The 121,896-nt window shown below is 42.6% G+C and overlaps 4 protein-coding genes across 4 annotated transcripts; 1 reads left to right on the plus strand and 3 right to left on the minus strand.

Annotated features, from left to right (window-relative positions):
* Positions 1-2,386: 2,386 nt before the first annotated feature.
* On the minus strand, positions 2,387-9,561 carry LOC131928337 (RB-associated KRAB zinc finger protein-like). The gene is made up of 3 exons (XM_059284339.1): positions 9,387-9,561; positions 5,165-5,262; positions 2,387-4,835 (listed from the first exon to the last, which is right to left on the minus strand). Exons 2-3 carry the CDS (start codon positions 5,250-5,252, stop codon positions 2,962-2,964), a joined length of 1,962 nt encoding a protein of 653 aa, XP_059140322.1. The 5' UTR covers positions 5,253-5,262; positions 9,387-9,561; the 3' UTR covers positions 2,387-2,961.
* Positions 9,562-41,775: 32,214 nt separating this feature from the next.
* LOC131928343 (uncharacterized) lies at positions 41,776-45,442 on the minus strand. The gene is made up of 3 exons (XM_059284345.1): positions 45,428-45,442; positions 44,416-44,455; positions 41,776-44,108 (listed from the first exon to the last, which is right to left on the minus strand). Exons 1-3 carry the CDS (start codon positions 45,440-45,442, stop codon positions 41,776-41,778), a joined length of 2,388 nt encoding a protein of 795 aa, XP_059140328.1.
* Positions 45,443-55,469: 10,027 nt separating this feature from the next.
* On the minus strand, positions 55,470-86,470 carry LOC131928341 (E3 ubiquitin-protein ligase Su(dx)). The gene is made up of 20 exons (XM_059284343.1): positions 86,269-86,470; positions 82,091-82,205; positions 81,111-81,258; positions 79,722-79,846; positions 77,293-77,415; positions 75,903-76,100; positions 75,097-75,202; positions 72,716-72,811; positions 66,365-66,591; positions 65,719-65,803; positions 63,806-63,934; positions 63,411-63,564; positions 62,228-62,316; positions 61,937-62,096; positions 61,235-61,368; positions 59,949-60,089; positions 59,721-59,841; positions 58,739-58,843; positions 57,631-57,727; positions 55,470-57,112 (listed from the first exon to the last, which is right to left on the minus strand). Exons 2-20 carry the CDS (start codon positions 82,158-82,160, stop codon positions 56,940-56,942), a joined length of 2,481 nt encoding a protein of 826 aa, XP_059140326.1. The 5' UTR covers positions 82,161-82,205; positions 86,269-86,470; the 3' UTR covers positions 55,470-56,939.
* Positions 86,471-93,948: 7,478 nt separating this feature from the next.
* LOC131928342 (ZP domain-containing protein) lies at positions 93,949-121,630 on the plus strand. Its single transcript, XM_059284344.1, has 6 exons — positions 93,949-94,928; positions 111,194-111,334; positions 111,440-111,535; positions 112,312-112,422; positions 113,454-113,593; positions 121,371-121,630. Exons 1-6 carry the CDS (start codon positions 94,887-94,889, stop codon positions 121,612-121,614), a joined length of 774 nt encoding a protein of 257 aa, XP_059140327.1. The 5' UTR covers positions 93,949-94,886; the 3' UTR covers positions 121,615-121,630.
* The last annotated feature ends 266 nt before the right edge of the window (positions 121,631-121,896 follow it).

Here is a 121,896-nt window from a genome sequence, read left to right on the forward strand (position 1 = left end):
TCTAGATATTCTAGATTCATCTATTCAAATAATACATTTCTATACTAAAGTATTTCAGGCCTTAATTACTTTATTGAAATCTTTGTTTATCTATGCAATTTGCTAATCTCTATAATATATAAAGCAAAGTTGTCGGGTGCCCGATAGGGCACTTCCCGGCGCCGCAGGCGCTTCAAATTTGGCAGGATCTTGCCTTGGGGCGACAGAACACGGGGGCCGGTTGGCCGTTAAAGTCTACGATGATGGGGTCAAAACTGACCTCGACTGACCGGCGCCTTATATGAGCTATAAATCGAAAAAAAAATGTCCACGGAGGAACCTCTTCATAACTCTTGAGGTCGTAGACCGACCCTCGGGCGAATTAATTAAGCATTCAAATTCTCAATGTTTTCGAAAGCCTAAGCAAAGCTGGGCAGCATGCCTAGTTTAAGAATATACGAGAAAGTTTAGGGGGGATCAATCACGCTTTATTTTTATTTGTATCATGTCTAGGCTTCTTCGTCAGATGCTTTTGATCTGCTGCTTCACATTAGAGCATTATCAAGCTTAAAATCCACAACAACTTCACCTGTCTATTCCCACTTCACCTGTCTGTCCCAACTTCACCTGTCTGAAGTGTCTGTTCCCACCTCACCTGTCTATTCCCACCTCACCTGTCTATTCTAGCCTCACCTGTCTATTCTAGCCTCACCTGTCTGTTCCCACCTCACCTGACTGTTCCCACCTCACCTGACTGTTCCCACCTCACCTGTCTATTCTAGCCTCACCTGTCTGTTCCCAACTCACCTGACTGTTCCCACCTCACCTGACTGTTCACACCTCACCTGTCTGTCCCGACTTCACCTGACTGTTCCCACCTCACCCGACTTCCCAACCACACATGTATGTTCCCACCTCACCTGTCTGTTCCCACCTCACCTGTCTATTCCCACCACACCTGTCTGTTCCATCTTCACCTGTTTGTTCCCACCTCACCTGACTGTTCCCACCTCACCTGACTGTTCCCACCTCACCTGACTGTTCCCACCTCACCTGTCTATTCCCACCTCACCTGTCTGTTCCCACCTCACCTGACTTCCCAACCAAACATGTATGTTCCCACCTCACCTGTCTATTCCCACCTCACATGTCTATTCCCACCTCACCTGTCTGTTCCCACCTCACCTGACTTCCCAACCAAACATGTATGTTCCCACCTCACCTGACTGTTCCCACCTCACCTGTCTATTCCCACTTCACCTGTCTATTCCCACCTCACCTGTCTATTCCCACTTCACCTGTCTATTCCCACCTCACCTGTCTGTTCCCACTTCACCTGTCTGTTCCCACTTCACCTGACTGTTCCCACCTCACCTGTCTATTCCCACTTCACCTGTCTATTCCCACCTCACCTGTCTATTCCCACCTCACCTGTCTATTTCCACCTCACCTTTCTGTTCCCACTTCACCTGTCTGTTCCCACTTCACCTGACTGTTCCCACCACACCTGTCTATTCCCACCACACCTGACTGTTCCCACCTCACCTGTATATTACCACACACCTGTCCCCTAAGGCAATGCTGCAGCTACTATGGTAAGAGTTATGGGAGTTGCTCCCCACGGAACTAGCAGTAACAAAACATTAGAACGGACACAACGTCCCTACATATGTATAGGGGTCCACAGTCGAACAGACGATTGGATGATCAAAACATTAGAACGGACACAACGTCCCTACATATGTATAGGGGTCCACAGTCGAATAGACGATTGGATGATCAAAACATTAGAACGGACACAACGTCCCTACATATGTATAGGGGTCCACAGTCGAATAGACCATTGGATGATCGTGCAACAAACACAATGCCTGTTCAGGGAGATGAGAAGAGACAGATGTAGCCCATGTATCAACCCCCCCCCCCCTCTCCACACATATGATGGGCCTATACAACATGGCATTAGTGTTTCTTTCAGAATTTTTTTCTCCGGGGGGGGGGGGGGGGGGGACTGATAAAAGATGATGCCTGGAAGAAACTCTGCTTGGCATACGCAGTGTCGCAGGAGCTGGTCAAAAGAAACCAGAGTTGGTACCGGAAATCCTAACGCATAAGCTGCTCCACTAATGTTTGAAATGGTATATTTCCCTCATAGATGGTTTGCTGTGCTCATGGTTTGCTGTCCTCGTGGTTTGCTGTCCTCAGCTAACAAACCTCAGCTGGTAGCTATGTATAATTTATGTTGGAAATAAAAAACATAAACACAATCATTAATGTGGTTTTACTTTTATTTACTACAAAAGTTAATATTAATATCAATAAATATTAGAAAATTAAATAAATAAATAAAAATGTCTACATGACTAGTGACGCGTATAAAAATGACCCTAGCGTCAAGATTAATATGTTTTCCTCGGGGGGGGGGGGGGGGGGGCTAGAGTCCAGCTTCCAAACTTCTTGTTATTGGGTGGACACTTTCGATTGCACAGTTGAATGTGCAGTCCGTAGGTGACATTCATGGACAACCCCACACAATATCACAACCACACCGTAACTGCAATGGCTTAAAGTGCAATAAAACAGAATGACGTCAAAACATGATTACACACTGCTTTCATTTTGTTTATCATTTGAAGCTATCGGCGTTTTCTAAGCGTTGTCGGGCAAGCATGAATTGGCTTGTCTAGTCTAGCATGGGCTTGATGTGGTTTGTCTACTCTAGCATGGGCTTGTGTGGCTTGTCTAGTCTAGCATGGGCTTGATGTGGCTTGTCTAGTCTAGCATGGGCTTGATGTGGCTTGTCTAGTCTAGCATGGGCTTGATGTGGTTTGTCTACTCTAGCATGGGCTTGATGTGGTTTGTCTACTCTAGCATGGGCTTGATGTGGCTTGTCTAGTCTAGCATGGGCTTGATGTGGTTTGTCTACTCTAGCATGGGCTTGATGTGGTTTGTCTACTCTAGCATGGGCTTGATGTGGCTTGTCTAGTCTAGCATGGGCTTGATGTGACTTGACCCTCTGCTCGCCGGACACCCGTCCTCATGTTTGGCCAGTAAAGACATGCGTGAGAAAGTTTTATTGCACGACTTACAGCTGTAGCGCTTGACGTCCGCGTGAGTTTGGAGGTGGGCGCGCAGGTTGGAGCGGTCAGCGAACGCCCGGCCACAGTGGCTACACCGGAAAGGTTTCTCCCCCGTGTGGGTGCGGATGTGTCCCTGTAGGAGCCAGGGCCGCGAGAAGGCCTTGCCGCAGACGTGACACTTGCAGGGCAGCGTGTGGGTGCGGATGTGCATCTTGAGGGCGCCGAGAGAGACGTAGGTCTTGTCGCAGTGCTTGCAGCTGAACTCCCTCTTGACGTGGCTGCTGCAGTGGAACTGTTTGTGCTTGCTCAGGCCGCTCACTGTGCTATAGCTCTTGCTGCAACACTCGCAGCTAAACCTCACCGGGCCTGAGCGCTTGAGCGGCGACAAACGTCCGCTTTGTCCGTCCATCTGTACGGTGTGGGAGTCGTTGTCGCCGTAGCTTGAGCTGCTAGTGCTAGATGGTGAGGTCAGGCAGGGCGGGGATGTGGGGGACGAGCTGCGCCCAGACAGGAGAGAGGTGTTTAAAATTGGGCATGGCTGTTTACAGCTCTGCTCACAGTCTTGTAGAACCACGTGACTTTTGATGGCGCCCAAATGCTGCAAGTGTGGAGATGCCGGGAATGGACGAAAAGCTCCAGCAAAATACAAGCCTGGCTGAGCCATTGTTTTCTGTAGCCACGCCTTTGATAAAGCCGGCTCCATGAAATGATAGGGACTCAACTGGGAGCAGCCCAGGGCCGAGTAGAAACTCGGCTGGAGGGCGGGGTGGAGGTGCTGCACTTGTTGCAGGAGTCTGACGTAATAGCCGCCTAATGCCGGGTGCATGGGAAAACAGGGCGAGCTGAGTTCTGGAATCTTCGTGGACAGTGTGGGCTTTCTAGAAATGGCCTCTGACGTTTGCATCGGTTGGTTGCACAGTGGGCGTGAATGGTCAGTGGCGTCAGTAAGTGGATTGTCTGTGGCGTCAGTAAAACCAAGTTTTAAGTTGGGAGAAAAATTTCGTGCTGACTGCCGAGTTAACTGGTGTGATTTTTCCCAAAATTGTTGATGAAGTTTTCTATCGTCATAACTCTGGTGCTGCTGTGACGTCATCTTGGCTCCTTTGTTCCAATGTGCTGCACGAATCGCTGATGAACACGTGACGTTTTCCATTGGACGGGAGACCAGCGATGTACCCTTGTCTGGGTGCTCCAACCCCGGACTGGAGCGGCTTTTAAAGATTCGAGCAGCTCCTGTGTCGCCACTGAGACTAAGAGAAAAACTGCTGTCCTCACCACCATTCTCCCCATCCACTTGCCGGGTGCCAATTTGTTTTTGTTTGTCGCTTGTGTGCTGGTTCTCCCAGATGGCTGGCGGCGTGCTCAAATTGGCGTCGTGTGTCGGAGATACAGGCCGTTGTGAGTGGTCTGTTGCGCCTCGAGATCTCGGGCTCGCATCTGGCGGTGCCTTCGTTAGACCGGCACAATCTTCCTCTCTTGATGTCTGCCCTTGACCTTTGCTCGATACAGGTCGCCAAAGAAAATCTCTGACGGGGGGTGACACGGTGGGGGTGTTGTTCTGACGTTGGTTTGCCACAGTAAACGTGCTGCCTCCATCAGGCCCCAACAGGCCTTGTGGTCTCTTCTGTGTATCGCCGGCTGGTGGGCCACGCGAAGGAGTTTGGTTGCTTGATGCCAACCGGTCGTCTGGTTCTGCTGACACGTTGGTCACTGGTTCCATGGTCTGAGGTTTGCTTCTCTCTATGAGAGTCACTGGGCTGGCGTAACGTCTGCAGCCTGGAATAAACAAGGTTAGATCTCACCATCAACATTCCCTCTAGTGGAAAAAGGCTAGTGTTCAACTTGTACTTTTTGTGTGCGGTGTTCTAAAAGTCTTATACAAGGATATATGTATTTTACAAAAGGACTGCGCGGCAGGTTCGAAACTACTGCGCGGCCGCGCAACCGCGCAGCTTAGAGGGAACACTGCTCACAACTATTGACATGTACAGTTTGCCGTAAACTAATTTTGTGTTTGATGTCAGTTAACATATGTTGTGTTTGATGTCAGTAAAGAAATGTGTTTGTGTATTTGAAATGGTTGACCTTAGAATGAACGAACTGACCTGTGGAATCGGATGCTGCCAGACCGAGCTTGTCTACGCTGAAGACATCACCTTTGGCCCTCATCTGGTCCCTTGAAAAATGTTTCATCCAGAAGTTTCTGTGGGCGACAACACATGGGTACAGGAGTTTAGTAGCTTCTAGGGTACGTGAGGGGAGAGGCAGGAATCATGTCCAGGTAACAAGGTTAAATGCAAGCGATCACTCGATATATTTCTAAATTCAATAACAGAAGAGGAGATAACTAGCTAGACGCGATCACACGACCATTCTGGGAAGGTGTGGTTTACAGTCTTAGAGCCGGTCGAATTGGTGAAGGCTATCAGGAGCAGATAATATAGTTTTTAAACGTTAGAAACTAAGGGGAGTGCAAGATTAAGAACTATCCTTCGCTGTATCAGCTTATTGTTGTCTGTAAATTGTGGTCATGGATGGCTACTTCTACGGGCCAGATAATCGTCTTTCAGATATTGCGAGCTACCGATGGTGTTTTAATTTAAGCCAGTGGCGTAGCGAGGTCGGGTGTCACCCGGTGCGGCACTTAATGGTGTCATCCCCCAGAGGCGTAGCATCCCTTCCCGGCGTCCGGGGACAAACTTTCAATTTTGGATTTGCACCCCCCCTCCCCCACCCTTGTCGGGATTTGTCAAATTTGCTCTTAAAATACTTTTTAACACTCGAATTAATCACTTAATTAACTGGAATTATTATTTTTCCCTATGTATTTTGCTATTTTTGGTGTCACCCGGTGCGGTCCGCACCCCCCTCGCTACGCCACTGATTAAAGCAAATATGTTTAGTCGTGTCAACTTCATAAATTAGGAATAACGAAAAAGTAGAAAATAAAACAAATATAAAAAAAACATTAATAGCAATAAGTTTTAAATGCACTGAAAGTAAGATAATGAAACTAATTTGCTGTCTTCAATAAAAGCTTTGGTTGCTCATGAAATTTTTTACATATTTTAACGACAAAAACTTTTATTAAAGAAAGCAAATTAGTTTTATTTTTTTATTAGCCCTCCCGGCCAGGTCCTGCTCTGGCTTCTGTTAAGGACCATTACCTGTGTGCTTAGTATCATCATATACCCGGCATTGCCCATCCTAACCACAACCAACCAAAACAAAACAAAAACCGCAAACATAACGCAAACACAATTACAAATACAAACACAAACGAAAACAAAAACCTATCAACAAACACAACCACAACCACAAACATAAATACCAAGAAATAACAAACAAAAAAAGCAAACGAAAACAAACCAATTCCAAACGCAAACCCAACCACAACACAACACAAAGACAACACAAAAATAACACAACACTACACAAACACAACACAAACACAACACAAACACAACACAAACACTACATAAACACTACATAAACACAACAACAACACAACACAAACCGGGACTGCTATTATTATATAAAACTAGAATACCCGTCATCCGTTGGATAACTGTGGGTTTCGGGGGTCATCCATCAAAAAACATCACGTCTGTCACTCAGAGGCATAGCGACCCTTCCCGGCGCCCGGTGACAAACTTTTCGATTTGAACCCCCCCCCCCCCCAAGATTTCGATTTTCAACCCCCCCCCCCTCAAACTTTTGATGTGCACCCCCCCCCTACTCAAACTTTCGATTTGAACCCCCCTCAACCTTTCAATTTATTTTTCCAAACCATTTTGGCGCCCCAACATATGTCACTTATCGTCACAAAAAAACAAACCCCACATTCAAAAATTTGTTTATTATCTTTTAAAAACACCGAAAACACCGATTTCGGACTATCCCTTCATATACTGACGTCACATGTGACCTACTCAACTCTACTTCACCTGCCCAGTGTCCCGCCAAGTCTCAGACAACATGTTTTTATCGTTTAAAAAAACGATTCCAGCCGAGCATGTCTCTGACCACACTATCCTTTCATATGCTTAGGACAAAGAAACAGATGAACTCTACTTCACCTGCCCTGTATCCTGCCAAGTTCAGATAGGCAACTTTATCATTCACATCTAAAAAAAAATTGAAAAAAAAATATCATTGACATATTGGTCTAGAACCTGTGCCACCCGCATGAGAGCCACCTACACTACCAACTTAGCTATTTACTCGTGACGTCACAAATGAGTTTTTATACTATACTTTGAGTCTCCTTATGCAACTTGATTTACGCGCATAGATCTAGATCTAAGTCTAGTAGTAGTAACTTTCAAATTAAATTTTATCTTAAATTAGCCAAACAAAGCTTTATATAAAATAATTAAGGCCTGAAATAGATTCTAGATGTATTAAGGCCTGAAATAGATTCTAGATGTAGAATTTACATTAAGTCTAGATCTAGAATTTACATTGAGTCTAGTGACCTAGATCTAGGGGTCTCCAAACTACGGCCCGCGGGCCGGATGCGGCCCGCGAGGTCCTCTCATCCGGCCCGCGGTGATCTTTTTGTCCACGGAAAAAAAACGTTTGTTGGAGTTGGCTGAGGAACTTGCTCAGAAAGAAACGACATGCCTGGAAGAAACTGGCCCCCGAACTGAAATTTGATAGTTAATGCGGCCCTCGGACTGAAAAGTTTGGAGACCCCTGATCTAGATCTAGGCTAGATTTATAACTTTCCTTCGACAGCTGATCTTTAGATCTAGAGAAATTTATTGTAAAACTAAATGAAAAAAGACAGTTGAAAATTGATATAAGTGTTGGAACGTAATAAATACAGCAAACGGACGTATTGTTAAAGTTATGATCGACAGAAAATTAGATTTAGAACGCGTTAAACTTTTGAATGGGAACACAATTTTCTTCGATAGACGCCGCCATCGTATTGTACTAAAGAGTAAACAAAAAACTGTGACGTCACGGTCCCGCCGAGTGTAGTGGTCGTTCTAAACTTTTTTTTTTAAAATAGGGTTACTCTACGTATGAATAAATCAATAAATTAATTAACGTCTTTAAATAAATGTGTGATTAACAGTCTGTCTTAAAACAAAAAATTTCTCTACCTACATACTATTTTACAGCTCTCCACGATGAGTGCAACCATGCGCAATAGTCAATCAGCCAAACAAAAAAAAAACAAACAAAAAAACAAACAAAAAAACAAATAAATATTCAAACATGTAAACAAACTTGACTTTTAGTAGTATGTAGATAGATTGTATAAATTCTTTTAGTTCGGTGCAGGTGTCTATAAAAGAGCTTTCTGGTGCGACCGACCAAAACGAATTCCCCTTCGTGCGCAAAAAAAGACAGACAAAAACGAATGCGCAAAAAAAAGCACAAATAACAACCTGCGGGAATTCCCGTTCCCGAATAAAGATGTCTTTTTTTTACGTCAAATGTCTTTGATTAAAACAATAATTAGTAAACAGTACGTTCAGTGTATGAAATAAATAAAATGCAGGATTAAAAATACCTACCATATGCACTTGATTAATCCGTACTAATTATGTAATTCTTTTTTTTTCCAACACCAAAACAAAGTAATAAAAAGTATTTTTTCCCACCAGATTTAATGCCTTTAAAGGGAAGTAATTTTGTTTTCCTAATTTATCAAAGGGAAGTAAATGCTAAAGGACTAAATATAAATAATTTTCAGACATAATTAGAATTTTTGTAAAAGATGATATTTTAAAAAAATGCTGTTTAATCACCATGCCGACAATTATTACTATCAGTTTGAAAAATTGAAAATTATTACACAACACTTTCAGTAATAATTTTTTAAACCATGAATTTAGACCATGAGCACTTTAATTATCTAACTTTTGAATCCATGGAAGTATCGTATTTTCTTATATTCCTTTGTAATCCACGACAAATATAATTACATACATACAGAATTTTCAACTTTATATATTAGATTTTTAGTGCATTTGAAGCTTGTTGCTATAAAGTCTTTTTTTTTTTTTTTAAATATTTGTTCTATTTAGTGCATCGCTTTCCAAGTTACAGAGCTGGTGTCCGCTGAGAAATCCCACCGCACCCCAAAGTGGGGTCAGAAGTCTTACGGCAAAAAACCAACTGATGCGGTGCACTAGGGTAGTGAGCTCAAATCTGGCGGAAATTCACGGGTCTATTTAAGAAATTCTAGATCTACGTACTTTTTCCTGTTCCTTTCTGTCTAGCTACTGAGCTAAGCTTGAGAATGTAGTCGGCATGCGAGAGAGAAAGAGATGTAGTGCAGGACAAAAGTAGACACATGGCATGACCTACCTGCGATTATAGTAGTCCAGTCATTTGGCAGGACAACAGGACAACTGCTGTAGGTGGCTACTTGTCACAACACATGTAGTTGATGTAGGATCCTTTCTCGTAGCGTGACTTGGGCGCTTTAACGTTCGACACAAATCAGAAGCAAATCTCCTTCGCTACCATTTAAACCAGCGGACACTCCTATTGTTGACAACCCCCTCCCTCACACACCCCCCCCCCTCCCATTGTGACCTCCTCAAAGCTGCCTTTTGTGGTCTCTGCTGTCGAGACATCTTCAACAAAACGGAGTCGTCACATTGGTCGCCGCGAGAAATCGATGAGTAGAAATAAAAGGAAGCCCCGCCCCCTGTGGCTGGGATTGGAAGATGGCCGGCAACAGGTGTGGACAAGTGGCTGAGGTGTTACACGGGGGTGTGAGGTGGGTTAGAGAAGTTACACTGGGGGTGTGAGGTGGGTTAGACAAGTCTGGGGGGGGGGGGGGGTGAGGTCGGTAAGAGATGTTACACTGGGGGTGTTAGGTGGGTTAGAGAAGTTACACTCAGTGTCAGTACTTTGACTATTTATCATAATGAAATAATGTGTTACCCATCCTCCTCTATAAGCTGGTATAGAAACAAGCTAATCTCATGACCCCATACAAGTAACAAGCTAATCTCATGACCCCATACAAGCTGGTATAGAAACAAGCTAATCTCATGACCCCATACAAGTAACAAGCTAATCTCATGACCCCATACAAGCAACAAGCTAATCTCATGACCCCATACAAGAAACAAGCTAATCTCATGACCCCATACAAGCTGGTATAGAAACAAGCTAATCTCATGACCCCATACAAGTAACAAGCTAATCTCATGACCCCATACAAGCTGGTATAGAAACAAGCTAATCTCATGACCCCATACAAGCAACAAGCTAATCTCATGACCCCATACAAGCAACAAGCTAATCTCATGACCCCATACATGAAACAAGCTAATCTCATGACCCCATACAAGCTGGTATAGAAACAAGCTAATCTCATGACCCCATACAAGCTGGTATAGAAACAAGCTAATCTCATGACCCCATACAAGCAACAAGCTAATCTCATGACCCCATACAAGCTGGTATAGAAACAAGCTAATCTCATGACCCCATACAAGCTGGTATAGAAACAAGCTAATCTCATGACCCCATACAAGCTGGTATAGAAACAAGCTAATCTCATGACCCCATACAAGCAACAAGCTAATCTCATGACCCCATACATGAAACAAGCTAATCTCATGACCCCATACAAGCTGGTATAGAAACAAGCTAATCTCATGACCCCATACAAGAAACAATCTAATCTCACGACCACATGCAAGCAACAAGCTAATCTCATGACCCCATACAAGCTGGTATAGAAACAAGCTAATCTCATGACCCCATACAAGCAACAAGCTAATCTCATGACCCCATACAAGCTGGTATAGAAACAAGCTAATCTCATGACCCCATACAAGCTGGTATAGAAACAAGCTAATCTCATGACCCCAAACAAGAAACAAGCTAATCTCATGACCCCATACAAGCTGGTATAGAAACAAGCTAATCTCATGACCCCATACAAGAAACAAGCTAATCTCATGACCCCATACAAGCAACAAGCTAATCTCATGACCCCATACAAGCTGGTATAGAAACAAGCTAATCTCATGACCCCATACAAGCTGGTATAGAAACAAGCTAATCTCATGACCCCATACAAGAAACAAGCTAATCTCATGACCCCATACAAGCTGGTATAGAAACAAGCTAATCTCATGACCCCATACAAGCTGGTATAGAAACAAGCTAATCTCATGACCCCATACAAGAAACAAGCTAATCTCATGACCCCATACAAGCAACAAGCTAATCTCATGACCCCATACAAGCTGGTATAGAAACAAGCTAATCTCATGACCCCAAACAAGAAACAAGCTAATCTCATGACCCCATACAAGCTGGTATAGAAACAAGCTAATCTCATGACCCCATACAAGCAACAAGCTAATCACATGACCCCATACAAGCAACAAGCTAATCTCATGACCCCATACATGAAAGAAGCTAATCTCATGACCCCATACAAGCTGGTATAGAAACAAGCTAATCTCATGACCCCATACAAGAAACAAGCTAATCTCATGACCCCATACAAGCAACAAGCTAATCTCATGACCCCAAACAAGCTGGTATAGAAACAAGCTAATCTCATGACCCCATACAAGCAACAAGCTAATCTCATGACCCCATACAAGCTGGTATAGAAACAAGCTAATCTCATGACCCCATACAAGCAACAAGCTAATCTCATGACCCCATACAAGCAACAAGCTAATCTCATGACCCCAAACAAGCTGGTATAGAAACAAGCTAATCTCATGACCCCATACAAGCAACAAGCTAATCTCATGACCCCATACAAGCAACAAGCTAATCTCATGACCCCATACAAGAAACAAGCTAATCTCATGACCCCATACATGAAACAAGCTAATCTCATGACCCCATACAAGCTGGTATAGAAACAAGCTAATCTCATGACCCCATACAAGCTGGTATAGAAACAAGCTAATCTCATGACCCCATACAAGCTGGTATAGAAACAAGCTAATCTCATGACCCCATACAAGCAACAAGCTAATCTCATGACCCCATACATGAAACAAGCTAATCTCATGACCCCATACAAGCTGGTATAGAAACAAGCTAATCTCATGACCCCATACAAGAAACAATCTAATCTCATGACCCCATGCAAGCAACAAGCTAATCTCATGACCCCATACAAGCTGGTATAGAAACAAGCTAATCTCATGACCCCATACAAGAAACAAGCTAATCTCATGACCCCATACAAGCAACAAGCTAATCTCATGACCCCATACAAGCTGGTATAGAAACAAGCTAATCTCATGACCCCAAACAAGAAACAAGCTAATCTCATGACCCCATACAAGCTGGTATAGAAACAAGCTAATCTCATGACCCCATACAAGCAACAAGCTAATCTCATGACCCCATACAAGCTGGTATAGAAACAAACTAATCTCATGACCCCATACAAGCTGGTATAGAAACAAGCTAATCACATGACCCCAAACAAGAAACAAGCTAATCTCATGACCCCATACAAGCTGGTATAGAAACAAGCTAATCTCATGACCCCATACAAGAAACAAGCTAATCTCATGACCCCATACAAGCAACAAGCTAATCTCATGACCCCAAACAAGCTGGTATAGAAACAAGCTAATCTCATGACCCCATACAAGCAACAAGCTAATCTCATGACCCCATACAAGCTGGTATAGAAACAAGCTAATCTCATGACCCCATACAAGCTGGTATAGAAACAAGCTAATCTCATGACCCCATACAAGAAACAATCTAATCTCATGACCCCATACAAGCAACAAGCTAATCTCATGACCCCATACAAGCTGGTATAGAAACAAGCTAATCTCATGACCCCAAACAAGAAACAAGCTAATCTCATGACCCCATACAAGCTGGTATAGAAACAAGCTAATCTCATGACCCCATACAAGAAACAAGCTAATCTCATGACCCCATACAAGCAACAAGCTAATCTCATGACCCCATACAAGCTGGTATAGAAACAAGCTAATCTCATGACCCCATACAAGCTGGTATAGAAACAAGCTAATCTCATGACCCCATACAAAAAACAAGCTAATCTTATGACCCCATACAAGCTGGTATAGAAACAAGCTAATCTCATGACCCCATACAAGAAACAAGCTAATCTCATGACCCCATACAAGCAACAAGCTAATCTCATGACCCCATACAAGCCGGTATAGAAACAAGCTAATCTCATGACCCCATACAAGCAACAAGCTAATCTCATGACCCCATACAAGCAACAAGCTAATCTCATGACCCCATACAAGCTGGTATAGAAACAAGCTAATCTCATGACCCCATACAAGAAACAAGCTAATCTCATGACCCCATACAAGAAACAAGCTAATCTCATGACCCCCATACAAGCTGGTATAGAAACAAGCTAATCTCATGACCCCATACAAGCTGGTATAGAAACAAGCTAATCTCATGACCCCATACAAGCAACAAGCTAATCTCATGACCCCATACAAGCTGGTATAGAAACAAGCTAATCTCGCGACCCCATACAAGCTGGTATAGAAACAAGCTAATCTTGCGACCCCCGAGAAACGACATGAACCAACGAGACTATCGAGTGGGACAAGTAAACAAGGATTAGAGACAGCTAGTGGAGAAAATCAATGGTAAACGTTTGCTTGAGCAATACGTTATAGTCCTTCTCACCAGCATCCAACAACTTTACGTCTGTCACCAGCATCCAACAACTTTACGTCTGTCACCACCACCAACAACTTTACGTCTGTCACAAGCATCCAACAACTTTACGTCTGTCACCACCACCAACAACTTTACGTCTGTCATTTAGAATGAATTACTAAAAATGAAAATTAAAACAACCATAAGAAAAAACCTACACAACAATAAGCTTTCAAATGGACTGAAAATAACAAACTTTACTTCGATAAACTTGCTTTCTTTTTAAAAAAAAGCGTATGTCTCTAAAAATATCTCTTACAGGTGATATTTTAACAGAGCCTCGTTTTACGATCGGTGCCGGTAAAGTGACGTCACATCTGTCTAAGACATTACTCCTCGACACACCTTTTCTGATGGTATCTACCCACTCCCTCCCTAAACGTCACACAACGTCACAAAAAGCCAGACACCCCCCCCCCCCCCAATATGCAGAGGTGTAAACTCTATAACCAGTAACTAGAGACTATAAAGAAAAGCGTGAGTCACTGCAAGATCTATTGGATACATTTAATAATATGTAGGAAAAGACGCTTTTCTCTACAGTTTTTTAAATAATAGTGAATGATTATATATTTAAAGAAAATCATATATATTTTCTTATTTTTAGTGCATTAATACATACAAGCTTGTTATTAAAACTCTACGGGGGATGGCAAAGTGGGATATAGATATGATTTTTATTCAATTTTTATATTTTTAAAATAGAATAGAGTCTCGAAGAAAAAAGAAGTGCACGTCAAGGGAACATCAAACAATGCGTTTATAATAGTGCGGAACATTAGTACTTTATAAATTCGTAAACGTTTTTTTTTTTTTTTTTTTTGAGAAATCGGAAATAACCTCAAGTACTAGACTTACTCCCGGTTGTGTTTTTCCTACACCAGGATGCGGAGATTTTTTTTATTTATCTGGATTTAGAATCTTTGCCCGATTTAAATAAATCCCCTATACTCCGTATATGATGTATAACGGTGAGAAGGGCCAAAATTTCATGTGGTTTTTGTGCACGATTACAATACTTCCTCTACACCCTGTATACGAGAAAGTAAAAAAAAAGCTACCAGCCACAGACCAACTTTCATTACAAGCTATTTTGTTTGTTTTTGTGGCTTGATTAGTTTAGAGTTAGCTTTGAGATTATATTTATTATATATTTTCTCAAACGTAAAAACTAACCTTGCTTTATAGACATTTAATTGGAATATATATATATATATATATATATATATATATATATATATATATATATATATATATATATATATATATATATATATATATATATATACGAGCCGACCCGCGGCATATCATACGCCGCTATTTAGTTGTTTTTTCTACTTTTCAGTAATTCATAATTTGTGAATTCGATAGTACCAACGCCGCCACTGAAACTATTTCTTTAAAACACTTTAAGTAGCTCGTTAAGGACGATAACCCCCCCCCCCCTCCCCCCCCCCTCCGTTAAAGTAAACTCCACATAGTTACCCCCCCTACGTTTAAAATCGTTTCTAAATAAAATTATCTGCCCCTAATAGTCGTCACTAAACCCGGCTCTGCTTGTAAACATTTAGCGTGAACCACAGCTCACCAGACCATGTAAGGGTGGGGGTAGTAGGGAGCGCGCTTACAGCTTGTTTTCTAGCGTCTCCCAGAAGAGAATTATTTATATAGATATATTTGGCGGCGCCGGGTTTGCGATGCTTTTAATAAACACACGTCACGGCCCTGTATAGATAATCTTTTCGCAAATTATTTTATGATTTATCGCTATGATATTTTGATCTATTGTTAAACGCTTTTCTTTATATTAATTTAAATCTAACTTGCAAGATGATTAGAACTTCAAGAGCTTCGTTAAAAGTATATCTAAAAAATTATATTAAATTGATTTTTGCAATAAATTTGTACAATTTAATTACGATACATAAGTTAATTAACAAAGAACTTTTTATTTAAACGAATGCTATACTTTGAAAATAGTTTTAAAATTATTAGTTTAAAAAGTTACCTCCCCTGTACATAGACCAAATGACGTAGTCTTTGTTTACTTTTTCGCAAACAATGTTTGTATAGAAACTACGGCATCTGGACAAATCTAACGACCCTAAGGGGGTTTTCCGACGAGAATAAAGTTCTTTTGTTACCCTACAGGGTCGGTCTACAACATCACAAAATATTAGTGTCAATTTATATATATATATATATATATATATATATATATATATATATATATATATATATATATATATATATATATATATATAAACACACAGTTATATATATATATATATATATATATATATATATATATATATATATATATATATATATATATATATATATATATATATATATATATGTATCGTATAAGGAGAATTTAACTCGCGGTCATTTTTTAGCACTCGTCGAGGGCTTGGAGTCGGACCAACACCTTTTTCATACTTCCTAGTCATAGAGGTGCATGCAAAAAATTAGCTAGATATACAGAAGTTAAGTACTTTAAAATTTGTGTTGAAGTTACCGTTTTCACATAAGTTACAATGATTATATAGGGAAATACGACTTGTAAGTTTTGACCTCTTTCAAGATTTTTCCGGATTTGGCGAGTTTTTCTACGACCTACAAAGTATCAAGGGGAGTCGTTCGCGAAAACTTTTTTCAATATTTAGCTCATATAAGGCGCCGGTCAGCCGAGGACAGTTTTGACCCTCTCTTCGTGGATTTTGCGGCCAAATAGCACGCCCCCCCCCCCCCCCCCCGTGTTCTATTGCCCCACGGCAGGAGCCTGCCAGTGTTTCTTCCAGACTTTTTTCTCCGAGGGGCACTTAATATTTTCGGGGGGGGGGGTCAACATTTTTCGGGGGGCGGAAACTAGTAAAAGTATATGTTTACAATATAAATTCCATCTCGTTCAGGGGTTGTGGGGGGGGGGGGGGGACAGACCCGAAGAGATGCCTGGAAGAAACTCTGCTGCCAAAGTTGTAGCGCCTGCGGCTCCGGGAAGTGCCCTATCGGGCACTCGACCACTTTGCTTTATGTATATAGATACACTACTATTAAACTATTTAAATAACGGTAATGAAAAGTGTGGGTCACTATATTATCTATTTGATACCTTTACAAATATTTAGGAAGAGACCAACACCTTTCTTTATAGTTATTTAAACTGTAGTGTATTATATATTTAAAGAAAAATAATTTATTTTCTTCTGTTTAGTGCATTACTATATAAGCTTGTTATTAAAATGTTTTTATGCATGTTCTCTAGCCGTTTAAAATTTTTATTGAGCACCAAATGAAAATGAATGTTCGCATATATTAGTGCGGAATAATAGTAGGCACTCCTAGGTTTTTTTTTAGAAAATTTTAATTAACTCATTTTAAAAATTAACCAGGCATTCAATTAAGTGAAATTTGATGTCTGATTGCATTGATATCTGGTCTTGACCCACGTGCCAAGTTTGAAACGAATCGGTCAGTTAGAATTTCTCGAAATTTTGCTCGGCAGTTTTGATCTGTGATTACACAAAGACAGACAGAGGAAGTTAAATAAAAGCTGGTTAAAAATAATAAAAGAAAACGATTTTAGTAATAAGCATTTGATCTAAATACTACTAAAAATCAAACCAATGTTTATGTTTGTATATTCGAGATCAGATAATCTGTGATATGAGTAGAATTTCGATATACGTACTTGTGTTAAAAAAAAGTTATTGTATTTAAAATGACCGTATGTTAAAAAATTTCTTTAATCAAAGTATGTCTGCTCCTGCTTTATATTTGATGGTGCATTTTAAAACTGGAAATGCTTGTGCGAACTTTCTGGCTAAATTCAGTAAAATCTCAAATAGGCCGTATAGGCGACCTCATTTCTGACAATTTTCTGTTTTCAAAATTTAAAACGTTTTTAATAACAAGCTTTTATGAAATGGTGTACTAAAATGTAGAACATAAACGATTTTCTTTAAATATATAATAACTAGCCGTCCCGGCTAGGCCTTACACTGGCCTCTATGAAAAGCAAACGAAAACACAAAAGCAAATGCAAATGCAAACGCAAAAAAAAAAAAAAAACACAAACACAAATACAAACGCAAATACAAACACAAACATAAACATAAACCTAAGTACAAACAATAACGCAGGACGAAAACACATATTTAAATGCAAACATAAACCCATAGTCTTCATATTATAGCCCGGGGCGCCAAATTGCTCTCTGCCGCGGCACCGGCAGCACCGCCTTATTTAACAAAGTAAACGACTATAGTACCCCATCTTATCCATAGTATATTTAACTCACTAAACCGACCGTAGGCGCCATAGCGTGCAAGGAAAGGCCCCAAGCGCCAAATAGCACCCTGTCGGGGCGCCGGTGGATGCCAAGATTCGATTTAGTGAAGTACTATTGTAACCCTTCTTATCCATAGTCTATTGCCCTTTTTAAAACGAACGTAGGCGCCATAGAGCTCACTAGAAAGCCCGGCGCGCCAAATGAAACCCAACCTGGGCGCCGGCGGAGGCGCCTGTTTCAATTTAGTAAACGTCTATAATACCCCAAGCTTATCCACAAGCAGAAAGATAGAAGTAAACATAGAGGGCATTTAGGAGCGGCTTTTAATCTGTTGTTGATTAAAAATAATAATTAGTAAACAGTACGTTCAATGTATAAAATAAATAAAAAGCAGCATTTAAAATACCCGAGTTTTAACTAACTATCACATTGCACTTAATCAATCCATGCTAATTATGTAATTTTTTCCACACAAAACAAAGTAATAAAAAGTATTCCCCCCCCCCCCCCATGTATTGGGGTTTTAAAGGGAATTTATTGTGTTTTTGTAATTTTGCAAGGGAAGTAGTTAGTGTTGGACCAAACGAAGTAATTTTCAGACACAATTAGAATTTTTGTGAAGGGAGATATATTTTCTTTAATTTTGTTTAATGCAAATGCCGTCAATTAACACTATAAGTTTGGAAAATGAAATTTGTTTTAGAAAACCTTTAATATTATTTTTTAAATTAATTAATTTAGATAATGAGTACTTTAGATTCTAACACTATGGCGATCAAGTCAAGTTTTCAACTGTATTCCTTTGTTACCACATGTCCGTCCGTCCAACCCCCCCCCCCCCACCCCCCGCCACATTAAGAATTGAGCGAAATTAAACACTCTTTCAATTGGTCAACATATTTTGTTTCCCTACATAGAAAATGCTTCACTGTCCCATTGACCCTCCCCCCCCCCCTCTTTTTTCCACCCCCACCTGGAGCAATGACACTTTCATTTTGACCTTCACCCTTTTTTACTGTTATCCCTTTCAATTTTTTAAATCACATACATGACATCATGAAATTTATATAATTTATATAGAAGAAAGTTTACCGCCCCCCCCCCCCCCCCCCCGAAAATTTCAAGTGCCCCCCCGGAGAAAAAAGTCTGGAAGAAACACTGAATGGGAACGATACTAAGGTTAGGTTTAAGTTACGTAAGTGCTATTAAAACAGTTGAAATGCTACTAAGGTTAGGTTTAGATTAGATTTTATTTGAAATGATTCCAATAGACCTGGATAATTCAACTCACATTAAAGGGCCTTTATAATGTAAAATACAAGTGCACATTGTATTGTGTATAAGTGTACATACTAGAAGCAGTGTTTCTTCCAGACTTTTTTCGGGGGGAGGGGGGGGGGCTTTTGAAACTTTCTGGGGGGGGGGGGGGCTGACACTAGTAAAAGTGTATGTTTACTATATAAAATCCATATCCATCTCGTTCGGGTGGGGGGGGGGGGGCTCTGACCCCCCCTCCCCCCCCCCCCCCCCCCCGAAGAGATGCCTGGAAGAAACTCTGACTGGAAGCTGTACTGTCTGCTGTTAACAAAGATTATTATCGCCTGGTATGTAAGTCCTGGGATCTTGAGAGTGTAGGTCTACACCACTACGTGTAGGTCTATACAACTACGTGTAGGTCTATACCACTACGTGTAGGTCTACACCACTACGTGTAGGTCTATACAACTACGTGTAGGTCTATACCACTAGGTGTAGGTCTATACAACTACGTGTAGGTCTATACCACTACGTGTAGGTCTATACCACTACGTGTAGGTCTATACCACTACGTGTAGATCTATACCACTACGTGTAGGTCTATACCACTACGTGTAGGTCTATACCACTACTTGTAGGTCTATACCACCACGTGTAGGTCTATACCACTACGTGTAGGTCTATACCACTACTTGTAGGTCTATACCACTAGGTGTAGGTCTATACCACTACGTGTAGGTCTATACCACTACGTGTAGGTCTATACCACTACGTGTAGGTCTATACCACTACTTGTAGGTCTATACCACTACGTGTAGGTCTATACCACTACGTGTAGGTCTATACCACTACGTGTAGGTCTATACCACTACGTGTAGGTCTATACCACTACTTGTAGGTCTATACCACTACGTGTAGGTCTATACCACTACGTGTAGGTCTATACCACTACGTGTAGGTCTATACCACTACGTGTAGGTCTATACCACTACGTGTAGGTCTATACCACTACTTGTAGGTCTATACCACTACGTGTAGGTCTATACCACTACGTGTAGGTCTATACCACTACGTGTAGGTCTATACCACTACGTGTAGGTCTATACCACTACGTGTAGGTCTATACCACTACTACTAAAGATTAACGATTGAGTTCAACCACTCTCTTGACAAACACCAATCGAGTTAATAAAACCATCGGTCGAGCGGCTGCTAATTTGATTTGTCTGATTTGTTTCCTGTTGGGCTCAGCTGGGCGACACGCATGAAAATCAATGAGGTAGATCGCGTGAACAGAGTGCGACAGATTTCAACACAGTCGTGTCGCAAGTGGCGATAACAAGTCAATCTTATGTGGGGGGGGGGGGATGTGTGGGGCCTCGAAGTGTGTCGGGGAGGGAGGTGGCTCAGTGTATGTGTGTGTGAGGGGGGGGGGGAGACTATGTGTGTGTGTGTGTGTGTGTGTGTGTGTAGACTCAGTGCTGGGGTATGGTCTTACTAAGGGGTACCAGTCATTGGGCCGTGGGTCAGTGGGTGCTTGAGGCTCACAATAATTCTTCTCCGGGCCGGGCGTGGTCAGAGAGAGAGACCAATGGCCATAAGGTTAACCACACTATCCCTTCATATGACTAGAGACAAATGTTAAGTCCTGCCCTATTGTCTGAACGCTAGGTCCTTAAATGTATCTCTTCCCCTATGTGCATCATAATGGGGGGGGGGGGGGGGGGGGATTGTCCTCTGTGCTGTTCATTTAGTTGCTGACAGGTTATACATTTTTAGTTGGATCAATCACTGCCACTAGTGTGTACGTGAATCTCTCTCTCTCTCTCTCTCTCTCTCTCTCTCTCTCTATATATATATATATATATATATATATGTATATATATATATATATATATATATATATATATATATATATATATATATATATATATATATATATATATATATATATATATGGATTCTGTATATAGTTTCATCGCCTCTCCTCGCCACGCTATCATGATGTACGGGTAAGAAGATCGTGAATTGTGTAGATTGTAACAGCTGGTTAACGTGTAAATAAAGAAATGGCCAACATACAAGAAGACTTGGCAGTCTCTCAAACAATCGAGTCATTTCATGTTTTGTTCTAATTCAAGTAGGAATTTTACACCAATGACTGTACTGCTTGATTATCTCCCATTATGAAGTTGAATTGTTTTTCTATGCTAGATAATTTCAAAACGGCGGTTTCTTCAGTCGTGATTTGCCTGGGCAGCAGTGGCGTATTCAAAAAATCTTTTTTTTTCTGGGTGTAGTTATTTTTTAATTTACGCACTATTTGACTGAACTTCGTCCTTCAAGTTTTAATGTACAGTAAAATAAGTAACATAACGACAAATACTTTTTTACAACGTTTGAAGACGCTAGATGCTCTACCTTTAAAGGGTATACTAAATTTGTAATCACATTTTTTTTAAATTTAACAAAATCCACAGCATAATAGATTCAAAATTGAAAGATCAAAATTGAAAGATCAAAATTTAAAGATCAAACTCAAAGATCCACCTAGAAAAAGTATTTAGCAGCCTAACTCCGACAATTGTTAATTCGGTTGCAAAAATCATTATTTTATTAGTAAATTATAAAATTTAGTATCAGCGTCCCCCCTCACCTTAACATATAAATTATTACCATTCTCAGCAAAACCTTTTTCCTCGGGCAAATTTGTCAACGTTTAGATGATGTAACCCAGCGATGATAGCTTTCAACTGCTCAGATAAGACTAACAATGTTATCTATAGTAGGTTATGAATACAGCTGGATGGTGCAGGTTTACATCAAGGTGTCCTTCTCAGCTGATCCTGTAATACACCTCCACCCACAAGGTCACACCTTCACTCACGCTAAACCCTGAGTTAACTCACGCTAAACCCTGAGTTAACTCGGTCAATTGACGTGCAAATACCGCAAGTTGTACGTCACTCGCTGCACATTGGACACGCTCGTGGCGCGCATCACACCGTCACAGCAACAAGCCAGGGAGGGTTGTAGTTGGCCATGAGAGGGTTGTAGTTGGCCATGAGAGGGTTGTAGTTGTGTTATTATGAAATAAAAGCAGTCAATGTAACATGAATGTAGTGTATGGGTGAAAAATGATTCCCCCCCCCCGCCCCCCGCCCCGTACTTGGTCTGCCGTAAGTCCCCCCCCCCCCCCCGCCCCGTACTGCCGTAAGTCCCACATCCCGACCAGGTGAACTCAACTCTTTGAAGTGTCCGGCGGCGGTCAGAGCGCATTAGCCCGCATTAAGGCGTTAAATCCTTAATCTGCGGCCTGAGCTTCCATTTGCCTCTCTCACGCCCAAACAACGGGGTCCTGTGTTCAAGTCCAACCAAGATGGCGCTCGACGACTAGACCGGAAAAATTCCATTGGAATAAACAAGTGCGCTTGTCGCTATCTAACGCAAGACGACTCAAACTGTACCCATGACCCAAGCAATTCTTAAAATTGTTGTATTTGGACACACAAGTTCCTCAGCTGTATGCAGGATTGTATGTCTGTGTGCAGGATTGTATGTCTGTGTGAAAGATTGTATGTCTGTGTGCAGGATTGTATGTCTGTGTGCAGGATTGTATGTCTGTGTGAAAGATTGTATGTCTGTGTGCAGGATTGTATGTCTGTGTGCAGGATTGTATGTCTGTGTGCAGGATTGTATGTCTGTGTGCAGGATTGTATGTCTGTGTGCAGGATTGTATGTCTGTGTGCAGGATTGTATGTCTGTGTGCAGGATTGTATGTCTATGTGCAGGATTGTATGTCTGTGTGCAGGATTGTATGTCTGTGTGCAGGATTGTATGTCTGTGTGCAGGATTGTATGTCTGTGTGCAGGATTGTATGTCTGTGTGCAGGATTGAATTTCTGTGTGCAGGATTGTATGTCTATGTGCAGGATTGTATGTCTGTGTGCAGGATTGTATGTCTGTGTGCAAGCAATGATCACCAACTGTGACGTCAAACAGTTTGAACCATAAATAAAAGTGAATGGTCGTCATGGTAACAGGTGGACTCACACGGTTTGCCTGGTCGTCATGGTAACAGGTGGACTCACACGGTTTGCCTAGAGCTGGGTCTGTCTTGATGGGGCGCCATGTTTAACACTTCCCCGTCTCCACATATTGGGATGGGGGGCCTTGCTATCAGCCCCCACATATTGGGGTGGGGCGCCTTGCTATCAGCCCCCACATATTGGGATGGGGCGCCTTGCTATCAGCCCCCACATATTGGGATGGGGCGCCTTGCTATCAGCCCCCACATATTGGGATGGGGCGCCTTGCTATCAGCCCCCACATATTGGGATGGGGCGCCTTGCTATCAGCCCCCACATATTGGGGTGGGGCGCCTTGCTATCAGCCCCCACATATTGGGATGGGGCGCCTTGCTATCAGCCCCCACATATTGGGATGGGGCGCCTTGCTATCAGCCCCCACATATTGGGATGGGGCGCCTTGCTATCAGCCCCCACATATTGGGATGGGGCGCCTTGCTATTAGCCCCCACATATTGGGATGGGGCGCCTTGCTATCAGCCCCCACATATTGGGATGGGGCGCCTTGCTATCAGCCCCCACATATTGGTATGGGGCGCCTTGCTATCAGTCCCCACATATTGGTATGGGGCGCCTGGCTATTAGCCCCACATATTGGGATGGGGCGCCTTGCTATTAGCCCCCACATATTGGGATGGGGCGCCTTGCTATTAGCCCCCACATATTGGGATGGGGCGCCTTGCTATTAGCCCCCACATATTGGGGTGGGGAGCCTTGCTATCAGCCCCCACATATTGGGGTGGGGTTGCTACGATCTAGTTAAGACGAGACAGAAATGTGCTGTTAGCCAAATGTTATGCATGAATCTCAAGCTGTATAAAGATTTGACAAGCGTCCGGCGGTGTCGATATTTCAAACATTCCTTACCGCTCGGTCACACCAAACTGTATAATGATTTATCGTAATGAGCGCTTTATTTGAACAGTCAGGGTTCGACCGTAACGTGCTACAGTCAAGTTTCAACCATCACGTGCTACAGTCAGGGTTCGACCATCACGTGCTATGGTCAGGGTTCGACCATCACGTGCTACAGTCAGGGTTCAACCATCACGTGCTATGGTCAGGGTTCAACCATCACGTGCTACAGTCAGGTTTCAACCATCACGTGCTATGGTCAGGGTTCAACCATCACGTGCTACAGTCAGGGTTCGACCATCACGTGCTACAGTCAGGGTTCAACCATCACGTGCTATGGTCAGGGTTCAACCATCACGTGCTATGGTCAGGGTTCAACCATCACGTGCTATGGTCAGGGTTCAACCATCACGTGCTATAGTCAGGGTTCAACCATCACATGCTACAGTCAGGGTTCGACCATCACGTGCTATGGTCACGTTTCAACCATCACGTGCTATGGTCAGGGTTCGATCGTCACGTGCTATTGTCCAGTGTTGGAGTGGGGCGGTAGACATTTTTAGGTACCCCCCCTAAGAAATGCCTCTAAGAAAGTCTGCTACAGTCGGGGTTTGACCAAGAGACTAGTCTAGCAGATGCTGGAGCCAACTTCTACTGTATTCATGTGAGCTGATTGACTTGCAAGCGTACACTCCGCATCGATTTATGCAACGGTTGTCACGTGGTGCTAGTTTACCTGCACAAGGTGTTACAATCAGGACAGTTGCCGGCAACACAAGACGTCTGTCGCCTCCAATGGCCGTCTGCTGGCGATAAAACGGAAACATCTAATACACGTCATTCATCACTTTAACTTCACACACCCAATACACGTCATTCATCACTCTAACTTCACACACCCAATACACGTCATTCATCACTCTAACTTCACACACCAAATACACGTCATTCATCACTCTAACTTCACACACCTAATACACGTCATTCATCACTCTAACTTCACACACCCAATACACGTAATTCATCACTCTAACTTCACACACCAAATACACGTCATTCATCACTCTAACTTCACACACCAAATACACGTCATTCATCACTCTAACTTCACACACCAAATACACGTCATTCATCACTCTAACTTCACACACCAAATACACGTCATTCATCTCTCTAACTTCACACACCCAATACACGTAATTCATCACTCTAACTTTACACACCAAATATACGTCATTCATCACTCTAACTTCACACACCAAATACACGTCATTCATCACTCTAACTTCACACACCAAATACACGTCATTCATCACTCTAACTTCACACACCAAATACACGTCATTCATCACTCTAACTTCACACACCAAATACACGTCATTCATCACTCTAACTTCACACACCAAATACACGTCATTCATCACTCTAACTTCACACACTTAATACACGTAATTCATCACTCTAACTTCACACACCAAATACACGTCATTCATCACTCTAACTTCACACACCTAATACACGTCATTACATCACTTTAACTTCACACACCAAATACACGTCATTCATCACTCTAACTTCACACACCAAATACACGTCATTCATCACTTTAACTTCACACACCAAATACACGTCATTCATCACTCTAACTTCACACACCAAATACACGTCATTCATCACTCTAACTTCATACATCAAATACACGTCAATCATCACTCTAACTTCACACACCAAATACACGTCATTCATCACTCTAACTTCACACATCTAATACACGTCATTCATCACTCTAACTTCACACACCAAATACACGTCATTCATCACTCTAACTTCACACACCAAATACACGTCATTCATCACTCTAACTTCACACACCAAATACACGTCATTCATCACTCTAACTTCACACACCAAATACACGTCATTCATCACTCTAACTTCACACATCAAATACACGTCATTCATCACTCTAACTTCACACATCTAATACACGTCATTACATCACTCTAACTTCACACACCAAACACGTAATTCATCACTCTAACTTCACACACCCAATACACGTCATTCATCACTCTAACTTCACACATCAAATACACGTCATTCATCACTCTAACTTCACACACCAAATACACGTCATTCATCACTCTAACTTCACACATCAAATACACGTCATTCATCACTCTAACTTCACACATCTAATACACGTCATTACATCACTCTAACTTCACACACCAAACACGTAATTCATCACTCTAACTTCACACACCCAATACACGTCATTCATCACTCTAACTTCACACATCAAATACACGTCATTCATCACTCTAACTTCACACATCTAATACACGTCATTCATCACTCTAACTTTACACATCTAATACACGTCATTCATCACTCTAACTTCACACACCTAATACACGTCATTACATCACTTTAACTTCACACATCAAATGCACGTCATTCATCACTCTAACTTCACACACCAAATACACGTTATTCATCACTCTAACTTCACACACCAAATACGTAATTCATCACTCTAACTTCACACACCCAATACACGTCATTCATCACTCTAACTTCACACATCAAATACACGTCATTCATCACTCTAACTTCACACACCAAATACACGTCATTCATCACTCTAACTTCACACATCAAATACACGTCATTCATCACTCTAACTTCACACATCTAATACACGTCATTACATCACTCTAACTTCACACACCAAACACGTAATTCATCACTCTAACTTCACACACCCAATACACGTCATTCATCACTCTAACTTCACACATCAAATACACGTCATTCATCACTCTAACTTCACACATCTAATACACGTCATTCATCACTCTAACTTTACACATCTAATACACGTCATTCATCACTCTAACTTCACACACCTAATACACGTCATTACATCACTTTAACTTCACACATCAAATGCACGTCATTCATCACTCTAACTTCACACACCAAATACACGTTATTCATCACTCTAACTTCACACACCAAATACACGTCATTCATCACTCTAACTTCACACACGAAGTCAGTTCCCAAATGTCTTCTATGTTTACTTATTTCCGTTTGCGGATAAGCTTGGGGTATTTTAATTGTTCGTTAAAGAGAGTGCAAAACACAATGAATAAGTTGGGGTACTATAGTCGTTTACTAAGCTAAAACAAGCGGTTCCGCCGGCGCCCCAGCATGTTGCAAATTGGCTCCCCGGGCTAGACAGTGAGCACTTTGCGTTTATGTTTGCGTTTGTGTTTTCTTTGTGTTTGGGTTGAATTTGCGTGTGTCGTTGGGTTTGTGTTTGGATTTTTTTTTCGTTTGCGTTTGTGTTTTCTTTGTGTTTGTGTTTGTCGTTGGGTATGTGTTTGTGTTTTTTTATGTTTGTATTTGTTTTTGCGTTTGTATTATGTTTGCGTTTTTTTGTGTTTTAGTATTGGTTTATGGTTAGGTTGGGCAATGCTGGGTATATGCTGATTACTAAACACACATGTCATGGTCCTTTACTGTTAATTTTTAACAGCAGCCAGTGTAGGGCCTGGCCGGGACGGCTAGTTTTCCATATTTAATACTCGATGATTTGGCATGAGCAAAAGTTGAGTCAAGTTTGTGCCATTATCTGGCATGAGCAAAAGTTGAGTCAAGTTTGTGCCATTATCTGGCATGAGCAAAAGTTGAGTCAAGTTTGTGCCATTATCTGGAATGAGCAAAAGTTGAGTCAAGTTTGTGCCATTATCTGGAATGAGCAAAAGTTGAGTCAAGTTTGTGCCATTATCTGGCATGCCGATTAGGCGGCGACTGGAGAAGCTATCTAATCTTTGGGGCAGCATCTGACAATGGCGTGACGTCACAAGCAGCGCGCGATAAGACGAGATGGTGCGACACTGCGCGAGCCACACGTGCCTGGCGCAGCAGACGGCAACGGCTGGGGCGACCCCGATAAGACGTGTTTCTTTCTTCACTCTCCGGTCACGTGACACTTGCCGTCTCTTTGACGATCGGTTTTTTAAAACCCTCGGTTAAGCCGGTGGTTAAGCCGGTGGTTCCGCCGTCAACTGAAAGAATCAATCTGGCGCATGTTTCGCCACCAGCAACCTGTGACCGGACTCGACTTTTAACAAACTTGTAGCCTACAACCTGCCTACATCAGCTCCACCACGGTATAAGACATTAACAATAGGTCCTTAATTAAATATATATATATATATATATATATATATATATATATATATATATATATATATATATATATATATATATATATATATATATATATGGTTCCAAGACAAATGATCTCAGGACAAAGGATCCTAAATACTATAAAATTTTTACTGTGAGATACTTTTGTCTGTCTGTCTGTCTGTCTATATATCTGTCTTTCTGTCTATCTATCTATCTATAGGTGTTCAAAACGGCTTGGTTAATATTTATTATTCTATACAGTGCAAGGGAGCTAATCTAAGCTACATTTCTTTTTTTTTATTTAACGATGGTGCCCCCTTTAAAATTGTCATCCACACTGTTCAGGATGATTTACCTAAACGTAAAGGCTTTGATAGAGTACACCCCGGTGAATCTGGGTAGTGGTGCGGACTTACCCGCGTCCCAGCAATTCAAATCCAAGAAATATAGGTCGACATTTTTTACACTTCAATCATCCAGTTCTAGGGGTAAACGGAAAAAAAGTCACAGGAAAGGAAAAAAACAGAAAAAAAGTCAGTTTTTGCTAGGAAAAAAAGTCACAGAATAGTCACAGCAATCTTTTAAGAATTTTTTTTTTAATTTAATTGTTTTATTTATTTGTTTTATACAGCAACCTCAAATTTTGTTACGTATTAAGCTAAATACGCGGTAGTAAAAAAATAATTATTAAAGACATTCAGGAAATCATTGTGTTTTGCATGTGTTTTGCATTTGTTTCTTTGCCGCAGGCCATTCCTTAATCACCCTTTCCCCCTCCTCCCACGACCCGCCCCGAAGCAAGTCCCCTTCAACGAAATACAACGTATTTAGAAAATATATACTTTTACCAGGGTCCAACGCCTCCTAGAAAATTTAGTCCACCCCACCCGAATTTTTCAAGTAACTCCCCCCCCCCTTTTCCGGGGAGGAAAAAGTCTGAAAGAAACACTGGTCGCATTTGTAGATTGTACAGACTAAAGGAAGAGCCTACTTCTATAATATAGAACTGTTTCCTACTTTTGGCCGATAAATCTCACTCACGCAGTGTTTCTTACAGATTTGTTTTCCTCAGGCGGGGCACTTGCATTTTTGCAGGGGCGAATAACATTTCCCGGAGCTGGGGAGGCCGATACTGTTAAAAGTATATATTTTCTAGAAGGGGGGAGGGGGGAGAATGGGGCGAAGTTCGCCCCTACCCGAAGAGATGCATGAAAGAAACCCTGCAAGCAAACCACTTTTAAGATTAGACACAATAATTAGGCGGTAATGTCAATTTTTATTATAGAATATCGATGACGTTATTTCTTTTGAGGGGGGGGGGGCTTAGATGTTCTTACGCAGGGGTGGGGCTTCGCCGATACCCGAAAAATTGCAGACAAATTGGCTTTTTAATTCAATGTTTACGCGAGAATCAATGACGTCATATTATTTCCTACTATATGCTCCATGTGACGTCACGTTTCGTTTTTCGAATTACTATTCATGTTTTTACTCTGCTTGTGTTTTCTCTATAGTAAAAGCGTTTCCGACAGATCCTAATATATAAAAGCCCATGTGCGCACTTCTCTCTCTCTCTCTTTCTCTCTCTGTACGCAAAATATTTTCGCAGGGTATCACATCAGAATCTTCAGCAATATATGGAGAACTTGATACGCACTTTTGTTGAAAATAATGTTAGATGTTTTAAATGTATAACCAACATTTTATTTAAAGAAGAAAAATAAAAAATAAAGGCGTATGTGAATTATGCAACAGGAAAAGTGTTTATAGTTGTGAAAAAGAACCCGTGAAACTATGACGTCACTAATGTTTATACATTAACTAATGACGCCATCTGCCGAGTTTAGAATAAAAAGAAATGAACTTTTTCATTCAAATTTGATTTAGATCTAGATCTATAGATCTACTCATCAAGACGTACGCTATGAAATATATACAATTTTACCGGTCAAACTAATACAAATTACTTAAAAACAACATAATGACCATTGAATAGCCAGATTTTTAACGGAATCATTTAAGTCACTTAATCAGTGTGTGCCTGTGTTATGTTAAATGTGTCGGATTTTTAGCTAATGAGTTATTTCTTTGCTTTGTCACTAATATCGTTCAGCGTGTAGTAAAGCACATTGCGTTTTGACCAATAACTATTTCATAAATTATTTTTCTCAAACATGTACAACATTTAAAAATATATAGGCCTATAATTCACGTGAAAAAGGTACCAGTGGCTAGTACATAGATAGATACATACACAGACAGAAAGCAAAACTATTATTATATACGAGATAAACGGCTCGTTGAGGGAGAGATACAACGGGCGCTAGGTTGATAGTGTTGTCTTTTTTCTTTAAATCGAAATCAAAAAGAAAATCACCAGCTCAGCTTCAAATTTAACCGGAAACGAAAAAAGTCATTGAAAACGGATTTTTATCCAGAATCTTCATTTTAAGCGAAATTAAGCTTGATCTACACGTAGTTACTGCACATTAATACTCAACACAGTCGAAGTCATATCCCTAAACCATGAACCTAATCTCAAACACGGATTAAGTCGCATTTGGGGGGAGGGGGGCTCTGCCCCGACCAGCCCCCTCCCCCAACACACACTCTAAAGCACCTCTACCGTCCCATCAAACGAAATATAATTTTTTATAGAAAACATATTTTTACCTGTGTCCGCCCCCTTCCAAAAAATTGAGTCCACCCTCACCCCCGAAAATTGCAAGACCCCCCCCCTCTCTCTCTGGGTAGGAATAACTCTGAGAGAAACACTGGTCGCATTTGTATCTCATACAAAATAAAGGTAGAGCCTACTTCTATAATATAGACCTGTTTCCTACTTTCGACCGATAAATTTTACTCACGCAGACAGTGTTCGTTTCAGGCTTTTTCCCGGGGGGTGGGGCACTTGCATTTTTGCAGTGGCGAATAAATTTCGACGGGTCGGGGAAGGACGAGACTGGTAAAAGTATATATTTTCCATATAAATTATATTACGGTTTTTTTGTGGGGGGGGGGGGGGGGGGAATTAGACGTTCTACCGTGTGGGGGATATGGTAGTAAAGGGGTTTCGCCCCTACCAGAAAAGAAACTGTTCACGCAAAACACTTATAACATTAGACACATAATTTAGGCCGTAATGTCAGTATTTTTATTATGGAGGAGTATCGATGACGTCATTCTTTGAGGGGGGGGGGTCAGCATAGACGTTCTACCGGGGGTAGGGCTTCGACCCTACCCGATGAGGTGCATGAAAGAAACCCTTCACGCAAAACACTTTAAAGATTAGACACATTATATGCTCCATGTGAAGTCACGTTTCGTTTTTCGAAATACTATGCATGTTTTTACTCTGCTTGTGTTTTCTGTATAGCGTTCTCGATAGATAGATACAAAGATACATAGACAGACAGCGAAACTATTATTATAGATTAAAGAAAATTTATTTTCTCCTTTTTAGTGCATTATTACATAAAAGCTTGTTATCTAAACATTTTTAAAGCACTTTCTCCACCCTGTTTGATACACTCTATGGACGAAGCCCGTGGCGTTAGCCCCACTCGCCCTCCCTAGTTGCGCCTCCGCCCCTCCCCATCCCCACTATCACACATCATCATAAAAAGCCACACCCCCACATCTAAACAAACACCGCACCAACATGCTTTTTGTTTTTTTTTAAACACCGATTTCTGCTGAGCATGGTGCTGACAACACCATCCCTTTTAATTATCTGATGAGGTCACAGAAATAGGAGAGATGCTGTAGATGTAAATGTCCAGCTGTTGGCTACTTTTAACTTTCCGTATAGAAAAAAGACGCCACTCTTCCCTCTCACACCCCTCCCTCCAGTGGCGGAACGAGACCCCCCCCCCCTTATATATATATATATATATATATATATATATATATATATATATATATATATATATATATATATATATATATATATATATAATGGTCGGCTATGGGCCCCCCAAACGGTCTTCGCCTCCCTGCACTGCGAGGTCTGGCGGCACTGTATCCCCCCCCCCCCCCGCGCCTCCCTCCCCCACTCTCCCAAATGAAAACTTCTCCAGTTTGAAGTCAACCCCCACTATCTCCTCAACTGCCCCCCCCCCCTTCCCCCCACCCCCACCCCACCTCCCCAACTTTTTCCTTTCTGTTTATCGTTTTGAAATTGAGCAGAACAATTTAGTGTGAAGACCGCGAGTCAATGACAAATGGCGGAACTCCAAGAATTCGCGCAACCAACTGAGCGGAGCGCCTGTTCCACGCCATTTTGATTTCACATGAAATGTGAAAGCGTGTGTCACTCTGTAGTCAATGTCGGCGAGGTGCATTGTGGGTAAATAATGAGAAGAACCTGTTGTTAGAGTTGTGTGAGTGCCGTGGTGAGCGGGGCGTGCACGGGACAACCTCGCCACGCTGAGCTCTCCCTCGTCTGATGGCTATCTTTACCTGCTCCAACACTTGCCTGTCGTTCACTTGCCATCAACAAATTTCTTTACGTTTCACTTCCGGTGCGGGTTGTAGCCTCGCTGTGATTTACGTGTAACTTCCCCGGGACAATTGACTCGCGTTACACGTGTATCTATCAAGAACACAGCTCGGCTCTACACTCACACCTACACACAAACCTTCGTCTAAGTCATATTATGTCAGTGGGATATTTTCTGCTTCAATATTAATAGTCAGTGGGATATTTTCTGCTTCAATATTAATAGTCAGTGGGATATTTTTTGCTTCAATATTAATAGTCAGTGGGATATTTTCTGCTTCAATATTAATAGTCAGTGGGATATTTTTTGCTTCAATATTAATAGTCAGTGGGATATTTTTTGCTTCAATATTAATAGTCAGTGGGATATTTTCTGCTTCAATATTAATAGTCAGTGGGATATTTTTTGCTTCAATATTAATAGTCAGTGGGATATTTTCTGCTTCAATATTAATAGTCAGTGGGATATTTTCTGCTTCAATATTAATATTTTCTCTTAAAATGCTTTGTAAAAGTGGCAAAGCAAGGGGGAAGGGGGGGCGTGTGGAGGCTATAACCCATCCCCTCTCCATTGGACCCCAAAGCGGGGTTATATCCGGGGGGAGGTTGGGCTATGTGTATTTGTGGTTTAGTGCTCCTTGGATAGAAGGGCGGACAATTAACGAATGGTTAGATGAGATACGTTTATTTTTCCTACTGGATGGGTGCGATGTGAACGGCAGGGGGTGGGGACGACAATGATACTCAGGAGAAGTTAACAGTGGACTAGTGTAGGTTCAGATATAGGCCTACTTGTATTGTAGGTGTTGGTGTAGGTTTCGAAGTTGGTGTAGGTTTCGCGGTTGGTGTAGGTTTCGCGGTTGGTGTAGGTTTCGCGGTTGGTGTAGGTTTCGCGGTTGGTGTAGGTTTCGCGGTTAGTGTAGGTTTCGCGGTTGGTGTAGGTTGACCCTTACAGCCAATCTAGTATGACAAGCAGCTAGCTGTATTGTTGAAACAGATTCCCACAGCTAGCTGTATTGTTGAAACAGATTCCCACAGCTAGCTGTATTGTTGAAATAGATTCCCCAGCTAGTTGTATTGTTGAAACAGATTCCCACAGCTAGCTGTATTGTTGAAATAGATTCCCACAGCTAGCTGTATTGTTGAAATAGATTCCCACAGCTATCTGTATTGTTGAAATAGATTCCCACAGCTAGTTGTATTGTTAAACAGATTCCCACAGCTAGTTGTATTGTTAAACAGATTCCCACAGCTAGTTGTAATGTTGAAATAGATTCCCACAGCTAGTTGTAATGTTGAAATAGATTCCCACAGCTTGTTGTATTGTTGAAATAGATTCCCACAGCTAGTTGTATTGTTGAAACAGATTCCCACAGCTAGTTGTATAGCTGTATTGTTGAAATAGATTCCCACAGCTATCTGTATTGTTGAAATAGATTCCCACAGCTAGCTGTATTGTTGAAACAGATTCCCACAGCTAGCTGTATTGTTGAAACAGATTCCCACAGCTAGCTGTATTGTTGAAACAGATTCCCACAGCTAGCTGTATTGTTGAAACAGATTCCCACAGCTAGCTGTATTGTTGAAACAGATTCCCACAGCTAGCTGTATTGTTGAAACAGATTCCCACAGCTAGCTGTATTGTTGAAACAGATTCCCACAGCTAGTTGTATTGTTGAAACAGATTCCCACAGCTAGTTGTATTGTTGAAACAGATTCCCACAGCTAGTTGTATTGTTGAAACAGATTCCCACAGCTAGTTGTATTGTTGAAACAGATTCCCACAGCTAGTTGTATTGTTGAAACAGATTCCCACAGCTAGTTGTATTGTTGAAACAGATTCCCACAGCTAGCTGTATTGATGAAACAGATTCCCACAGCTAGCTGTATTGTTGAAACAGATTCCCACAGCTAGCTGTATTGTTGAAATAGATTCCCCAGCCAGGGGTTCCAGTCAGTGGCAGAACTAGAAAAAAGGGGCCACCCCGCAAAAATATTGTTTGGGCCCCTATATATATATATATATATATATATATATATATATATATATATATATATATATATATATATATATATATATATATATATATATATATATATATATATGTATATATATATATATATATATATGTATATATATGTATATATATATATATATATATATATATATATGTATATATATATATATATATATATGTATATATATGTATATATATATATATATATATATATATATATATATATATATATATATATATATATATATATATATATATATATATATAAACTAATTACGAACATTGAATACTCAATACGGGTTTTTTTTCGGAAGTTGAAAGAAATTTTTTTTTTTTATTTTAAATTAAAACATGTTACAAAAACACATCATTTGTGTGAGTGCTTATTAGTCCGTTTTGAAATTCTTAGTTTCAACTTTTGGCAATATTATAGCTTCTTAATTTACAAGTCGGTCAAAAGAATATGAAGCCTGAAAGCTTTGTATTTGTAATGGTTACTCGCTTTATGTTTATTTCTAAGTTTTTTTGTATTTATATTATTAGTTTTTAATACATTTCCTTTTTATAATGTCATTCTTTATTGTGTATTTTTTATAAAAATAATAATTAAGAGAAGTAATTGCTTTTTAATTTGTTTAGTGCGAAAAAAAAAGTTTCTTAACTAAGAGCACACATATTTGACTATTTAAAAAGGAGAAATAAGTCATGGAAGTGGTTTGAACGTTTGCCTATCTTTCACACTACAACTCATGTAGCTAAATATTTTTTTTTTCCTTTACGAAACAGCGTGTGTTAGCTACTGTAGAACATCACCACTGTAGTAGATCTGTTTATTTTTTTTTACAAAAAAATAATAATTTTTTTAACTATAAAAAATTGATTATGGGCGGCTGTGGGCCCCTAAACGGCCTGCCCCCCCCCCCCCCCCCCCGCATTGCGGGGTCTGGCGGCACTGTAGTTCCGCCCCTGGTTCCAGTAAACACAGGCTAGCTCGTCTAATGAAATGGCCAAACACAGAGCTCACGTTCAGACTTCTGTCTGTTTGTTTGTCTGTCTGTCTGTTTGTTGGCGTGTGGGCACGTGGCTATAGTTTAATGGACCGGGGATAGTGGAAACAAATTGCTACTGATACTCCATCACGCCTCCCACAATGGACCGGGGATAGTGGAAACAAATTGTCACTGATACTCCATCACCCCTCCCACACCTCCCACACCTCCCACACCTCCCACACCCCAAGCACCTCTCCCTTCTACCCACGTTCTATGTCAACCTAAACCGTCAACATATCTCTAGAGTTCTGTTGTTGTCACACTACTCCCTCCTATGCCGAGGTAATTAAAACAGATGAACTCTACTTCTTCTGCCCCGTGTGTCTAGGATATAAATGTGTTGATGATAAGATAGGTATCTCACGGCCGTTGGGCTGGTTCAAATAAATAGTATAAAGTAAGAATAGTATAGCTAAATCCCTCCTACCCCGGGGTAGAATGTATAATTCCCCCCCCCCCCCCCCACAAAAAAACGAAATATAATTTATATAGAAAATATATTCTTTTATCTGTGTCAGTCTCCCCCGCCCCTGAGAATTGTTTTCGCCCCTGCAAAAGTTCAAATTCCCCCCCCCCCCCCCCCCCAAAAAAAAGGTCTGAAAGAAACACTGTCTTCGTGAGTGAGATTTGTCGGCCAAAACTAGGAAACGGGTCTATATAATAGAAGAAGGTTCTACCTTTAGTCGTTATGATCTACTAATGCGACCAGTGTTTCTTTCAGACTTAAAATTTACGAGGGTATGGTAGGGGGCGGACACCTTGTAAATTTTTTTCTATATAAATTCTATTTCATTGAATGGGACGGTAGTCCACCTTAGATACATGGGGGCCCCGTGGGTCCACCTTAGATACATGGGGGCCCGTGGGTCCACCTTAGATACATGGGGGCCCCGTGGGTCCACCTTAGATACATGGGGGCCCGTGGGTCCACCTTAGATACGTGGGGGCCCGTGGGTCCACCTTAGATACATGGGTTTCTTCCTAAAGGTATTCATCTATAAGCGAGAAGTTTGTATACTAAGACTTATTCTCTTGCTTGTTATTATTTTTTTTTTGGTCTGTCTGTTTGGTTAAATGAGAGCATCTGCACTATGCGTAGAGCTGTTAAATACGTATTTATGTTGAGAATAATTAGTTTAAAGACCTTAATTAATTTTTTGATATATTCATTGATAGAAACACCACTTTATGTATAAAAGTTCAGAACAATTACTTTATTTTTAGTGAAGTCACATGATTTATTTACTTTTTTTTACAACAAACATGGCGGCTTCCATTGAAGACCATGTTGCCCATTCAAAAGTTTAACGCATTATAAAGCTAAATTTCTGTCGGCTATAGCTTTAACGATACGTCCGCTTGCTATATTTTTTAAGGTTCCAATACTATTATCATTTTTCATTAGGATACGCTGGGCAGTTCTTCTAATTTGACTATACAATAAATTTATCTAGCCTAGATCAAGAAGCAAAAGATTCTAGAATCTAGATCTACCGGTAAGGCAAACCTAAATTAATTAGTTAGATAAAAAAAAAACAATAAATAATTAAATTTCTTTGTTAAACTATTTTAGTCCTTAAATATTTTATATAAATCTTTGCTTTTTAGCCTTACAGATAATCTAATTCAAGAATCCAAGGGATTTATCTATCTAAATTCTAGAGCTAAGGAAAAACTGAACTTAGATATTTAAGCCAGCCGTAGATTCTAGATCTAGATCTAGATTTAGCTCTTTCTAGATCTAGAATCGATGGAATAATGTTAAGTCTAATAATTAAAAAAAAATCATAAAAAACGTTTTAATAACAAGCTTTTATGTAATGATGCACTAAAAAGTAGAAAATAAATTATAGACTACTATTTAAATAACTATAAAGAAAAGCGTGGGTCACTTTAGTATCTATTGGATACCTTTACTAATGTTAAGGATGACACCCACGCTTTTCTTTATAGTTATTTAAATAGTAGTCTATAATTTATTTTCTACTTTTTAGTGCATCATTACATAAAAGCTTGTTATTAAAACGTTTTTTATGAATTTTTTTTTCAGTACTTTACATGTTTTATTTACAATAGAGTTGCATGACTAAAAACCATTGCGCGCCTACTGAACATCACGTTCAGTAGGCGCGCAATGGTTTTTGAACGCAGCCATTACGTGATGGCGCAGCTATTGAAGGTGATGACGCGTGTGGTGTGGTTGGCTAGACATGCCTACTAATTCGGTCCAAATTTTAATTAATTCATAAAAAATTAATTAGGCATCCAATTAAGTCAAATTTAGATTCAGATTGCATTGTCTTCATGTCTTGACCCACGTGCCAACTGTGAATCGTATCGGTCAAGTAGAACTGTCCGAATTTTCACTCCTGCGTTTCCGTCTAGACAGACAGACAGACAGAGGAAGTGAGTTAAATAAAAGCTTGTAAAAATAGATTTATGTTAAGATTATTTATATGCTGACGTCCATGAAAGCGCATTTTGATAAAATGTTTGCATTTGAGTTTGAGTTTACTTTTGTTTGAGTTTGCGTTTGTATTTTCTTTTGTGCTTGTATTTGTATTGTGTTTGCTTTGGGTTTGTGTTTGCATTTGCGTTTTGCATTGTGTTTGCGTTTTTGTTTGAGTTTGCATTTGCGTTTTGTGTGTGTTTGCGTTTGCGTATTGCGTTTGCGTTGTGTTTGTGTTTGCATTTGCATTTGTTTGTGACAGACAGACAGATCTATACATGTATTGTTTCTCTAATGACAGGTGTTTTAATATGCAACATAAAATTATGCAAACAATGAAGTCACAGTTAAATTACTACCGATATATTTTACAATTTTTGACAAAATATTTGACACTCAGACAGGTCCAATAAATATCCATTTGAGCACCCGTCCACTGGATCAGTTTTGACGGTGAATAGAATGTCTGACCACCCAGTCTCTTGGTCAGTGCAGACGACGAATAGAATGTCTGTCTGGACAGCTCCCTTCGCTATGTTTAGCCAACAGCGACATCCTAGAAAACGTCTTCCCGCATGTTTTACACGCGTATTTCTTGACGTCCGCGTGAGTTTGGAGGTGGGCGCGCAGGTTGGAGCGGTCAGCGAACGCCCGGCCACAGTGGCTACACCGGAAAGGTTTCTCCCCCGTGTGGGTGCGGATGTGTCCCTGTAGGAGCCAGGGCCGCGAGAAGGCCTTGCCGCAGACGTGACACTTGCAGGGCAGCGTGTGGGTGCGGATGTGCATCTTGAGGGCGCCGAGAGATGAGTACGACTTGCAACAGACCTTACAAGCGAACTCTTTCTTCACGTGCTCAGAGCAGTGGAACTGGCGGTGTTTGGAGAGGCCGCCAAATGTCGAGTAGGTCTTGTGGCACGCATCGCAATAGTAGCGGGGCGCCGCGGGCACGCGACATGTTAGGGCGTCACGGGGCTGGAGTGGGGCAGTAACAGAGTTGGATTCCTTCTGGTGCAGCCAAGTGTACCAGGCGTCTGCCGGGGGACGCCCCACTTCTGCCGGGTGGCGCCCTGTGTCTGCCGGGGGGCGCCCCATAGAACGGGTCCACAGACCGGGCTGCTGGAACACGGAGCTCCTGACCCTCAGACTGCTTATGACGTCATGTGTGGCCGTTTGACGTGTGGTATGTATGGAGTCAGTCACAGCACGAGTGGCGTCAGTGACGCAGCTTGGCTCTGGGCTGGCAGGCTGTGGACTCTGTGGGCCGGTGGGCCTGTGGGCCTGTGGACTCTGTGGGCCGGTGGGCCTGAAGGCGCTGCGGACCGCGTACAATGTTTGTATGGGTGGGAGCCTCAGGCGGGCAGACGGGACGAGATCTTCTGGAGCTGGCTCAGAGGTTGGTCTGACAGGTCCGTGATTTGGTTTGGGGGCTTCAGCCAGTGATGTCCCCTGAATGCTATAGGTAGCCTCAAGCTTACAGTCTGCCTGCAGCGTACAGTCTGCCTGCAGCGTACAGTCTGCCTGCAGTTTACAGTCTGCCTGCAGCTTACAGTCTGCCTGCAGCTTACAGTCTGCGTGCCCCTCACAGTCAACCTGCAGGTGAGCACGCTGGCCCAGCACACGTGAGTTATGGTCCCTAGTTTCAGGTTGGATTTGATAAACCCCAGCTAGGCGGGAGTCTTCGTCACTACTGCATGACGTAATATCTACGTCACTGTGGTCATCGAGTGTGCCCTCACCCTTTGTAGAAGAGTCGGGCCTGTGGTCCCCTGCCCCACCCCCGCTTGTAGTATCATCCCTCAATATGGCGGCGATGCTGTGATTGAGAATGTTCTGGTCGCTAGATTTGAGACCTTGACCGGGGTCAAGTCTTCTGTCTTTGAGCTGCTCGCTTGTGGACGTCTGCTGGCCGCGTGGCTGGCAGGATGTCCGAGATCTTCTTGGTGCCCGCATCAAGTGGACCAGAGACTGCTGCAGACTGCTCAACGTCTGCCGTCCGTCACGTGATGACCCAAACAGGGCAAATGGGGGCAAAGGGCAGTGTGTGCCCAAGATGGCGGGCGTGGGTGTGTACTGCAGGTTCGGGCAGCCGATGAAGAAGTTTTGTTTGAGCGAGCAGCAGGCCAAGAGGCTGGCGTGATGGACTGATGCTTTCAGCTGGTCAGCAGACGGTCGGCATGGCGAGACGTGCTGGGCTAGTGAGCTCTGTTGGTAGAAGGTCACGTGCTCAGCCTGTCTTCTGTCTGGCCACATCTTGGAACTGGCAGAAGATAGAAAAATGGAGGTCAGAACTGGACAAATACACCAGGAACATGTCTATTTCTGTAAATAAGTAGTAATTTATGTCTACGGTAAATTAGTAAATTGACATTTGTCACGATTTCCCAATAACTGGGCGGTTGGCAGAAGTCGGGTAATTTTACCGTCTTAACCAGTTTACATAACCAGCTTACTTAAACCAGTTAACATAACCAGCTTACTTAAACCAGTTTACATAACCAGCTTACTTAAACCAGTTAACATAACCAGTAATCATCTTACTTAACCAGGTTACATAACCAGCTTACTTAACCAGGTACTTATTCGGCATACTTCACTAGCTTACCTAACCAAATATTGCCAGGTACTGCTTGTGGGGGGGGGTCTAGAGGTAACAACATGCCACATGTCAGGCAACTATCACCTGGGAGGGGAGGGAGGGGAGGGTGGGGTTGTATTCAACAAGAACCGCCACATCGCAAATAGGAACTCTTTAAGCTCAAGATCGGCTTACAGATCCTAATCAATGCACACATAATAGCTAATAGTTTCAATAACTTTCACTTTTATAACCACAATATTCGAATCACTCCAAGAACAAGTAAAGATTTTTTTAAAATCTTGGACTATACGGTTGCTTAAGTCATCTTTCCAATGCATTCTTGATACCGGTCATGTGACCTGACTAGCGGTCATGTGACCTGACTAGCGGTCATGTGACCTGACTAGCGGTCATGTGGCCTGACTAAATGTCATGTGACCCGACTAGCGGTCATGTGACATGACTAGCGGTCATGTGACCTGACTAAATGTCATGTGACCTGACTAGCGGTCATGTGACCTGACTAGCGGTCATGTGACCTGACTAAATGTCATGTGACCTGACTAGCGGTCATGTGACCTGACTAGCGGTCATGTGACCTGACTAGCAGTCATGTGACCTGACTAGCGGTCATGTGATCTGACTAAATGTCATGTGACCTGACTAGCGGTCATGTGATCTGACTAAATGTCATGTGACCTGACTAGCGGTCATGTGATATGACTTACGATCATGCGAAGAGCAGTGTGCACAAAATCTTGTCTCTTGCCGAACAAATGGCAGCAGTGCAGCAGTTATCCCGTCTGGCCGAACAAATGGCAGCAGTGCAGCAGTTATCCCGTCTGGCCGAACAAATGGCAGCAGTGCAGCAGTTATCCCGTCTGGCCGAACAAATGGCAGCAGTGCAGCAGTTATCCCGTCTGGCCGAACAAATGGCAGCGGTGTAGCAGTTATCCCGTCTGGCCGAACAAATGGCAGCAGTGCAGCAGTTATCCCGTCTGGCCGAACAAATGGCAGCGGTGTAGCAGTTATCCCGTCTGGCCGAACAAATGGCAGCAGTGCAGCAGTTATCCCGTCTGGCCGAACAAATGGCAGCGGTGCAGCAGTTATCCCGTCTGGCCGAACAAATGGCAGCGGTGCAGCAGTTATCCCGTCTGGCCGAACAAATGGCAGCGGTGTAGCAGTTATCCCGTCTGGCCGAACAAATGGCAGCGGTGTAGCAGTTATCCCGTCTGGCCGAACAAATGGCAGCGGTGCAGCAGTTATCCCGTCTTGCCGAACAAATGGCAGCGGTGTAGCAGTTATCCCGTCTTGCCGAACAAATGGCAGCGGTGTAGCAGTTATCCCGTCTGGCCGAACAAATGGCAGCAGTGCAGCAGTTATCCCGTCTTGCCGAACAAATGGCAGCGGTGCAGCAGTTATCCCGTCTGGCCGAACAAATGGCAGCGATGTAGCAGTTATCCCGTCTGGCCGAACAAATGGCAGCGGTGTAGCAGTTATCCCGTCTTGCCGAACAAATGGCAGCGGTGTAGCAGTTATCCCGTCTGGCCGAACAAATGGCAGCAGTGCAGCAGTTATCCCGTCTTGCCGAACAAATGGCAGCGGTGCAGCAGTTATCCCGTCTGGCCGAACAAATGGCAGCGATGTAGCAGTTATCCCGTCTGGCCGAACAAATGGCAGCAGTGCAGCAGTTATCCCGTCTTGCCGAACAAATGGCAGCGGTGCAGCAGTTATCCCGTCTGGCCGAACAAATGGCAGCGGTGTAGCAGTTATCCCGTCTTGCCGAACAAATGGCAGCGGTGTAGCAGTTATCCCGTCTGGCCGAACAAATGGCAGCAGTGCAGCAGTTATCCCGTCTTGCCGAACAAATGGCAGCGGTGCAGCAGTTATCCCGTCTGGCCGAACAAATGGCAGCGGTGTAGCAGTTATCCCGTCTGGCCGAACAAATGGCAGCAGTGCAGCAGTTATCCCGTCTTGCCGAACAAATGGCAGCGGTGCAGCAGTTATCCCGTCTGGCCGAACAAATGGCAGCGGTGTAGCAGTTATCCCGTCTGGCCGAACAAATGGCAGCGGTGTAGCAGTTATCCCGTCTGGCCGAACAAATGGCAGCAGTGTAGCAGTTATCCCGTCTGGCCGAACAAATGGCAGCAGTGCAGCAGTTATCCCGTCTGGCCGAACAAATGGCAGCGGTGTAGCAGTTATCCCGTCTGGCCGAACAAATGGCAGCAGTGTAGCAGTTATCCCGTCTGGCCGAACAAATGGCAGCAGTGCAGCAGTTATCCCGTCTGGCCGAACAAATGGCAGCGGTGTAGCAGTTATCCCGTCTGGCCGAACAAATGGCAGCAGTGTAGCAGTTATCCCGTCTGGCCGAACAAATGGCAGCGGTGCAGCAGTTATCCCGTCTGGCCGAACAAATGGCAGCGGTGTAGCAGTTATCCCGTCTGGCCGAACAAATGGCAGCGGTGTAGCAGTTATCCCGTCTGGCCGAACAAATGGCAGCGGTGCAGCAGTTATCCCGTCTGGCCGAACAAATGGCAGCAGTGCAGCAGTTATCCCGTCTGGCCGAACAAATGGCAGCGGTGTAGCAGTTATCCCGTCTGGCCGAACAAATGGCAGCGGTGTAGCAGTTATCCCGTCTGGCCGAACAAATGGCAGCGGTGTAGCAGTTATCCCGTCTGGCCGAACAAATGGCAGCAGTGCAGCAGTTATCCCGTCTGGCCGAACAAATGGCAGCGGTGTAGCAGTTATCCCGTCTGGCCGAACAAATGGCAGCGGTGTAGCAGTTATCCCGTCTGGCCGAACAAATGGCAGCGGTGTAGCAGTTATCCCGTCTGGCCGAACAAATGGCAGCGGTGTAGCAGTTATCCCGTCTGGCCGAACAAATGGCAGCGGTGTAGCAGTTATCCCGTCTGGCCGAACAAATGGCAGCGGTGTAGCAGTTATCCCGTCTGGCCGAACAAATGGCAGCGGTGTAGCAGTTATCCCGTCTGGCCGAACAAATGGCAGCAGTGCAGCAGTTATCCCGTCTGGCTGAGTGATGTCTAATGCCGGTGTTCCTCTCGTCTGCTCATCAACGCGCTCTATGACCTTTGACTCTGGCACCGAGCTCACGGCAAGCCGTTAGTGGCGCATGTTCATTGGTCCGGCATGCCGCACCGCCCGTCACTCACATTCAGACTCCGCCCTCTACCGCGGGCTACATTTGTCACTGCCTCTAGCAGACACTGTCACTGTTTTAGAGAGTACCTCTAAGACCTGTCAGTGTTTTAGAGAGTACCTCTAAGACCTGTCACTGTTTTAGAGAGTACCTCTAAGACCTGTCACTGTTTTAGAGAGTACCTCTAAGACCTGTCACTGTTTTAGAGAGTACCTCTAAGACCTGTCACTGTTTTAGAGAGTACCTCTAAGACCTGTCAGTGTTTTAGAGAGTACCTCTAAGACCTGTCACTGTTTTAGAGAGTACCTCTAAGACCTGTCACTGTTTTAGAGAGTACCTCTAAGACCTGTCACTGTTTTAGAGAGTACCTCTAAGACCTGTCAGTGTTTTAGAGAGTACCTCTAAGACCTGTCACTGTTTTAGAGAGTACCTCTAAGACCTGTCACTGTTTTAGAGAGTACCTCTAAGACCTTAGCTTGAAACGCCTAGCTTTGACTTTTCCTTTGTATATTTCAAATTACAGCACAGCAGGCTAGTTCCCACCTAGTTCCCTCCCTTGTTCCCCCTAGTTCCCTCCCTTGTTCCCCCTAGTTCCCTCCCTTGTTTCCTTGACCACACTCGGCACGCGAGCAAATAAACGCGAACAGGTGTAGACTGCGCATGTCAGCGGTGGGGCGTGACACCCCCTCCTAGTTTCCGCCCTATCTTACGACGCAATTACTAAGAGCAATCATCATCATTAGCTGGCCCGCTTCATTAACTCTGGCTTCAAAGGCGCGAATCTTTTCCCGTCTGCAGCATCAGACTACGGGAGTGCTAAGGCATTAGAGCATCCCGTGAACCCTGTAAGGCATGTTGATGGATTGTACAAACGACACGGCAAACTTTTGTTTCTTGTGACGTCACTGTAAACTTTTTTTCTGGTAACGTCACGTCAAACGGACCCGTCCAATCAACCACGGCAAACGGACCTAATTAAAAGGGTTTTTGATAAAAATGTCTACAACAATACAGCTTCTGCTGTAAGGCCAACTTTCATAGGACTCTCGACATAATAGCACTAGTCAGCTGGACTCTCGACAAATGCCGACCAGCAAATGTCCACACATGTAGGCCCCCGATAAAAAGAACCCGTATTACGTATGTCAATCTGTCGTTGTCCATCAGACCCGTCTGTAGATGCCTCACAAGCCTCTGCTGGCTGTCATAGATTGTATGTACTTACCTTAATGGGAACCATATCGTCGGGAAACAATATGTCGTTGATTATGTTTAGGGCTGGAAATGTATTTTCACTATTCAGTTTATCGTTGTGGTCCCCTCTTCTCATCAGACCCCTGAATTCGTCTAGTCAGGGCCATTTTGTCCGGGCCCTTTTGTCGGGGTCCTTGATGTTTATTAATAGACCGATCTGTCAAGTACGATGAACAACAGATGGGTCAAACAATTCGAAGCAACCGGACCTGTGTTGTGTTGAAGCATCTCTCCCTATGGGTGGGGCATGGGCGTGTCTACAAGATTTGATGTGTGTGTGGGGGGGAGGGGGTAGGTGGCATGTCTACAAGCTGTGTGTGGGGGAGGGGGGTGGTGGCATGTCTACAAGTTGTGTGTGGGGGAGGGGGGTGTTAGCATGTCTACAAGCACAAGCAGTAATGTGTGTGTGTGGGGGGGGGGGGTGGCTTAATTGCTGCATGAAAAGAAATCTTGTTGTATATGATTTACATTTCTAAAAAATTATAATTGTTTAAAATGTTTATTATAGTTTTAAAAGGCTCCAAGTTTGTAGAAAATTATATTTTTGCTTTCAAAGTTTTTAAAAAGGCGCCACCTTGTAGGAAGTTACAATTGTTTACGCTACTGTAACTTGTATAGTAAAATAAGTTTCGTGAACAAGTTTTGTTTTGCATTTGTTTCTGACTTCGTGCTAGTCATCTGCAAAGTACAGATCTTGAAATTTTCGGGGGGGGGGGGGGGGGGGGGGGTGGTAGACTTTTTTTTTGGGGGGGGGGGGGCGCCCGAAGAGATGCCTGGAAGAAACTCTGGTCGAGCCTGGCGAGTAAAATGTTGACCACTTATAACGGACTAATTTCTTTCAAACTTGTCACATTGATTACGCCTCGAAGACAATGCAATGCGGCATAAATTTGACGTAAGTTGATTCTTAATGAATTTTTAAGAATTAATTAAAGTTTCATATATAAAATACTATTTTCCGCGCTGATATACGCAGGCTGTTTAAGGTCTTTTGATGTGAAATTGTTTTTAGTAATACAAATTTACTGTATTATAGTTTTCAACTTATGCCTATTAAAAAATTTAATTATTTAATTTTTTTTTTCAAATGTCTATATCCCGACTGGAGTTGCCATCAACATTAGTGTTATACCCTAAACTTTCTCGAATATTCTTAGATAACACTAATGGGGATGGCAATTCCAGTGCAGTCGGGATATAGACATTTGAAAAAAAAAACTAAGATTTTAAAATAGAACTAGACTACCGGTTATTCTTGAATAACCTTGTGTTTCGGGGTCATCCATCAATGACGTCACGTTTGTTTGACTATTTTTATCTTTCCCTTCCCACTGTCATACATCTTCACAAATAACCAGACCCCACATTCAAAAAGATGTCACAGACAGCATGTTTATGTCTTTTAAAAACGCCAATTTCGGCTGAGCATGGGTCTGACCACACTATCCCTTCATATGCTGAGGTCACAGAAAAAGGTGAACTCTGCTTCACCTGCCCCGTGTCCCGCCAAGATAGGCAACTTTAAATCTTTAAAAAATATTTTCTTTTACATTGACATAATGTGTCTCGAACCGTTCCAATCGCATAGTGACGAATACACTATCAACTCAGCTAGCTGTGCACTTCCGATTAGGTGCAAAATTAGTGATATATTTTACTTAGTCTTAGTGTCAGCCAGATTTTCTTCCCCCCCCCCCCCCCGAAGAAAGTCTACAGCCCCCTCTACAGTGTCCGCCCCCCCCTTCCAGAAATTTTAGTCCAACCCCCCCCCCCCCCCCACCCCCCCGAAAATTTTAAGTGTCCTCCCTTCCCCCCACCCCCGGAGAAAAAAGTCTGGAAGAAACACTGGTTTCAGCGTAAGGAAATTGCGTTACTCTATAATAGTTATATATAGGATATAATTAAATTATATCCCAAATTAGCCAATTCCATAGCAAAACAAACACATTAAAATAAAACTAGCCGTCCCGGCCGGACCCTGCACTGGTCTCTCTGAAAAACCTATCTGTAAAGTACCATGACTTGTTTGTTCAGTAATCAGCGTATATCTTTGATTGGGTTTAGGAATATAATATATTACTTTTTGAATGAACCCTAACCACAACCAACCAAAACCAAACACAAAAAACGCAAATATAAAACAATATAAAACAAACGCAAACACAAATACAAACAAAAACACAAATATAACACACGAACCGACCTGCGGCGTATCATACGCCGCTATTTAGTTGTTTTATTTTCTACTTTTCAGTAATTCAAAATTTTTAATTCGACAGTACCAATGCTACCACTGAAAATATTTGCTTTAAAATACTATCAGATGGTCGTTGAGAACGATACCCCCTCCTTTCCACCAACCCTATTCCCCCCCCCCCCCCTTTGAAACAAAACTCCTCTTAGTTACCTCCCCTCATTTTAAAATCGTTTCAAACTACATCATCTGCCCATAATAGCCGTCACTAAACCCGGCTCTACGATTGTAAACATTTAGCGTAAACCACAGCTCGCCAGACTTCCTAGAGAGGAAGAGAGGGGACTGCAAGGCGCGCTTACAGCTTGTTTTCTAACGTCTCCATGAAGAGAATTATATATATATATATATATATATATATATATATATATATATATATATATATATATATATATATATATATATATATATATATATATATATATATTATATATAGATACTCAAACACAAATACAAACACAAGCAAAAACACAAACTAAAACGCAAACACAAACCGAACCACAAACGCAAACAAAACACAAGCACAAACAAAAGAACTAACGAAAACAATACAAACGCAAAACACAAACCCAACAACAAACCCAAACATACAAAAGACACAAACGCAAACACAAACGCAAACAAAAAAGCAAACACAAATACAAATAGAAACATTACCGCAAACCTAAACGCAAACAATAACTCAAAATAATGCAAACAAACGCAAACATAAACACAAAATTAAATGCAAACATAAAAGCATACTGCTCATAGTCCAGCCCGGAGCGCTAAATTGCACCATGCTGGGGCGTTACTATAGCACTCCAAATTATTCATAGTCATATGCACTCACTTAAACGAACGTAGGAGCTATAGCGAACACGGAAAGCCCCCCCCCCCCCCCCCTCAAGAAACAATATAGCCAATTACACTAACAACTTCGCTATTTAACTCGTGACGTTACAGATGTATTTTTATACTATACTTTAATACTTTGAGTCTCCTTATGCAACTTGATTTACGCACATAGATCTAGATCTAAGTCTAGTAGATTCTAGTAGTAACTTTCTAATTAAATTTTATCTTAAATTAGCCAAACAAAGATTTATATAAAATAATGTAGGTCTGAAATTATCTAGATCTAGATAGAATTATCTAGATCTAGATTCTACGACTCGTTTGCTTAAGTCTTAAGTCTAGTATTTGCGTAACTCTTGCTAGATCTAGAAATTCTAGATCTAGAATCTAGAACTAATCATTAGACCTTTTCTAGCTAGATAGAACTAGATCTAGATAGATAAATCACAAAGATTTATATCAAGTATTTAAGGACTAAAAAATGTATTATGATTATAAAATGGATTGTATTTTTATCTAATTAATCTTTGGTATGTATCTAATTAATCTTTGGTTTTACCTAGATTCTAGATCTAGATCTATAAATAACTTGCTTGGCCACGTGATATTTTTAGATCTATAAATAACTTTCTTGGACAGATTGTAGAGGTAGAGAAAGTTATTGTAAAACTAAATGAAAAAGACAGTTGAAAATTTATATAGATCTAAGTGTTGGATGGAACGTAATAAAAACAGCAAACGGACGTATTGTTAAAGTCATGGCCGACAGAAAATTAGCTTTGGAACGCGTTAAACTTTTGAAAGGGCCACAAAGTCTATGATGGAAGCCGCCATGTTATATTGTACTAAAAAGTAAACAAAACTTGTGACGTCACTTTTCAGTCAAAGAAAGCCATTGTTCCAAAACTTTAAAATTAATGTGGTTAATCTACCTATGAATAAATCAATAAATTAATTAACGCCTTTACTTTAAATAAATTTGTGAATAACAGTCTGTCTGAAAAAAATAATTCTCTACCTACATACTATTTTACAGCTCTCCACATAGAGTATATCCATTTACAATAGTCAATCAGACAAAAAAAAAAAATTCAAACATGTAAACAAACTTGAGTTTTAGTAGTATACTAGACTACCCGTTATCTAGTTAGATAACTGTGGGTTTCGGGGGCCATCCATAAATGACATCACGTCTGTCACTAATCATCATAAAATAACCAGACCCCCACATTCAAAAGGCATCACATCTCAGACGTTTTTGTCTTTTAAAAACACTGACTTCGTCTGACAACATAATCTTTTCATATGCTGAGGTCACAAAAACAGGTCAACTCTACTTCACCTGCCCAGTGTCCTCCCAACTCAGACATGTTTTTGTCTGTAAAAACATAGATTTTGGCTGAGCGTGGGTCTGACCACACTATCTCTTCATATGCTGCCGTCACAGGTGAACTTTACACCTACCCAACACTACGTCACCTGCCCAGTGTTCCGCCAAGTCTCAGGCAACATGTTTTATTTTTAAAAAAAGATTCCGGCCGAGCATGGCTCTGACGACACTATCCACGTTATACACTGAGGACAAAGAAACAGGTGAACTCTACTTCACCTGCCCTGTATCCCGCTAAGTTCCAATAGGCAAAGGCAACATTATCATTCACAACAAAACAAAATAAATAAATAAATAAATAAAACCACTGGCATGTGTAGAACCCATGCCACCCGCTTAGTAACCTATTGTGCTAACCTCTTAGCTATCTAGGCTCGTACTCTAGAGACGTTAATAACTTATACATTTTACTTCTAAGCGGCGTAACAATCTACGCGAATCAGCCAATGAATTAGATCTAGAATTATTTCAAATTAAATGTATTGTATAATAAAATAAAAAGAAGTGTAAAACATTGATAATAGTGTTGAAACGCAATAAAAATAGCAAACGGACGTATTGTTAAAGTTATAGCCGACAGAAAATTAGTTTAAGAACGCGCTAAACATCTGAATCGCAACTAAATCTTGGATTGAAGTCGCCATTTATTGTACTAAAAAGTAAACACATCATATGACGTCACTATTCCCACAAAGTTTAGTCAATGTTTTAAAATGAATGTGGTTGATCTACCTATGAATAAATCAATAAATTAATTAACGTCTTTAAATAAATTTGTAATTAACAGTCTGTCTGAAAACAAAAATTGTTCTCTACCTACATACTATTTTACAGTTCTGCATATAGCGTAGATCCTCTACAGTAGTCAATCAGACAAACAAACAAATAAATAAATATTCAAACATGTAAACAAACTTGAGTTTTAGTAGTATACTAGAATACCCGTTATCTAGTTAGATGACTGTCGGTTTCGGGGGGGGGGGGGGGGGTCATCCATAAATGGCATCTCGTCATCCAGCACTTATCATCCCAAAATAACCAGACCCCACATTCAAAAAGATGTTTTTTTATATTTTAAAAACTCTACTAAACTCTACTTCACCTGCCCAGTGCCTCGCAAAGTCTCAGACATGTTTGTATTTTTTTTTAAAAAAAAAAAACGATTCCGGCCGAGCATGGCTCTGACCACACTATCCCTTCATATGCTGAGAATATAGAAACAGGTGAACTCTACTTCACCTGCCCTGTGCCCCGCGAGGTCCTGATAGTCAACCTTATCATTCACATATAGGCCTTAAGAAAAAATAATTGAAAACATTGTTGTAAAAAAAAAATCTTTTTACTATTACTAAAGTCATTATTCTAAACTTTTATAATCGATGTGGTTAATCTACCAATGAATATATCAATAAATTAATTAACGGCTTTAAATTAGTTTGTAATTAACAGTGTGTTTAAGAAAGAACAATATTTACCACCCAAAATCCTATTTTACAGCTCTACGCATAATGCAGATTCTCCCCAACAAAAAAAAAAAAAAAAGAGTTATGAAACGCCACTATTCAGTCAAAGTTAAGCCATTGTTCTAAAACTTAAAAATTAATGTGGTTAATCTACCTATGAATAAATCAATAAATTAATTAACGTCTTTAAATATATGTGTGATTAACAGCCTGTTTACAATCAAAAATTGTTCTCTACCTACATACTATTTTACACTAATTACAGCCCCCCCCCCCCCCCCATATAGAGCAGTTTCCTTAAAGTACCATATCAGACAAACAAATAAATATTCAAACATGTAAACAAACTTGAGTTTTAGTAGTATATAGATAGATAGATAGATTGGATACCTTTACTAATATTTGAGAAGAGACCCACGCTTTTCTTTAGTTATTTAAATAGTAGTGAATAATTTATTTTCTATAAAAATTTTTTTTTTAAATAACTATAAAGAAAAGCGTGGGTCTCTTCCTAAATATTAGTAAAGGTATCCAATAGATACTTAAGTGAACCACGCTTTTCTTTATAGTTATTTAAAATAATTTAAATAGTAGTGTATAATTTATACGATATTTTAGACCTTGTGAAATTCTTACTAGTAACTATTTCAAAGAGTTGTCGTGACAAAAGTTTTAATATATACTGAAATATAAGCAGTTTAAATTTAATTGCTGTAAGTGCATAAATAAAAAAGCATTAGAATTTTTAAAACAATGCGTGTATAATAACGCAGAAAATAAGTAGGCCTACACACACAGAGAAGCAAGCATGAGGAAACACGATAAATAAAAGCTTGTAATAAAACAAACTCGCTTTTCGTTGCGCATCGTTTACATATTTAGCGACCAGTGCTTAATTACAGAAAGCAAGTTTGTTCAAGTTTCTTTTATTTTCCTATTTTCAGAGCTTTTAAAAGCTTATTAAAAGATTTTTTTAAAAATTGATCTTTGAATTATTTGACTGTTGTGGAAATCGAATATTTGACATTTGATAACAAACTGTATCGGCTGGTGTCCATTCGTTATTTTTACACTCAAGTGGTCAGCTTGCCCCACACCCCCCCCTCCCCACACACACACACAACCTTAGACCTTCAAACGCCGAGAACCTTCCGTGCATTGCCCACGTCCGCACTGTACCGTCGTCATTCTCTGCTACAGCCGGCGCTACTAGTCCGCTTCACGGCTTGTACGAGTGAGCCGGGGGCCGTTGAGCCGAGGGCCGATGGACGGTGCAACATTTCGTTTATTATAAGTGTAAAAAAAATGCCTAGAGAGTAATGAGTTCGCGCTTTCAAATCTTCAAGTCTGGTCAGGCAATCGTGCTAGTTTGGTTTCTAAACATTGCTGGGGCATAGCTGGGGCATTGAGATACCAGTACCTAGTGGGTACGACAATTAGCTTTACGACTACGAGTAGATAGGACATTTAGACGACTAGTGGGTAGGACATTTAGACGACCAGTGGGTAGGACATTTAGACGACCAGTGGGTAGGGCATTTAGAAGACACCTTAAGGATGTGAAGACACCTTAAGGATGTGAAGACACCTTAAGGATGTGAAGACAAGCTTTTGATTTGAAAGTTTTTGGTGAAAGTGAAGCACTCGAGCGTTTTGATGTTTCCACCCGTTTTGTCATGTGCACAAGCCCCACGCCACACTCCGCGCCCCGCTCAGCGCGTGCTTTAGATGCTAAGTAATGTTGGCTCCCGCCCCCACAGCATGTTTGATACAAAGATGAGCCACTCACGCCGTGCAAGTGGCTCGAGCAGGGCTCACGTTTGATGCACACATCAAAGTAAGTGCCGGCCCAGTCCAACCGTCGTCAGCTGCCACCCGACCACTTCCTTCCAGGCTTCAAGAAACTTTCAAGTCAACAATTTTCTGACGTCTTGGTGGAATAGTTCATGTAATTACACCCCATTACAGATTTCTATTTTCGCTTGCAGATGTTCAAAGTGTTGGCGCTATATTTAGCATATTGGGACGTCATTGCGCTGTTCACACTCGTCTGTTGACCAGTCGGTGTATTTAGTCACTGGTTAGGGCAGACGTCGGTGTATTTAGTCACTGGTTAGGGCAGACGTCGGTGTATTTAGTCACTGGTTAGGGCAGACGTCGGTGTATTTAGTCACTGGTTAGGGCAGACGTCGGTGTATTTAGTCACTGGTTAGGGCAGGCGACGGTGTATTTAGTCACTGGTGGTGATAGACGTCTGTGTATTTAGTCACTGGTTAGGGCAGACGTCTGTGTATTTAGTCACTGGTTAGGGCAGACGTCTGTGTATTTAGTCACTGGTTAGGGCAGACGGTGTATTTAGTCACTGGTTAGTCAGACGTCGGTGTATTTAGTCACTGGTTAGTCAGACGTCAGTGTATTTAGTCACTGGTTAGTCAGCCGTCGGTGTATTTAGTCACTGGTTAGGGCAGACGTCGGTGTATTTAGTCACTGGTTAGGGCAGACGGTGTATTTAGTCACTGGTTACGGCAGGCGACGGTGTATTTAGTCACTGGTTAGGACAGACGGTGTATTTAGTCACTGGTTAGTCAGACGTCGGTGTATTTAGTCACTGGTTACGGCAGGCGACGGTGTATTTAGTCACTGGTTAGGGCAGGCGACGGTGTATTTAGTCACTGGTTAGGGCAGACGGTGTATTTAGTCACTGGTGGTGATAGACGTCTGTGTATTTAGTCACTGGTTAGGGCAGACGTCTGTGTATTTAGTCACTGGTTAGGGCAGACGTCTGTGTATTTAGTCACTGGTTAGGGCAGACGGTGTATTTAGTCACTGGTTAGTCAGACGTCGGTGTATTTAGTCACTGGTTAGTCAGACGTCAGTGTATTTAGTCACTGGTTAGTCAGCCGTCGGTGTATTTAGTCACTGGTTAGGGCAGACGTCGGTGTATTTAGTCACTGGTTAGGGCAGACGGTGTATTTAGTCACTGGTTACGGCAGCCGACGGTGTATTTAGTCACTGGTTAGGACAGACGGTGTATTTAGTCACTGGTTAGTCAGACGTCTGTATTTAGTCACTGGTTAGGACAGAGGTTTCCATCACGAGTGTAAGCAGTGACGTCATAGGTGCGGCAAGACACTTAGCCGACATGCGCAGAGCGCGAGGTGATGAGAGATTTTTGTATTGTCAAGTTCCGGTTGAACAAGATTGAACATTTCACACTTGCACCGCGGCTGGTGCGCTGATCGGGCTGGCCAAGTGCTCAAATGACGTGTGACGGGGAGAGAACTACGACCGATCTTTGAGCCGTCTAATGGAGAAGCCATCCGCCGCCGCCTCAGGTGAAACATGGCTGCTGGCTGCTAACAGGCTCGCCACGTCGCGTGCTTCAGGCTGGAGGGCAGGCTGTGAGTCCCACAACCTCTTGGATCCACCACAACTGGCAGGTTACACAGTAACCAGTTGGCACCACAGTAACCGGTTGGCGCCACAGAAAAAGGTAGTTCCAGAATCTTCAGGTTCCACAACAGGTTGTATAGACAACAACAGATGGCAGACATCCACTAGATGACATAAAAACATCCACTAGATGACATAAAAACATCCACTAGATGACATAAAAACATCCACTAGATGACACAAAAACATCCACTAGATGACACAAAAACATCCACTAGATGACACAAAAACATCCACTAGATGACATAAAAACATCCACTAGATGACATAAAAACATCCACTAGATGACATAAAAACATCCACTAGATGACATAAAAACATCCACTAGATGACATAAAAACATCCACTAGATGACATAAAAACATCCACTAGATGACATAAAAACATCCACTAGATGACATAAAAACATCCACTAGATGACATAAAAACATCCACTAGATGACATAAAAACATCCACTAGATGACATAAAAACATCCACTAGATGAAAAAACATCCACTAGATGACATAAAAACATCGACTAGATGACACAAAAACGTCAATTAGATGACATAAAAACATCCACTAGATGAAAAAAAAATCCACTAGATGACATATAGATGACACCAATACGTCAATTAGATAGTCTTCTGTTTAATCACTGGCTCCAGATACAGTAAACAAGAAATATTGCCTTCAATTAACATCATTAGCTTCCAAGCCATTAATTATGCCTAATTATATAGCATGTTTTTTTTAACGACAGTCATGACTTGACATTAAGTCAATAAATTGTTTTGTCACTCAAGTCACTCAGATAATTTATCAGTCCTCAGTTCAAGAATGTTTTGTCAGACATATGTCCCACACTGTCAGACAAATGTCACACTATGTCAGACAAATAACATACTATGTCAGATAAATGTCACTCTATGTCAGACAAATGTCACTCTATGTCAGACAATTGTCACACTATGTGAGACAAATGTCACTCTATGTCAGACAAATGTCACATGTCAGACAAATGTCACACTACGTAAGACAAATGTCACCCTATGTCAGACAAATGTCACCCTATGTCAGACAAATGTCATGCATATGTTAGATAGGTGATGGAATGCAAGAGGACATACTGCTGCTATTTTCTGATGTCAAACTAGGGTAGCCAATGTTTTGGTTTTTGTCACATCAGACTGGCATGTCACAACATTTCATCTATTTCAAGTAGATCATTACATAGTCACATTGACAACTTATTTTTGTAAAGATTGTCTTATCAACACCCTGCCCCACCCCCCGGCAATTAACTTTTGATCTTTACAGAACAAGATAAGTACATGGTATCATCACATCTTTGTACAAGTTTAGCTACAAACATACAAGCAAGCAAACATCAGTAGGAAATTATTTACACAACATTAAAAACAATCCCCAACCAGGCATCTTCTTTTTAAAAGTCCAGAAAAATGAAAAAAAAAAAAAAAAGTCATTCATTAAAAAACTTTTTACAATCATTCTAAAAGAAAGTTATCACAATAGTAGGGGCTGGATGGTAACACAGGACACCTGGGGTCACAGGACACCTGGGGTCACAGGACAGCTGGGGTCACAGGACAGCTGGGGTCAGAGGACACCTGGGGTCACAGGACACCTGCAATCAGAGGACACCTGGGGTCACAGGACACCTGCAATCAGAGGACACTTGTGGTCACAGGACACTTGCAGCCACAGTTAGACTCATCTAGTAGGTAACACACCAAGTTTATCAGCCAGTGCCAAGTTGTACCTGTATAAACTGGTCAACTTGACAAACAGAACTTTTCTGTGTACAACTTGAGTCTGGCAAAAATCTTTTCACAATGCTAGCTCGAGTGTCCTGGTGAAGTGCCCTGGTATCCTATGGATGTGTCCTGGTATACTATGGTTGTTTCCTGGCCAGAGTATCCTATGGATGTGTCCTGGTATCCTATGGATGTGTCCTGGTATCCTATGGATGTGCCCTGGTATCCTATGGATGTGTCCTGGTATCCTATGGATGTGTCCTGGTATCCTATGGATGTGCCCTGGTATCCTATGGATGTGTCCTTGTATCCTATAGTGTGTCCTTGTTACTCCTGTCCAAAGCCTTCTGTCTCCTCTATGGCGTAGTTAAGCTTCTCCACCAGTTGCTCGTAGCTGCGGTAGGGTGGCAGATCTAGACGGTTGAAGCAGGTGTGGGACCTGGGCAGCCAGGTCTCCTTGCCAACTTTCTCAATACAAAATCTCTGGGGGCCATTGCTACCTGCTCGGATCAAACACACTAGCCTTAGATCAACAACAACAGCGGAAGTCATTAAAAAGTTATTTATTCCAAAAAAATTAAAGAAACAGCAGGTTATGGGATATGTGGGAGGAGGGAGGTAGGGGTCAGCTTAACTCTATCATGACTTACCCATGAGCTCAGCAAATGGGGTGGGGGGAGGGGAGGGAGGTGGGGGTCAGCTTAACTCTATCATGACTTACCCATGAGATCAGCAAATGGGGTGGGGGGGGGTCAGCTTAACTATCATGACTTACCCATGAGCTCAGCCAATGGGGTGGGGGAGGGAGGTGGGGGTCAGCTTAACTCTATCATGACTTACCCATGAGATCAGCAAATGGGGTGGGGGGGGGGGTCAGCTTAACTCTATCATGACTTACCCATGAGCTCAGCAAATGGGGTGGGGGGGGGGGGGGTCAGCTTATCTCTATCATGACTTACCCATGAGCTCAGCAAATGGGGTGGGGGAGGGGGGTCAGCTTAACTCTATCATGACTTACCCATGAGCTCAGCAAATCCACCCACAGGCAAACGGCAGGTGCCAGTGACAAACTGCAGTAGCCTGGTCCTTTTCTCATTGTCTATCTCTCTCACCATCTGCACAAAGAAATGACCACATGTACAAACTTGACACTTTTCACACCACCAAAACAAACTTGACACTTTTCACACCACCAAAACAAACTTGACACTTTTCACACCACCAAAACAAACTTGACACTTTTCACACCACCAAAACAAACTTGACACTTTTCACACCACCAAAACAAACTTGACACTTTTCACACCACCAAAACAAACTTGACACTTTTCACACCACCAAAACCAACTTGACACTTTTCACACCACCAAAACAAACTTGACACTTTTCACACCACCAAAACAAACTTGACACTTTTCACTCCAGTGTGACCAACAGAAAAAACTAGAGCCAACCCTCTAGAAAGATCTAGAGCCAACCCTCTAGAAAAATCTAGAGCCAACCCTCTAGAAAAATCTAGAGCCAACCCTCTAGAAAGATCTAGAGCCAACCCTCTAGAAAAATCTAGAGCCAACCCTCTAGAAAGATCTAGAGCTAACCATTTAGAAAGATCTAAAATGAACGCTCTAGAAAGATCTAGAGCCAATCCTCTAGAAAGATCTAGAACCAACCCTCTAGAAAGATCTAGAACCAACCCTTTAGAAAGATCTAGAACCAACCCTCTAGAAAGATCTAGAAACAACCACCTAGAAAGATCTAGAACCTACCCTCGAGAAAGATCTAGAACCTAACATCGAGAAAGATCTAGAACCAACCCTCTATAAAGATGTAGAGCCAACCCTCTAGAAAGATCTAGAACCAACCCTCTAGAAAGGTGTAGAGCCAACCCTCCAGAAAGATCTAGAACCAACCCTCTAAAAAGATCTAGAGCCAACCCTCCAGAAAGATCTAGAACCAACCCTCTAAAAAGATCTAGAGCCAACCCTCCAGAAAGATCTAGAACCAACCCTCTAAAAAGATCTAGAGCCAACCCTCCAGAAAGATCTAGAACCAACCCTCCAGAAAGATCTAGAGCCAACCCTCTAGAAAGATTTAGAACCAACCCTCTAGAAAGATCTAGAACCTACCTTCCAGAACCAGACCACCTGTTTACTGCTGCGCTGGTAGTGTCTGTAGATGGTTGTTCTCTCCCAGTCATCCACGTCTATCTCCTGCATGCCACACAGCATCAGCTGGGGGAGGGCATTAGGTCATGTAGGTAGGGCGTTAGGTCATGTAGGTAGGGCATTAGGTCATGTAGGTGGGGCGTTAGGTCATGTAGGTAAGGCATTAGGTCATGTAAGTGTGTGGGGAGGGCATTAGGTCATGTAGGTGTGTGGGAAGGGCATTAGGTCATGTATGTAGGGCGATAGGTCATGTAGATAGGGCATTAGGTCATGTAGGTAGGGTGTTAGGTCATGTAGGTAGGGCATTAGGTCATGTAAGTGTGTGGGGAGGGCATTAGGTCATTATGTAGGGCGATAGGTCATGTAGATAGGGCATTAGGTCATGTAGGTGTCTGGGTAGGGCATTAGGTCATGTAGGTGTGTAGGTGGGGCATTAGGTCATGTAGGTGTGTAGGTAGGGCATTAGGTCATGTATGTGTGTGGGTAGGGCATTAGGTCATGTAGGTAGGGCGATAGGTCATGTAGGTAGGGCATTAGGTCATGTATGTGTGTGGGGATAAAAATCATTTTTTAAAACCCTAATCCCTTGTACCTTACCCTAACCCTGTAACTACTGTAAGATATAATACATTAAAAAAAATGATAATATTAACGCCAAGTAAAACGGTTGAAAAGTTTAAAGACAGGATGAATTCAAATACCAGTAGATAGACTATAGCAAGACTACAGCACTTACAAGACAAACTGAGTACAGGACTAAGTGTACGAATAATAAATAAAGAAGACTGTGTTGAATGGCAGCTGTTTCCATAGAGGTCAGTTCTGGTGTCTTTTCTAAATTTTTCAAACTTTGTCAAAAATTGGTAAATAAAAATTTGGCAAGAAAAATCAGATTTCCAATAATAATTGGAAATGCCTGAATATGAGGCCATTTAAGACATACCTCAAGCTCCCTCTCATCGAAGTACTGCAGCCATTGAAGAGGAACAACCTCATTGAAGCCTTCCAGGAATGCCTTGGTCTGCTCCTCCACCCCACGCGTGAAGCGCCAGTTGGTCATAAGACTGCAAGATACAAACACAGCTGACCAATGCCTAGTACTTACTAAAGGTTCACCTACTCTGTATTACATAAAACCACAGACCTAGCCTCTACTACAAGACCTACTCACTTGAGATATTCTTCTTTGTTCTCCTCTGTGACCTTGACCTCGCTACCTCCAGGCTTAAGGTCATGCTGCTCCACTTTACCAAGGATTTCAAAGTCAGCACAGAAGAAAAGTTCCAGCCCACAGTCTTCTATGTTGTTCTCTCTGTCAACATACACATTTTTTGTCAACATACACATTTTTTGTGTCAACATACACATTTTTTGTGTCAACATACACATTTTTTGTCAACATACACATTTTTTGTGTCAACATACACATTTTTTGTGTCAACATACACATTTTTTGTGTCAACATACACATTTTTTGTGTCAACATACACATTTTTTGTGTCAACATACACATTTTTTGTGTCAACATACACATTTTTGTGTCAACATACACATTTTTTGTGTCAACATACACATTTTTTGTGTCAACATACACATTTTTTGTGTCAACACACACATTTTGTGTGTCAACATACACATTTTTTTGTGTCACTATATACATTTCCTCTATCTTCTTCTTCTTCATTCTTAATTAAGTATATGTGTCAACTGGTGATGCGCCATTGAGGCCATTGACTCCAATTTCAGGCTGCTTTTCTTTTTGGATTTGCTTCCATAGCCTTTGTCCAACCAAGAACACATTTCAAGGCAGCAGTTGTTTGATTTTGGAGTTGTCTCTCCTAGAAGAGTGGCTGTCCCCAGCTAACGAGCCTCATCTGCGTGAGGGTTTGAACTCGAGACTTTTTGGTTTAGCAACCAGGAGCTTTACTGACTCGACCATTTAATATCCAATCAGATTAACCAGTAAATGTACTGACATTAAAAGCTTCTTGTACTCTCCATGCCAGATGACATTTTTAAATCATTTTCATTTGTTTTAAATTACTGCAAAACAACATAGACATGTTTAAAAATTAAACAGCAATACAGAGGAAAAAGTCTTTGGTCTACTGTTCTGAAAATTGGCAACTAAAAACTAAAATCAGCATCAAACCTTCAGAATGAAGAAAACGCTACCACCATTTAGTTATGCTACTCTACAGTCTACATTCTCCATATTTAGGCAGTACCAGAGGTTGTGTAGGGTTCAAGTTTCTTGCCTTGCCATACAAGTCCCGACTTAAGAATACAAGTTACCTGACCTCAACACTTCTATAGCATTTAGGTTATCCTTTATTGAGAAGCTCCTCAAGCAATAGATAGCCAAGATATGTAAGCATGTACTGAGCTTGTACAGCTATGAAGTTGATGCTAGTGAGGTGGTAACATGTTTAGAGAAGCTGCTACAGTTAGACTTACTTGACCCACAAAAGTGATTGATAAAACTCAGAATCTATCGTCTCCAAATCCTTGATGGTCAGCTTTTTACTCAACATGCGCTTATAGAAAGGCAGGGTAAACCCACTGTCTATAAACTTGCCGTGGTACAGGGCCTGAAATACAAGAGTTCCACAAATTAGAGTAGGTTACCATAGCAACACAGAGTAGGTCAACCTTACCATAGCAACACAGAGTAGGTCAACCTTACCATAGCAACACAAGAGTAGGTCAACCTTACCATAGCAACACAGAGTAGGTCAACCTTACCATAGCAACACAGAGTAGGTCAACCTTACCATAGCAACACAGAGTAGGTCAACCTTACCATAGCAACACAGAGTAGGTCAACCTTACCATAGCAACACAGAGTAGGTCAACCTTACCATAGCAACACAAGAGTTCTACAGGTTAGAGTAGGTTACCATAGCAACACAGAGTAGGTCAACCTTACCATAGCAACACAAGAGTTCTACAGGTTAGAGTAGGTTACCATAGCAACACAGAGTAGGTCAACCTTACCATAGCAACACAGAGTAGGTCAACCTTACCATAGCAACACAGAGTAGGTCAACCTTACCATAGCAACACAGAGTAGGTCAACCTTACCATAGCAACACAAGAGTTCTACAGGTTAGAGTTCAGATAAAGTTGGGTGTAGATAGTTCAATAGGTCAACCTTACCATAGCAATGAACCTGCCAATGAACTTGAAGTACTGTAAATGGTCAGGGTTGATGCTGGATGCTGGGTTGATCTGCAGGCTGTAGTTGCTGTTGCTGGCATACTCAAACAGGCAGTACATTGGGTTCAAGACATCATGGGACACATGGAAAAACCACTCTCTGAAAGGGAACAAAAACTGATATGTGAAACCACTCTCTGAAAGAGGACAAAAACTGTTATATAAAACCACTCTCTGCAAGAGGAAAAAACTGATATGAGATGGATGGAAAAAGCACAGAAAAAGACCCACCTAGCTAGCCCACCATAGTCCAGACCTTCTTCCCCTTTAAAGATAATGTACAGTCTTCTCCTCAAATCAAATGGCTGGAGTCTCATGATCTGAAAAACATTTGAAACAGTGCAATCAGTGATATCTTGTACACCATGATCTGAAAAACATTTGGAACACAAGAGGACTGACCTGAGCAAAAATAAAAGACTGACCTAGGCAAAAATAAAAGACTGACCTAGGCAAAAATAAAAGACTGACCTGAGCAAAAATAAAAGACTGACCTGAGCAAAAATAAAAGACTGACCTAGGCAAAAATAAAAGACTGACCTGAGCAAAAATAAAAGACTGACCTGAGCAAAAATAAAAGACTGACCTAGGCAAAAATAAAAGACTGACCTAGGCAAAAATAAAAGACTGACCTGAGCAAAAATAAAAGACTGACCTAGGCAAAAATAAAAGACTGACCTGAGCAAAAATAAAAGACTGACCTGAGCAAAAATAAAAGACTGACCTGAGCAAAAATAAAAGACTGACTTGGGCAAAAATAAAAGACTGACTTGGGCAAAAATAAAAGACTGACCTGAGCAAAAATAAAAGACTGACCTGAGCAAAAATAAAAGACTGACCTAGGCAAAAATAAAAGACTGACCTAGGCAAAAATAAAAGACTGACCTAGGCAAAAATAAAAGACTGACCTGAGCAAAAATAAAAGACTGTCTTGGGCAAAAATAAAAGACTGACCTGAGCAAAAATAAAAGACTGACTTGGGCAAAAATAAAAGACTGACCTGAGCAAAAATAAAAGACTGACCTGAGCAAAAATAAAAGACTGACCTAGGCAAAAATAAAAGACTGACCTGAGCAAAAATAAAAGACTGACTTGGGCAAAAATAAAAGACTGACCTAGGCAAAAATAAAAGACTGACATGGGCAAAAATAAAAGACTGACCTAGGCAAAAATAAAAGACTGACCTGAGCAAAAATAAAAGACTGTCTTGGGCAAAAATAAAAGACTGACCTGAGCAAAAATAAAAGACTGACTTGGGCAAAAATAAAAGACTGACCTGAGCAAAAATAAAAGACTGACCTGAGCAAAAATAAAAGACTGACCTAGGCAAAAATAAAAGACTGACCTGAGCAAAAATAAAAGACTGACCTGGGCAAAAATAAAAGACTGACTTGGGCAAAAATAAAAGACTGACCTGGGCAAACGAATCTTCAAATAGGTTATCTCTGGAGACTGTAATCTTGACATGGCCAGGTAAAGAATTGGAGTGACACAGGTAGCGGAACTGACCAAGTTTCCATCTAAAGCTCCTCTCATACTGGATGGGCACACCGTACGCCCCTTTTGGGCTGAAACATCAGGAAATTATTGTCAAATTACTTTTTTCTGTCACCACCACCTACATTTTAAACAGCTACAGTCCCCCCACCTAACCATTCTGTGCCCCCCCCCCCCCCCCCCCCGTCCCTCACCTACCCTTTCTGTGGTTTCCCCCCCCCTTCCCACCTACCCTTTCTGTGGTCCCCCCCCTTCCCACCTACCCTTTCTGTGGTCCCCCCACCTACCCTTTCTGCGGTCCCCCCCACCTACCCTTTCTGTGGTCCGCCTCTAGGGTCCTGGAATGTTGTTGTCCTTGTATTGTGGTCCACAAAGTATCTGACCCCCTCGGCTGTGTAGCGCATCTCCCAGCCCTCAGGGAGGGGGTCTTCTTGCATAATCCTGAGACACAACAAAACATTTAGACTGTGTCCTCAGACACACAACAAAACATTTAGACTGTGTCCTCAGACACACAACAAAACATTTAGACTGTGTCCTCAGACACACAACAAAACATTTAGACTGTGTCCTGAGACAACAAAACATTTAGACTGTGTCCTGAGACACACAACAAAACATTTAGACTGTGTCTTAAATATTACATATGGCCTTAACCATTAATGACCCATTCATTCTACCAAAACACCACCCTTGAATCCCACTGTAAGGAGCATAACTCTGTATGATCAAGTGAAGACTTTCACAAAATATTTGTTTTTGTCTAAATCAAATTGAAAATTAAGATAAATACTGCTGAATGTTGAAATTAAATCTGGCTTTCCAACAGTATTAAATAGAATGGAATATTTTCGGTAGAAGTGCAGTATAAAAATAAAAAATGCCAGAGACCATCCTAAATAGTTCATTTTGGGTAGTCCACTTTATTTATTTTAGTCTAAACAACTATGCATCGAATTTAACAGTTGAATATTTTTTTGGTTATGTTTAAAATATACAATTTGTAAAATACATGCCCAGATATGTATTTAAGCATGTTTTTACTTTTAATTTTAAATCAACTAAAAATAGGACAGATGATTCTAATATTTTGGGATGGAAAGAGACTAATATTATGTACGAGCCGACCTGCGACATAGCATACGCCACTGTTTAGTTGTTTGATTTTCTTATTTTTATAGTAACTCGTAATTTGTGAATTCGACATTACCAATGCTGTGACTGAAAATATTTTGCTTTAAAACACAACCAGTAGCTAGTGAAGGACAATTATCCTCACCCTCACTTTCCACTCCTCTTCTCCCACCCCAGTGAAAGCAGCCGTCCATGACGACAGTTTACAGAAGACAATGAAAAGATCAAGCAGACCTTGTTATTACCTCCCCTTAGTTTCAAATCTTTTAAAATCTAAATTATCTGCCCCTAATAGGCATCACTGATTCGACCTGGCTCTACAATTGTAAACAGCTCACCAGACTGGTGGGGGTGGTAGCGATATGGTCTGTTGACCTTACATGTCCGACATGGTCTGTCCATGAAGAGAATTAAATATAAAGATATTTCAAAATCGCCATCTATATATATAATTTTCTTCTTGGAGACCCTAGAAAACACCAAGCTGTAAGCGCGCTCCCTACCACCCCCACCCCTACATGGTCTGGTGAGCCGTGGTTCACGCTAAATGTGTACAATCGTAGAGCCGGGGTTTAGTGATGGCTATAAGGGGCAGATAATTTAGTTTGAAACGATTTTAAACTCAGGGGAGGTAACTAAGAGAAGGCTGCTTTCCCGAGGGGGGGGGGGGGTGGTGGGTAGTGGTTGGGGAAAGGAGGGGGGGGTATCGTCCTTAACGAGCTACTGATAGTGTTTTACTGCAAATATATTCAGTGGCAGCATTGGTACTGTCGAATTCACAAATTATGAATTACTGAAAAGTAGAAAATAAAACAGCTAAATAGCGGCGTATGATAAGCCGCGGGTCAGCTTGTTGTAATTAGTAAACCGGAAAAGGATGCTGAAACTACTCAGCTTCCTGTTTAGTTAAAAATTAGGATTTGTTGGCCAAATTTTTATGAAACAAATTTTTCTACGCATATTGTAAGTGGGGGGCAGCGGGTGTCATGGGTCATTAATGGTTAAGTGAATGAGCTGAGCCCTTGAGTGTTGCAACCTGGGTCATTAATGGTTAAGTGAATGAGCTGAGCCCTGGAGTGTCGCGACCTTACCCTTGAGTCCTGGGGTCCTCCCACTGAGTCGTCCTGTTTCTGTGATTGACAAAGTAAACTCTGTTGTTGGCATCTACTCTCTTCTCTAGGGACAAATCAACATCAGCAGGTCAGGAAGTGAACATGAGCAGGTCAGGAAATGAACATCAGCAGGTCAGGAAATGAACATGAGCAGGTCAGGAAGTGAACATGAGCAGGTCAGGAAATGAACATCAGCAGGTCAGGAAGTGAGCAAAGATGGTTAGGCTCAGGATGTGAGCACAACAAAGGTCATTAAACTCAGGATATCAGCACACAAAGGTCATTAAACTCAGGATATGAGCACAACAAAGGTCATTAAACTCAGGATATCAGCACAACAAAGGTCATTAAACTCAGGATATGAGCACAACAAAGGTCATTAAACTCAGGATATGAGCACAACAAAGGTCATTCAACTCAGGATATCAGCACAACAAAGGTCATTAAACTCAGGATATGAGCACAACAAAGGTCATTAAACTCAGGATATGAGCACAACAAAGGTCATTCAACTCAGGATATCAGCACAACAAAGGTCATTAAACTCAGAAAATTAGCAGAAAAAAATAAAGATCATCAGAAAAAGGAAAAAAAAATGATTAAAAAAAATGAGCAGGAAACTGACCCCATCCATCAGGTAGTGGACCTAAAGGATCATTCTCTTGTGTGGGTGCAGCCTGCTGTGGGTAGAGGAACCTCTGACCAAACTGCTCTAACGTGCGGTTGCCCCGCCACTCCTGCCAGTTGGCGTAGTTGTTCAGTGACTCTGTGTTGGGACGCTGCCACGTGGTGGTGCGAGTGTTGTGATCCACGTAGTACACACGACCACGTGCATCTGTACGCCTCTCCCATCTGAAACACACATATTCTTATTAGAATGGTAGAAGGTAAACAATAAACAATGAGCAATACATGACAAATCTACGTGCTAGTCCCAGCATACCTACATTTACTGTTGCTCAAGTTAAAAAAAAAAGATGAATACTATTGGTCAGATTGTGGAGCCTAGGATTGCTGAGTCCATCCAGCTCTGACAGGTACCTGACTTACATTGGGAAAGCAAAAATGGCTGAGCATTGGTCAATGCCATGTTAACAGAAATTGGTGAAGTCTACATTGTATGGACTGGTGTTCAACAGGGTTATTGTACTGTATGTACAATTTTTATATGGAAATATTTTTTTTTAGTTATATATTCCGGTGCACCCGCGGTCAATCTACTATGTATAGTAGGTTTATTTCCGCAGAAGTCTAGTTAATAAGAAGATTTTGAAGATAGTGGCAGAAGTGTGACATAATTTGTTTTGTTTACGTTGTTTTCTCATTGTTCTATCACTAGTGATCCATTTTAAACAAATTTTTCTAAAGTTAAGATTTTTTTTTTTCAAAATTACGGGCAATATAATTAGTGAAACTAAATCTAATTAAAATGCCTCTGACGTTAAATCGGGCTTTATTTATAATAAAACTATTGAAAAAGAAAGCACCAGTGACTACGGTGAATTTTTTTTTGAGCATTTAAATTAATTTTTTTATAGAAAAAATATTAGAAGTAGTGTTTTGCTTGAGTTTTTCTGGAATTAGTGTTATTTTTATTAATTATTAGTAAATTCTTAAGCTATTTAACCTCATGCATAATAAACTTGGACCACTTTTGTATATATAACTTTTTATTATATTTTTTTTAACGTAAGTAGTAATCCTTAAAAAATATATGTAAAAAGTGTAGTGGTTGAAAAATGTGTCATATATGGCCCGGCCGTAGAGGGAGTAAAATAGTTTTGATGCCCAGGCAAGCCAATGGTCAAGTTACTGTAATGTACCCTTTGAATCCTTACAGTCCATCGGACAGGTGAAATAGAGTTCACCTGTTTAAGTCACCTATTCATTAAGGGTTAGCACTATGCCCAGCAGTTTTTACTTTCCCTAATGTGAGTCAGGTACCCATTAAAGCTGGATGGACTCAGGGACGTAGTACAGACTCAAGCCAGGGATCTGAACTCATGGTGTTTGCTCAACAATTCAACTACACTATCTCTTGACCTGATACTACATTGTTAATGTGGTCCCATTAAGATCTGACCCATGTCATCACCAGTAAATGGTGACACTGACCCATGTCATCACCAGTGGATGGTGACACTTCTGTGTAAACCCCACTGATGGTACAGTAGGCTGTGTGAAAACTAGAGAGAAATATTTACCCTCTAGGCTGTGTGAAAACTAGAGAGAAATATTTACCCTCTAGGCTGGGTGAAAACTAGAGAGAAATATTTACCCTCTAGGCTGTGTGAAAACTAGAGAGAAATATTTACCCTCTAGGCTGTGTGAAAACTAGAGAGAAATATTTACCCTCTAGGCTGTGTGAAAACTAGAGAGAAATATTTACCCTCTAGGCTGGGTGAAAACTAGAGAGAAATATTTACCCTCTAGGCTGTGTGAAAACTAGAGAGAAATATTTACCCTCTAGGCTGGGTGAAAACTAGTGTAGAGAGAAATATTTACCCTCTAGGCTGTGTGAAAACTAGAGAGAAATATTTACCCTCTAGGCTGGGTGAAAACTAGAGAGAAATATTTACCCTCTAGGCTGTGTGAAAACTAGTGTAGAGAAAAATATTTACCCTCTAGGCTGGGTGAAAACTAGTGTAGAGAGAAATATTTACCCTCTAGGCTGGGTGAAAACTAGAGAGAAATATTTACCCTCTAGGCTGGGTGAAAACTAGAGAGAAATATTTACCCTCTAGGCTGTGTGAAAACTAGTGTAGAGAGAAATATTTACCCTCTAGGCTGTGTGAAAACTAGAGAGAAATATTTACCCTCTAGGCTGGGTGAAAACTAGTGTAGAGAGAAATATTTACCCTCTAGGCTGGGTGAAAACTAGAGAGAAATATTTACCCTCTAGGCTGTGTGAAAACTAGTGTAGAGAGAAATATTTACCCTCTAGGCTGGGTGAAAACTAGTGTAGAGAGAAATATTTACCCTCTAGGCTGTGTGAAAACTAGTGTAGAGAGAAATATTTACCCTCTAGGCTGGGTGAAAACTAGAGAGAAATATTTACCCTCTAGGCTGGGTGAAAACTAGAGAGAAATATTTACCCTCTAGGCTGTGTGAAAACTAGTGTAGAGAGAAATATTTACCCTCTAGGCTGTGTGAAAACTAGAGAGAAATATTTACCCTCTAGGCTGGGTGAAAACTAGTGTAGAGAGAAATATTTACCCTCTAGGCTGTGTGAAAACTAGTGTAGAGAGAAATATTTACCCTCTAAGCTGGGTGAAAACTAAAGAGAAATATTTACCCTCTAGGCTGGGTGAAAACTAGAGAGAAATATTTACCCTCTAGGCTGGGTGAAAACTAGAGAGAAATATTTACCCTCTAGGCTGTGTGAAAACTAGTGTAGAGAGAAATATTTACCCTCTAGGCTGGGTGAAAACTAGAGAGAAATATTTACCCTCTAGGCTGGGTGAAAACTAGTGTAGAGAGAAATATTTACCCTCTAGGCTGTGTGAAAACTAGTGTAGAGAGAAATATTTACCCTCTAGGCTGGGTGAAAACTAGTGTAGAGAGAAATATTTACCCTCTAGACTGGGTGAAAACTAGAGAGAAATATTTACCCTCTAGGCTGGGTGAAAACTAGAGAGAAATATTTACCCTCTAGGCTGGGTGAAAACTAGAGAGAAATATTTACCCTCTAGGCTGGGTGAAAACTAGTGTAGAGAGAAATATTTACCCTCTAGGCTGTGTGAAAACTAGTGTAGAGAGAAATATTTACCCTCTAGGCTGGGTGAAAACTAGAGAGAAATATTTACCCTCTAGGCTGTGTGAAAACTAGTGTAGAGAGAAATATTTACCCTCTAGGCTGGGTGAAAACTAGAGAGAAATATTTACCCTCTAGGCTGGGTGAAAACTAGTGTAGAGAGAAATATTTACCCTCTAGGCTGTGTGAAAACTAGTGTAGAGAGAAATATTTACCCTCTAGGCTGGGTGAAAACTAGTGTAGAGAGAAATATTTACCCTCTAGGCTGGGTGAAAACTAGAGAGAAATATTTACCCTCTAGGCTGGGTGAAAACTAGAGAGAAATATTTACCCTCTAGGCTGGGTGAAAACTAGTGTAGAGAGAAATATTTACCCTCTAGGCTGTGTGAAAACTAGTGTAGAGAGAAATATTTACCCTCTAGGCTGGGTGAAAACTAGAGAGAAATATTTACCCTCTAGGCTGTGTGAAAACTAGTGTAGAGAGAAATATTTACCCTCTAGGCTGGGTGAAAACTAGAGAGAAATATTTACCCTCTAGGCTGTGTGAAAACTAGTGTAGAGAGAAATATTTACCCTCTAGGCTGGGTGAAAACTAGAGAGAAATATTTACCCTCTAGGCTGTGTGAAAACTAGTGTAGAGAGAAATATTTACCCTCTAGGCTGGGTGAAAACTAGAGAGAAATATTTACCCTCTAGGCTGGGTGAAAACTAGAGAGAAATATTTACCCTCTAGGCTGTGTGAAAACTAGTGTAGAGAGAAATATTTACCCTCTAGGCTGGGTGAAAACTAGAGAGAAATATTTACCCTCTAGGCTGGGTGAAAACTAGAGAGAAATATTTACCCTCTAGGCTGTGTGAAAACTAGAGAGAAATATTTACCCTCTAGGCTGTGTGAAAACTAGTGTAGAGAAAAATATTTACCCTCTAGGCTGGGTGAAAACTAGTGTAGAGAGAAATATTTACCCTCTAGGCTGGGTGAAAACTAGAGAGAAATATTTACCCTCTAGGCTGGGTGAAAACTAGAGAGAAATATTTACCCTCTAGGCTGGGTGAAAACTAGAGAGAAATATTTACCCTCTAGGCTGTGTGAAAACTAGTGTAGAGAGAAATATTTACCCTCTAGGCTGGGTGAAAACTAGAGAGAAATATTTACCCTCTAGGCTGTGTGAAAACTAGAGAGAAATATTTACCCTCTAGGCTGGGTGAAAACTAGAGAGAAAAATTTACCCTCTAGGCTGTGTGAAAACTAGAGAGAAATATTTACCCTCTAGGCTGTGTGAAAACTAGAGAGAAATATTTACCCTCTAGGCTGGGTGAAAACTAGAGAGAAATATTTACCCTCTAGGCTGGGTGAAAACTAGAGAGAAAAATTTACCCTCTAGGCTGGGTGAAAACTAGTGTAGAGAGAAATATTTACCCTCTAGGCTGTGTGAAAACTAGAGAGAAATATTTACCCTCTAGGCTGTGTGAAAACTCGTGTAGAGAGAAATATTTACCCTCTAGGCTGTGTGAAAACTAGTGTAGAGAGAAATATTTACCCTCTAGGCTGTGTGAAAACTAGAGAGAAATATTTACCCTCTAGGCTGTGTGAAAACTAGTGTAGAGAGAAATATTTACCCTCTAGGCTGGGTGAAAACTAGAGAGAAATATTTACCCTCTAGGCTGTGTGAAAACTAGTGTAGAGAGAAATATTTACCCTCTAGGCTGTGTGAAAACTAGAGAGAAATATTTACCCTCTAGGCTGGGTGAAAACTAGAGAGAAATATTTACCCTCTAGGCTGTGTGAAAACTAGTGTAGAGAGAAATATTTACCCTCTAGGCTGTGTGAAAACTAGTGTAGAGAGAAATATTTACCCTCTAGGCTGGGTGAAAACTAGAGAGAAATATTTACCCTCTAGGCTGTGTGAAAACTAGTGTAGAGAGAAATATTTACCCTCTAGGCTGTGTGAAAACTAGTGTAGAGAGAAATATTTACCCTCTAGGCTGTGTGAAAACTAGTGTAGAGAGAAATATTTACCCTCTAGGCTGTGTGAAAACTAGTGTAGAGAGAAATATTTACCCTCTAGGCTGTGTGAAAACTAGTGTAGAGAGAAATATTTACCCTCTAGGCTGTGTGAAAACTAGTGTAGAGAGAAATATTTACCCTCTAGGCTGTGTGAAAACTAGAGAGAAATATTTACCCTCTAGGCTGTGTGAAAACTAGTGTAGAGAGAAATATTTACCCTCTAGGCTGTGTGAAAACTAGTGTAGAGAGAAATATTTACCCTCTAGGCTGTGTGAAAACTAGTGTAGAGAGAAATATTTACCCTCTAGGCTGGGTGAAAACTAGTGTAGAGAGAAATATTTACCCTCTAGGCTGGGTGAAAACTAGAGAGAAATATTTACCCTCTAGGCTGGGTGAAAACTAGAGAGAAATATTTACCCTCTAGGCTGGGTGAAAACTAGTGTAGAGAGAAATATTTACCCTCTAGGCTGTGTGAAAACTAGTGTAGAGAGAAATATTTACCCTCTAGGCTGTGTGAAAACTAGTGTAGAGAGAAATATTTACCCTCTAGGCTGGGTGAAAACTAGTGTAGAGAGAAATATTTACCCTCTAGGCTGGGTGAAAACTAGAGAGAAATATTTACCCTCTAGGCTGGGTGAAAACTAGAGAGAAATATTTACCCTCTAGGCTGGGTGAAAACTAGAGAGAAATATTTACCCTCTAGGCTGTGTGAAAACTAGTGTAGAGAGAAATATTTACCCTCTAGGCTGGGTGAAAACTAGTGTAGAGAGAAATATTTACCCTCTAGGCTGTGTGAAAACTAGTGTAGAGAGAAATATTTACCCTCTAGGCTGGGTGAAAACTAGAGAGAAATATTTACCCTCTAGGCTGTGTGAAAACTAGAGAGAAATATTTACCCTCTAGGCTGGGTGAAAACTAGTGTAGAGAGAAATATTTACCCTCTAGGCTGTGTGAAAACTAGAGAGAAATATTTACCCTCTAGGCTGGGTGAAAACTAGTGTAGAGAGAAATATTTACCCTCTAGGCTGGGTGAAAACTAGAGAGAAATATTTACCCTCTAGGCTGGGTGAAAACTAGTGTAGAGAGAAATATTTACCCTCTAGGCTGTGTGAAAACTAGAGAGAAATATTTACCCTCTAGGCTGTGTGAAAACTAGTGTAGAGAGAAATATTTACCCTCTAGGCTGGGTGAAAACTAGTGTAGAGAGAAATATTTACCCTCTAGGCAGGGGCTGTGGTCTCTCCCAAGTGGTAGATCTAGTGTTGTGGTCAACATAATATGGCCGCCCATGCTGGTCAGTCCTCATCTCCCACCTGCAATAAAACATGTCAACTTCAGACAAAACATTTTTAGCTGACCAGCCGTAGGGTCTAAACTCAGGACATTACAAGTTCGCAGCTATCATCAGTTTTCTAGAGTTACTATTCCTGCAAGCCTGTGATTTAACCTGGTACCATGGGCTCAATATAACCCCAGCCCTATATGGACCCATTAAAACTATCATTAGTCATCTCACCTACCATTTATTTTTTCGTAAGGCTTTCCTATGTTATGCAAGTTTGATCATTTCAAAGTATGACCAGTTATTTATTGCTTAGGTTTATTTTCACTGGGGGCCATTTGACCTGGTAGTTCCATCAATGTGATGAAGGTATTGTCCCTAAACAAAAGGTGCTACAGACAACCATGATCAAATGTGCAGCTTCCATCAATGTGATGAAGGTATTGTCCCTAAACTAAAGGTGCTGCAGACAGCCATGATCAAATGTGCAGCTTTTATACTACCACAACAACAACTAATGCTTGGCTAATGAAGGTCTTTTATCAACCCATTGATAGTGCTGTCTTTAACACTGTATTTTGACTGAAAATGTGACCACCTTTAGACACTGTAAGAAACCACACAACCTCATCTAGTTCAATAAGAAAACCTAACTCCTCTGTATTGTTGAGGCACCACACAACCTCATCCAGTTCAATAAGAAAACCTAACTCCTCTGTATTGAGTGCAATCAGTTTGTGGCTATCAAGCCAGGAAGTCATCAATGACAGCACTACCAGAAGAACATACCAATGAAGGACACTTTGCCTCAAGCTATTTGAAACAACCAAAGACATCAATGACAGCACTACCAGAAGAACATACCAATGAAGGACACTTTGCCTCAAGCTATTTGAAACAACCAAAGACATCAATGACAGCACTACCAGAAGAACATACCAATGAAGGACACTTTGCCTCAAGCTATTTGAAACAACCAAAGACATCAATGACAGCACTACCAGAAGAACATACCAATGAAGGACACTTTGCCTCAAGCTATTTGAAACAACCAAAGACATCAATGACAGCACTACCAGAAGAACATACCAATGAAGGACACTTTGCCTAAAGCTATTTGAAACAACCCAAGACATCAATGACACATAGTGCAATATTTATTTGGATGGATTACACATTATCATGTGATATTCTGTCAAGAAAACAAACTTATAAAAAAATGCTGTGACCTCATGGTACCAAACAAATACACAGAGCAGAATAAGCCATTTATTACTGTAGCTTGTCCATAACAAGACAATCATGAAATAGTGAAGGCAGGATAGGATAAGGTGACAAGACAGAAGACAAGACAGAAGACAATACAGAAGACAAGACAGAAGACAAGACAGAAGACAAGACAGAAGACAAGACAGAAGACAAGACAGAAGACAAGACAGAAGACAAGACAGAAGACAAGACAGAAGACAAGACAGAAGACAAGACAGAAGACAATACAGAAGACAAGACAGAAGACAAGACAGAAGACAAGACAGAAGACAAGACAGAAGACAAGACAGAAGACAAGACAAGACAGAAGACAAGACAAGACAGAAGACAAGACAGAAGACAAGACAGAAGACAAGACAGAAGACAAGACAGAAGACAAAACAAGACAGAAGACAAAACAAGACAGAAGACAAGACAGTAGACAAGACAGAAGACAAGACAGAAGACAAGACAGAAGACAAGACAGTAGACAAGACAAAAGACAAGACAGAAGACAAGACAGAAGACAAGACAGAAGACAAGACAGAAGACAAGACAGAAGACAAGACAGAAGACATAACAAGACAGAAGACATGACAGTAGACAAGACAGAAGACAAGACAAGACAGAAGACAAGACAAGACAGAAGACAAGACAGAAGACAAGACAGAAGACAAGACAGAAGACAAGACAAGACAAGTCAGAAGACAAGACAGAAGACAAGACAGAAGACAAGACAGAAGACAAGACAGAAGACAAGACAGAAGACAAGATAGAAGACAGAAGACAAGACAGAAGACAAGACAGAAGACAAGACAGAAGACAAGACAAGACAAGACAGAAGACAAGACAAAAGACAAGACAGGACAAGACAGAAGACAAGACACAAGACAAGACAGGACAAGACAGACGACAAGACAGAAGACAAGACACAAGACAAGACAGGACAAGACATAAGACAAGACAGAAGACAAGACAGTAGACAAGACACAAGACAAGACAGGACAAGACAGAAGACAAGACACAAGACAAGACAGGACAAGACAGAAGACAAGACAGAAGACTCACCCTGCAGGCAATGGCTCATTGGACACAGTTGCTGGAGCAGCTGGGGGCGTTGTGGTGGGGGGTGCTGTGGGGCTGGGTTCTGGGTTGCCTGTTGTTGTCACTGGACCTGCAACAGACACACTGACAGTTACCTGTCACATTCAGTTACCTGTCACAGTCACAGGTACATGCCACATTCAATGCTACCAGACAGACACATTTACAATAAACATGCAGTGATGGACATGACAGGCATAGATTGACATGATAGGCAGAGATGGACATGACAGACAGAGATGGACATGACAGGTAGTGATGGACATGACAGACAGAGATGGACATGACATGGACATGACAGGTAGTGATGGACATGACAGACAGAGATGGACATGACATGGACATGACAGGTAGTGATGGACATGACATGGGCATGACAGGCAGTGATGGACATGACATGCAGTGATGGACATGACAGGTAGTGATGGACATGACATGGACATGACATGCAGTGATGGACATGACATGGACATGACAGGCAGTGATGGACATGACAGGCAGTGATGGACATGACATGCAGTGGACATGACATGGACATGACAGGCAGTGATGGACATGACATGCAGTGATGGACATGACAGAGATGGACATGACATGGACATGACAGGCAGTGATGGACATGACAGACAGAGATGGACATGACAGGCAGTGATGGACATGACAGGCAGTGATGGACATGACATGGACATGACAGGTAGTGATGGACATGACAGACAGAGATGGACATGACATGCAGTGATGGACATGACAAAAAGTAAAAAATTTCTCACCCCCTGAGGTAGGAGTAGCAGCTGGGCTTGCGCTACTTGGTGGAGGGGGTACAGGGGGTGGGGTGCGCCCGTGTGAGTTTGGTGCACCAGGTGGGCGTGGAGCTGGTCGTCTGGTACCCTCTGACCTCCCTGTGGGGGTCCTGGAGGGGGCTGAGGCCGCTGCTGCTGAACCATTGGGGATACTCAGCGATCTTGGACCTGTCAACATCAGACAAACTTTAGTCAGTCAGGCGACCTTACAAACTTTAGTCAGTCAGGAGACCTTACAAACTTTAGTCAGTCAGCAGACCTTACAAACTTTAGTCAGTCAGGAGACCTTACAAACTTTAGTCAGTCAGGAGACCTTACAAACTTTAGTCAGCCAGCAGACCTTACAAACTTTAGTCAGTCAGCAGACCTTACAAACTTTAGTCAGTCAGGAGACCTTACAAACTTTAGTCAGTCAGGAGCCTGGTATAGAGTGAATCTATTACAACAGTCTGGTACAGAATGTATTTATCAATATACTTCTCAAATTCAAAGTTTTTACAATTTATACATTTTTGTTTGTTTGTTCTGATTGATCAGAGCATCTGCACTATGTGCAGCAGAATCTAAACACGTATTCATGTAGAAAAATGTTTCATTTTAAAAAATTTGTTAAACTCAAAAAAAAAATATTTAAGATTTTAATTAAATTAATGATATATTCATAAATCTTTTGTTAGCTCTAGCTGCAATGAAGTCTGTGTGTTATTTTTATTAGGTTCCAACACTATTATCAATTTTCAATAGGATACGCTTTACAATTAGATCTAGAAGCCAAACAACATTAATCAGTTAAAAACAAAAACGTATAAAAATACAATAATTGAATTTTCATATTAGTCTTGGTTTCTTAGTTTTTCATAATTATCCAAAGGATAATGGGTAGTCTAGTATTCTACTAAAAGTCACCATTGTTTACAAGTTATTATAATTTTTTGTTGTTACTTTGTTGTGAGATCAGAACATCTGAACTATGTGTAGAACTTCAAAATGCGTAATTGTGTCGAGAAAAGAATTCTTTTTTTCATAACATGTCTATATACACACATTACAATGATAAATTTGTGCACTATCTGTATGTAAAAACAAACATATAATTATGTAAAAGAAGATTTTTGAGTACCTTGCCTCAACTCTAATTTGGTTTAGTCACATTAGTTGCAGATTGAAAAGTTTTAAGCATTAAAATGCATTATAATCTTTTAGCTATAGCTTTAATGATACATTTATTATTAATTTCTATTAGATTCTAACAATATTATTAATTTTCAGTAGGATGTACTTGACATCTCTTTGAATTTGAGGATATAATTGTGGTTAAATAGCTGCTGCCAAGTGGGCAGGTGGGCGACAACACACTGACCATTTCTTTGTTCTTTAGGGAACAGTCTCATGTTGACGTCCATACCATCCAAGGTGAAGGTCAGCTCTCCAACCTTGTTTTTTCCTTCAGCTTTCAGGTCAACAGTCTTGGTGAAATCTTTCACTAACCAATTAAAGAGGAAAAAAAAATAATTTGGAAACACTCCATGGGTCAATTACATGTGAGAAAAATGTAGGCTTACATCATTAGGTAGAGAAATAAAGGACTTAAATAATAACCAGTGGAGAAATATTTGTCTTAATTAACAGGTGTAGACAAATGGAGTAATAGTTGGCTTAATTAACAGGTGAACAACATTAGATGAAACTGACATTAAATTGACCAACATTAGATGAAACTGACATTAAATTGACCAACATTAGATGAAACTGACATTAAATTGACCAACATTAGATGAAACTGACATTAAATTGACCAACATTAGATGAAACTGACATTAAATTGACCAACATTAGATGAAACTGACATTAAATTGACCAACATTAGATGAAACTGACATTAAATTGACCAACATTAGATGAAACTGACATTAAATTGACCAACATTAGATGAAACTGACATTAAATTGACCAACATTAGATGAAACTGACATTAAATTGACCAACATTAGATGAAACTGACATTAAATTGACCAACATTAGATGAAACTGACATTAAATTGACCAACATTAGATGAAACTGACATTAAATTGACCAATCTATATACTACTAAAAGTCAAGTTTGTTTACATGTTTGAATATTTATTTTTTTGTTTTTTTGTTTGTTTGTTTGTTTGCCTGATCAAGTATCCTGATATGTTCTCCTCTATCTGGAGAGCTGTAAAATAGTATGTAGGTAGAGAATAATTTTTTAATGCAGACAGACTGTTAATCACAAATTTATTTAAAGACGTTAATTAATTTATTGATTTATTCATTGTTAAATTAACCGTAGTTTTTAAAAAATGTTAATACTTTGAATAAACTTTGTGGGGATAGTGACGTCCCTTGATAGTGACGTCAGAGTTTTTGTTGACTCTTTAGTACAATAAAATGGCGGCGTCTATCGAAGAAAATTGTGTTCCCATTCCAAAGTTTAACGCGTTCTAAATCTAATTTTCTGTCGGTCATAACTTTAACAATACGTCCGTTTGCTGTATTTATTACGTTCCAACACTTATATCAATTTTCAACTGTCTTTTTTCATTTAGTTTTACAATAAATTTCTCTAGATCTAAAGATCAGCTGTCGAAGGAAATTTATGAATCTAGCCTAGATCTAGATCACTAAACTCAATGTAAATTCTAAATCTAGACTTAATGTAAATTCTACATCTAGAATCTATTTCAGGCCTTAATACATCTAGAATCTATTTCAGGCCTAAATTATTTTATATAAATCTTTGTTTGGCTAATTTAAGATAAAATTTAATTTGAAAGTTACTACTTCTAGACTAGACGCTCGAAATCAAGTTGCATCAAAGTATAGTATAAAAATTCATTTGTGACGTCACGAGTAAATAGCTAAGTTTGTAGCGTAGTTCGCTCTCATGCGAGTGGTACAGGTTCTAGACCAATATGTCAATGATATTTTTTTTTTCAATTTTTTTTTTTAGATGTTAATGATAAAGTTGCCTATCTGAACTTGGCAGGATACAGGGCAGGTGAAGTAGAGTTCATCTGTTTCTTTGTCCTAACCATATGAAAGGATAGTGTGGTCAGAGACATGCTCGGCTGGAATCGTTTTTTAAACGATAAAAACATGTTGTCTGAGACTTGGCGGGACACTGGGCAGGTGAAGTAGAGTTGAGTAGGTCACATGTGACGTCAGTATATGAAGGGATAGTCCGAAATCGGTGTTTTCGGTGTTTTTAAAAGATAAGAAACATATTTTTGAATGTGGGCTCTGTTTTTGTGACGATAAGTGACACTGCAGTAGCGTAGCGAGGAGGTGGGGGGGGGGGGGGGGGGGGGGGGTGGGGGCGGGGGGGGGGGGGGGGGGGGGGGGGGGAGGCGGGGGGGGGGGGGGGGAAGGGGAGGCGGGGGGGGGGAGGGGAGGGGCGGGGGGACGTATGTTGGGGCGCCAAAATGGTTTGGAAAAATAAATTGAAAGGTTGAGGGGGGTTCAAATCGAAAGTTTGAGTGGGGGGGGGGGGGGGGAGGGGATGCACATCAAAAGTTTGAGGGGGGGGGGGTTGAAAATCGAAATCTTGGGGGGGGGGGGGTTAAAATCGAAAAGTTTGTCCCCGGGCGCCGGGAAGGCTCGCTATGCCTCTGAGTGACAGACGTGATGTTTTTTGATGGATGACCCCCGAAACCCACAGTTATCCAAGGGATGACGGGTATTCTAGTATTAGATGAAACTGACATTAAATTGACCAACATTAGATGAAACTGACATTAAATTGACCAACATTAGATGAAACTGACATTTTCCATTTTCCTTCTCCAGGAGAGTGTGTAGATCAACAAGAGCCCGGCCCAGGACTGTGTCTGTTCTTATACTGTTGGAGCTCAGAACCTTCAACTCAATTTTGGAATATGGGGTCACCAATCTGTAGTAACAGTAGAGTATATAAGGAAACATCACCTGCATGGACACACATCCTCATGGACACACACCATCCTCATGGACACACACCATCCTCATGGACACACACCATCCTCATGGACACACACCATCCTCATTGAAATCCCACATTCAACCATGAACCCTTACACGGTGAACCATGAACCCTTACACAGTGAACCATAAACCCTTACACAGTGAACCATGAACCCTTACACAGTGAATCATGGACCCTTACACAGTGAACCATGAACCCTTACACAGTGAACCATGAACCCTTACACAGTGAACCATGAACTCTTACACAGTGAACCATGAACCCTTACACATTCAACCATGAACCCTTACACATTCAACCATGAACCCTTACACAGTGAACCATGAACCCTTACACAGTGAACCATGAACCCTTACACAGTGAACCATGAACCCTTACATATTCAACCATGAACCCTTACACATTCAACCATGAACCCTTACACAGTGACCCATGAACCCTTACACAGTGACCCATGAACCCTTACACAGTGAACCATGAACCCTTACACATTCAACCATGAACCCTTACACATTCAACCATGAACCCTTACACAGTGAACCATGAACCCTTACACAGTGAACCATGAACCCTTACACAGTGAACCATGAACCCTTACACAGTGAACCATGAACCCTTACACAGTGAACCATGAACCCTTACACAGTGAACCATGAACCCTTACACATTCAACCATGAACCCTTACACATTCAACCATGAACCCTTACACAGTGAACCATGAACCCTTACACAGTGAACCATGAACCCTTACACAGTGAACCATGAACCCTTACACAGTGAACCATGAACCCTTACACATTCAACCATGAACCCTTACACAGTGAACCATGAACCCTTACACATTCAACCATGAACCCTTACACGGTGAACCATGAACCCTTACACAGTGAACCATGAACCCTTACACAGTGAACCATGAACCCTTACACATTCAACCATGAACCCTTACACAGTGAACCATGAACCCTTACACATTCAACCATGAACCCTTACACAGTGAACCATGAACCCTTACACAGTGAACCATGTACCCTTACACATTCAACCATGAACCCTTACACAGTGAACCATGAACCCTTACGCAGTGAACCATGAACCCTTACACAGTGAACCATGAACCCTTACACAGTGAACCATGAACCCTTACACAGTGAACCATGAACCCTTACACAGTGAACCATGAACCCTTACACAGTGAACTGGTCATCCCACTTGGGTGTGGTGGTCTTGCGGCACACATCAGTTTTCCTGGCAGATCCTCCATCAATGCTGAGCTCAAGGTATGGGTCAGGTTTGGATGAGAACAATCCTCCAGCCGTGTTCAGCTTGGCAGACGACACTAAAACACAATCAAGAATTCATTAATTAACAATCTTCAGCTATGTTGACACTAAAACACAATCAAGAATTCATTAATTAAAAATCTTCAGCTAAGTTGACACTAAAACACAATCAAGAATTCATTAATTAAAAATCTTCAGCTAAGTTGACACTAAAACACAATCAAGAATTCATTAATTAACAATCTTCAGCTAAGTTGACACTAAAACACAATCAAGAATTCATTAATTAAAAATCTTCAGCTAAGTTGACACTAAAACACAATCAACACTTCATATCTATTTGAGATTGGCTGTGGTGTCATTTTTATTTTCCCCCATACAAGCCGTACCAAACACGTACTAGGGTCATGGTGAGGTCACAAGAGCCACCAAGTAGGGTCAGTTGGGTCAGGTTAGTCACCTTTGTAATGATAGCAATATTCATTTGAGGTTGTGAAATAAAATAGCAGCAGAGAGAAATGGTAGATTTGGGTAGCTAAAAAAACTGGGTGAGTTAAAATACCAGTAGATATATTTGGTTACAGCTAGACTAACATGCAGGCCAGATTAACGGTAAAGAAATCAAGCTCGGGAGATGCATGTTTCACCTTAAGACAGGCAACAGTTTAGATTACTTTTTTCAATATCTTGGATAAATATTGAACTGAAAATAGCAGCGGAAAATCTGGATTAAAAATGTGCGGTCTGAAGAAAATTGGAAATCTGCAAAAATTGCAAATCTTGAGCTACATTTCATCTAAATCTATCTATCTGAGTCAAATTGCTTTTGAAACGGACTAGTATGGATTTCAGCTAAAATCTGAAAAGTCACATCCCTGATAGACTGACCTTTGATTGTAATTTGTGAGTACTGAGATGTTGGGGGTGAGGGCGCAGATGCTCCTGATGCTTCGCCCATGGCTCTCTGATCTGCTGCGTGCTAACAATACAACATCACTAGGACCTGTGGATCAGACAATAAAATGTCTGTTAGGGTAGTGATACTACAAGCATAAGTATGGCTTAATACAGCATGACAATTTGTTTAAAAATACAAATATATATATATATATAGAACTATAAAAAAAATATATATAGGGCCTATATAAATAAATAAATAAATAAATATATATATATATATATATATATATATATATATATATATATAATAAATAAATAAATATAAATAAATAAATAAATAATAAATAAATAAATAAATAAATAAATAAATCTTCTTCTTCTTCTTCGTTCTTAATTTTTTTAGTGTTGGGAGGGATCGAGCCTTATCTGCCAGAGGGTTTGAACTCGAGACTTTTTTTGAATTTATCAACCATGAGCTTTTGCCGACTCGACCATGCTTCCATCACAATTAAGGATTACGTGTCAACTGGTTATGCGCCATTGAGGCCATTGACTCCGATTTCAGCCTGCTTTTCTTTTTGGATTTGCTTCCATAGCCTTTGTCCAACCAAGAACAAACTACAAGGCAGCAGTTGTTTGATTTTGGAGTTGTCTCTCCCAGAAGAGTGGCTGTCCCCAGCTAACGAGCCTCATCTGCCCGAGGGTTCGAACTCGAGACTTTTTCGGTTTAGCAACCATGAGCTTTACCGACTCGACCACGCCGACCCTAATAAATAAATAAATAAATAAATATATATATATATATAGAGAGAGATAGATAGATAGATAGATAGATAGATAGATAGATAGATAGATAGATAGATAGATAGATAGATGCATTTGAGGTAAAAGTAATTTGTAATGGGTAGTGACTTATGTGCTGATTTAGCATCATATACCCTGCGCTGCTGGGTGTCTGGGAATCAATAAAATTTTCAATGAAATGCCTGTATGTAAATATTATCCTTGTTCCTAATTCTTCCCGGGTGCATTACTAATACTATGCTCATTATTTACATAAAGGACTGTTGCATATTTACATTGATAGCTATTTCGTTCACTCTTAAGATGTGAACATATTATATACAGGATTTTTACAAAGAATGAACTCCATTTCTAAAATAAAGAATATATTAAGTAGATTTTTAGATACCGCTTCTGAGTAAAATTAAATGAAATCATAATGCCATGCGTTAGCCTAATTAATTTTTTTTTAAATTAAAAAAGAAAATAATGTATCTGAAAATCTGGATTCTAGATTTTAGTAGATCTAGATTTAGTAAATAGACAACTTCTCCAGAATACGTGGAATCTAGAAACCTACTAATTAATAAGACTTAGGATATTAATCGTCTATAATTTACTATAATAAGCTCTATCTACATTATTAGATCTAAAATGCTCGCTGGTAGTAGATAGTGTCTAAACTGGAGAAAAAATTATTTTCATTTTTTCAACATGCTTGAATAAAGTATTAATCTACATATATAATTCTCTTCATAGGGCCATACAAGACACCATGCAGCTTAGCCGTTCCTACCCCGCTTTCTTGGTATATTGCTACCACCCTCACCCCCACCTGTCAGGTGAGCTATGGTTCACCCCAAATGTTTACAATAGTAGAGTCGGTTGGAATTAGTGACGATTTGAAACTAAGGGGAGATAATAAGTTCTGCTTGATATTTTTATTGACTTCTGTAAACGGCTGCTTTACTGGGCGGGGTGGGGTAGTGTCGAATTCACAAATTATGAATTGTTGATAAATAAAAAATAAAACAACTAAATAGCTGCGTATGCTACGTCGCAGGTCAGCTCGTTCCATTTATTTGAAAAGTATCAGTATCAGTTTTGAAAAAAAATCATTTTGTGAGTGCAAATTGACCCCATGCTGTTTTTTGGTTGCAATATTATGTCAAAGTATAGAGGAAACATCTTAATGTCACGTTAAGGGTTAATTCTAGCTCATCATTTGATATATAAATTGAAATAATTTCTTGTGTATTTAACTAAAATATTTCTTGGTGCCATGAAAACAGAGAGCATGTTGTTCTGCTTAATTAAATGTGCCGAAAACAAAATTTTCTACTAATTCTTGAATTGTGTCATTTTCCCCTTTATTACTCTGAAAAATAAAAATGAAATTTTTTTGCTTTAGCAAGATAATTAGCCTATACATGACTGAAATATATTAGACAAATATTTGCCTAATTTAGCTACATACTTTGGAGCAACTTTACCTAGATTCTATTTAACGCACTTCTATTGGTTATCTTAGAAACAATTGGTTCTTTAAAAGTGGCACTTTTTTTTTAAAAACATATAGCATAGGCTTAACGTTTTCAAATGACTACTCGGAAAAAGATTTTATGTAGAAAATACGAAACTCAATAGTTCTGCGCATAGTGACCTTAAATTAATAGCTGTGCTTTGGTTAGAGCTAGGGTTAGGCATATGGTTATGCGGTTTGTTTGTAAACACATGCATGTGCAGTACCATAAAAAAAATCGCTGCGAATGAAGGCGGTAGTTTCTCTCCATTGCTCATGAGTATCTTTTTCCAGCTAGAATCTGCCTAATGTTTTTAGAGCTAAGAAGATAAAGAGATTAAACTACACAGTCTAGACTCTAGACTATTCTACTACTAGATCTAGATAGAGGTCGTTCATAAATGATGTCACACTCATAGGGGGGAGGGGTTCCGTAATTTTGTGACGGTGTGTCATGATAGGGAGGGGGTTCAAATGGTGCGATGTCACTTTTGCATCATAAAAAAGCGATGTTAGAAAACGAATTTTAGACATTATTTCCCGTTTTAGAAAACTGTTTTGATAAATTACAATAGGAATTGATTAAAATACTCTATTTTGACAGAGTTCAGACAAGATTTTGGAAAAATATAGATATTTTAAGAAAAGTGCAACTGCAATTTTGAGGGGGGGGGGGGGGGTTGTAGGCTGAGGTGTGACATCATTTTAAGGGGTGGGGGTCTGGCTTATTGTGACAATGTGTGATGGAGGGGAGGGAAGATAAAAATCGTCAAAAAAGCCCCGTTTAGGCTAACTTTAATCCATTTATTGATGACCCCCTAGTAGCTCGAGTCTGACATGATATAGATCTAGTAACAGTTAGGCCTACTTCTTATTTTTTATTTTACTATAGGTAGTAGATTTAGCTAGAATCTCATTCTCATCTATCCTGGTCTAGATTTAAATTTAGGCCTAGATCTCATTCTAATTCACTAATGTGAATAATTCTAATTTCGGTAATCTATCGTTTTGGGTACGTAAAATCGCCCGCGGCTATTTATGTACGAAAACGTTACCTCGTTGTCAAGGCTTTAATAGAGGTATATTGTCATACTTTTGTGTCAAATATTATAGATAAATGAATAATAAACCTAAATCAATGGCTAAATATATCGATATAGGCCAGAAATTAACTTTAAACAGCAGTGTCTGAGAGCAAGATTTGCTATATAAATAGCAGCCATTTGTAAAATAGAGTGGCTTCCCCCTGAATCTGGCGCTAAAAGCTTATGAAAATAAAACTTAGACAAGATGGCTGCTATAGTAAATGAGCATGGTTGCATCTGTTGGAAACATCGCTAGTCTTCATTTATTACGGAAAAGTTTTAATTCAATTGTTTAAAAACAGGTACATAAATGAATCAAGGACACATTTTTGAATTTTTAAAAACATAAATCCTCCTCAAAATGTGAAATAATTATTAAAATTTAAGGAGTCACCTGTTTTTCACATTACAAATCGCGGGCGATTTTACGTACCCAAAACGATAGATTACCCTAATTTCTAACACTAGAATCACTAGAGTAGTCTAGCTAGACTAGATCTAGTCTGAGAGTACTGAGACTGTACTACTAGTCTAGGACTAGGACTAGGGCCTACTACTGCTACTAGATCTATGTGAGTCTAGATTATTCTAGACCTAGATTGAGATTCTATTTCTAGAGATCTAGATAATCTAGATCTAGTATTCTACATCTGAGACAGAGTTAAACTTTGTGACTTAGGGTTTAGTTTAGAAAGAGAAATGTCAAAATCGTGATGAATTCATCGAGTTGTAGAATCTAGAAAATAAATTACTAGACTTAGAGAGCTAGATCTCACCTTTGAAAACACTACAGCTGATCACGAGGTCCAATACAGAAATATCTAACAATAGACTTCTACTAAGAGTATATTAATTATGTCTGTAATAAGTCTGTAACCTGTATGTTGATACTTGTAATTTGTCAACAAACTAGTCAAAAATTCTACAGACGTCCACCATTTCTGATCATGTGACCTGAGTGACGTAACACAGTGGGTCACGACTGTGCGGTATAGGCCTACATATCAGTGAAGTAAAGATTTGCATTTAAAATGTTTATAAATAGATCGTAGCTAAATATTAAACGTACAAACGCATTGATTATGGTGGTGAAAATCAATCTAGATCTAGAACCACAAGGAACTTTACTGGATAAATAAATAAATGGGACCTTCTTTTAAACTTTTTTTGGCTGTATACAACTTACCGACAAAAGCCGTACAAATTCAGTAATGTATAACAATATATTTACTAGCCGTCGGTACCCGACATATAATTATGTGAATTATAGTGAATTATAGGCCTATTTATTTTTAATGTTTAACTTGTTTATATATATATATATATATATATATATATATATATATATATATATATATATATATATATATATATATATATATATACATGGAACTATTGTAAATTTTTAAAAATTAAAAAAACAAGTTAATAAAAAGTCTAGTGACAGTTTAAGCGCAATTTCCTTATGTTATCTGTAACAATTTTTAATTTTTTGTGACCGAACGAAAGGATATTTTTTTTGCGCTAAAACCTACACGATGCTCAGTTTAAATTTAAAATATCATCCTAGGCCTACACGATGCTCAGTTTAAAAATTCTTAATTAATTTTTTGTGACCGAACGAAAGGATATTTTTGAAAACTTTCTTCGGCAATATTGTTCTAAATTATGGCAGGAATCGATTGGTAAATGTTTCAAGTCGCTAAGTGGTCTGGTTGCCGAGATATGGGCCAAAAACTGCATTTTTTTTTGAGTTTTTTTTTTTTGGCTTTTCCTGGAAATCCAGGAAGGAATTCCGGGAATTTTTTTGGCCCACAATCATCCTCGGAACTTGCTTAACATATTTGCTTTTGGAACTAGTCCTCGATATTGCTTCGTTGAGGAGGAGATACGACTCAAAGCTGCGCACATCCATCCATCCATCCATCAAGAAATGACGAGTTAATAATCGCAATTCCTGTAAGGAAATTGCGCTAAAAAGTACTGAAAAAAATGCATGAATTGATAAAGTGCAATATGGTAGGTAAAACACGGATATTTTAAATACTGCCTTTTTTTAAATTTTATACACTGAACGTACTGTTTCCTAATTATTAATCTAATTTTCCGTTTGCGGACAAGTTGGGGTTTTTATAGTCATTCATTGAATCAGGCACGTCCGCTGGCGCCTGGACAGGGTGCGATTTGGCGCCATCGGGTAAACTGTGATCACTATGCGTTAATGTGTGCATTTAAGTTGTGTTTATGTTATGAGTGTTGTGTTTGTTTTTTTCGTTGTTTTTTTTTTGCCTTTGTGTTTGCATTGTGTTGATGTTTTCATTTGTGTTTTTATTAGCGTTGTTTTTTTCTTTTGTGTTTGTGTTGTGTTTGTGTTTAGTTTTGTTCTGTTTCCAAGTTGGTACATTTAAAAAAGATTTACCGTGGCGGAGCACGGGTATGCAGCTAGTATATATATATATATATATATATATATATATATATATATATATATATATATATATATATATATATATATATATATATATATATATATACTAGCTGTATGTCATTCCTTCGCTATGAAGTAAAATAAATTGAAAGTAGTACTCTGAAGAAATAAGAAAAAACACAATATAAGCCGACAAAACAATACAATTTATCACTCTAAATAAAACAAAAACAAAATATACACACAATACATCCAAAAACAATTAACCCAACACAATCTGTTTTGTAATCCTTGAAGAAAAAAACAATTGGACATAATGATTCCTAGAATATTAATTAAGACAAGTTAACTTCATTCGCCACTGTCTGGCCACTTTAGGTGAATTATCCTACCCAGCGTACACCTAGGTGTGACATTAATGTCGCTCTACACAATTGTGGTGTGGAGAAGGAGGGGGGGGGGGGGGGGGCAGGTGATAACCAACTCAGATAACCAACTCAGAGTGAACATAGCATCATTTTTTTTAAAAGACTGTTCTAAACATACATATAAAATGATACATATATACTGATTAAAAAATTTAAATAAGTAACAGTGGTATTATGACAGTAACATTTTTTACTGAGGGATCCGTGGTGGGGGGGGGGGGGGGGGGGTTAAGCATGGGTCTCTTCCCAAATATTAGTTAAGGTATCCAATACACACTAAAGTGACCCACGCTTTTCTTTATAGTAATTTAAATAGTAGTGTCTAATATTTAGGAAGAGACCCACGCTTTTCTTTTTAGTTATTTAAATAGTGCATTATTACCTAAAAGCTTGTTATTAAAACGTTTTTTTTTTATGAATTTTTTATATATTAGGATTATTTACTAGACGTCCCGGCCAGGCCCTGCACTGGCCTCTGTGAAAAACCTATCTGTAAAGGACCATGACTTGTGTGTATAGTAATCAGCATATACCTGGCATTGTCCGATCTGGGAAATATAGTACTTTTCGAATTAACCCTAACCCTAACCACAACCATCCAAAACCAAAACACAAAAAACGCTAACATAACACAAACGCTAACACAAATACAAATACAAACGAAAACATAAACACAAACTCAACCAAAAACACAAACACAAAGAAAACATAAACACAGACGCAAAAGAAAACAAACCCAAATCTAAAAGCAAACACAAAACCAACCACTAACGCAAACCTAAAAACAAAGAAAACACATACGCAAACAAAAAAGCAAAAAACAAACGCAAATACTAATAGAAACACGAACGCAAACCTAAACTAAAAAAATAGCTTTAAGTAATATAAATCATCGCAAACATAAACACAGACTTAAATGCAAACATAAACGCAAAGTGCTCACAGTCTAGCCCGGGGCGCCAAATCACACCATGCTGGGGCGCCGGCGGTAACCGCTTGATTCAACTTAGTAAACGACTATAGTACCCCAACTTACTCACAATCTTTTGCATTCACTTAAAAGAACGTAGGCGCCATAGCGAACACGGGAACGCCCATGGTACCGAATAGCATGCTGTCGGGGCGCCCGGATTCAATTCAGTTAAAGAAAATAATAAAAATTGTGTTTTACTTACGACACTTACGACATTGCACTTGATCAATCCACGCTAATTATGTAATATTTTTCCCCAACACCAAAACATGTAATAAAATGTATCCCCCCCCCCCCCCCGATGTAATGGTTTTTTAAAGGGAAGTAATGGTGTTGAGTACCGTTACAGTTAGGTTGATAAAATTTCATATAAAGGTATTATATCAAATTTATAGATATGTTTAAACTTTTTAGCGATTTCCGATAACCGGAAGTGGAACTTATTCTACTTTTTTTAAAAATCCTTTAACTTGACAGAGGCGTAGCTATCTTTTCCGGCGCACGGGGCGGACTATCAATTGTGCACCCTCTGCCTGTGGAAATGCCCCCCCCCCACACACACTGCTGGAAAGGTTTGTGGCGCTGCTATACCGCAACATTTGAAAGTGGGACATGGAACCACATATTTGCTTTGTTGGTTTCACACAGTAAATAATCACATGGAACCACATATTTGCTTTGTAAATAATCACATGGGGGGGGGGGGTACTTAGGGGTCGTTATAACATTGGGGGATGGAGGGGAGTATGTGGGGAATCTTGTAAGTCATCATATACTGGCAGCATGTTGAACGTCTGTGTCGCTGAGGCGAGAGATCAACCACACATCCACATGTACACACATCCACATGAACACACATCCACATGTACACACAGCCACATGTACAAACATCCACATGAACACATAGCCACATGTACACACAGCCACATGTACACACAGCCACCTGTACACATAGCCACATGAACACACATCCACATGTACATCTAGCCACATGAACATACATCCACATGAACACACATCCACATGTACACATAGCCACATGAACACATATCCACATGTACACACATCCACATGTACACACATCCACATGTACACAACATCCACATGTACACATAGCCACATGAACACACATCCACATGTACACACATCCACATGTACACACAGCCACATGTACACATAGCCACATGAACACACATCCACATGTACACACATCCACATGTACAAACATCCACATGTACACACATCCACATGTACACACATCCACATGTACAAACATCCACATGTACACACATCCACATGTACACACATCCACATGTACACATAGCCACATGAACACACATCCACATGAACACACATCCACATGTACACATAGCCACATGTACACATAGCCACATGTACACACAGCCACATGAACACACATCCACATGTACACATAGCCACATGTACACATAGCCACATGTACACATAGCCACATGTACACATAGCCACATGTACACACAGCCACATGTACACACATCCACATGTACACACATCCACATGTACACACATCCACATGTACACACATCCACATGAACACACATCCACATGTACACACAGCTACATGTACACACAGCCACATGTACAAACAGCCACATGTACACACATCCACACTTGTTACTTATCTGTAACTTGTTGATACGATTTTTGGTATTAGATCAACTATTTATAGCTGACCTACTTTTAAAATGTTGTTGCGCTGGTTAGAACCTGATTGACGTCAGCTGATATGGACCAACCCGTGTCATCTCGCGGGTTGTGTCTAGTAAACGTGTCATCTCGCGGGTTGTGTCTTATAGTGGTTGTCTAGTCAACCCGTGTCATATCGCAGGTTGTGTCAAGTCAACCCGTGTCATCTGGCGGGTTGTGTCTTAAAGTGGTTGTCAAGTCAACCCGTGTCATCTCGCGGGTTGTGTCAAGTCAACCCTTGTCATCTGGCGGGTTGTGTCTTAAAGTGGTTGTCAAGTCAACCCGTGTCATCTCGCGGGTTGTGTCTAGTCAACCTGTGTCATCTGGCGGGTTGTGTCTTAAAGTGGTTGTCAAGTCAACCCGTGTCATCTCGCGGGTTGTGTCTAGTCAACGTGTCATCGGGCGGGTTGTGTCTTAAAGTGGTTGTCTAGTCAACCCGTGTGATCTCGCGGGTTGTCCCGGCAAAAGTTGTAAGTTGGTATGTCCAGGTTAATAAGCTTTTCTTAATTAGACGACATAAGCATTGCATTATAATGTTGCCCCTTGATTAGACGACATAAGCATTGCATTATAATGTTGCCCCTTGATTAGACGACATAAGCATTGCATTATAATGTTGCCCCTTGATTAGACGACATAAGCATTGCATTATAATGTTGCCCCTTGATTAGACGACATAAGCATTACATTATAATGTTGCCCCTTGATTAGACGACATAAGCATTGCATTATAATGTTGCCCCTTGATTAGACGACATAAGCATTGCATTATAATGTTGCCCCTTGATTAGACGACATAAGCATTGCATTATAATGTTGCCCCTTGATTAGACGACATAAGCATTGCATTATAATGTTGCCCCTTGATTAGACGACATAAGCATTGCATTATAATGTTGCCCCTTGATTAGACGACATAAGCATTGCATTATAATGTTGCCCCTTGATTAGACGACATAAGCATTGCATTATAATGTTGCCCCTTGATTAGACGACATAAGCATTGCATTATAATGTTGCCCCTTGATTAGACGACATAAGCATTGCATTATAATGTTGCCCCTTGATTAGACGACATAAGCATTGCATTATAATCTTGCCCCTTGATTAGACGACATAAGCATTGCATTATAATGTTGCCCCTTGATTAGACGACATAAGCATTGCATTATAATGTTGCCCCTTGATTAGACGACATAAGCATTGCATTATAATGTTGCCCCTTGATTAGACGACATAAGCATTGCATTATAATGTTGCCCCTTGATTAGACGACAAAAACATTGCATTATAATCTTGCCCCTTGATTAGACGACATAAGCATTGCATTATAATGTTGCCCCTTGATTAGACGACATAAGCATTGCATTATAATGTTGCCCCTTGATTAGACGACATAAGCATTGCATTATAATGTTGCCCCTTGATTAGACGACATAAGCATTGCATTATAATGTTGCCCCTTGATTAGACGACATAAGCATTGCATTATAATGTTGCCCCTTGATTAGACGACATAAGCATTGCATTATAATGTTGCCCCTTGATTAGACGACATAAGCATTGCATTATAATCTTGCCCCTTGATTAGACGACATAAGCATTGCATTATAATGTTGCCCCTTGATTAGACGACATAAGCATTGCATTATAATGTTGCCCCTTGATTAGACGACATAAGCATTGCATTATAATGTTGCCCCTTGATTAGACGACATAAGCATTGCATTATAATGTTGCCCCTTGATTAGACGACATAAGCATTGCATTATAATCTTGCCCCTTGATTAGACGACATAATGTCTGCCCTAATATCTGCCTCTAATGTCTGCCCTAGTGTCCGCCCGAATGTCTGCCGTTGTGTCTGCCATTGTGTCTGCCCTTGTCTCTGCCCTTGTGTCTGCCTGAATGTCTGCCCTAATGTCTGCCCCTAATGTCTGCCCGAATGTCTGCCCGAATGTCTGCCCGAATGTCTGCCCTAATATCTGCCCTAATATCTGCCCCTAATATCTGTCCCTAATGTCTGCCCGAATGTCTGCCCGAATGTCTGCCCTAATATCTGCCCCTAATATCTGTCCCTAATGTCTGCCCGAATGTCTGCCCCTAATGTCTGCCCCTAATGTCTGCCTCTAATGTCTGCCCTAATGTCTGCCCTAATGTCTGCCCTAATGTCTGCACTAATGTCTGTCCTAATGTCTGCCCCTAATGTCTGCCCGAATGTCTGCCCTAATATCTGCAACTAATGTCTGCCATTGTGTCTGCCCTTGTCTCTGCCCTTGTCTCTGCCCTTGTGTCTGCCTGAATGTCTGCCCTAATGTCTGCCCCTAATGTCTGCCTTAATGTCTGCCCGAATGTCTGCCCGAATGTCTGCCCGAATGTCTGCCCTAATATCTGCCCCTAATATCTGCCCCTAATGTCTGCCCTAATATCTGCCCCTAATGTCTGCCCCTAATGTCTGCCCGAATGTCTGCCCTAATATCTGCAACTAATGTCTGCCGTTGTGTCTGCCCTTGTGTCTTATTGTAATTCCGTCCTTGTCATAAGATCGAATGATAAACTAGACACGTGTATTTTCCCATGTAAAAAATCAAAAAGATAAACTTTTTGAGTCATGGAAAAAATCTATACGTAATCTTTGTCAGTTGATTTAAGCAAAGTCTTGATGTGTTCACAGGTGTGTAGGAAGTTTTGATGTGTTCACAGGTGTGTAAGAAGTCTTGATGTGTCTACAGGTGTGTAAGAAGTCTTGATGTGTTCACAGGTGTGTAGGAAGTTTTGATGTGTCTACAGGTGTGTATGAAGTTTTGATGTGTCTACAGGTGTGTATGAAGTCTTGATGTGTCTACAGGTGTGTATGAAGTTTTGATGTGTCTACAGGTGTGTAGGAAGTTTTGATGTGTCTACAGGTGTGTATGAAGTTTTGATGTGTCTACAGGTGTCTAGGAAGTTTTGATGTGTCTACAGGTGTGTAGGAAGTTTTGATGTGTCTACAGGTGTGTAGGAAGTCTTGATGTGTCTACAGGTGTGTAGGAAGTTTTGATGTGTCTACAGGTGTCTAGGAAGTTTTGATGTGTCTACAGGTGTGTAGGAAGTTTTGATGTGTCTACAGGTGTGTAGGAAGTCTTGATGTGTCTACAGGTGTGTAGGAAGTTTTGATGTGTCTACAGGTGTCTAGGAAGTTTTGATGTGTCGACAGGTGTGTAGGAAGTTTTGATGTGTCTACAGGTGTGTAGGAAGTTTTGATGTGTCTACAGGTGTATAGGAAGTTTTGATGTGTCTACAGGTGTGTATGAAGTCTTGATGTGTCTACAGGTGTGTAGGAAGTTTTGATGTGTCTACAGGTGTATAGGAAGTTTTGATGTGTCTACAGGTGTGTAGAGAAAAACCTAGAAACAGGTAGCAGGTATTGGATCTGCGAGTGTCAGGTAGGTTTCCTGGTATCAACGGAAACGGTAAGTACAAAAATCGAAATTTTATGCGGTACCGTGCTGTGTTGTACCTTGTTGCGTTGTGTTGTACCGTGTTGCGTTGTGTTGTACCGTTTTGCGTTATGCCGTACCGTGCTGCGTTGTGCCGTGCTGTGTCGTGCTGTACCGTGCTGTGTAAAGCTGTTGTTGCAAGCGATCACGCATCATGCATAGAAGGTTCTGTCGACAGTAAGGGACATCGCCAATTCTACTAAACTTTCTCCACAGGAAAATGGGCAGACAACTTTCTCAATGCTATTGTAGTATTGTATTACATCAGTTAGTTCCCTTACATTAAATGTCATTTTAATTTTAAGCCACCAGTACGCCACCAGTTCAGGAACACCATGACATTAGATGCCATCTGACATTCATGGATATTTACATACCGGTGTCTGTAGCACCAGACGCCAAGGTTTGTGTGTGGGTGGTAGTTGTGTGGTCGGCAGTTGTGTGGTCGGCAGTTGTGTGGTCGGCAGTTGTGTGGTCGGCAGTTGTGTGGTCGGCAGTTGTGTGGTCGGCAGTTGTGTGGGTGGTAGTTGTGTGGGTGGTAGTTGTGTGGTCGGCAGTTGTGTGGGTGGTAGTTGTGTGGGTGGTAGTTGTGTGGTCGGCAGTTGTGTGGGTGGTAGTTGTGTGGTCGGCAGTTGTGTGGGTGGTAGTTGTGTGGGTGGTAGTTGTGTGGTCGGCAGTTGTGTGGGTGGTAGTTGTGTGGGTGGTAGTTGTGTGGTCGGCAGTTGTGTGGGTGGTAGTTGTGTGGTCGGCAGTTGTGTGGTCGGCAGTTGTGTGGTCGGCAGTTGTGTGGGTGGTAGTTGTGTGGGTGGTAGTTGTGTGGTCGGCAGTTGTGTGGGTGGTAGTTGTGTGGTCGGCAGTTGTGTGGGTGGTAGTTGTGTGGGTGGTAGTTGTGTGGTCGGCAGTTGTGTGGGTGTTAGTTGTGTGGGTGGTAGTTGTGTGGGTGGTAGTTGTGTGGTCGGCAGTTGTGTGGGTGGTAGTTGTGTGGGTGGTAGTTGTGTGGGTGGTAGTTGTGTGGGTGGTAGTTGTGTGGGTGGTAGTTGTGTGGGTGGTAGTTGTGTGGGTGGTAGTTGTGTGGGTGGTAGTGTCAGTAGAATGGTGTGTGTGAGCAGGTAGCTGACGTGTGCGTGTGAGCAGGTAGCTGGCGTGTGTGTGTGTGAGCAAGCAGGTAGCTGAGGTGTGTGTGTGAGCAGGTAGCTGACGTGTGTGTGTGCGCAGGTAGCTGACGTGTGTGTGTGTGAGCAGGTAGCTGACGTGTGTGTGTGTGTGAGCAGGTAGCTGGCGTGTGTGTGTGTGAGCAGGTAGCTGAGGTGTGTGTGTGTGTGAGCAGGTAGCTGACGTGTGTGTGTGTGTGTGAGCAGGTAGCTGACGTGTGTGTGTGTGAGCAGGTAGCTGAGGTGTGTGTGTGAGCAGGTAGCTGACGTGTGTGTGAGCAGGTAGCTGACGTGTGTGTGTGTGTGTGAGCAGGTAGCTGACGTGTGTGTGTGTGAGCAGGTAGCTGACGTGTGTGTGAGCAGGTAGCTTACGTGTGTGTGTGTGAGCAGGTAGCTGACGTGTTTGTGTGAGCAGGTAGCTGACGTGTGTGTGTGTGTGAGCAGGTAGCTACGTGTGTGTGTGTGTGTGTGAGCAGGTAGCTGACGTGTGCGTGTGAGTGTGAGAGCAGGTAGCTTACGTGTGTGTGTGTGAGCAGGTAGCTGACGTGTGTGTGTGAGCAGGTAGCTGACGTGTGTGTGTGAGCAGGTAGCTGACGTGTGTGTGTGTGTGTGAGCAGGTAGCTGACGTGTGTGTGAGCAGGTAGCTGACGTGTGTGTGTGTGAGCAGGTAGCTGACGTGTGTGTGTGTGAGCAGGTAGCTGACGTGTGTGTGTGAGCAGGTAGCTGACGTGTGTGTGTGTGAGCAGGTAGCTGACGTGTGTGTGAGCAGGTAGCTGACGTGTGTGTGTGTGAGCAGGTAGCTGACGTGTGTGTGTGTGAGCAGGTAGCTGACGTGTGTGTGTGTGAGCAGGTAGCTGACGTGTGTGTGTGTGTGTGTGAGCAGGTAGCTGACGTGTGTGTGTGTGTGTGTGAGCAGGTAGCTGACGTGTGTGTGTGAGCAAGTAGCTACGTGTGTGTGTGTGTGAGCAGGTAGCTGACGTGTGTGTGTGTGTGAGCAGGTAGCTGACGTGTGTGTGTGAGCAGCTAGCTGACGTGTGCGTGTGAGCAGGTAGCTGACATGTGTGTGTGTGTGTGAGCAGGTAGCTGACGTGTGTGTGTGTGTGTGTGAGCAGGTAGCTGACGTGTGTGTGTGTGTGAGCAGGATGCTGACGTGTGTGTGTGTGAGCAGGTAGCTGACGTGTGTGTGTGTGAGCAGGTAGCTGACGTGTGTGTGTGAGCAGGTAGCTGACGTGTGTGTGTGTGTGTGAGCAGGTAGCTGACGTGTGTGTGTGAGCAGGTAGCTGACGTGTGTGTGTGTGAGCAGGTAGCTGACGTGTGTGTGTGTGAGCAGGTAGCTGACGTGTGTGTGTGTGAGCAGGTAGCTGACGTGTGTGTGTGTGAGCAGGTAGCTGACGTGTGTGTGTGTGAGCAGGTAGCTGACGTGTGTGTGTGAGCAGGTAGCTGACGTGTGTGTGTGTGTGTGAGCAGGTAGCTGACGTGTGTGTGTGTGAGAAGGTAGCTGATGTGTGTGTGTGTGTGCAGGTAGCTGACGTGTGTGTGTGTGTGTGTGAGCAGGTAGCTGACGTGTGTGTGTGAGCAGGTAGCTGACGTGTGTGTGTGTGTGTGAGCAGGTAGCTGACGTGTGCGTGTGAGCAGGTAGCTGACGTGTGTGTGTGTGTGTGTGTGAGCAGGTAGCTGACGTGTGTGTGTGTGTGTGAGCAGGTAGCTGACGTGTGTGTATGTGTGTGTGTGAGCAGGTAGCTGACGTGTGTGTGTGAGCAGGTAGCTGACGTGTGTGTGTGTGTGTGAGCAGGTAGCTGACGTGTGTGTGTGTGAGCAGGTAGCTGACGTGTGTGTGTGAGCAGGTAGCTGACGTGTGTGTGTGTGTGTGTGAGCAGGTAGCTGACGTGTGTGTGTGAGCAGGTAGCTGACGTGTGTGTGTGTGAGCAGGTAGCTGACGTGTGTGTGAGCAGGTAGCTGACGTGTGTGTGTGTGTGTGTGTGAGCAGGTAGCTGACGTGTGTGTGAGCAGGTAGCTGACGTGTGTGTGTGTGTGAGCAGGTAGCTGACGTGTGTGTGTGAGCAGGTAGCTGACGTGTGTGTGTGTGTGTGTGAGCAGGTAGCTGACGTGTGTGTGTGAGCAGGTAGCTGACGTGTGTGTGTGAGCAGGTAGCTGACGTGTGTGTGTGTGTGTGTGAGCAGGTAGCTGACGTGTGTGTGTGAGCAGGTAGCTGACGTGTGTGTGAGCAGGTAGCTGACGTGTGTGTGTGTGAGCAGGTAGCTGACGTGTGTGTGTGTGTGTGAGCAGGTAGGTGACGTGTGTGTGTGAGCAGGTAGCTGACGTGTGTGTGTGTGTGTGAGCAGGTAGCTGACGTGTGTGTGTGTGTGTGTGTGAGCAGGTAGCTGACATGTGTGTGAGCAGGTAGCTGACGTGTGTGTGTGTGTGTGAGCAGGTAGCTGACGTGTGTGTGTGCGCAGGTAGCTGACGTGTGTGTGTGTGAGCAGGTAGCTGACGTGTGTGTGTGTGTGAGCAGGTAGCTGGCGTGTGTGTGTGTGTGAGCAGGTAGCTGAGGTGTGTGTGTGTGAGCAGGTAGCTGACGTGTGTGTGTGTGTGTGAGCAGGTAGCTGACGTGTGTGTGTGTGAGCAGGTAGCTGACGTGTGTGTGTGTGAGCAGGTAGCTGAGGTGTGTGTGTGAGCAGGTAGCTGACGTGTGTGTGAGCAGGTAGCTGACGTGTGTGTGTGTGTGAGCAGGTAGCTGACGTGTGTGTGTGTGAGCAGGTAGCTGACGTGTGTGTGAGCAGGTAGCTTACGTGTGTGTGTGTGAGCAGGTAGCTGACGTGTTTGTGTGAGCAGGTAGCTGACGTGTGTGTGTGTGTGAGCAGGTAGCTACGTGTGTGTGTGTGTGTGTGAGCAGGTAGCTGACGTGTGCGTGTGAGTGTGAGAGCAGGTAGCTTACGTGTGTGTGTGTGAGCAGGTAGCTGACGTGTGTGTGTGAGCAGGTAGCTGACGTGTGTGTGTGAGCAGGTAGCTGACGTGTGTGTGTGTGAGCAGGTAGCTGACGTGTGTGTGTGTGAGCAGGTAGCTGACGTGTGTGTGAGCAGGTAGCTGACGTGTGTGTGTGTGAGCAGGTAGCTGACGTGTGTGTGTGTGAGCAGGTAGCTGACGTGTGTGTGTGAGCAGGTAGCTGACGTGTGTGTGTGTGAGCAGGTAGCTGACGTGTGTGTGAGCAGGTAGCTGACGTGTGTGTGTGTGAGCAGGTAGCTGACGTGTGTGTGTGTGAGCAGGTAGCTGACGTGTGTGTGTGTGAGCAGGTAGCTGACGTGTGTGTGTGTGTGTGTGAGCAGGTAGCTGACGTGTGTGTGTGTGTGTGTGTGTGTGTGAGCAGGTAGCTGACGTGTGTGTGTGAGCAGGTAGCTACGTGTGTGTGTGTGTGAGCAGGTAGCTGACGTGTGTGTGTGTGTGAGCAGGTAGCTGACGTGTGTGTGTGACCAGCTAGCTGACGTGTGCGTGTGAGCAGGTAGCTGACGTGTGTGTGTGTGTGTGAGGAGGTAGCTGACGTGTGTGTGTGTGTGTGTGAGCAGGTAGCTGACGTGTGTGTGTGTGTGAGCAGGATGCTGACGTGTGTGTGTGTGAGCAGGTAGCTGACGTGTGTGTGTGTGAGCAGGTAGCTGACGTGTGTGTGTGAGCAGGTAGCTGACGTGTGTGTGTGTGTGTGAGCAGGTAGCTGACGTGTGTGTGTGAGCAGGTAGCTGACGTGTGTGTGTGTGAGCAGGTAGCTGACGTGTGTGTGTGTGAGCAGGTAGCTGACGTGTGTGTGTGTGAGCAGGTAGCTGACGTGTGTGTGTGTGAGCAGGTAGCTGACGTGTGTGTGTGTGAGCAGGTAGCTGACGTGTGTGTGAGCAGGTAGCTGACGTGTGTGTGTGTGTGTGAGCAGGTAGCTGACGTGTGTGTGTGTGAGCAGGTAGCTGATGTGTGTGTGTGTGCAGGTAGCTGACGTGTGTGTGTGTGTGTGTGTGAGCAGGTAGCTGACGTGTGTGTGTGAGCAGGTAGCTGACGTGTGTGTGTGTGTGTGAGCAGGTAGCTGACGTGTGCGTGTGAGCAGGTAGCTGACGTGTGTGTGTGTGTGTGTGTGAGCAGGTAGCTGACGTGTGTGTGTGTGTGTGAGCAGGTAGCTGACGTGTGTGTGTGTGTGTGTGTGAGCAGGTAGCTGACGTGTGTGTGTGAGCAGGTAGCTGACGTGTGTGTGTGTGTGTGTGAGCAGGTAGCTGACGTGTGTGTGTGTGAGCAGGTAGCTGACGTGTGTGTGTGAGCAGGTAGCTGACGTGTGTGTGTGTGTGTGTGTGAGCAGGTAGCTGACGTGTGTGTGTGAGCAGGTAGCTGACGTGTGTGTGTGTGAGCAGGTAGCTGACGTGTGTGTGAGCAGGTAGCTGACGTGTGTGTGTGTGTGTGAGCAGGTAGCTGACGTGTGTGTGTGTGTGTGTGAGCAGGTAGCTGACGTGTGTGTGTGTGAGCAGGATGCTGACGTGTGTGTGTGTGAGCAGGTAGCTGACGTGTGTGTGTGTGAGCAGGTAGCTGACGTGTGTGTGTGAGCAGGTAGCTGACGTGTGTGTGTGTGTGTGTGTGAGCAGGTAGCTGACGTGTGTGTGTGAGCAGGTAGCTGACGTGTGTGTGTGTGTGAGCAGGTAGCTGACGTGTGTGTGTGTGAGCAGGTAGCTGACGTGTGTGTGTGTGAGCAGGTAGCTGACGTGTGTGTGTGTGAGCAGGTAGCTGACGTGTGTGTGTGTGAGCAGGTAGCTGACGTGTGTGTGTGAGCAGGTAGCTGACGTGTGTGTGTGTGTGTGAGCAGGTAGCTGACGTGTGTGTGTGTGAGCAGGTAGCTGATGTGTGTGTGTGTGCAGGTAGCTGACGTGTGTGTGTGTGTGTGTGAGCAGGTAGCTGACGTGTGTGTGTGAGCAGGTAGCTGACGTGTGTGTGTGTGTGTGAGCAGGTAGCTGACGTGTGCGTGTGAGCAGGTAGCTGACGTGTGTGTGTGTGTGTGTGTGAGCAGGTAGCTGACGTGTGTGTGTGTGTGTGAGCAGGTAGCTGACGTGTGTGTGTGTGTGTGTGTGAGCAGGTAGCTGACGTGTGTGTGTGAGCAGGTAGCTGACGTGTGTGTGTGTGTGTGTGAGCAGGTAGCTGACGTGTGTGTGTGTGAGCAGGTAGCTGACGTGTGTGTGTGAGCAGGTAGCTGACGTGTGTGTGTGTGTGTGTGTGTGAGCAGGTAGCTGACGTGTGTGTGTGAGCAGGTAGCTGACGTGTGTGTGTGTGAGCAGGTAGCTGACGTGTGTGTGAGCAGGTAGCTGACGTGTGTGTGTGTGTGTGTGTGAGCAGATAGCTGACGTGTGTGTGAGCAGGTAGCTGACGTGTGTGTGTGTGTGAGCAGGTAGCTGACGTGTGTGTGTGAGCAGGTAGCTGACGTGTGTGTGTGTGTGTGTGAGCAGGTAGCTGACGTGTGTGTGTGAGCAGGTAGCTGACGTGTGTGTGTGAGCAGGTAGCTGACGTGTGTGTGTGTGTGAGCAGGTAGCTGACGTGTGTGTGTGAGCAGGTAGCTGACGTGTGTGTGTGTGAGCAGGTAGCTGACGTGTGTGTGTGAGCAGGTAGCTGACGTGTGTGTGTGTGTGAGCAGGTAGCTGACGTGTGTGTGTGTGAGCAGGTAGCTGACGTGTGTGTGAGCAGGTAGCTGACGTGTGTGTGTGTGTGTGTGAGCAGGTAGCTGACGTGTGTGTGAGCAGGTAGCTGACGTGTGTGTGAGCAGGTAGCTGACGTGTGTGTGTGTGTGTGTGAGCAGGTAGCTGACGTGTGTGTGTGTGAGCAGGTAGCTGACGTGTGTGTGTGAGCAGGTAGCTGACGTGTGTGTGTGTGTGAGCAGGTAGCTGACGTGTGTGTGTGTGAGCAGGTAGCTGACGTGTGTGTGAGCAGGTAGCTGACGTGTGTGTGTGTGTGTGTGAGCAGGTAGCTGACGTGTGTGTGAGCAGGTAGCTGACGTGTGTGTGTGTGTGAGCAGGTAGCTGACGTGTGTGTGAGCAGGTAGCTTACGTGTGTGTGTGTGAGCAGGTAGCTGACGTGTGTGTGTGTGTGTGTGAGCAGGTAGCTGAGGTGTGTGTGTGAGCAGGTAGCTGACGTGTGTGTGTGCGCAGGTAGCTGACGTGTGTGTGTGAGCAGGTAGCTGACGTGTGTGTGTGTGAGCAGGTAGCTGAGGTGTGTGTGTGAGCAGGTAGCTGACGTGTGTGTGAGCAGGTAGCTGACGTGTGTGTGTGTGAGCAGGTAGCTGACGTGTGTGTGTGTGAGCAGGTAGCTGACGTGTGTGTGTGTGAGCAGGTAGCTGACGTGTGTGTGTGTGTGAGCAGGTAGCTGACGTGTGTGTGTGTGTGTGAGCAGGTAGCTGACGTGTGTGTGTGTGAGCAGGTAGCTGACGTGTGTGTGTGTGTGTGTGAGCAGGTAGCTGACGTGTGTGTGTGAGCAGGTAGTTGACGTGTGTGTGTGTGTGTGTGAGCAGGTAGCTGACGTGTGTGTGTGTGTGTGTGTGAGCAGGTAGTTGACGTGTGTGTGTGTGTGTGAGCAGGTAGCTGACGTGTGTGTGTGTGAGCAGGTAGCTGACGTGTGTGTGTGTGTGTGAGCAGGTAGCTGACGTGTGTGTGTGTGTGTGTGAGTAGGTAGCTGACGTGTGTGTGTGTGAGCAGGTAGCTTACGTGTGTGTGTGTGAGCAGGTAGCTGAGGTGTGTGTGAGCAGGTAGCTGATGTGTGTGTGTGTGTGAGCAGGTAGCTGATGTGTGTGTGTGTGAGCAGGTAGCTGACGTGTGTGTGTGTGAGCAGGTAGCTGAGGTGTGTGTGTGTGTGTGAGCAGGTAGCTGACGTGTGTGTGTGTGAGCAGGTAGCTGACGTGTGTGTGTGTGAGCAGGTAGCTGACGTGTGTGTGTGTGAGCAGGTAGCTGACGTGTGTGTGTGTGAGAGCAGGTAGCTGACGTGTGTGTGTGTGTGTGAGCAGGTAGCTGACGTGTGTGTGTGTGTGTGAGCAGGTAGTTGACGTGTGTGAGCAGGTAGCTGACGTGTGTGTGTGTGAGCAGGTAGCTGACGTGTGTGTGTGTGAGCAGGTAGCTGACGTGTGTGTGTGTGAGCAGGTAGCTGACGTGTGTGTGTGAGCAGGTAGCTGACGTGTGTGTGTGTGTGAGCTGGTAGTTGACGTGTGTGTGTGTGAGCAGGTAGCTGACGTGTGTGTGTCTGAGCAGGTAGCTGACGTGTGTGTGAGCAGGTAGCTGACGTGTGTGTGTGAGCAGGTAGCTGACGTGTGCGTGTGTGAGCAGGTAGCTGACGTGTGTGTGTGAGCAGGTAGTTGACGTGTGTGTGTGAGCAGGTAGATGACGTGTGCGTGTGTGAGCAGGTAGCTGACGTGTGTTTGTGTGTGAGCAGGTAGTTGACGTGTGTGTGTGAGCAGGTAGCTGACGTGTGTGTGTGTGTGTGAGCAGGTAGCTGACGTGTGTGTGAGCAGGTAGCTGACGTGTGTGTGTGTGAGCAGGTAGCTGACGTGTGTGTGTGTGTGAGCAGGTAGCTGACGTGTGTGTGTGAGCAGGTAGCTGACGTGTGTGTGTGTGTGAGCAGGTAGCTGACGTGTGTGTGTGTGAGCAGGTAGCTGACGTGTGTGTGAGCAGGTAGCTGACGTGTGTGTGTGTGTGTGAGCAGGTAGCTGACATGTGTGTGAGCAGGTAGCTGACGTGTGTGTGTGTGTGTGAGCAGGTAGCTGACGTGTGTGTGAGCAGGTAGCTTACGTGTGTGTGTGTGAGCAGGTAGCTGACGTGTGTGTGTGTGTGAGCAGGTAGCTGACGTGTGTGTGTGAGCAGGTAGCTGACGTGTGTGTGTGTGTGTGAGCAGGTAGCTGACGTGTGTGTGTGAGCAGGTAGCTGACGTGTGTGTGTGAGCAGGTAGCTGACGTGTGTGTGTGTGAGCAGGTAGCTGACGTGTGTGTGTGAGCAGGTAGCTGACGTGTGTGTGAGCAGGTAGCTGACGTGTGTGTGTGTGAGCAGGTAGCTGACGTGTGTGTGTGTGTGAGCAGGTAGCTGACGTGTGTGTGTGTGAGCAGGTAGCTGACGTGTGTGTGTGAGCAGGTAGCTGACGTGTGTGTGTGTGTGAGCAGGTAGCTGACGTGTGTGTGTGTGTGAGCAGGTAGCTGACGTGTGTGTGTGTGAGCAGGTAGCTGACGTGTGTGTGTGTGAGCAGGTAGCTGACGTGTGTGTGTGAGCAGGTAGCTGACGTGTGTGTGTGTGAGCAGGTAGCTGACGTGTTTATGTGAGCAGGTAGCTGACGTGTGTGTGTCTGAGCAGGTAGCTGACGTGTTTGTGTGAGCAGGTAGCTGACGTGTGTGTGTGTGTGTGAGCAGGTAGCTGACGTGTGTGTGTGAGCAGGTAGCTGACGTGTGTGTGTGTGTGTGTGAGCAGGTAGCTGACGTGTGTGTGTGTGAGCAGGTAGCTGACGTGTGTGTGTGAGCAGGTAGCTGACGTGTGCGTGTGTGAGCAGGTAGATGACGTGTGCGTGTGTGAGCAGGTAGCTGACGTGTGTTTGTGTGTGAGCAGGTAGTTGACGTGTGTGTGTGAGCAGGTAGCTGACGTGTGTGTGTGAGCAGGTAGCTGACGTGTTTGCGTGTGTGTGAGCAGGTAGTTGACGTGTGTGTGTGAGCAGGTAGCTGACATGTGTGTGTGAGCAGGTAGCTTACGTGTGTGTGTGTGAGCAGGTAGCTGACGTGTGTGTGTGTGTGTGTGAGCAGGTAGCTGAGGTGTGTGTGTGAGCAGGTAGCTGACGTGTGTGTGTGCGCAGGTAGCTGACGTGTGTGTGTGAGCAGGTAGCTGACGTGTGTGTGTGTGAGCAGGTAGCTGAGGTGTGTGTGTGAGCAGGTAGCTGACGTGTGTGTGAGCAGGTAGCTGACGTGTGTGTGTGTGAGCAGGTAGCTGACGTGTGTGTGTGTGAGCAGGTAGCTGACGTGTGTGTGTGTGAGCAGGTAGCTGACGTGTGTGTGTGTGTGAGCAGGTAGCTGACGTGTGTGTGTGTGTGTGAGCAGGTAGCTGACGTGTGTGTGTGTGAGCAGGTAGCTGACGTGTGTGTGTGTGTGTGTGAGCAGGTAGCTGACGTGTGTGTGTGAGCAGGTAGTTGACGTGTGTGTGTGTGTGTGTGAGCAGGTAGCTGACGTGTGTGTGTGTGTGTGTGTGTGAGCAGGTAGTTGACGTGTGTGTGTGTGTGTGAGCAGGTAGCTGACGTGTGTGTGTGTGAGCAGGTAGCTGACGTGTGTGTGTGTGTGTGAGCAGGTAGCTGACGTGTGTGTGTGTGTGTGTGAGTAGGTAGCTGACGTGTGTGTGTGTGAGCAGGTAGCTTACGTGTGTGTGTGTGAGCAGGTAGCTGAGGTGTGTGTGAGCAGGTAGCTGATGTGTGTGTGTGTGAGCAGGTAGCTGATGTGTGTGTGTGTGAGCAGGTAGCTGACGTGTGTGTGTGTGAGCAGGTAGCTGAGGTGTGTGTGTGTGTGTGAGCAGGTAGCTGACGTGTGTGTGTGTGAGCAGGTAGCTGACGTGTGTGTGTGTGAGCAGGTAGCTGACGTGTGTGTGTGTGAGCAGGTAGCTGACGTGTGTGTGTGTGAGAGCAGGTAGCTGACGTGTGTGTGTGTGTGTGAGCAGGTAGCTGACGTGTGTGTGTGTGTGTGAGCAGGTAGTTGACGTGTGTGAGCAGGTAGCTGACGTGTGTGTGTGTGAGCAGGTAGCTGACGTGTGTGTGTGTGAGCAGGTAGCTGACGTGTGTGTGTGTGAGCAGGTAGCTGACGTGTGTGTGTGAGCAGGTAGCTGACGTGTGTGTGTGTGTGAGCTGGTAGTTGACGTGTGTGTGTGTGAGCAGGTAGCTGACGTGTGTGTGTCTGAGCAGGTAGCTGACGTGTGTGTGAGCAGGTAGCTGACGTGTGTGTGTGAGCAGGTAGCTGACGTGTGCGTGTGTGAGCAGGTAGCTGACGTGTGTGTGTGAGCAGGTAGTTGACGTGTGTGTGTGAGCAGGTAGATGACGTGTGCGTGTGTGAGCAGGTAGCTGACGTGTGTTTGTGTGTGAGCAGGTAGTTGACGTGTGTGTGTGAGCAGGTAGCTGACGTGTGTGTGTGTGTGTGAGCAGGTAGCTGACGTGTGTGTGAGCAGGTAGCTGACGTGTGTGTGTGTGAGCAGGTAGCTGACGTGTGTGTGTGTGTGAGCAGGTAGCTGACGTGTGTGTGTGAGCAGGTAGCTGACGTGTGTGTGTGTGAGCAGGTAGCTGACGTGTGTGTGTGTGAGCAGGTAGCTGACGTGTGTGTGAGCAGGTAGCTGACGTGTGTGTGTGTGTGTGAGCAGGTAGCTGACATGTGTGTGAGCAGGTAGCTGACGTGTGTGTGTGTGTGTGAGCAGGTAGCTGACGTGTGTGTGAGCAGGTAGCTTACGTGTGTGTGTGTGAGCAGGTAGCTGACGTGTGTGTGTGTGTGAGCAGGTAGCTGACGTGTGTGTGTGAGCAGGTAGCTGACGTGTGTGTGTGTGTGTGAGCAGGTAGCTGACGTGTGTGTGTGAGCAGGTAGCTGACGTGTGTGTGTGAGCAGGTAGCTGACGTGTGTGTGTGTGAGCAGGTAGCTGACGTGTGTGTGTGAGCAGGTAGCTGACGTGTGTGTGAGCAGGTAGCTGACGTGTGTGTGTGTGAGCAGGTAGCTGACGTGTGTGTGTGTGTGAGCAGGTAGCTGACGTGTGTGTGTGTGAGCAGGTAGCTGACGTGTGTGTGTGAGCAGGTAGCTGACGTGTGTGTGTGTGTGAGCAGGTAGCTGACGTGTGTGTGTGTGTGAGCAGGTAGCTGACGTGTGTGTGTGTGAGCAGGTAGCTGACGTGTGTGTGTGTGAGCAGGTAGCTGACGTGTGTGTGTGAGCAGGTAGCTGACGTGTGTGTGTGTGAGCAGGTAGCTGACGTGTTTATGTGAGCAGGTAGCTGACGTGTGTGTGTCTGAGCAGGTAGCTGACGTGTTTGTGTGAGCAGGTAGCTGACGTGTGTGTGTGTGTGTGAGCAGGTAGCTGACGTGTGTGTGTGAGCAGGTAGCTGACGTGTGTGTGTGTGAGCAGGTAGCTGACGTGTGTGTGTGAGCAGGTAGCTGACGTGTGTGTGTGTGTGAGCTGGTAGTTGACGTGTGTGTGTGTGAGCAGGTAGCTGACGTGTGTGTGTCTGAGCAGGTAGCTGACGTGTGTGTGAGCAGGTAGCTGACGTGTGTGTGTGAGCAGGTAGCTGACGTGTGCGTGTGTGAGCAGGTAGCTGACGTGTGTGTGTGAGCAGGTAGTTGACGTGTGTGTGTGAGCAGGTAGATGACGTGTGCGTGTGTGAGCAGGTAGCTGACGTGTGTTTGTGTGTGAGCAGGTAGTTGACGTGTGTGTGTGAGCAGGTAGCTGACGTGTGTGTGTGTGTGTGAGCAGGTAGCTGACGTGTGTGTGAGCAGGTAGCTGACGTGTGTGTGTGTGAGCAGGTAGCTGACGTGTGTGTGTGTGTGAGCAGGTAGCTGACGTGTGTGTGTGAGCAGGTAGCTGACGTGTGTGTGTGTGAGCAGGTAGCTGACGTGTGTGTGTGTGAGCAGGTAGCTGACGTGTGTGTGAGCAGGTAGCTGACGTGTGTGTGTGTGTGTGAGCAGGTAGCTGACATGTGTGTGAGCAGGTAGCTGACGTGTGTGTGTGTGTGTGAGCAGGTAGCTGACGTGTGTGTGAGCAGGTAGCTTACGTGTGTGTGTGTGAGCAGGTAGCTGACGTGTGTGTGTGTGTGAGCAGGTAGCTGACGTGTGTGTGTGAGCAGGTAGCTGACGTGTGTGTGTGTGTGTGAGCAGGTAGCTGACGTGTGTGTGTGAGCAGGTAGCTGACGTGTGTGTGTGAGCAGGTAGCTGACGTGTGTGTGTGTGAGCAGGTAGCTGACGTGTGTGTGTGAGCAGGTAGCTGACGTGTGTGTGAGCAGGTAGCTGACGTGTGTGTGTGTGAGCAGGTAGCTGACGTGTGTGTGTGTGTGAGCAGGTAGCTGACGTGTGTGTGTGTGAGCAGGTAGCTGACGTGTGTGTGTGAGCAGGTAGCTGACGTGTGTGTGTGTGTGAGCAGGTAGCTGACGTGTGTGTGTGTGTGAGCAGGTAGCTGACGTGTGTGTGTGTGAGCAGGTAGCTGACGTGTGTGTGTGTGAGCAGGTAGCTGACGTGTGTGTGTGAGCAGGTAGCTGACGTGTGTGTGTGTGAGCAGGTAGCTGACGTGTTTATGTGAGCAGGTAGCTGACGTGTGTGTGTCTGAGCAGGTAGCTGACGTGTTTGTGTGAGCAGGTAGCTGACGTGTGTGTGTGTGTGTGAGCAGGTAGCTGACGTGTGTGTGTGAGCAGGTAGCTGACGTGTGTGTGTGTGTGTGTGAGCAGGTAGCTGACGTGTGTGTGTGTGAGCAGGTAGCTGACGTGTGTGTGTGAGCAGGTAGCTGACGTGTGCGTGTGTGAGCAGGTAGATGACGTGTGCGTGTGTGAGCAGGTAGCTGACGTGTGTTTGTGTGTGAGCAGGTAGTTGACGTGTGTGTGTGAGCAGGTAGCTGACGTGTGTGTGTGAGCAGGTAGCTGACGTGTTTGCGTGTGTGTGAGCAGGTAGTTGACGTGTGTGTGTGAGCAGGTAGCTGACATGTGTGTGTGAGCAGGTAGCTGACGTGTGTGCGTGTGTGTGAGCAGGTAGTTGACGTGTGTGTGTGAGCTGGTAGCTGACATGTGTGTGTGCGAGCAGGTAGCTGACGTGTGCGCGTGTGTGTGAGCAGGTAGTTGACGTGTGTGTGTGAGCAGGTAGCTGACGTGTGTGTGTGAGCAGGTAGCTGACGTGTGTGTGTGTGTGTGAGCAGGTAGCTGACGTGTGTGTGTGAGCAGGTAGCTGACGTGTGTGTGTGAGCAGGTAGCTGACGTGTGTGTGTGTGTGTGAGCAGGTAGCTGACGTGTGTGTGTGAGCAGGTAACTGACGTGTGTGTGTGAGCAGGTAGCTGACGTGTGTGTGTGAGCAGGTAGTTGACGTGTGTGTTTGAGCAGGTAGCTGACGTGTGTGTGTGTGTGTGTGTGTGAGCAGGTAGCTGACGTGTGTGTGTGTGTGTGAGCAGGTAGCTGACGTGTGTGTGTGTGTGTGAGCAGGTAGCTGACGTGTGTGTGTGAGCAGGTAGCTGACGTGTGTGTGTGAGCAGGTAGCTGACATGTGTGTGTGAGCAGGTAGTTGACGTGTGTGTGTGAGCAGGTAGCTGACGTGTGTGTGTGTGTGTGAGCAGGTAGCTGACATGTGTGTGAGCAGGTAGCTGACGTGTGTGTGTGTGTGTGAGCAGGTAGCTGACGTGTGTGTGAGCAGGTAGCTTACGTGTGTGTGTGTGAGCAGGTAGCTGACGTGTGTGTGTGTGTGAGCAGGTAGCTGACGTGTGTGTGTGAGCAGGTAGCTGACGTGTGTGTGTGTGTGTGAGCAGGTAGCTGACGTGTGTGTGTGAGCAGGTAGCTGACGTGTGTGTGTGAGCAGGTAGCTGACGTGTGTGTGTGTGAGCAGGTAGCTGACGTGTGTGTGTGAGCAGGTAGCTGACGTGTGTGTGAGCAGGTAGCTGACGTGTGTGTGTGTGAGCAGGTAGCTGACGTGTGTGTGTGTGTGAGCAGGTAGCTGACGTGTGTGTGTGTGAGCAGGTAGCTGACGTGTGTGTGTGAGCAGGTAGCTGACGTGTGTGTGTGTGTGAGCAGGTAGCTGACGTGTGTGTGTGTGTGAGCAGGTAGCTGACGTGTGTGTGTGTGAGCAGGTAGCTGACGTGTGTGTGTGTGAGCAGGTAGCTGACGTGTGTGTGTGAGCAGGTAGCTGACGTGTGTGTGTGTGAGCAGGTAGCTGACGTGTTTATGTGAGCAGGTAGCTGACGTGTGTGTGTCTGAGCAGGTAGCTGACGTGTTTGTGTGAGCAGGTAGCTGACGTGTGTGTGTGTGTGTGAGCAGGTAGCTGACGTGTGTGTGTGAGCAGGTAGCTGACGTGTGTGTGTGTGTGTGTGAGCAGGTAGCTGACGTGTGTGTGTGTGAGCAGGTAGCTGACGTGTGTGTGTGAGCAGGTAGCTGACGTGTGCGTGTGTGAGCAGGTAGATGACGTGTGCGTGTGTGAGCAGGTAGCTGACGTGTGTTTGTGTGTGAGCAGGTAGTTGACGTGTGTGTGTGAGCAGGTAGCTGACGTGTGTGTGTGAGCAGGTAGCTGACGTGTTTGCGTGTGTGTGAGCAGGTAGTTGACGTGTGTGTGTGAGCAGGTAGCTGACATGTGTGTGTGAGCAGGTAGCTGACGTGTGTGCGTGTGTGTGAGCAGGTAGTTGACGTGTGTGTGTGAGCTGGTAGCTGACATGTGTGTGTGCGAGCAGGTAGCTGACGTGTGCGCGTGTGTGTGAGCAGGTAGTTGACGTGTGTGTGTGAGCAGGTAGCTGACGTGTGTGTGTGAGCAGGTAGCTGACGTGTGTGTGTGTGTGTGAGCAGGTAGCTGACGTGTGTGTGTGAGCAGGTAGCTGACGTGTGTGTGTGAGCAGGTAGCTGACGTGTGTGTGTGTGTGTGAGCAGGTAGCTGACGTGTGTGTGTGAGCAGGTAACTGACGTGTGTGTGTGAGCAGGTAGCTGACGTGTGTGTGTGAGCAGGTAGTTGACGTGTGTGTTTGAGCAGGTAGCTGACGTGTGTGTGTGTGTGTGTGTGTGAGCAGGTAGCTGACGTGTGTGTGTGTGTGTGAGCAGGTAGCTGACGTGTGTGTGTGTGTGTGAGCAGGTAGCTGACGTGTGTGTGTGAGCAGGTAGCTGACGTGTGTGTGTGAGCAGGTAGCTGACGTGTGTGTGTGAGCAGGTAGTTGACGTGTGTGTGTGAGCAGGTAGCTGACGTGTGTGTGTGTGTGTGAGCAGGTAGCTGACGTGTGTGTGTGAGCAGGTAGCTGACGTGTGTGCGTGTGTGTGAGCAGGTAGTTGACGTGTGTGTGTGAGCAGGTAGCTGACATGTGTGTGTGAGCAGGTAGCTGACGTGTGTGTGTGTGAGCAGGTAGCTGACGTGTGTGTGTGTGTGTGTGTGAGCAGGTAGCTGACGTGTGTGTGTGAGCAGGTAGCTGACGTGTGTGTGTGAGCAGGTAGCTGACGTGTGTGTGTGAGCAGGTAGCTGACGTGTGTGTGTGTGAGCAGGTAGCTGACGTGTGTGTGTGTGAGCAGGTAGCTGACGTGTGTGTGTGTGAGCAGGTAGCTGACGTGTGTGTGTGTGAGCAGGTAGCTGACGTGTGTGTGTGAGCAGGTAGCTGACGTGTGCTCGTGTGTGTGTGTGTGAGCAGGTAGCTGACGTGTGTGTGTGAGCAGGTAGCTGACGTGTGTGTGTGAGCAGGTAGCTGACGTGTGTGTGTGTGAGCAGGTAGCTGACGTGTGTGTGTGTGAGCAGGTAGCTGACGTGTGTGTGTGAGCAGGTAGCTGACGTGTGCTCGTGTGTGTGTGTGTGAGCAGGTAGCTGACGTGTGCGCGTGTTTCAGCTGAGTCTACTGGACGCCTCCTGTGAACTGGTCAACAACGGCACTCACTACATCGGTCACGTGATGTACAACACGTGCGGCACGACGGTCAGCTCGTTCTCTGACCACCTGCAGGTGCACAACCAGATCACCGTGCACACTGTGAGTACTGCTGACACATGACACGTTACACACCACGACACTTGACACACTGACACGACACACCACTCGACACACTGACACAAACACATCTCTTGACCTCACCAGAGCCTGGATGTGTCCGCCCCAGTTGTGTTTGATGAATTGAAGATTGTCTTGGACTGTCGCGTTCAACTTGAACAACAGCTCAACGGGGCTTTCCAGGTAGGTTGGTTTACAGGTAGGTTGGGTTTCATGTAGGTTGGGTTTCAGGTAAGTTGGTTTACAGGTAGGTTGGGTTTCAGGTAGGTTGGTTTACAGGTAGGTTGGGTTTCATGTAGGTTGGGTTTCAGGTAAGTTGGTTTACAGGTAGGTTGGGTTTCAGGTAGGTTGGTTTACAGGTAGGTTGGGTTTCATGTAGGTTGGGTTTCAGGTTGGTTGGGTTTCAGGTAGGTTGGGTTTCAGGTAAGTTGGTTTACAGGTAGGTTGGGTTTCAAGTAGGTTGGGTTTCAGGTAGGTTGGGTTTCAGGTAGGTTGGGTTTCAGGTAGGTTGGGTTTCAGGTAGGTTGGGTTTCAGGTAGGTTGGGTTTCAGGTAGGTTGGGTTTCAGGTAGGTTGGGTTTCAGGTAGGTTGGGTTTCAGGTAAGTTGGGTTTCAGGTAGGTTTTATCATACTGTAGGTAAGTTGGGTTAGACTAAAGGTAAATCGGATTACAGATGTTTCATTATTCTGTAGGTAGGTTTACTTGTAATATAAGTAGGTATGATTAGATCCCGTCAACGTGACATCGAATGACATGACACTAACAACGTGACATCAAATAACGTGACACTTACAACGTGACATCAAATGGCGTGACACTAACAACGTGACATCAAATGGCGTGTCACTAACAACGTGACATCAAATGGCGTGACACTAACAACGTGACATCAAATGGCGTGACACTAACAACGTGAAATCAAATGGCGTGACACTAACAACGTGGTTTGTCTCGACCAGAGCGTGACTGTGGCACCAATACACGAAGTAGATGACAACGAGGCAAATTTTCTCCTCAAGGAATTCTCTGGCCCAGACTACAGACAGGAGATCACAAGGTACCCGGTACAGGTGGGTGCTGGGGAGATGGGTGCTGGGCAGGTGATTGCTGGGCAGGTGGGTGTTGGGGAGGTGGATGCTGGGCAGGTGGGTGCTAGACAGGTGGGTGCTGGGAAGGTGGGTGCTAGACAGGTGGGTGCTGTGGAGGTGGGTGCTAGACAGGTGGGTGCTGGGCAGGTGGGTGCTGGGCAGGTGGGTGCTGGGCAGGTGGGTGCTGGGGAGGTGGGTGCTAGACAGGTGGGTGCTGGGCAGGTGGGTGCTGGGCAGGTGGGTGCTGGGCAGGTGGGTGCTGGGCAGGTGGGTGCTGGGCAGGTGGGTGCTGGGCAGGTGAGTGCTGGGCAGGTGGGTGCTAGACAGGTGGGTGCTGGGCAGATGGGTGCTGGGCAGGTGGGTGCTAGACAGGTGAGTGCTGGGCAGGTGGGTGCTAGACAGGTGGGTGCTGGGCAGGTGGGTGCTAGACAGGTGAGTGCTGGGCAGGTGGGTGCTAGACAGGTGGGTGCTGGGGAGGTGGGTGATGGGCAGGTGGGTGCTAGACAGGTGGGTGCTAGGCAGGTGGGTGCTAGACAGGTGGGTGCTGGGCAGGTGGGTGCTAGACAGGTGGGTGCTGGGCAGGTGGGTGCTAGACAGGTGGGTGCTGGGCAGGTGGGTGCTAGACAGGTGGGTGCTGGGCAGGTGGGTGCTAGACAGGTGGGTGCTAGGCAGGTGGGTGCTAGACAGGTGGGTGCTGGGCAGGTGGGTGCTAGACAGGTGGGTGCTGGGCAGGTGGGTGCTAGACAGGTGGGTGCTGGGCAGGTGGGTGCTAGACAGGTGGGTGCTGGGCAGGTGGGTGCTGGGCAGGTGGGTGCTAGACAGGTGGGTGCTGGGGAGGTGGGTGCTAGACAGGTGGGTGCTAGACAGGTGGGTGCTGGGCAGGTGGGTGCTGGGGAGGTGGGTGCTAGACAGGTGGGTGCTGGGGAGGTTGGTGATAGTTTAAGTGTGGGTGCAGTTGATTGCTGGGGAGGTGACCTACCGTGTGTGTGCTTACATTCTATGATGTCGTGTAGGTTCCCGCCACTGGTGAGCTGTTTCTAGAAGTTTCTCTCGCTAGCCCACAAGACGACACAGGTGTGAGAATTGTTCAGTGCTGGGCCACGCCCACATCATCAGCAGACGACAGCACAAGGTTCTCACTAATCAGAGACGGGTAGGTCAATCACGTGTTCTCGTGACCCAAAGGTTTTTTTTTTTTTAACTTTCCGGATAAAATCTGGAAAATTATCGGAACAAAATCTGATAAAAATTAAGTGAACGGAAAAAAAGTCACAGAAAAAAAGTCACCCAAAAAAGTTACAAATCTGTATTAAGAAATATTTTGATTAACTTGTTTAAAATTAAGAAAATGTTATGTGTAGTTCTATATAAATATGGGTTGTGATTTTTTAGTAACATAATATTTATAAATTGTAAAAACATTATGGTTTTTAATAATAACTAGACTACCCGTCATCCGTTGGATAACTGTGGGTTTCGGGGGTCATCCATAAAAAACATCACGTCTGTCACTTATCGTCACAAAAAACCAGACCCCACATTTAAAAAAGATGATTTTTATCTATCCCTTCATATACTGACGTCACAGGTGACCTACTCAACTCTACTTCACCTGCCCAGTGGCCCGCCAAGTCTCAGACAATATGTTTTTATCGTTTAAAAAAACGATTCCGGCCGAGCATGTCTCTGACCACACTATCCCTTCATATGCTTAGGACAAAGAAACAGATTAACTCTACTTTACCTGCCCTGTATCCCGCCAAGTTCAGATCGGCAACTTGATCATTCACATCTAAAAAATAAAATAAATATTGAAAATATTTTAAAAAATCATTAACGTATTGGTCTAGAACCTGTGCCACCCGCTTGCAAGCCGATTACACTCACAATTTAGCTATTTAACACGTGACGTCGCAGAAGAATTTTTATACTATACTTTAATACTTTGAGTCTCCTTATGCAACTTGATTTACGCGCATAGATCTAGATCTAAGTCTAGTAGTAGTAACTTTCAAATTAAATTTTATCTTAAATTAGCCAAACAAAGATTTATATATAATAATGAAGGTCTGAAATTATCTAGATCTAGATAGAATTATCTAGATCTAGATTCTACGACTCGTTTGCTTAAGTCTTAAGTCTAGTATTTGCGTAACTCTTGCTAGATCTAGATTCTAGATCAAGAAATTCTAGATCTAGAATCTATATCTAATCATTAGACTCATTAGACCTATTCTAGCTAGATAAATCTAGATCTAGATAGATAAATCACAAAGATTTATATCAAGTATTTAAGGACTAAAAAATGTATTATGATTATAAAATGGATTGTATTTTTATGTAATTAATCTTTGGTATGTATCTAATTAATCTTTTGTTTGACCTAGATTCTAGATCTAGATCTATAAATAACTTTCTTGGCCACATGATATTTTTAGATCTATAAATAATTTTCTCAAAAGGCGAGTAATCCTACTATATCTAGCTCTAGAACCAGAGTTTCTTCCAGGCATCTCATCGGGGGGAGGGGGGGGGGGGCAAAGCCCCCCGAAAAAATTCTACCGCCCCCCCCCCCCCGAACGAAATGAAATTTATTTAATTTATATAGAAAATATATACTTTTAACAGTGTCCGCCCCCCCCCCCCCCCGAAGAAAGTCTACCGCCCCCCCCCCCGAAAATTTCAAGTGACCCCCGGAGAAAAAAGTCTGGAAGAAACACTGCCTAGTACCTAGATAGATAAATCCGATGTATTCTCGAATTAGATGTTCATTCAAGCTAAACAAAGATTTATATAAAATAAGGCCTGAAATAGATTATAGATGTAGAATTTGCATTAAGTCTAGATCTAGAATTTACGTAGTCTAGTGACCTAGAGCTAGATCTAGATCTAAAATCTAGATTTCATAACATGTTCTTCCTTCGACAGCTGATCTTTAGATCTAGAGAAATTTATCGTAAAACTAAATGAAAAAGACAGTTGAAAATTGATTTTAAGTGTTGGAACGTAGTAAATTCAGCAAACGGACGTATTGTTAAAGTTATAGCCGACAGAATATTAGCTTTAGAACGCGTTAAACTTTGGAATGGGAACACAATCTTCTTCGATAGACGCCGACATTTTATTGTACTAAAAAGAAAACAAAAAATGTGACGTTACTGTTCTGTCGAATCTAGTCGTTTTTCTAATCTTTTAAAATTAATGTGGTTAATCTACCTATGAATAAATCAATAAATTAATTAACGTCTTTAAATAAATTTGTGATTAACAGTCTGTCTGAAAACAAAAATTGTTCTCTACCTACATACTATTTTACAGCTCTCCACATAGAGTAGAACCATTTACAATAGTCAATCAGACAAATAAATATTCAAACATGTAAACAAACTTGAGTTTTAGTAGTATACTAGACTACCCGTCATCCGTTGGATAACTGTGGGTTTCGGGGGGTCATCCATAAAAACATCACGTCTGTCACTTATCGTCACAAAAAACAAGACCCACATTCAAAAAGATGATTTTTATCTTTTAAAAACACCGAAAACACCGATTTCGGACTATCCCTTCATATACTGACGTCACAGGTGACCTACTCAACTCTACTTCACCTGCCCAGTGTCCCGCCAAGTCTCAGACAACATGTTTTTATCGTTTAAAAAAACGATTCCAGCCGGGCATGTCTCTGACCACACTATCCCTTCAAATGCTTAGGACAAAGAAACAGATGAACTCTACTTCACCTGCCCTGTATCCCGCCAAGTTCAGATAGGCAACTTTATCATTCACATCTAAAAAATAAAATAAAAATTGAAAAAAATAATTTATAAATTGACGTATGGTCTAGAACCCGTGCCTCCCGCATGCAAGCCGACTACACTAACAATTTAGCTATTTAACTCGTGACGTCACAGATGTTTTTTTATACTATAGTTTAATACTTTGAGTCTCCTTATGCAACTTGATTTACGCACATACAGAGCCGGCGTTAGGGGGTGGCGAACGGGGCGGTGGCCATAGGCCCCGCGCTTGAAGGGGCCCCGCGCTTCAGCAATGTCATTGTTATCTGAATCAGTTTGTAAACTTTAAAAAATTGTTTCTGAATTCAATTGGGAAAAACTAAATGGTCGAATGCCGACGTTGTTGATTGTTATAACTGAGGCCACGTTTGATGTTGGTGAGTCCCACCTGAACTGGGAAAGTCCGTAATTCGATACAAAAACAGTGTCACACCTCCCCTTTGTGTAGGGTACGGTCGCCTGGCATTTGACCTGAGCTGACTGGAGATGGCGGTCGAGAATTAGCCCACGACGTAAAGAGATACCCTATTGTATGCGGACCCATGAAGACGTCCTTTTAGTGAGCAGACGGGATGTCTGTAGTAGACAGTTAGTGACCTGATGAACCCTAGTCCTGACTTTCTTGTTGTAGATGTCGTATAATGTCGTATATGTACAGTGTTTCTTCCAGACTTTTTTCTCCGGGGGGGGGGGGGGGGGGGGGGGAGGGGGGCACTTGAAATTTTCGGGGGGGGGGGGGAAGCGGTAGAATTTTTTCAGCCCCCCCCCCCCCCCCCCCCCGAAGAGATGCCTGGAAGAAACTCTATATGTAGGCCTACTTGTCTTGGTATAACAAAATTAACATTCAGTTGCGTGCAGAGGGGTGGGAGGAGGGCGACGAGGGGGGGGGGGGGGGTTAGGATTCTATATCAGGAGGGGGGGGCATTAAACAGGGTGATTTATTATTATTTTTTGGAAGAAAGTTAAAACTGTTGTTATGTTGTGTCACCTTAAGGATTCACCCTTTCCAAGACAGAATGATTAATTTAGCGAATTCATCCAAATTGTTTTATTCAATCGTCTTCCGATGGTGCTGACATGATATAGTCAGCGAATGGTCCTCATCGCACAACTTTTATGGAGGAAGGGGAATCTTTGAAGGCAATGAAGGGTAGTGATTTAGTAGTCATTGATATTCCCCCAATAAACGCGGTCTTTCAATTTATATCTGATACTTTGGTGAACTTTAAAACACGACATTTGTAGAGTGCTTAAGACATTTTTTTAATTATGATTTTGGTTTTAAAATATTGTATGAATTCCTAACAAATTTTGAAGTCTATACTGTTTTGATACATCAGGCCGAGTTCGCTGTATTGTAAACTTTATTTTCCTAATTATTAAAATTTCTTAAGTGATTTGGTATGAATTACATAACTGTCAAAACTGATTTAATATCTTAGCAAGGAAAAAAAACTAAGAACGTTGAGTTTATACATGGGAGAGATAAAAATCTGTTATTATAGTGGAAAGTTTGGCATAAGCTTATAAACTCCAAAACATTTGTGTTATTATGTGTACATCACATTATATAGGCCTTTATACATATATATATATATATATATATATATATATATATATATATATATATATATATATATATATATATATATATATATATAATGGAAAGGCCCCGCGCGGATGGTTGGCCCTAGGCCCCGCGTTTTCCTAACGCCGGCTCTGCGCACATAGATCTAGATCTAAGTCTAGTAGTAGTAACTTTCAAATTAAATTGATTTTATTTTAAATTAGCCAAACACAGATTTATATAAAATAATGAAGGTCTGAAATTATCTAGATCTAGATAGAATTATCTAGATCTAGATTCTACGACTCGTTTGCTTAAGTCTTAAGTGTAGTTTTTGCGTAACTCTTGCTAGATCTAGAATCTCTAGATCTAATCATTAGCTACGCAAATAGGCCCTGAATCGAGCATTTCCAAATTAGCATATTCCAAACAAAGATTTATATAAAATAATAAATGTCTAAAATAGTTAAGTATATAGAAAATCATTATTATCTAAATCTAGATAGAATTATCTATATTTTAGATCTACGACTGAGCTGTATCTAGAATTTACGTTTATAATTTTGCAAAATTAGAGGTATTGAAGCCGCGTATGAATCTTAAACTACGCAAATAGGCCCTGGATCCAGCATTTCCAAATTAGTATATTCCAAACAGATTTATATAAAATAATAAAGGTCTAAAATAGTTTAGTATATAGAAACTCATTATTATCTAAATCTAGATAGAATTATCTATATTCTAAATCTATGACTGGTTTGCTTAAGTCTAGTTTATTTTTGGATTGTATTTATAGCTAATAAATCTTTGATTTGACCTAGATTCTAGATCTAGATCTATAAATAACTTTCTTGAACAGATTGTAAAGCTAGAGAAATTTATTGTAAAACTAAATGAAAAAGACAGTTGAAAATTTATATAAGTGTTGGAACATAATAAATACAGCTAACGGACGTATTGTTAAAGTTATAGCCTAAAGAAAATTAGCCTTAGAACGCGTTAAGCTTTGGAATGGGAACACAATCTTCTTCGATAGAAGCCGCCATGTTATTGTACTAAAAAGTAAACAAAACTTGTGACGTCACTATTCTGTCAAAGAAAGCCATTGTTCTAAAACTTTAAAATTAATGTGGTTAATCTACCTATGAATAAATCAATAAATTAATTAACGTCTTTAAATAAATTTGTGATTAACAGTCTGTCTGAAAACAAAAATTGTTCCCTACCTATATACTATTTTACAGCTCTACACATAGAGTAGATCCATTTACAATAGTCAATCAGAAAAAAAAAAAAATATTCAAACATGTAAACAAACTTGAGTTTTAGTAGTATACTAGACTACCCGTTATCTAGTTAGATAACTGTGGGTTTCGGGGGGGGGGGTCATCCATAAATGGCATCACGTCTGTCAGCACTTATCATCCCAAAATAACCAGACCCCACATTCAAAAAGACGTTTTTTATATTTTAAAAACTCTACTAAACTCTACTTCACCTGCCCAATGTCCCTCTAAGTCTCAGACATGTTTGAATTTTAAAAAAAAACGATTCCGGCCGAGCATGGCTCTGACCACACTATCCCTTTATATGCTGAGAACATAGAAATAGGTGAACACTACTTCACCTGCCCTGTGCCCCTTGAGGTCCTGATAGACAACCTTATCATTCACATATAGGTCTTAGGAAAAACAATTGAAAACATTGTTGTAAAAAGAAAATTAATTGTTCTACTATTACTAGAGTCATTGTTCTAAACTTTTATAATTAATGTGGTTAATCTACCTATGAATATATCAATAAATTAATTAACGGGTTTAAATTACTTTGTAATTAACAGTGTGTTTAAGAAGGAACAATATTTACCACCCAAAATCCTATTTTACAGCTCTACATATAATGCAGATTCTCCCCAATAACAAATTAAAAAAAACAACTAAAAAATGAGTTATCAAACATCACTATTCAGTCAAAGTTAAGCCATTATTCTAAAACTTTAAAATTAATGTGGTTAATCTACCTATGAATAAATCAATAAATTAATTAACGTCTTTAAATAAATGTGTGAATAACAGTCTGTCTGCAATTAAAAATTGTTCTCTACTTACATACTATTTTACAGCCCCCCATATAGAGCAGTTTCATTACAGTACCAAATCAGGCAAACAAATAAATATTCAAACATGTAAACAAACTTGAGTTTCAGTATTATATAGATAGATATATAGATAGATAGATAGATCTGTCTTTGATCTTCAAAAAATTTGAAAGTTCTATAATATAATTTATACAGCAGCCTCAAATTTAATTACATATTCATTTGAATACCTGTAGAAAAAATAATTTGAAAAGAAATGTAGGTACATGCCTGTGTTTTGTGTGTGTGTGTTGTTTTTTGTTTGTTTGTTTGTTTTCTTTGTTTGTTTGCCGTAGGCCTTTCTCTGTCAGGCTTGTCTATCTGCATTGTGTATTGTAATGGGATGGTAGAGAGCTCGAACGCTTACCCGTAAGTCCTGAGTTCGAATCCTGGTTCAAGTCAGTCGAAAGTCCTTGAGTCAACCCAGCTCTGATGGGTACCTAACTCAAGTTGGGAAACAAAGGCTGGACATAGTGTTGACCACACTATCCCTCATGTCGAGCTCTCTGCCCCATGTGTCGTGGGCACGAACGAGAAAAGATGATGATTGTGTATTGTTGACGCTTTGCTTCATCGCCAGTGTCGACATTGTTGCTTGATGTTATGCTTGTGGTGTACAGAGGGCGATGTGTGTGGGCAGCACAGATGGCTGAACTATGCTTGTGGTGTACTGAGGGCGATGTGTGTGGGCAGCACAGATGGCTGAACTATGCTTGTGGTGTACAGAGGGCGATGTGTGTGGGCAGCACAGATGGCTGAACTATGCTTGTGGTGTACTGAGGGCGATGTGTGTGGGCAGCACAGATGGCTGAACTATGCTTGTGGTGTACAGAGGGCGATGTGTGTGGGCAGCACAGATGGCTGAACTATTGTTGCCACGAGAACAACAAATTATATTAACTATGTCTTCTTCCATTTCACACTGAAAGTTGGTATCTAAAAGCCATGGGAAAATTCTGAAGGGTGGGACATTCTACTTTATTCTATTCTATAACGGAATTAAAATCTACATAATTCACACACGACATTTGTATGTGTGTTACCAAACATACATACTTCGCACGTATTATCTTGTCATACATTGAATTGATCGTTTGTTGATGTCATCGTTTGTTGATTTAACCTGTGACTTTATTTCCTGTGACTTTACTTCCGGTGACTTCATTTCCTGTGACTTTAGTTCCTGTGACTTTACTTCCGGTGACTTTATTTCCTGTGACTTTACTTCCGGTGACTTTATTTCCTGTGACTTTACTTCCGGTGACTTTATTTCCTGTGACTTTTTCCACAATAAAAAATAATCGCGGTAAAATTTAGGAACGAAAGACTGTCGCAACAAAAACTGGTAAAAATTATCAAGATAGAAAACGACTGTGGCAAAACTCTGCCAACCTTTAATGGCCCCCCCCCCCCACCTCCCTATCTGCAGGTGTCCCGCCAGCCGGGCTGTCCACCCACAACCTAGCCCGGGGGTCGGGCAGGTCCGCTTTAGTGTCCAGGCCTTTCACTTTCCAGGTAGTAACAGTCATGACGTCACGGCGTACCTCCACTGTGACGTCAGCACCTGTCGAGGCAACACGTGCAATGTAAACTGTGACGTCACCACGAGAAAACGCAGAAGGAGCCTCCGGTCCCATTCGACCTTGACCTATGGTCCGGTGTTTGTAAAATAAATTTATTTTGTCTTTTTTTCCGTATTTTTGTCTTCTAATGTGAATATTATGTATAGGCCTAACCATCGTGAATCAACACACCACATAAAAAAAATTCATAAAAAAACGTTTAAATAACAAACTTTTATGTAATAATGCACTAAAAAGTAGAAAATAAATTATAGACTACTATTGAAATAACTATAAAGAAAAGCGTGGGTCACTTTAGTATCTATTGGATACCTTTACTAATGTTAAGGAAGACACCAACGCTTTTCTTTATAGTTATTTAAATAGTAGTCT

The sequence above is a fragment of the Physella acuta genome, unplaced genomic scaffold (assembly GCF_028476545.2).
Source record: "Physella acuta isolate Inbredline_101_S28 unplaced genomic scaffold, ASM2847654v3 ptg001487l, whole genome shotgun sequence".
NCBI lineage: Eukaryota > Metazoa > Mollusca > Gastropoda > Physidae > Physella > Physella acuta.

Coding starts and splice junctions, on each gene's coding strand:
- LOC131928337 (XM_059284339.1), bottom strand. CDS start 5,252: ATGAAACATTTTTCAAGGGACCAGATGAGGGCCAAAGGTGATGTCTTC. Junction 4,836..5,164: donor GGCAGCATCCGATTCCACAG/GTCAGTTCGTTC, acceptor TGTTTATTCCAG/GCTGCAGACGTTACGCCAGC.
- LOC131928343 (XM_059284345.1), bottom strand. Junction 44,109..44,415: donor AACAGTGACAGGTCTTAGAG/GTACTCTCTAAA, acceptor GTTGATGAGCAG/ACGAGAGGAACACCGGCATT.
- LOC131928341 (XM_059284343.1), bottom strand. CDS start 82,160: ATGGGCGAAGCATCAGGAGCATCTGCGCCCTCACCCCCAACATCTCAG. Junction 66,592..72,715: donor CCACAGCCCCTGCCTAGAGG/GTAAATATTTCT, acceptor TGTGTGTTTCAG/ATGGGAGAGGCGTACAGATG. Junction 63,935..65,718: donor GAGGACCCCAGGACTCAAGG/GTAAGGTCGCGA, acceptor GTTGTGTCTCAG/GATTATGCAAGAAGACCCCC.
- LOC131928342 (XM_059284344.1), top strand. CDS start 94,887: ATGGATATTTACATACCGGTGTCTGTAGCACCAGACGCCAAG. Junction 111,536..112,311: donor AGCTCAACGGGGCTTTCCAG/GTAGGTTGGTTT, acceptor TGTCTCGACCAG/AGCGTGACTGTGGCACCAAT. Junction 112,423..113,453: donor TCACAAGGTACCCGGTACAG/GTGGGTGCTGGG, acceptor GATGTCGTGTAG/GTTCCCGCCACTGGTGAGCT.